General features: G+C 50.1%; 3 protein-coding genes and 1 long non-coding RNA gene across 25 annotated transcripts; 2 read left to right on the forward strand and 2 right to left on the reverse strand.

The window, feature by feature from the left end:
• Positions 1–2,963: 2,963 nt before the first annotated feature.
• Positions 2,964–90,466, forward strand: MYH10 (myosin heavy chain 10). Of its 8 annotated transcripts, none has more exons than XM_086857094.1 (43): positions 2,974–3,035; positions 5,474–5,851; positions 17,631–17,787; positions 34,156–34,183; positions 43,980–44,082; positions 48,916–48,945; positions 52,483–52,575; positions 54,623–54,686; positions 56,431–56,529; positions 57,418–57,561; positions 57,851–57,946; positions 61,320–61,438; positions 61,870–62,022; positions 62,392–62,565; positions 63,829–64,002; positions 64,714–64,828; positions 65,886–65,948; positions 68,272–68,465; positions 68,689–68,810; positions 69,139–69,208; positions 69,306–69,466; positions 70,025–70,133; positions 70,219–70,350; positions 71,128–71,334; positions 72,436–72,573; positions 72,982–73,105; positions 75,291–75,462; positions 76,200–76,412; positions 76,510–76,654; positions 77,672–77,878; positions 78,786–78,890; positions 79,881–80,033; positions 80,360–80,608; positions 81,138–81,350; positions 81,982–82,194; positions 83,346–83,507; positions 84,115–84,243; positions 85,338–85,426; positions 85,712–85,835; positions 85,919–86,127; positions 87,330–87,438; positions 87,681–87,853; positions 88,870–90,466. In XM_086857094.1, exons 2-43 carry the CDS (start codon positions 5,507–5,509, stop codon positions 89,012–89,014), a joined length of 6,024 nt encoding a protein of 2,007 aa, XP_086713220.1. In that variant the 5' UTR covers positions 2,974–3,035; positions 5,474–5,506; the 3' UTR covers positions 89,015–90,466. The 8 variants fall into 8 exon arrangements, with proteins under 8 accessions (XP_086713224.1, XP_086713220.1, XP_086713222.1 ...); XM_023938455.2 differs by lacking the exon at positions 2,974–3,035 and adding an exon at positions 5,009–5,061; XM_086857096.1 differs by lacking the exon at positions 65,886–65,948.
• A 1,108-nt stretch (positions 90,467–91,574) lies between these two features.
• NDEL1 (nudE neurodevelopment protein 1 like 1) lies at positions 91,575–114,650 on the reverse strand. Of its 15 annotated transcripts, XM_086857105.1 has the most exons (11): positions 110,270–110,841; positions 109,724–109,785; positions 106,172–106,269; positions 104,682–104,835; positions 103,425–103,573; positions 102,314–102,450; positions 100,193–100,366; positions 99,350–99,441; positions 97,177–97,328; positions 94,686–94,720; positions 91,575–92,947 (listed from the first exon to the last, which is right to left on the reverse strand). In XM_086857105.1, the coding sequence occupies exons 2-11, from the start codon at positions 109,748–109,750 to the stop codon at positions 92,940–92,942; spliced, it is 1,026 nt and encodes a 341-aa protein (XP_086713231.1). In that variant the 5' UTR covers positions 109,751–109,785; positions 110,270–110,841; the 3' UTR covers positions 91,575–92,939. The 15 variants fall into 15 exon arrangements, 12 of the variants coding, with proteins under 12 accessions (XP_086713231.1, XP_086713233.1, XP_086713235.1 ...); XR_015277949.1 differs by lacking the exons at positions 109,724–109,785; positions 110,270–110,841 and adding an exon at positions 114,503–114,650 and having other exon boundaries at positions 91,575–93,865; positions 93,944–94,720; XR_015277950.1 differs by lacking the exon at positions 109,724–109,785 and having other exon boundaries at positions 91,575–93,945; positions 93,992–94,720; positions 110,270–110,901.
• Positions 114,651–123,423: 8,773 nt separating this feature from the next.
• Positions 123,424–127,079, forward strand: RNF222 (ring finger protein 222). Its single transcript, XM_023948208.2, has 2 exons — positions 123,424–123,622; positions 124,725–127,079. Exon 2 carries the CDS (start codon positions 124,756–124,758, stop codon positions 125,383–125,385), a length of 630 nt encoding a protein of 209 aa, XP_023803976.1. The 5' UTR covers positions 123,424–123,622; positions 124,725–124,755; the 3' UTR covers positions 125,386–127,079.
• Positions 127,080–129,929: 2,850 nt separating this feature from the next.
• Positions 129,930–136,305, reverse strand: LOC111937193 (uncharacterized). Its single transcript, XR_002868481.2, has 2 exons — positions 135,287–136,305; positions 129,930–131,571 (listed from the first exon to the last, which is right to left on the reverse strand). It is a non-coding gene; the product is annotated as an uncharacterized LOC111937193 (long non-coding RNA).
• Positions 136,306–139,157: the final 2,852 nt, after the last annotated feature.

Raw genomic sequence — 139,157 nt, forward strand, 5'->3', positions numbered from 1 at the left:
GCTAAGCACAAACCTTGTTCTATACATATCCAGCTCCTGCATTTAAATACTGAATCCAAACCCTGGCTCAAAATTGTTCAGGGCTTGAAGTTATGGGGGACAAATCTGACCCAGAAAGAGGCCAAGATGTTCTGCTCTGCAGGGGCTCCTGGGGGGGCCAGACCCAGGTCTGAAATTCTTGGGGATGCATCCAAAAGCTCCCGCAGACAGAAAGGGAGGACATCATCCTCTGCAGGAAGCAAAAGTGCCAAATAGTCAAGGAATGAGGTTTTTTTGCTTATTTGTGGATGCTGCAAATGGATCATGGGACAGAGCAGCAGCTGTGGGGTGTCAGGGGTGTCTTCCCCTTGCAGAAGTTTGTCCTGGTGCTGTCGCAGGCAGCCTGGTGAGGGAGGGGAACATCACCCAGCTGGGTGATGGAGCATGGAAAGGAGCTTCACAGGACATGCCAGCAGTAGCAAGACCTCTAAATGAGAAACAAATGGAGCATTTTTTGCTTAAATTCTCGGTGTTGTTTTAAACACATCAAGTGCTGCTTCAGTGTTTACCTGCCTGGTCCCTCTGGAACACCCATGGGGCAGGTTTTGCCTTAAGCACGCCCTGGTAGCCACGGTATTAAGGGACTTCTCTGTGAAGATACAGGGGCAATTTTAGGATTAGAGACCAGCTGAGCTTCTTTTTAAATAAAATCCTATATGTAAGATGTTTCTCTCTGCTTCCTCCAGCCTCTGCTCTTTCCAGTCTCCTGGGTTAGACAGAAATATTATCTTTCCCTCCATGGGTTAAGGACATTGAGTGGATTTGGAGAATTCCTTCTTAACAGGAGCTTGGATAAAAATAATTGTGTGATAAAAATAATAACCCAATGCTATACCCTGTCACGCTCCACATGGCATCCACAGGATCCTCAAAGATTTTCCATGAAAATAATTTCCTAGAAGAAACTAAACTCCTCAAATAGCCTGTGCCTAGATTAATGTTTTCTGGGTGGTGTTTCTGTTTCTCTTTTAAACCATGCTGAATGTCTAAAAATGGAAGTTTTCTGGAAGCAGGGAGATGTGGAGGTGCTGCCCTGGGGGTGTGAGGGAGTTGAGGTTTGGATGCTGCACCATCCCCAGGCCTTGGCTGCCTTGAGGAGTGACCACAACTGGTGATGCTGCTTGTGCCCGTGATCTTTCCAAAGGGAGCAAAATACTCCTCAGGTTTCTCTGCTGGAAAGTTCTGGCGCTGCCAGGGAGCTGGTATTGCTCTGTGAACACCGGCTGAGCCTCTCATCTCGTGGAGATCTGATGGCTGAGCAAGGAAAAAATGTAAATCTTGGGACATGCCCGTATTTAGGCGACCCAAAATGCACGTGGGGTTGCCTCACTCAGCTGCCTCGGGCTGCTCGGGGCAGTGGCCACCGAGCCGGGCTGCCCGGGAGTGGCACAGGCCTTGCACAGCAAAACGCAGGGGAGGAACCAGTTGAGCCTTTTGGCTTTCATCTGCCTGCGAGTCAACACCCTGATTTTTCGGAGAAACAGGACGTGCAAGACCTCCCACTGCAATGGTAATTACGGGGAGACTTTCAGAGAAACACGAGCGCCAGGAGCTGCGCTGGAGCCCATTTGTGCACAGCCATGGACTGGGGTGACCCAGTGATCCCCAGCTCTGTGCCAGCAGCCTGGCACCCTCAGTTTGTGTCATTGCCTCCCTTGGGGTGACCCGGTGATCCCCAGCTCTGTGCCAGCAGCCTGGCACCCCCAGTTTGTGTCATTGCCTCCCTTTAAAGCCTGCAACCGGTCCAAAAATGCTAAGTTGGAATGTAATGGCAGGTGTGATTTGAAACTTCCGTCTGAGATCATAGAAAGTCCTGCTTCCTAAGCACAGGGCAAACACAGGGAGACATCGCTATTCCTGCCCCCAGCCAGGCCCAGCATGCCCCAGATCCCAGTTCTGCCCCCGGACAGCTTGGATGCTCCCTCCTGCCACGTCTCCCCGCTCGCAGTCAGGAGGATCCGACACAAATTCCTGTCACCAGAACGGCTTTAATTCCCGAGCCCGGCTCGGTGCGGGTGGGGAGGGCGGGAGCCGCAGCAGCCCCGGGGGCAGAGGCTGCGCCCACCCCGCCGGCCTGGGGGCACCACGGGGAGCTCGGGCAGGGAGCAAACACGGGAAGGGCTCAGGAAAGGTCGGGAAAGGCCGTGGAGCCGGGAAGCTTCCCGGAGAGTCCAGCAGTCCCCCGAGGTACCCCCAAAGGCCCGGGGGCGCTGGCAGAGCTCAGAGAGCCCGCGGGGCGCTCCGAGGCTCCCCGGACGCTTCTGTCCCCCCGCGGCAGCCCCCGCATCCCCGGCTGAGCCGCGACCGGCGGGGCTCCGAGACCTCGCGGTGATGCTTGAGGACTGGAAAACAGGACCCGGGCCGGGCGGGCTGCGGCAGGGGGGCTGCAGAGGCGGCACGGGGACACTCGGCCGGGGCACCGCGTGTCTGCGGCCGTCCGGGGAGTGACCCGGGGGCGGTCACCGAGGGCTGCGGCCGGCTCCGCACAGCCCGGCTCCGATGGCGGTCGCATTCCCGGTGGCGATGCCTGGGACGGGGATGGGCGGCGGGGGCGCGCGGGCGGGTGCGGGGGAGGCGCGCTCCCGCCGCTCGCTGCAGCACCGGGGACGCGCCCCCGCCGGCCGTGCTGCAGCGGGGGGCGGGGTCCTCCCTGACGGGCGTGGCTACCACCCAATCAGCGCCGCGCTGCGGGGTGACGAGAGCCAATAGGCGCTCAGGGGGCGGGGCGCGGCGCGGGGGCGGGCCGGCCCACGGCGTGCGGAGGTTGCTATGGCTGTGGCCGGAGAGCGGCCGCGGCGCGGACCAATGGGAGCGGGGGTAGCCGCTGACGGACGCGGCCGCGGACCAATGGGAGCGCTGCGCGCGGCGGCGGGGGCGGGCGGTGCGGCGGGGGGCGGCGGGGCCGGCGCGGCGCTAAAGGAGCGCGGCGGGCGCGGGGCGGAGCGGGCGCGGCGGAGCCGGCGGGTGGCGGGCGGGCGGCGGCCGGCGCTGCACAGGTGAGACGGCGGGGCCGGCGGCGGGGCCGGGGTACCGGGTGGGGGCGGCTCGGCGGAGACCCGCCCGCCCGCGGCGGGGGTGTGGCGGGGGCGGCGGGCCCGGCACACAAAGACCCCCTTGTTGGGCCGCCCGCCCGCCCGCCCGCGCCGCCTCGGCCCCCCGGTGCCGGCCGTGAGAGGAGGGGGCCGTTTTCGGCCATTTTCTGCCTTCCCCGCGGGCTCCGGGCGGGGGGCGCGGGGCTGCGGCCGCTCCGGGCGCCGCCGGGCCGAGCCGCGGCCGCCTCTTTGTCCTTCGGGCCCGGCGAGGGGCAGCGCGGCGGCGGCCCCGGGGCGCTGCTCGGCCGCCCGAGGCCCGGGGGATGCCCCGCCGGTCCTGCCCCGCAGTGCCCCCCGGGCCGCTTTTGTTCGGAACGTGTGCGGGGGGTTTTTGGGGGGCTTTTTTTTTGCCTTTATTCGCACGTCGTCTGTTGGGAGTGCTGGATTCCTGCATGATAAATGTGCTCATTTGTGTGTTTCATTTGAATGCCATTGTTAGCGGAGGAGTCCTGGGTAGGGTGAGCTGCAGCTTGCTTTGCCTCTGCAGAGGGTCTTTTGTGATGGGCTTTGTGGGATTGGAAGCCCGAGTGGAAGAATGACCCTGAAGGTGCTTATGATCCCCCGATGTTTAGGTTTCTCATCAGGAGCTGCTCTAAAGTCAGTTACACCAGCCGTGTATGACTGGTGCGTGCACTGGTGTATGAATGCGATCATTTCAGTCGTCACCCTTTAATTCCGCTGAGGAGCAATAATGGTTAATTTTGTCGTATGAGCTTTGTTTGACCTTCAGGTTTCGCTGCCTCTTGGTGTGTAAAAACGGAGTCCTGGCTGCCTTGGGCTGTGTCTCACCTGCCCAGGGAGCGCTCAGGATCTTACACCGAGGGGCACTGGCATTCCAGGGCTTTGTTGGCGCTTGGGCTGGAGCCTGGCAGAGTCACCTTTCTCACTTGGGGTTCAAAGCTCGGGTATTTAATATGTGGGCTTCTCCAGCTAAATGTGGCATTCATTGGCTAAACCTTCATTTTCCTGGCGGAGGAGTTCAGCTAGCACTTAAGGTGTCCTCTTGACGATTCCATCTTTGTTCATGGAAATTTTCTCTGAGAGGCTCTTCTAAAATACTTTAAATGTTGAGTCATCATATCTTGATTTGAATTGAGCCATCTGTGCTACGGGATCTGCTCCTCACACCTCTGAAGGCTTCAGTGACTTCACGTTTGCTTTGCACTGTAGTTGGACAATGTAACAAATCTCTCTGCCTTAGATGGAGACACAATTATGCTGTTTAATTACGTGCTCTTCTCGGGAGGGGTGGGTTGCAGGACTTCCATCAGGGCACGTGCCTTGGTAGGAAAGGTGACAGATGCAGTTTGGGAACCTCCCTGGCTTTGTTCCCAAGCTGACCTTTGGGTTACCTGCTGGAAAAGGATTCCACAGCCAATGTGAGGTTCTTTAGCAGGGAAGACCTTGAGTGTTACAAACCAAGGCGTTTAAAGTCCCGAGTACGAAGGGTCAGGCTTTCCCTTGGCACTCCCTGGGCAGTTCCAGATGGATCTGCCAGCTCCAGGAATCCTGGCTGTGATGGCAGTGTCTATGGAAGGGAGAGGGGCCTCTCTTGGGTAGGGCAGACAGGTAAAATGACTGTGCAGGGGCTCTTGTCACTCAGTGGTTTTTCTTTCTGCTTCAAATTACCCGAGGAGCTGTTGGAAAATCCAGCATCATTCCTTGCGGTGTTTTGAGCCTTGAGGTAAACTTGAGATCTGGAGACATTTTTTGGAATATGATGATGTCAGCACTCAGAACTGAGAACAGGAGCAGGCTGTAGAAATGCAAAGCTTTTCAGGAAGAACATGAGCAAGGTTTAGCTGCCTTGATGGCTTGAAGAAACCCCAGGCATCCCAAGTTCTTGTCTGTATATGAAAATCCACATTTTTAAAACTCACCCTGGCCGCCTTCTGGTTTCTGCAGCAGAATCCACTGAGCAGAGTTATGGGTTTGTATCTGTATTTTTGTTTTTCACTGTTCCATCACAGCTGAGCTTACTGCCAGGCTTCTGCTCTGTTTGCTCTTGTTCCTTATCTAAGCCCAGCACAGAGGTGCGTGTTTTTCCTGCTACAGCTCTTGCTCTTGCTGTGATGTCTGTCCCTTGCTGCTGCACAGCTGGAACCAGTCCCTGCTGGCTGTCCTGCACTGGCTTTGGGTCACACTGGCCAGGTCACTGAGCTTTTGTGTGGCAGAGGTGTGTGAGCAGGGGCTGGGTTGTGCAGCAGCTCCTCCAGGCTGGGAGCAGTGCCTGCTGCCGCTTCTCCCAGGGAGGATATTGGTGCTGGATTGTTCCAGTGCTGTGACACGGGTTGGGGTGAGGTGGTGTAACATTCTCCTTGCTTTCCCCTCTCTGCTGACAGGGTGACTGGCAGTGGACACCTTCTCTTCCCGGGATGGCGCAGAGGTCGGGGCAGGAGGATCCGGAGCGGTACCTCTTTGTGGACAGGGCTGTCATCTACAACCCTGCCACCCAGGCTGACTGGACTGCTAAAAAGCTGGTGTGGATCCCTTCGGAGCGCCATGGCTTCGAGGCAGCCAGCATCAAGGAGGAGAAAGGGGATGAGGTGTTGGTTGAACTGGCAGAGAATGGGAAGAAGGCTCTCGTCAATAAAGATGATGTTCAGAAGATGAATCCTCCCAAGTTCTCTAAAGTGGAAGACATGGCAGAATTAACCTGTTTAAATGAAGCCTCTGTATTGCATAATTTAAAGGATCGCTATTACTCTGGGCTCATCTATGTAAGTACTAATTATGGAATCCATTCTGGGTGCTAATTCAGCTGACCTTACCTGATTCCCATCCCTACTGTTTGTGTAAGTTTTTGATTTTGGCAGCCTAAATTTACCTGAGTCCAAAGTCTTTTCCCATGCTGTGTACAGGTCAAGAACTCTGCCATAAAATAAATACCACAATTCTGTGAGCATCTTTCAGCCACAGAATGTGAAATGGCAGCCTGGGGGCTCTGCTGGTGCTGCTCCTTGGAGCACTTGCTTTCTGCTGAACTGATCCAGTGAGCAGTGGCAAAGGGCTTCCTTGAGCTGAGGGAGGTGACAAACCCTCACTTTGCTGGATTGCTGTGTTTAACTGCTCATGTGAATGAGCACATCTCTTGTTTTAACTTGCTGCATGCTAAAAATGGCAGTAAGAGGCTCTGCTGGTATTTAAAAGATGAAGTTTGAAAGTACTGGGAGTGCAAAATGTCTTTTTGGAACTGAATATCAGCCTAGTGGCCAGGAAGGGATGTGTTCAAGTGCTTAAAATAAACCAATAAGATAAAGCTTTTTTTTTTTCCCCAGTGGTTTTGAAGCATTAATTGAACATCTGGCTTATCACCATCTTACTCTGGAGCTGGGAATCACAGCGCCCTTGGTGCTGTGTCTGACCCTGCTCCTCCCTTGGGCTCTGTCCCAGGTCTGTGCCTGCAGTTGGGAGCAGCTTCTGCTCTCTTGGCAGACTGATTGCGCAGTGACTTGGGTCAGGGAGTCAGGAACAGCTACAAGGAGGCTTTCTGTTTCCACAAGACACTGGAACATCTGCTTAAATGCTTGGTTTACTTTAAAAACACTTAAAGCTTAAACCCATTTTATTTAGTCCTGATAGTTGGCTTATTTTCTCCTCCATCTGGGGATTTGGGGGTACATTTTTAGCTTGACCCTTGATAATATTTGGACTTTTTGTATTTGTATATCTTTGTCAGCTGCCTCTTCCAAGGCCTTACACTATGGTACTCACAGCAGAGCTGTGTGAAAAATGCTTCTGGAATGATTCCTGCATTAAGAAACTAATTGGATAATTAATGGGGACTAGATTGAAAACTAAAAGTAAACAGGTTGATAGGTCAAAAGTTTTCAGTCTGTGTATCAATCCTAATTATGGCTGTTAGGAAATTCATTACAACTATTACAGTCCTTTTCATTATGAAGGTTAAAAACCTGCGGGCCTTAAATGTCACAGCAAGCTCTAGTGCAGGGACTGCAGGCAGCAAACACAGCCACGGGTGTTCCTGGGGGTGGTGTCAGAGCCTGTCCCTCATGTGCACACAGGACTGTGTCACCCTGACAAACCTCCCTGGTGAGAGACTGGCTGCTCATGGATGTGGAGTTTGTGACATCCCACAGGTGACTGAGCTATGTTCTCTTCCCAAAAGGATTCATTGTTCCTTGGCTTTGTGATGCTGCTGCCATGCAGGGGGATCAGTGCATGTGGATTTAGTGGCAGACCTCCCTGTCCCCAGCTAGCAGAACTTGGTTGGGGTTGAGAAACTCTGGGATTTGTTGGGATTTGCTTTACTGGAAGCTGGAGTTCCAGAGACATTGCCAGAGGATGCTGCCCTTCCCAAGGACAGTGGTCCAGTGCAGCTGTAAGAATTGGCTTCTGGGCTCAAATTCAACCTGGCTTACTTGGTAAAGGTGTGGAGAAGAGATGTGTTGAGGACTGAACGCTGCAAAGATTCACAGGCCAGAGAGACCCTACAAGATCTTGAGCTGGTGGGGTTTTAGTGTCGGGGTCTCTGTTGGGCATCCCTAAACTTCATGAATGTGACGCTGCTGCTGGCACAGCCCAGAGCCATTGCCCACAATTCCTGTTTGCCTGGTGTCAAGAAAAGAACCAAAGCAAACTGAGCTGAAGTGAGTTCTGGTGGTTTGGTCATTGTGACAGGAGCTGCTTGAAGTTCTGTTTTGATTTCCAAATTGTTCTCCCATAATAACGAAATGAGAGTTGTATATTTTGGTGTTGGTCTCAAGCAGTTGAGGTGCAGGTGGTGGATCTGATTAGGTCTCCTGGAATTTCCCAGCAAGGCAGCATGGAGTGCTGCCTTTCTAGGAAGTGGAAGATGCAAGAATGTCTACTGAAATAGACCTGTTTCCTTTCAATCCCTAGAAAGGAAACAGACGAGTTGAGGGATTTGGTGTCACCTGTCTGTGATTTCCATGTCCAGATGACGCTGCTGCAGGAACAGGGAGGCTGACTAAAGCCCAGAGTGACCTGGGCAGTGATGCTCACTTCCAAGAGTTTCGTGTAGCATCCAAGTAGGGATGGCCAGCAGTTTCTGGAACTTGCAGCATCTCTAATGCCTGCCAAGTGACATGATCTCAGGCTCTGAGCATCACTGCTGAGCTGTGGGAGATGAGCACAAGTGAAGAATGTGGAAAATCAGGGGCCTGTACAGACATGGTATCAGTGCTTGGTCCTGTCCTCCTGGGCTCTGGTCATGAACAGAACACAGAAAGGAGCAGGAGTTGTACGAGAGCTGCTGGGAAGGGTGGTTGGAGTTTAAATTATGGTGACCCCAGTTTTGCTCTGGAGATGAAATAACTTCAATTTCTTACTCCACTTATAACAATATCTATTCCATTGATTGCCACAAGGTTTATTTGGAGTGTAAGTGCTGGTTCTGTGTAGGTGCAGCCACCTGCAGCAGGTAGTTTAATTTATTCGTTGCTTCTGCCTTTGCTTGGAATTTTCACTTTCCCTCGTGTTTCATAGCTGAACTTCCCCAAATCCTGTGCTTTTCTAGGGATATCAATGTTTCTTACATATCATTAGAGTCACTAATGCTCTAAATTAATCCTTCATATCCTGCTGGAGTGGGTTTTGGTTCCTGTAAATGCTTGTGAATGTTGATTCTCCAGCTTCAAAACAGAACTGTTGTGGCTGCCCTGCTGTGGAGGGGCCAGCTGTAATCCTGGCTTCAGGCTGCATTAGTGGCATCCTTCAGCTGCAGATCAGGAGCTGGAGGTGGTTCACTGGGAGGGCACCCAGGAGGAATACCCACAGGCTTAGGAGGTCCTTTGAAGATTTGGAATAAACATGGTTTTGCTCAGACTGGTTTTCTGGTGGTTCTTGAATATTCTTACCCCGTGAACTGAGTTCCAGGTGACTTTTTGGGAGTGTTGGTTTAAGAAAGGAGTAGTTCTAGTCAGAGGTTTTGGGTCACTGAGATCTGTACCCTGGGTGAGGAAACATCTCTATTCTTAGAAGACCTGCATGTAAAATGCTACTGTGGAGGCTTCTGGATATTAGCCCTAGAGTTTGGTTTGTGCTCAAGTTGTGTGCAAAATACGATTTAATGGGAGGAAGAGATGGAGAAATGAAATCCACTGGGAAGAGGGGATGATGAGGGTGCCTTAGCCCTGCATGCTGCTTTTTCAAGATCACACTTAATTCTTTGTCATAAGCTGTGATAGACAAAATTACTGCTCCAGTAATTTTCCCTTCATGAGGTTTGGGGTTTTTCATGAACCACCTTCCAAACTTGTCACGTTAATCCTTTTTTTCACTTTAAGAGCAAAATGGCATTCTTTCTTTTCAACTCAATACAAATTTTAACACAACCTATGCTACTTTTAGAGCTTCAAAAAGCAAAGTGGTTCCTAATCACTCTAAATAATGTTTCAATGCTTTGTTAAGCAGCACTCTGGTTGTAAGTTTTGTAGTATTTTGAAGTCATAAAACTTCAAAATTGAGTGGATTGGGTTGGAAGGGATCTTAAAGCTTATCTTGTTCCAAGCCCTGCCATGGAAGAGACAATTTCCACCAGGCCAGGTCAGAGGCCCCCATCCAGCCAGACTGTTAAAAAAGGTATGAAAAGCACTTCTGTTGATGAAAATGCAGGTAATTGTATGGATCAGGAATGTAAATACCTCATTCCTACTTCCATGGAAAGCAGCTTGTTCTTGACACTACAAACCCTGGCTGGAACTGGAATGAAGAAACTGCTGGCTGTTAATGCTTCTAAGTCAGGGCTAGGTGACACTTTACCCAGCAATTCAAAGCTCTTTTGATGGAAAGACTTTTCAATCCTACTTTTAAAGCATATTTTAAATTTAGAAACGTCACCTTATGTACCTCTTGTGGACAGAAGTATTCTGTCAAAACCGGTGGGTGTCTCCTGACTTTACAGGTTTGCCACAAAGTTCTGATTTTCCAGGGAATCCAACACCTGAGCTGCAAATGGCTGTGTTTTCATGGTCTGACTGGTGAGTGCAAGTCAACATCAGAAGACTTTTGGGATAAATGGCATTTTCCCCACTCGATGGGTCTGTAAACATTTGAGTCCGAGCACCTTTTCTAAGATGCTCTGGCAGGATCAGAAGTCTGTGTTGTGCAGTCAGAAGTTCCCACTCCTGTGCCCACTGCAGTAGGATGGGATGAAGGAATTGCTCATTCAAACATAGTGTGTAATCAAGCTGCACTAAAAGCCAAGGTATTCCAAATTCAGTGGCCTTTATAATTTATAATTATATTATATAATTTATTTTAAAAAACGTTGCTGTTGTAGGCCCAGCTTTCCTGGAGGAAGGCTCTTGCCCACAGGTGTGGCTTTCTGATACCCCCATAAATCATTGCAGCTACTCCTGAACTGCTTCCTGACCTCATTCAGTCAGAAGGATTAAAATGAACAGAATTTCTGGAACGCTTGGCTCTGTGCCAGTATCCAGACCTTGTGCCTGGTGGGGATGTTGGGGAGCCCTGGGTTTGGGGGCTCAGGTGGGCAGGGGCAGTGGGGACAGGTACCCACGGTGTGTGTGCTGTGGGGAAAGTCAGGTTCCTGCTGACAAGTTCTGCTGTTTCTTGAGGAAGGACAGGAAGCTGGTGGAGCTTGAGGAAAGGTTTAGATTCAGCTTCAGAGTCCCCCAAACTCCAGTGAGCTGTGCATTATCTTCCCTGCCCACTCCCCCGTGTTTCTTTAAGCCAAGACTTCAGAAAAAGCGTTGGAAGCTGTTTATGTGAGGCTTAGAGTTCCTGGAAGCCTCCTGCTGGTTCTGCTCTCCTGGCACAGGGCTGCTGGGTTTTCTTTCCACCAGTGAAGTAGAAAACGAGCTCACTGTTGTGCAAGTAAAATACCACAGCAGGTATTTGTTGATAATTGCAAGTGTTACCTCTGTAATGGGTCTGCAGCCCTGTTATTTCGTTTTTGAATGTACTTTCCATTCTGTTGGAATAGAAGAGGGAAAGAATGAGAGCTATGCCATAGTCCCTGGTTCCAGAGCCTGCAGTGGGTGGCAGCTCCTACAGCCCTGCACTGGAGGAGCTGTCTTTAAGCTGTTCCTTCTGTTAAGCTGCTGCCTCCTGTGAGGCCTGAGTATAACCTAGAACAATCTCTGGTATTATATAAGGATCTGTGTTCTAATTGCTTTAATTTTCCTGCTGGTCCAGTTGGGAATGTTTCATGTTACCGAGTGTCAAAGATTGGTAATAAAAGAAACCTGCAAGAAATGGAGTTTGTTATTTAATTCTGTCTTTTTCCTACCACAAACCAGTCACTGGATCTAATACCCAGCAGAAGTGCTGGGGTTCACATTGGTGGAGCTGCTTTGACACAAGAACTTTTTATTATATTGACTCTGATTTTTGGAAGACTCATAAATGTGATCAAGTTGAGGGAATTCTGTGCATGGTTAGAAATGTCTGAGGGACTTCAGGGAAGTGAATCAGGCAAGCAGAGGGATGAAAAAGTGCTTGTTCTTGTCAAGCTCTGTGTTTCCAGAAAAAAGGGTGGTTTTAGAGTGTAATAGGAGCAGGAGTTTGCATTGTTCCCTGGTGTGCAAGAGCTCAGGTGAGCGCGGTGTGCTGCAGCCCTGTGGCCGTGCCCGAGCTGGGTAAAGCTGCTGTGCCACGCTCTGCCACCCTGCTCTCCTGGAGCCTGGGCAAGGATATGAACACTCCTCTGGCCCTGGTGCAAGCTCAGCTCATGTTTTAGCTCTGAGCCCAGGCTGTGACCCTGAGTGTGTCTGTCTGAGAGGAGGAGCTGGCAGGGCATGGCCCAGGGGGGGTTCTCTAAACACGTCACCTGAAGGCTGGGAATGTGGAAATGCAGCACATATTTACTAGAGCAATGGGTATTATCAGTTCTTTCGAAATGAAAATAACTTGGAATGCACATTTTACTGAAGGGGTTGAACATCAAAAGGTGTCCATGAAAAGCTTCCTTAAAAAGCTGCTCAGTTCCAGCTGTGGAAAACATTCTCAGACAAATCATCTTTGTGTGGGCTGAGCCTTTCCATTCACAGCTGGTGTATTTGTTGTGCTCCTCCTTCCCTTTCTCATTCTCCTCCTGAGCTGCCCTGAGTGAATCTGTGAATCCCCAGCCTCTCTGACCCAAGCTTCCCAGGCTGTTCCTCACCCTTGTTCATCACCCTTTGATTCCATTGTTGTCCCCAACACAGCCTCACCTTCATCCCCTCTGAGGCTGAAGAACTGCCTGCCCTTCTTTGAGACTTGAATTGGATGATTTCAGGGAGAAAAGGTGCTCTGTGAGAAAACCATGGTCAGGGAACTCAGAAGGGCTTGGAGTGTGAAAGGTGAGCCTGTAACCTCAGGAAAAGAGGCAAAGAAAATGCTCTGTTGAGGCAATTTATCAATTGGAGAGTGTGCTCCAGTCCATTTGTTATGGGACACTGGTTAAAACATGTATTGCTGGCTGGGCTGGGAAGGGCTGGTGTCTGTTTCAGGTAATAATGAGAGCTGTCTAGATGCTTCCTTCAGCTTGATTATTTAGGTAGTAATAGACTGCATCTGTCACTTTTTATATTTGAAGAATTGGAGATAAACTTTGAGCCTGTGTTCTTAGGGGGATGCAAATTGTTACAAATGCCCAAGCTGTAGCTGCATCTTGCTAATGTGCTCTCAAGTGGTGCTTTAAAGAGGCCATTTGATGGCATGGCAGAAGAGAACAACCCAACAGCCACAACAGCTTGTTCCTGGCTACAGGAACTGTTAATCCAAGGTTTAGCACCAGGCTTTTTACCCTGAACTTCTCGGTGTGGGTATGCACAGGGAAGGGGTGATGTGGTTTTAAGGGAAGACAGGCCATGAAAGCCACAGTCCAGATGAGGAGCCTGAACTCCTGAGTGTGTTTGCCTGGGAATAACTCACCCTGTTGTTCACTCACACCTACCTCCCTCCCAGGGTGGAGGGATGGAATGGAGTTTGAAACAGGCCAGTGCCAGGATCCTGAATGCTGCAGGTTGGGACAGCTTACCAGAACCCAAATTAATACATGATAAACTACTGGATGCAGGCTGGAAGCATCTGGAAACCTTCAAACTGCACGCTTAGTGTCCTGAAGGGGAGCTTGTATAACCAAGCTCTCCTTTACTGTTTGTGTCTGGAGCTCTGCCTGGAGAGTGCATTCCAGGGTGTCCTGTGGCTGTGGGTTGCTGCTGTCTGTTCCTGGGAAAAGCAGGAATGTGTTCAAACAGCTGATCCATCAGCTCAAGGTGAATCAGCATCTTTGCTTGCCTTTCAATTCTTAATGTGCACATCCACCTCTGTCAGCTGAAAAATGAATGAAGGCTGGTTCTCCATCCAGACTGGGCTGTTACTGGAGCTCACCAGTGCTCATCCCAGCTCTTATTCCCATCTGACAATTCCATGAGTCCATGTGCTGCAAGATAGAGTTCATTAAATGGGGTGTCCATTTGTTAAGCAGATGTTTATGTATTGCTGATAATTCCTGCTGTGGCTGCTCACCAAGGGCTTTTTTGAGGGATTTTAAACAATCTCTACTTTTTATGTGTTTGGTTTCTATGTCCAAAGCCTTTTCCTGCCTTCCTTAGGCACAGTGATGCACTGTGGGACTAGCAGTTATAAAACAGATGTGAAAGATTTTGGTACCATTTGCCTCCCTCCCAATTAAATTTGGCTCATTAGAAGCATCCTTTCAGTGTTTCTCTGCCTGCCAAGCCATGAAGACAGCCCACCAATATGTTCATACATTGCTTTCTGCAATAAATGACAGTCAGGAAATTGGGAAGATTCAGTTCCATCTTCCTATGAATAAATTAAGGCTGTGCAGGGTGGTGCTGGTTTGGAAAAGGTCTAATTTTGATACTGTGCAGGGAAACAGCAGGAGAGTGAACTGGGTCACATTTGGGAACCCAAGGCATTGGGGTTCCAGGTGCTGCATGCAAACAGCTGTCATGGCACAGAGGGAATGGTCTGGGATAAAAGCCTCTCCTTCAGGTTTAGTTTCAAATAAATGAACCCCAGCACTGGCAAAATATAGAATTTTGTGCTTTATAACTTCTAATTTGGTTCTATTCAACATGGAGCTTCTTCAGTTAACCCTTTTCAGTCGCCCAGGATATTTGTTGGCCTTCTTGAGATTGGTTATGTTGGGCTTTGCTTTTTCTGGTCCTTACAGGTTCACAGGTTCTTCCACCTACTGCTTCCAGAGATAGCCTGGAAAGGCTTCCAGGATAGGTAGAGGTTTGAAGGATTGTTAAATTTGTTTTTCTAGGTTATTAATTCTTTATGTAGCAAAAATAGTAACATTTACTCCATGCCTGTGCTGGGGAAATAAACTGAAGATGCCAAAGCAGCTGGGGGGAGGAGAGAAGGATCATCTGCAGAGAACTGTTTTATCCCAGCATTTAAGATTAGTTTTGTTTTTAGTTATTTACTAGATTGATTTATTTATGTCTGGGGAAGGGCAATGATTGTGGGGAAAAAACAACAGTTTTCCTTTGGGAACATAAAATGCCAAAACAAAGTCAAAGTTCTGGATGAACTTGCAGAGAGATCAAGGTGTTGCTTTGAAAGGAGGTCCCCAGTGTAGGTGAGTTTTGCAGTAATTCCCTTAACCAGCCTCTGGTCTGGGAGTTCTGTCCTTGCTCAGGTGAGGAGCAGCAGCCCAGGGAGGGAAATTTGGAATCCGTGAAGCTGCTGAGTGAGGAGCAGAGCTCAGAGCTGTGCTGGGTGAGGAGCAGGGCTCAGAGCTGTGCTGGGCAAGGAGCAGGGCTCAGAGCAGGGCTCAGAGCTGTGCTGGGTGAGGAGCAGGGCTCAGAGCTGTGCTGGGTGAGGAGCAGGGCTCAGAGCAGGGCTCAGAGCTGTGCTGGGTGAGGAGCAGGGCTCAGAGCTGTGCTGGGTGAGGAGCAGGGCTCAGAGCTGTGCTGGGTGAGGAGCAGGGCTCAGAGCTGTGCTGGGTGAGGAGCAGGGCTCAGAGCTGTGCTGGGTGAGGAGCAGGGCTCAGAGCAGGGCTCAGAGCTGTGCTGGGTGAGGAGCAGGGCTCAGAGCTGTGCTGGGTGAGGAGCAGGGCTCAGAGCAGGGCTCAGAGCTGTGCTGGGCGAGGAGCAGGGCTCAGAGCTGTGCTGGGTGAGGAGCAGGGCTCAGAGCTGTGCTGGGTGAGGAGCAGGGCTCAGAGCTGTGCTGGGTGAGGAGCAGGGCTCAGAGTGCAGGACCCTGCTGGCCTCAGCACACTGGGCTGCCCTGGCACTGGTCAGAGCTGTGCTGGGACAGGTCTGGGCTGGACTGTGCCCCTGGGAACTCCTCTCCAGGCCCAGCTCTCCCCTGCAGTCAGCAGTATCCAGCTCTCTGCTGAGTACTGAGGAGCGCAGGGGAGGTGCTGCTCTGTGGCTCTGAGCTGTGATTCTGTGGTGTGCTTGGCAAACGTGTTCTTTCTTCTGGTTGCCCTCATTTGAAGCCTCGACTGGAAGGCAGGCTTGTGGCAGTGCTCAGAGCCTCAGTGTCACTGCTGGCGGTGACAGAGGGACGTGGGTGCCCTCAGCTGAGCACAGGGAAGGTGGCTGGGAGCGAGTGCCCGCTGTCTACAGTTAATTGGCTCCTTGGATGGTTGTACCAGGCTGCTAAAATAACTCTCCTGCCTTGCCTCCCTTCCAGTCTCACCAGTGACCATGGATGAGTTTGGGCAGGGAGCTGCTTCTGTTCCCAAGCAATTGTGTTTGGCATTTGTCTGCAGGAGTATACAGGTCAGTCAGTGAGGGCAAGAGCATTGATGCTGGCAAGAGGGACAGTGGTAGGAGAGGAGGCTGGGGAGGAGCTGCCCACTTGCCAGCAGCCCCATGTTATGTTGAGTTAATGACTGATAAGTTGTTCTTTATGCTTGGGTCAGTTGCCCTGATAAGATCTGTTTCCTTTCTCTTGAGAAATAAATACCTCATTTGGGTGGTAAGGCCCTGCAGTTATCATCCAGCAGATCTGACCAAAGCAGAGGGAGCATTTTCCTACAAGGACGTAAGATGTCCCTATGTCAGGATATCTGGCTTAAAACCAAGTTCTTTTTCTTTGCTGATGGTGCTCCTGGACTCAGTTCAGAGAACACCTTCTGCCTGTCTTTCCAGAAGCTGGTGGAGGTGTAGAAAGGACAAGGGGACACCTTTCCCTCCAAATAAAATCTTTCCTACTTACAAAAGATAAAAAAGATAGATTTGGACTATCAGCTACTGTGTTCATACCAATGCAGCAGAAATACTTTTTAAAATGGACAAATATTATATCCTGAGTGACCTGTTGAGTACTCTGGGTTATCAACAGCTGTTAATGCTTTCTGTTTATTCTCACCATTCTTTTTCTCCTCTAAACCTGAAAAGATAAGAAACATGTCTCTCCTGAGATTCAGATGGATCCTTCCTATTTCTGCCAAACTTGGTCTCTCTTGCTCACTTCCTGAGCTGGTAAAGATGGGAATTTCAGTAAAGACAAAAGGAACCCACTGGCCAAGCATGTGAGCAGATAACAGTGAATGGAGAGATTCTGCTTTCTTAAAAGCAGGAAATTTCAGTTGTGGTTGCTGCTGAAAGGGCTGGAGCCAAGCAGATTCCTTGGCTAGGGAACACCCTGGGAGAGCTGTGGTGTGTGCAGGGAGCAGTGGCTGGCTGAGCTCAGTCTCTGATCCCAAGCCAGGCCAGGATCATCTGTCCCTCCCTCAAAAGCAAGTGGCCGTGGCTGCCTGTGCTCCTTCTCCTGCCAGGGATGTTCCTGCCAGAACTTCCTTAGGAATAACTGCTGGGGAGCAGGGATGGAACTCACTGGAGGAGTCTGTGGTACTTGGATCCCAGGGGAATGCAGCCCTGTGGGCATTGCTTCAGTGTGGGCTCAGCCCTTGAGGCGTTTTGGCTGAGCAGAAGTGTCTCAGTGAAATCAGCAATGTACAATTTGTGTTGGTTCCTTGATATCTGGTTGTCCACTTTTGTGATGTGTCAGCTCTGAAAGGAGAGTGTGGAATATCTGCAGGGCTGGGTGCCAGGCTGTCCCTCAGGAATGACCCCTCAGTGGGATTGCAAAGGGCTGATGAGCAGGAAGGATGGACAATATGAAACAATAGCAGGAAAGCAAAAATAGTGGGGGTTTGAAATAGGCTCTTCCCTCATCTAGACTATTTACTAGAGCAATGGATATTATCAGTTCCTTCAAAATGAAAATAACTTGGAATGCACATTTTACTGAAGAGTTGAACATCAAAAGGTGTCCATAAAGCTGGAACTTGGCAAACGGAAGAGAGATTTAAATGTCTGTGGGAAAGAGATCAGATACTCCTCTTCAAATTTACCTACACTTATTATCTTTAAATTACTTTTTATGCAGGTAATTAAAGAGCCTTTTAAGAGAACTAGAAACCAATAATTTGAATATAGCATGTACTTTGAGCTGCTCTACAAAAAGCACTTCAATTTTAAGATAAATATTAGGGAACCTGTGAAAAAGCTTTCTGTTCTTTACAACTTTATTTCAATACTGTTTATTAACAGAAATGTTTGTTATTTTTTTTTCCAGACCTATTCAGGGCTGTTCTGTGTAGTCATAAATCCTTACAAGAACCTCCCAATTTATTCAGAGAACATTATTGAGATGTACAGAGGGAAGAAGCGCCACGAGATGCCACCGCACATTTACGCGATATCCGAGTCTGCCTACAGGTGCATGCTGCAAGGTAAGGAGCAGTCACTGGGATTTCACAGCTACCTGGCAACTCCTTAATGTACCTACAGCTTGGGATTTCCTTATCCAGCTACGTGGAATCAGAATTTTAAGGAGGGGGGAAGAGAATCGTGTTTGTGTGACTCGCTGAGGCGCGGCAGCAAAGCCAACACAGCTGTGCTGGGCCATGGGTGCTCTGGAAGTTGTGTCAGAAATACTTTGTTCCTAAAAAACAAAGAAGAGCTAAGTTGCATGTCAAAAGATGTTGTGCACTGGCTCTGGATGAAGGAAGGGTAAAAGAGTGAGATTGAAAAGGCAATGCTATAAAAATGTTGGCGTTTTGGCAGCTGAGAAATAATCCGAGGTGACAATGGAACAATGGTGTGTTTGAGTTCAAAAAGAGGTCAGAGAAATACTTAACCTGGAGGAATTTCTTTTTTTTTTCTCCTAATTGATGTATGTCTGTAGTAGAATAGAGTGAGTTTATGGAGGGCTCATGGTTTGAGTTTTGGCTTTAAGGCTGTGCTGGACAGGAAGACTGAATTTGACATGACACAAATTTGTTGAAATGAGCATATGTTGTTGAACTTGCACAGTTGCATTTCTGACACAGTATTTTGGAAGCACAGCTCATTCTGTCCAATAATGATTCATATTTAGGGGGCTGTTAAAGACTGGGACAGCAGCATGTTGTCTCCAGACAGGTGTGTGTAACCAAGAGCCAGGTCTGCACACCTTGCTGTGGGTTGTGCTGCAGCTGTGGATGGGCTGGAAGGAGGGGAAAAGCTGTTTTCAGCTTCACACAAACTGAGGGAAAGCTGTTTCTGCTTAACCAACCATTTAAATGTTAACTTTTTTTTTTTTTTGACATTTGGTATCTTTAAATACATCACACAAGCCTTTGCTTCTTGAATTGTGACTTTGTCTTTGGGGGTGCTTAATAATCAACTACAGGTTGCTGAGTGTCCTTTCACCTCAGGAGAACTGTGCCAGCAGAGTGGGGTGATGCAGGGACAGGCAGGGGAAGAGCAGAAAACTGAGGCCACCAAAAGTTGTTTTGCTTCCCAGTGGATATTTGGGGCTCCATTTTCATGTGTTTTTGGGAAAGAAATTCTGACTTCTTGACCAGAAAAAACAGCCTCTAAGAGCTCAGATCAGAGGACCTAATAACGTGGAATAATAGCAGAGCAAACCTTAAGATTTATTTTAAGGAGTTTATTGTAGCAGTCTCAAGTGGCTTGTGATTAAGTGCTTCCCAATCTGAAAGCACCTCTTGAAATGGTCCCGAGAATACACTGCAATGTTCTTGAGACAAATGTCCTCTAATAAAGTAAGTCAATGTCAGCAGTTACCACACTCCGGCTGCTCCATATATTTGCTCACATACCCTGCTGGTACTGATTTGTATCTCTGGAGATCTTGCTACATGGACAAATGTTACTATTTTTGGAAGATGGAATTAAAAAAATGCACCTGGTGGTGTATGTTTGGTTACAGTCCCCTTTCCTTTCCTTCTGATGCATGGAGGTTTATATTTTGTATCAAATCTCTCTGTGCTTGCTCTCTTTTTGGTTTTAATAGTCTGACTTCTTGCTTGAACAAATGAAGGCATAGCTTGGAATAAGAATAGATGAAACCCATGCAATGAGATCCATTACTTAGGGAATAACTTGTTTAAGGGTAACTAAATCTGTGTTCCCAGTGCCCTTCACCTGTATGGAGCCACTCCCTGTTTATTTTAGGAGGCATTTTTAGGAGTTAGTGAATTTCCCATTGATGATTTGTTTGCACAGCTTCGTTGTGCAATAAAATAAAAATAAAAATAAAAATAAAAATAAAAATAAAAACTCCAGCACAAGCATTAGTGCTGGTGAGGGTGAGCAGGGAGTGTGTGTCAGGTGGAGTGGGGAGCTCTAGCACTGATCCTGCAGCTTCTGTGCTTCCAGGGCCTCGGGGTGGGCCCTGGTGCAGAGACACACTTCAGGGAACTGAGTCTGTCTCCATAAAAATAAAACTTACAATTACAACAACAAAGGTTTTGTAGGCATTAGAGCACCAAATAATATTTGTCTTAACAGTAGCAGATTATTACATTATTCCGTTTGTTTTCTGGTTATCAGTGGCAACACAAGGTCAGCTACTGAGTGTGCCCAGGATTTGGTGAGGATAGGTTTTCCCTATCAAGTATTTAACACAATGTGCAAAATGTCTTTAATCTTCTGACTCTGCCTTGTGTTTTAGCTGGCATTCAGTCTTCCATGAAACAGAAAATGCATCTCACAAAGTTCTGCCTGCTAGAAATATGTCTCTAACCAAGAACTAGCTGGGTTAATCAAAACACTTCAGATTAATCATCAGAGGTCTCTGCAAGCATTTGTTTGCAGCAGAATCCTTGGTCAGGATGCTTTTGCTGATAAGTTACTGACACATACTTATAAAAGTGTTGTTCTGCACTTCCTGTCTGTGGCTGTGCATGTAGCTGCTGTGGGAGATAGAGCTGGGATGGCAAAGAGAGGGCTGGGGAGAGGAGTTTTTCCAGTATTATTGCAAGTCATGCTTCTGCTGTTACAGCATATCCATAGGTTTCTTTTGATATGAATGACTGCTGCATTTCCAGTATTTGACGTCTGGAGTTTAATTATTAGGATTCAAACCTGAAATTGAAACCGTAGGAATGCAATTCCTTTGGAGACTATGACCTTCCCCTAATAGAAATATCCTGGCCACTAATTTAGATTAATGAAAGTGGTTGGCTGGATTTTCCTGGCCTGTTCAGTGGTATTTTGTGCAGTATAATCATGTTTATTTTCCTTGCAGCTAATTACAAACTACTCATTTCCAGGTGTTTGTGAGCTGTTTACTGTGATTAACAGGATACCTGGACCTGAGCTGTGACTCTGAGCAACCTGATTTCTTAAACCACAATTTTTCTGTGCTGAGAATTGGGCACAGTGAGTAAAGTGTTACTCAGTTTCTTGGTTCTTTCATGCCTCTAATTCAGAGCATGGACAGTCACAGCTCAGCTTCCAGTTTCTGCTTTGCTGCGGTTTCGTATGTTTAATATTTGTGCTTAAATAAGAAAATAGAGATTTTATTTAAATTTTCTAGTGCATGTGCATCTCCATAGTTATTCTTTGTCTTAAACATTGCTGGAGCATTCTGAATTTTCCTAAACTGGGGGTACAAACAGATCCCTGCAGTTCTCCATGTGTGCTGTGGTGGGAAAAGTCTGTGTGGAAGCATTGCTGACTGCCAGCCATCAAACCCTGCTCTGTTCTTGGCCCCCTGAAGAATTTCCTGTTTGGGGGGACCTCCTGCCCCTCTGGCTGCCCAGCTCAGCCCTCCCTGTGCCCTCTGGGGAGGGAAGAATGGGCTGGAAATGTGGGTCAGTGCTCGCCAAACACAGAGGGCAGAGGGTGGGGGAAGAGCTCTGACACACAGAATAGCTCTGAGAGCCCGGTTTGGAGGGGAGTGGATTCCCCAGGGAGACAGAAAGAGCTCTGGAAGCTGCCAGAGAGCAGAGAGGGAGGTGCAGAATTGTTCTTGGTGGCTGTGTTGCAGATGAACGGGTCAGTGGTGGGGATTTGGGGCCAGTTCTGCAAGGAAAAGCAAAATTCAGGCAGTGCTGGATCTCCTGAGTGATGCCTTTGCTGCAGCAGTTGCAATAAAGATTGAGTTGAAGGTCCTCTTTGAGACAAGCAAGACTTGGGCTGCATTCTAGTTATGCCAGTCAGGATTTCTCTTCAGGAAAAGACTCATTACCCAGTGCCTGACCGCAGAAGATAATAACCTGCAATTCAGCTTTCCAGACTGGATTTCCCCTCTCTTTCCCCCAGTAATTATTTTTCAAAGTGCTGTGGTAGCAGGGTGTTACTTCACAGGTGGTTTAGTGGATTTCTCCTGCACTTTCCCTTCATTTCCCTGAGGAGAAGGTGAAGCAGGGAGTACCCAAATCCCAGGGGTGATGGCCTGAATGAAGTCAAGCAGTGGGGTCGGGCTGGTGGCAGCCCCACAGAGCATTGCTTGACATGATCATAAGGAATTGCTGTCCTAATCCCTGTGACAATGTTGACCTTAATTCTGTTTGGTTATACAATTTGCAAGCCTTGCTAGTGTTCTTCAGTCCTGCTAAAAGTTATGGGCCATAAAATTTTGCCACAGACTAGGATTTTCTTTAAGAAAATGAATTTTCTAGGGCTGTGACAACACTTTACCAGCAAGGGAGATGTGATTGTGCAAAAGCAGCACTCATAAATTTTTCCCTAGTACTTTTTCCACAGCTGACTTTCTCTTTTCCCTCTTCCCTTCCAATTTTCCCAGTGGATTTCTAGAGGAAGTATGGCTTTGTTTTATTGTTCCTCTTTATTCAGTGACGTACAAGTGCCTCGGAAGAAATATTAAGGAAAACTTGTTGACTTTTTGTTGCTAAAGCCCAGCTTGCCTATTAATATTACACTTGTATAATTATGCTTAGTCTCTCCTTTTTATCCTGTTTCCCTGAGGACATCTTGATGAGCACCAAATTAGCACTGATATTTTAGGCCTGCCTTTAATCCTGTTGCAGAGAAGGTTTATCGGAAACAGCGTAAGACGGGAAGGGAACACTTGGTGTTGGAGAAGCCAGAACTGGATACAGGTGCAATACTCCTCTCTTAAAAACATCTTATTGATCTATATTTATAGTTAATCTTGATTTAAATCATCCCTTAGGGGCAGATCCACCTCCAGATACGGAAGAAAAGAATTGTAACTAAAATAAGACTTTTTTTTTCTTTAAAAAGTCTATTAAATCTTGAAATGGAAGAGGGAAAAATTGCTCTGAGACTGAAAAACTTGGGAGTGATGGTTGGTGTTCTCTGTTGTGAGGGGCAGATGGAACCTGATAAATGTGCCATTAATGTTCTTGGTATTTTTCATTATATCTGGACTTCCCAAAAGAGCCCCCAAGGCCTTTTAAAGAGTTACAGAGTGCAGGATGATGATCCCAGCAGAACTGGCTGCTTGGTAAATGTCATGTGAAGGATTTATAGGTCCCTTTATTGTTATATTGAGAATTCTGGGGTTTCACTTGGTTCACTCAGGCAGGTGTGGAATATAAATACTCAGGTGACAATATTATTAACATCCAGATTGCTTGTACACCTCCAGGAGTGGCACAGGCAGTGTCTTCACGGCTGAGTGCAGGGAAAGAGATTCTTGAAGCAAGAAAACTTCAAATCCATCATGCTGAAACATTCTCCTGCCTCATTATTTTTGAATTTGAAGTAAAATGATAAATACTTCTGTCAGCTGAACTTGTTTTGCAATATTTCATCTGCTTCTCCTCACTTTTGTGTTCTGTCTCTTGAAATTAAACCAGTGTGATTCAGGGACTGGGAGTTGCCATGGCTGAAGTTATTGCACCTTGCTTGGCCAGCTGTGAATGGCATCAGTAGCAAGTACTTATTGAACAAGCTCAGTTGAGCTTACACAGTCTAGTTCTAGAAACTGCATTTTAAACTTTTTTGTTATTGTTGGAAAAGTTTTAGTTCTTTACTGACCTTCTCTGTGTCAAAATGTGACTGGATCCCTGTTTATTGTTCAGCCTCAAGGTTGGACACTTAATTAAGAATGATGATATTTACAGTGAACAGCTCTCTCTTAAGGCTTATTTGCTTAGAAGTTGACACTTTTTTTAATGTAATTTCAGTAACTTACTTGTATTTACAAATGAAACGGGAGTGACAATTGTTACATAAGGAATTTTTAGTTTCTTCAATGCCTTGGTTTTCTTCCCCCTTCTGAAGTGAAATGCTGCAGTAGATGAACCACTTCCATGGGCTTTTTTGGTTGATATTCTGAGCAACCAGAGATGACTTTAATTTTAAAACTTGCTATGCAAGCTGGCCTTATAATTGAATTGTGACTGTGCCTACAGACAGGAATTCAAGACTAAGTGCATCCAACTTGGGAAATCATTCATGAGATGAATCATTTTGTGCCATTACTCAGTCAGCACTTGCCTCCTGCACTGAAGCTTTAGTTTAAATTAAACTCCTTTTATTTCTAGGTAGTTGTGAAATGGATAATTTGCTCCTGCTTGGCTCAAGCCTGGAGATGACAGGCACAAGCAGTAATGCCTTGATGTAACAAAACCTTCAATGTGTTCTAATCTCGAGAGCAGCGTGAGAGCCGGGCCGGGCGCTGCGTGCTGTGCACAAAGCTGGGTTTGTCAGTCGTGCCTGCATTCCTCTGGGCTGCTGAACTAACAGTGCAGCTATGCCATAACTGCCAGCACTTGCAGCAGCTCCTTTTTCCTCCCCCTTCCTCTTGACTTAACATTTCTTTGTTATCCTTTGGCAAGGAAGCAACAAGCAGCAGAGCAGGGTTTATCCCTGTGAGTGGGGAGAGGTGAGGGCTGCTGCTGTCCTGCTCCTTGGCTTTCACCCCAGGCTTCTGCTTCACATCAGCAGCACAATTGCCAATTTATATCCTGGTGTATCTCCAGCCTCCTTTCACTTGTCCAGGCTTGATGTTCTCGGGTACTTGGCTGCTCAGGAATTCCTGGCAGACTTTGTCAGCCTTCCTCAGAATTGCAAGGTGTTGTGCATCTGTTTCAGAGAACAAGGTGAATAAAAGCTTACGGCTTTCTGGGGCCTTCAAATTCATCCTCTTCTGGGGCTTTGTCTAAGTGGTGGTAAAGCCATCAGATGGTATGGAGAAAGAAAATGCAAAAGAGAAAGCAGGAGAAAATAGATGTCTACCTCTTTATGTATATCTGCTATGAAGCTGCTCAGGGAAGTTCTAGTGCAAAATAGCAGGAAATCATTCTCTGAAGGGCTAGTAAATATGAAATGCTGAAAATAGAAAATGTTCAAGAACCAAATTCTTAATCTCAGAGATGGAATAGCTGATGGACTGTGCTGCACAAAAACATTTGGCACAAAAACACTTGGCAGCAGAGCAGCCAGATGTGAGCTACTGGTGCCATCTCTGAGGATCCTGCTTGGGTCTGGAAATCTGGAGACCACTGTACTCATGATCAGCTTTCCAAAAGGAATTAAAACCAGTCCTAACCAAAGGGGGATTGTAAGCAGTGTGAGGAAAGGCCTTCATGTGGGCAAAGGACTGGTTAAAGATTGGTCAATCTTGCCCATTGTTCGGTGCTTTTTATGGTTTGGGAGTTGCTGCTGCAAACCCTGGAACTTGCATTCTTCTGTTTGTGCTTTTTGTGCATAAACATCTTGGGAAAGATGAATTCCCTTGGTGTAATGTTGGAGCTGCTGCTGCTTTAGCAGGAGCTGCAGGGATGAAGGGTCTGTGGACATTTAAGTGCAGCTCTCAGCTGTGGTTGTAAATCAGGTAGAGAATGTGAGGAGTAAGTAAGGAGTAAGGAAAAGGGATCAATCTAGGAAACATTTTTGCCATAGACTTGGCACATTTTCTTTCTATTTTCATCATACATACAATCAATCTATAATAATGTAATACTTTTATAATGTATAGACTTGGAGTACATCCCAGTCACAAACACAGGTGAGACCCCACCTGCAGAGCTGCCTCCAGCTCTGGAGCCCAGCACAGGAAGGACGTGGAGCTGCTGGAGCCAGGCCATAGGAGGCACCAGGATGATGCTCTGGAACTGGAGTTATTCAGCCTGGAGAAGAAAAGGCTCTGGAGGGACCTCAGAGCCCCTTCCAGTGCCTAAAAGGGCTCCAGGAGAGCTGGAGAGGGACAAGGGATGGAGTGACAGGACATGGGGGAATGGATTTAAACTGAAAAAGCAAAAGTTTAAAATAGAGATGAAGAAGAAATTGATCCCTGGCAGGGTGGGCAGGCCCTGGCACAGGGTGCCCAGAGCAGCTGTGGCTGCCCCTGGATCCCTGACAGTGCCCAAGGCCAGGTTGGACACTGGGGCTGGAGCAGCCTGGGCCAGGGGAAGGTGTCCCTGCCATGGCAGGGGTGGGAGTGGATGATCCATTCTGTGATTTAATCTGCACTTTGTACAGCCCAGGGCTGCCCTGCTTTGGGCAAAGAGGAAATGGAACAGGAGACATTGAAAGGGAAACATCCAGAGGGAACAAATCTGTTCAGTAAGGAAATGGCAATTCAGGTCAGATGTAATAGAAGTCCAAATCTGAAGTGGCCCAGGCAGAGGGAATAGGGAGCTTCCTCCACCCATCTCTTCCTATGCAGGAACAGTCATTACTTGATATTTGCAGTTAACATGTTCAAAGTAGCAAAAAGAAGCAATTTTATTTTAACAGCAGAGCTAAACTGTGCTCGTCTGTGCCTCAGGATGTAGTGGGGGCTTGAAGGCTGCGTGAGGAACACATGAACAGGAATACATGCATCAGGAAACTGCAGGATTTGATGAAAGTACATGGCTGGCTTTGCTTTGTGGGGTGGTGTGGGAGGTGATCTGTTCTCTGTGCATGGCTGAACACAGCACCAAACCATGCCCTGCTGTGTCACTGTTGTTACACTTGCTGTCTCTTCAAACTCGTGGAGTTGGGGCATGATCAAACAGCTTGGGAAAGAGAACACTGCACTGAGAATTGCCAGCCCATTTTGTTAAGTGGTTTGTGCTTGATTGTTTGTTTGGAAAGGAGAAGAGCAAAAGTGAAATGAGTGAGCTTGCATGGCAGATCTTACAGCTGAAGGGCCTCCTTGAGTCATTGTCTCAGTTGACAGTGTAATCTTTGTCTAAACAAAATTATTCTACGTGGGAAGTAGAACAACTTCAGCAGGATTGATGGAGAATGGAAACCACTGCTGTGCTGAGTGCTCTGCTCTCCAAATAAACCTTGTCCAGCCTGTGGCTTGCCAGCTCCTACTAATCTTGGGTTACTGCTAAGCAGAATGCAAATAAGAACTGAAATCTAAGTGTAGGGATGGCCTGTGTGGATTTTCATTTCTCCTGGGAACGCTCCTTGGGAACCACAAACCAGGGAGGCAGAGCTCCGCTGCTCTGTGTGCTGGCAGCTCCACGGGCACTGGGAGCAAGTCCTGGCAGCTCTGGCCAGGGCAGCTGGAGAGATTTTCCCTCTGGATTGCTGCTGCCCTTCAGCTGAGCTGGTGAAATCCTCCTGCATGCCCAGCCTGGCCCCAGGCTTGGCACTGTGGGCATCAGGAGAGCTCACACAGCCCAGGGAGTTTCCCCTGATTTTCTCCAAGCTGAAGCTGCCTCGTGTGCTCTGCTCATCTCCTGAATTACAGCAGCCCCTGTTTGAAAAGGCTGGATCAGTCAACTCAGAGCTGTTTGAATTTGTTAGGGGGGCAGCACCTCACCTATGAACTACTGTTCACAAACGTGGCAGCTCTGTTGTAATTCCTAAATTGGATCTACCAACGCTTCTCTTAATGATGGTTAAAAAAGGGAGTGAAAGACTGATAGTGAAAACCAAACAATATTTAAGGTTCTTCCAACTTAATTAGGGCTAAAAATTAAAAGAAAAGCCCAGTTGTCCGGGGTATGGTGTGGAGAAGCTCCCCCAGTTGCACAGTGGGCAGGACAGAGTCCTGTTTGTTCTGTCCCCTGGTGCTGACTCAGCCCTGGCTGCCAGTGCAGAGCACGTCACAGTTTTCTCCTCAGGAATTTGGGGAATTTCAAGCTAACGTTGCAAATGCCTCACTCGTGATTTCTAAAATAGTCTCAATTCACAGCTTGGCCGAGTCCTCCCAGGCTGGGGCTGTGCTGGGTGAGGGAATAATGAGCGTGGTCACTTGGTGTGCTGCAGACGCACAAAAAATCCCTGTATCCAGTGCTGTGGGTCACTGTAACAAGTGGCAGGGTAAGCCATGGCTGGGCTTTGGGTGACCTCTGCTATGTATCACTGCTGATTATTAACTTCATGTACTCAGCCAGCAGCAAACCTGGAGTGTGCCTGTTGTGGTTTATCTCCAGTGTTCCAGAGGAAGGGATACAACCACATTTTTTTTTTCTTTTTTAATAAAAGCTGTTGTTATTTTAACTTCACACATAGCAGGAGCACCTAGAGTGTTTACATCAGTGCTCCACCCCACAGCAGTGTTTTATTGACCCTTTACTACAGACCTGGAGCTCTCCTGCAGTAAGAGTGAAATTCTGGTTTGTTACAAGGGTTTGTGGCAGCTGGAGCTGACAGCTCTCAGGCAGGCAGAGGAAATGCAGGAGACACTGGCTGTGTCTGTCCTGTGTCAGGCTGTGTGGGAAATACCAGGTGGACACCCAGAGCTGGGATTTAAAGCAGCACTGTTGGATTTGCCTTTGAAGCTGGGCTGGGTTGATGTAATTGTCCATGGAGCGATGTCTGAGCAGTTTCAGTGTTCTGAGAGAAAGGTGTCTGAGCACTGATGAGGCAGAGCTGATAAATATTATTATTCTAAGACGTAAAACCACTGGATACCCACGAGGAGTAGGCTGCACCTGAATTTGATCTTTGTTCTGGTATAAATTAATGTGACACCTTTTTAGGACAGAGAATGAGAATTTCTGCAAGTTCATTGCTTGACAGTTTCAAAGAAATGAGAGTTGGATGTAAAACCTGGCCAATATATGAATGAGCTGATGATGACAAGGCAAGAAGGAAAAAAATAAATGCAGTTTGAAGGTGCTCCAAGAGAGATGGCTTCTCCTGAAATGTCCTTGAGAATTTTTGACTTCCAGAGGTTCCTTTCAGCTTTTGGGGGGATACTGCAATGATCCTGCTCACCTTTCTTGGAGATTCCTGTGATGTTTCCATTCTTCAGACACCTGAAACCTCCTGAGGAGGGTAACCTGACCGTGCTGCTGTCCAGCACTGCTGCATGTGCCACAGCAGGTGCTTTGGGCATGTGTAGGTTCAGCTTCTTTGAAACTTTAAACAGTTTTAACCTGCTGAAATTTAGGTGTTAAAACCTGAAATATCAACTTTGTATTATGGGCAAATGTCCTGCTTCCTGCCCAGTTCCCTGGGGTGTTGGATGGCTCACTGGGGGCACAGTGCTGATTTATTCCTGCAAACTGCTCTGGCTTTGGGAAGCTGCACACCTGCACTGAGGAGGGAGTCAGCTGCCCATGGAGGGGAAATGTAGGATAGCCAGAAATCTCGTGGTGCCCAGAAGTGTGTCAGGGCACATTTGGCCTGGTTGGTGCCCAGCAAACAAACTTGTGCCTGTCACTCTTCCTGCTGGCTCTGGAGAGAGGTGTTTGTTGCAAGTCACTTCACAGTGCTAAGTGTTTGATGATAGTTTAGGGAGTAACCAGGCAACATTTTAAAGACAAACACAAATTAAAAAGGCATGCTTCATCTCTGTAACCAGATCTCTTCCAGTGCTTATCAGCACAGCAGGAAAATAGGAAAAAGAAAATAATTGGAAGCTTGAAGAGTGGCAGGTTGTGGGACACCTGTGTGCTTTCCTTGTCATGGAGCATTCATGGACCAGTCCTGTGAGTGCTCTGGCAAGAGCGAAATCTGTGCTGGTGGGCAGGTCTCTCTCCCCCAGGCACTGACCCATTTTCACAGAACTTGTCCGGAATGCAATTTTTAAATGACCTTGGGTAGATTGATATCTGAGCCTGTTCACCTACAGCACAGGGCACATACACAACAGATCCCTGGAGCCTGCATCCACAACAAACAAGGCGTCCAGCAGGGAGCTTTCCTGGGTGTGCTCTGTGGCACCTGAGGATGAAACACCACCTACAAATAAACAAGAGCCCTCTGTTCCCCTACACAGGGCCTCTTTTTAGAAACCCAGTGATTTCTCCTGTTTGAGAAATGCTGAAGAACTTGCCTCCTCCACCTCCCAAAAAAGCAGGATTTTTTTTAATGTCTGCTCCAGAAATGGATCTGGTATTTTATCAGTGCTCTGGACAGGGAAAAGGAAAGGCGATGCCAAAGTTAATGATCCACAAGAATTTTGTGCTTGGATTTGAGGAAGGACAAATAATAACCTGCAGATAAGAACCATTTTCCTCTGCATGGTTTTCTGCTGGCTGGGGGTGTGGTAGCCCATTGCTTTCTCTACAGCCTGAGCTTGGAAAGCAGACTGAACTTCTTTCACCTTGGCACACTTATTTCATGTCCTTACCTTAAATAAGGGGATTGTGAGACCAGTCAGTGTCTGTATGAAAGTTACTGTTTGATAGGAATTGTAATCAGACAGAGGTTAAAGCTGAAAGCAGGTAAGACACCTGTGGAATTGTTTTCATAGCTCTGTGGGTGAGTGCTAATTCATAAAATGCCTTTCTGGCTGGGCAGTTCTCTCAGGGATAGCTCCAAATGTTTTCTCCCATTCATTCCCAGTCAAATTGTGTGAGAGAACTGGACATTTGCAGTACTGAAAATATCAGTATAGTACAGGGTAATTGGAGCACAGCCAGTTGTAGAGGCTGGGGATCTGTGTGCTTGTAAACTCCGTTCTGTGAGAGAGTTCCTGGGCTTGTAATGTTGCTGCCTTGGAATTTCAGTGGGAAACTTGAAGGCAGATTTTTGCTTTCGTGTTTTACTGTCTTATATCAGTTTATAAATGACTGCAGTGTGACCAGAGCAGAACAAAGTCACACCTTTGAGAAAAGCTGCTTTTAAAATACTCTAATTCTTTTGTAGACTGAGTCTATAACTTTGAAGTAGAACTTTTCAGAACATCCTGCCCGAACCAATTACCCAACAAATGTTTAATGTATATCCAGAGCCTTGCCCTGGCGTTGACAGGGGTTTTGTTAGTTCTGGTCTGTTTTGGGGAGATACAGCTGGTGAATGAAGAGCTGTACAGTCAAATGTTTTTGTATTCTGACAGTCAAAACTCCCTGCATTTTGTTATAACGTCAGGGTCTCTTCTGACTGGATTTTTAAAAAACCTTTTGCAGCTGAGCACCAGGTTTGTTTGAGCAGCTGCTGCAGTTGCTGTCCCCAGAGCTAATTCCTCTGTGTGGGGGAGAGCAGAGTAGGTAAAAATGATTTTTAGAGCTGTAATTCTTCCTGTGCTGTGTTCTGGTAGTTCTCCTTGTCCTCCCTTCCAAGAGCTTGTCCTGGTGGCACGGGGGGTTCATGGGGCTGCTGCTGCTCCCACTCGTGGCTTCAGCCTCACCTGGGGCTCAGAGAGAGGGCCGGGGGGAAAGGCATTCACTGCTGGGGCTGGGAGGAGGTGGAAGCTTCTGCTGGGGATGGTTTGCAGCTCACCTGGGCCAGGCAATGTGCTTTCCACAGTGGCTTTTGGGTAACCAGAGCCTTAGCAGCTGGCACAAGAGGTGCTTCTCATTTTCCATATGCTCATTCCAGTGTTTGGCTCTGTTACAAACTCCACCAGGGAGCTGATCTGGTGGAAAACTAAATTTTGCCATTCCATCAGCTCCTGTGCATGTGCCCAGTCAGCTGCTGGTTGCAAGGGAGGAATGGGATGGGACATGGGGCAGAGGAAACACAGACATCATCAGCTGCTCCAGCTGAATTACAGCAGCAGGGGAGCTCCAGCCTAAAGCTGGAAGCTTTTGGAGTATCAGGTTATATTGCCTTCGTGCTTCCAGATCCTTCCATTCAAAAGGATATCCTAGTCTATTGAAAGTGTTACTTCATCAGCAGAAAATCAATCTTACTTTTTATTCATAAGCTCTGCATAACTTTAACGCTGATTTTCAAATTAGGGATATTGTAAAAAACCTTTTGTGTGCACCTTGAATGTTGTGGCTTGAAGACCTTGGATTACATTTAAATCTAAACTGCATAAGGGGTAGATTCCAGTGGGACTTGCCTGTTTTGGTTTGTGATTGAAACCAAAGGTTTGTCTCATGATGTTACTTAAATGAAGAGCTTGGTATTATTTCATTACCTTTTAAATGTCCTCATCCTCGTGCTTCTGTTCACCTGATTGAGCTGCATTGATTTACTGAGCATCTTTGATTAGTGAGCTGCTTTAACCCCTGATCAGCCAAGCCCTGCAGTCTGCACAGAGGAGTTCAAAGCTTCTTCCTCACCCCAGAGAACAAATCTGGCAAGAGGCACACACTGGCTCAGCCCTTGCAGACAGGCTGAGGCAAGGGTAGGTGCAGTCCTGAGGAGGGGAAGGCCCTGCTCAGAAATCAGGGCTGCAGACACACTGTGTTCTTTGAGGGAAGACAGGAGCTGCAGAAACCAGCCATAAATAAGCCTTCCACATCAGTCATTTTGTCAGAGGCTTTTTCAGGGTGACTCTGGGGAGATCAGCTCTTGCTTGGGCCAGAGGGCACCTGGCATTTGATGCTGTGTGAGGCTCACCCCAGCATTCACCTGCAGGTTTGGGTGTTGCCAGTTCAGTGCTGGATGCTGGAACTGACCATCACCATAAGGAGGGCATCACCAGGCAAAACTTGGAGCTTGCTGCTGTCTTCCTTCCACTTTCCTGGTCTGTGAGGTTCAGAGTCCAGATGGACACAGAGAGATGGATTTGGAGTGACAGATTTCAGTGGAGATAATTGACTTTATAAGGGCTGTGTCAATTCAGGCTCCTGGACAGAGAAAGTTAAAAAGCTTGGCTGCACTTGCTGGAGCTTCTGGCAATGACAAATAAATACAACTTTCTGGACTTGTAGATTTTCTCTAGGACTAATTGGGTAAGAAAATTCATTTGTAGTGTGCCTTGTGTGTTGTGGCACATGGTAAATGCACAGGTTACAAATGTCACGGTACAAAGCATTGACAAACTCACACTGTCTTTAAATAAATTAAACTTCAAGGCAAATGCTAGCTGTGTTAACTTTTTTGAAGTGCTAAACTGAAGAGGTCTAGCTTAGAGGAGGCTGTGTTTTCTGAGGTAATGACCCAGCTACAGTGCCAAAATTAGAGTGAGGTTATTCCTGGGAAGTAAGAAAGGCAAAAATCACCATGTCACTTTAAAGAAATGCCTCAGTAAATACTAAAGCTAAGAAGTACTAACTTTGAACTCTACTCACGGTAGCAGCTTGGCTTTCATTCAGCTGTTTCTTCTGAAAGAACAAATGATCTGTGCTGTCCTGCGTCACCTTGTGCTGGTGCTGGAGCAGTTTCAGTGCTTGGGTCACTGCTGGCTGCCCTGCCATCGGCTCAGGGGCACAGAGCTGTGCTGCTCTGCCGTGCAGGACACCCAGCTGTGCCTGAGCCCTGCCCTGCCGCCAAAAACTTACTTGTCATGGCTCTGCCATCACCTGCTGCTTGGTACCAAACCCAGAAGAACAGAAATGTGTTTCCTTAATGCTTCTCTTGTCCTACTCCCACTGCTTTTGCCCCCTCTCACTTTTCATCTCTTGCAGTCCCAGGATTCCCATTCCTCTTTTTTGGTGCGCAGGAGTTGCTGCACCTCATGCAGCTGTAGGGAATGATCCAGGAGTATCCCTGCAGCCTTGTCAGGAGGGTCACCAACTCTGGGAATTTTTCTTTCCCACTTTTAATAATTTAAACTAATATTCTTCAGTTCTCCTGCACTCATTCTGCTGTTTGTTACCCTTAGGAGGGATTTTTGGAGCTCACATCTGCTTGCAAGACTCAGGCAACGCTGCAGGATTCACCTGGTGGCCCTGGTGAAGCACAGTGCCAGGGGACCCCTCCAAGATGTATTCTTTGTATTTTTGATATGGGTTCCAAATACAACTGACTGCATGTTTTTGACATTTTTCAGTCAGAAAGCACCTCCATTTTTTGTCATCCTTGGTGTCAATGCAGTCTAAAACTTGCATGGGGGGGTGGTATCTGCCTGCTCTGAAAGACTTTAACTGAAATGTTGCACTTGCTGCAGGTCCATTTGAATGTTTTGATTATATAATTTTTAATATGGTGCTGAAATATATTCTGTGAAGCTCTTGTCATGATGAAATAGCCCTTGCAGGCTGTACCTGACCTTCAGGAGGTCTCTGTGGCACAGAAGTGCTGAGCCACAGCGCTGCAGCATTTTGCTTTCCCTGGGTGTCCTTTAGACAAGACTTTCATGAATAAGCTGAATTGTGGGAGCTCTTCAGGCCTGTGTGTCCATTTAAAAAAGAAAACAAAAAGCTGGGGAGGAAATCACTTGTTTGCTAGAGATGGCAATGCTCTTTCCAAGTGTGGTTGTCAGTATTGTGTGCTTAAAACTGTTTTTCTCCGCCTGTAAGGTTGTATATTCTTCATGCATTCAGAATATGAAGTGCTAGGTTCACTTTATCTGAAAATATGGTTAAAAACCTTACTGTGGATGCTTATTAAATTTAACCAGAATTTTGACTTCATTATCTGAAATGTCAGGACTTTTAGGAACTTCTAAGTGTTGTTTGAGGGGTGTGTGCATGTGAAATGGGGCTATTATTAAAGGGATATTATTAAAATTGCTTCAGAGTGTCCTTAGGATTGTTAAACTGGAGATAACTGTTACAAATACTTGGTTAAAAGAAGCTGTTTTTCAGATTACAGAACAGTGGAAACAAACCCTTATAACAGTGTTTGTTCTTGTTTTGCAGACCGTGAGGACCAATCAATTCTCTGCACGTGAGTGACCATTTTTCATTTGGGCACTTTTGGGGATCTGTATTGTGAGAGGGAGCTTTGATACAGCTGTGGGAGTCAAACCTTGGTCTTCAATCTTGACAGGCAATGGGAAAAGATGTAGTATGAAGTGATATTTAATATGGGGATATAGTCTTTTAATACTGTAATTCACATTATTGAGTTTTCCAGGCATGTTCTACTTAAGAAATGTAATTTTTAAATGTCAGTGAAGATCTCTGCATCCAACCCAAAAAGCTTTAACCATCTCTGCAATGCTGTGCTGAAACTGCTCAGTGGGAAATGCCTGGGGAAGACAAGATCCAAAAGTGGGTCTGGAGACCCTGAGCAGCAGCTCAGCTTTGCCTCAAAGGGGAGCTCTGAGGAAGGTGACACGAAGGTTCCCTTTTACCTGAACTCACCCCCCTGCAAAGAGCAAGCTTCTTGCTGTAGCTGAGGTTTTCCTGGGATCTGGAACTGCAGTGCTTGGGAAGCCAGAACACGAGTGGGATTTCAGGCTGGTGGCCCTCCTGAGCTGTTGTGTGCTTGCAGTGCAGCTGGAAGGGGCTCTTCAGCTTCCTTCCCTCTCCCCCATGGACTGTGTGTTCCTGCAGCTTCCTGTGCTGCTGCTGGGAGTGTCAGGAGGGTGATAAGCATTCCCTGCATGCCCAGGGAGCCAGGCTGGCCCAACCCCAGCCCTGCACAGAGCGCTGCTGGTCATGTTCAGTTCCCTGGGCCAGAACTCCGCGTGCCAGCCCGAAGGTACGAGGTGCAGGAGGGAAATTGTCCCTGCTGGGAACAGCCTGGGGGTCAGGATCACCTGTGTTGGAAAGCACACCTTGGCTCTGTGCTGAAGCTGCCTGCAGTGAGCAGGCCTGGCTAGAACACAGCAAGCTCAGGTGTTGCAGGGAGAGGGGCAGTGCTTGGCTGCCCCATCCTGGGTGCCAGTGTGCTGAGGATGTGGCTTGGGAGGAGCCTGGAATAGTGACTGCTGGAAGGAGGCCTGGGTTCAGTTCCCTTCTTGATGTAAAGGGATTCAATTCTCCATCTTCTGCTTCCCAAAGAAGTGCCTTGGCTCTCAGAGTCTGGACAGGACTGAGGGTGGACCCTTTCAAGCCATGCTTTTTCCAGCTAGGGATACCATGAATACCATGAAGATTCTCAGGGCCTAAGGGTGCAAAAGCAAAAAGAGTTCTGTACTTAAGATAAAAGTTGTTCCATTTAACTCAGGCTTGTCTAGGTCTGTGGTTCCTGCTCCTAGCAGGACTTCTGTTTTTGTGTGATGACTATTTCATGTGCAATGCACAAAGCAGCCCTTAAAGCAGGGATGGGATCCCAGAGTGAGAAGAAATGCTTTGTTCTTGTGTGTTTGTGGATGCTTTGGCAGTGTGTGCTTGCCCCAGGTGAATGTTTTGAAGTAGCTTCATGTTTTGTGTCTGTGCATGAACTTTATTCTCCTTGGCATGGTCAGCTGAGCCCACAGGGTTGGAATGGCAGTGCTGCAGGATTTGGTGAATGTCCAGTCTGATCATTTACAAATTGGAAAGCCTCTAAGCAATCCTGCCTTCAGCTCTCTGTCATTACCTCTAAGGTTCCTGTGGGCTTTTGACCCACCTGGACTGAGTGGGCAGTTGATCCCTGTTTGTATCTGGTACAGAGCATGGAATTTGGCATCTTGTGCTGGGTTCCACCTTGGCTGGCCTGGGCTCTGCCTTGCAGAGGAGCTGGGGCTCAGGTGGTGAGAGCTGGAAGGGACCCACGTCCTTGCAGCCAGACCTTGGGAGAACACCACCATCCTTCTCAGGAGAGCTTTATTCTTTTGCAGGTGTGCATTATAAACTGGGATTTTGGGGTATTAAATCCTCTTCATGAGTGGGACAAGGCCAGGGGGAACTCGCAGCCTGGAAAGAGATCAGGAGCAGGAAAGTGTCCAGGACTCCCCTTGCATTGCTGCTTCTGGTGATGAAGTAAATTGTGTGTTCTCCTTCATGGCTCTGGTTTTGCAGGTCCTAGACTAAGGCAGGAATAAATAAAGTGCCAGGAGAGTGTTAGGCACACCAGAGGTGGTTTCAGAAACTCCTGTGGCAGCTCATAAGACTCATCTTCTCATCCCAAACTTGCTGTCTCAGGACTTGGATCGCCTGATTGACCCTGATGTTTACAAAAGCTGGAATCCCTCAGAATACTTTCTCATTTCTGCAGTAGGAGTGGTTCAGGGGATGGTGGGGATGATGGGGAAAAAGGCATCTCCTGAGTGGTGCCCTCAGCTGAGTGGACAATTGTGGTGTGCCTTCATTTCCCTGTCTCCGGCTGCCTGGACAGGAGTTGTCTGGAGGCAAAGCTCTCCCACTGCCTGCTCAGGGTCTGCCTGCTTTGCATCTTTACCTCTCTGCCCCTGTTGATGAAGTTTCCTGGCTTTTTACCTTCCATGGCCTTTAGAGGAGGGGCAGTCATTTCTCCAGTAACATTATTTGAAGGACCTGGACCAGGTCTCTGGATCCAGCCCCCTTTTCTAATTGACAGCCAGAAGTGCTGCTGTTGGGGGAATTCCCGGGTTTGGGATTGGTGCTGTGACAAGCCTTTGTCTCTGCAGTTTTCCAGATGTCTTCTTTTGGTTCTGACTTGGCAAATGTCTCATCTGGTTGTACTTACCTTAGAAAAATTTTAACACTCTGGTCTTCAATTTTGTTGTCACCTCACCTGCAAAGTGACCATAAACTTTTGATCTTCTGAGCTCAACAGACAACTGAATGCTGATTTGAATGTGGCACACATGGCATTTTTCTCTTTGGCATGAGAGTGTCTAATTAAATCTGGGGTTGAGGTAGTCTAGTTGTCTTCCCCTGTGCAGATCTTTAGGAAACACCCGTCTCTTTCCCCAAAAAAGCCTGCAGTCACTATTCCAGTAAATAACAAGCTCTGTGAAGAAAGTGAGTGCAGATGGATCTTTTTTAGGAAATAATTTTGCTGAAAGTTCTCTAAATTTTTTTTTAAGAGCTGTGCTAAAGAAAAACCTTTTAATTTCACTGAGCTGCTGCAGGAACAGGCGTTGATCTCAGTGCATGCTTGGAGTGGGATAGCCTGCATGGATGGTTCTCCACACATATCTCTCATAACATCTCATTGTTTTCAAGGCAGGGGGATTACCTGGAGGTTTTCTGTCTCAGCTTCACCACCTGCTAACGTTCCATCAGGATTCCACCATAAACTGGTGTTTCTAGAGTCAGTGATATTTTCCCAAAGGAGGTAAAAAACCTCCAGCAAATGATGCTGCTGCATTGTCTGGCTGCAGAACATCTTGTCCTGCCATGGAATCTGGTTCTGAGGAGGGGAATGCTGGGACTGGCAGCTGCTGTGCCTGTCCTGCCCTTCTCCAGCCCAGACTGAATGGCAGATGCCCTCCTGCTCCTGCTGTAGACAGGAGGTGTCCCTGAGCATGCAGTGTTGAGCTGTCCTGCTCTTTTGTTGCCTTCTTCTCTCTTCCCTTTCCACTCCCCCCTTTAGACACCAAATTTAGATGATTGTGTTGTTGCAGGGCCGGTCTCCAGGCCTTGACTGGGAGTTAGTGGTGTGTCACACGCACTGTTTCCCTTGTTCCTGATTTTTAGGTTGGTTCACAGTGCTACCTCCTCTTCCTCATCTGTTTATGTGAGCTGGGGAGTATTGAGCCCAGGAACAAGATTTGTAGAAGAAACTTCTTGATGAAGTTACTTGTTACAGATGGGCTTTTCCCAGAGTGAACCAAAAGTCCCTTTCCCATATCCAACAGCCTCTGCTGCTCCATGGCATCACCCTGATTTCCTCAGGAGCAGTGATGGGATTTCTTCCATGCCCTTTGGCCTTTCACCAACTGAAAAACCCAAATATGTCCAGAGACTGGAACATCTACAGCTCCCAAATCCATTGGACAATCCACGGGTGAAAGGCAGATTGTTGCCTGGCTGAAGATGAGATGGGAGGAACAAACAGTAATGGTGAGAATTTCTTTTTAGCTTTGAAGCTGGATGGTTTAATCTTGGGCTGCTAACCACTAACAGATGGTGAGAGAAAGGCTGCTGGAGCTCTCCTCTGCTTTGGAGTTTAGTTCATCCAGCTTTTCAACAAAAAGTGAACAAGCAGCCCTCAAAACCAGCACTTTTCTGGGAAGCTGGACTTAACCAACTTCCATCTCATCATTCCCCCTTGACTGGACATGAGAGTTTATTTTGGACCTTATCTCTGTAAATTCTTGGTTTGCTGAAAAGAAAGGAAAATATGTGTAGTTCCAGAAACTTCATGTTCCTTCTAGCTTATAAGTTATATATATATATATAGATATTTATATATATGTAACAAATATATAAATATCTAAAAGCAGTGGCTTTCAGCCTGTGTTGACTCAGCGTCCTCAGTAATTTGTACATAGATATGATGCCAACACTGCAGCATTCCCAGACCTTCCTGCACATCTTCCTGTTTCTGTGGGATGTGAAGCTGTGCTGGAGAGCTTTTCAGGGTGTTGTTTTTTCTTTTTTTCCCTTGGAGAAACTGCAGCTGCTATTTTGTTAAGTTTTGGTGTTTCTCTGTTCACTGAGCATGCCAGGCTGATGACCAAGATGAAGAAATTTGTGTTGTGGTAATTAGGAATTTGGGAAATACTGAAGAAAGTCAGCTCTGGGAATGTGCTGCAGTGCACTTTTAAAGCCAGTGTGTTCTGAAGTGGAGACTCTTACCACAGAGTTCTGGTATTCCCAAAACTGGGCCTGGGCCTGATTAAAAGGTGTTCAGCAGATGCTTGCAGCCCTACAAGGATATCTAATCTGAACTGGCTTCCGTAGGAGTGATGGGGTGTGGAGGGAATAGAGGCTGCTTATTAAAGGCCAACAGCAGCAAATACCAAACATTTTTGTATACAACCCCTGGCTGGAGTCCAGCTGGTAACATTCCCATGGCAAGTGGTGTGGAGATGATGGGAAGCATCAGGAGGGAAAGGAAGCGGCCACGTAAATAGTAAAGCCAATTAATGACTCCAAACTATCAGTTATACCTCTTGCAGAAAATAAGCCAGGTGATTAAGACACCCTTTAATTACAGGTCTTGTCTGTAAATATCTGTTAATTTGTAACTGGCAGATGATCTGCTCAGTTGTGCCTCAGAATAAGTGTCTCCTCTGTTCTTTGCAACTGCTGTTGTGACAAGCACAAAAGGCCATTGTTGGGGCTCTTACATAGGCAGTTACTTTCTCCTCCAAACAATTTAAGTGCATATTTCCATATTTCCATGGTTTGGGGCCTTCTGTAAGTGGCTGCTCCCATGGAAGGAGGTGTAGCTGGCCAGGGGAGCTGGGTTCTGTGTGCTGGGAACTTACCCAGGTGTCACTTCTTCACAGGAGGACCCTCTGCTGCCACATGAACTTGTCATCCTTGATCATTTCATGACTGAAATTCCTGGGGCAGAAGAAGGGTTTGAGTGACCCAGCCACCCAAAAATGTAAAATCCAGACTTTGTTTGGGTTAGTTTTTCAGGAATTTAAATCACAGAGATGGTCTCCAACTGCATCTGACCATCCTAAGCCATTCAAATTGTCAGGAATATTGTTAGTCTGCAGACTGTGCCCAGGCAGCAAGATAAAGAAAAGCCTGTCCTGGAATTGCAAAGCTTTCTTTGGACGCGTGGCTTTGTGTCCCTGTGTCCTGTGCTGCTTGTGGCACTTTGCACCTTCTGGGAGGCTCTGCTGGTGGGATGAATGGCTCTCTGGGGAAGGGAGCTGGAAAGGCGCCAGTCTGTGCAATGGGCCTTCAGTAAACAACTTTACCCTCATCTGATTTCCCTGAAGTCCGTGAGGCATTTCCCAGTCAGGGAGAGGTGGTGGCCCTGCCGTGCCCGCTGCTGTCACAAGATGTGTGAATGCTTCAGACCTGCCTGACAGTGAGGAAAGCAACTGTTCCACTGTTCCCTCAGAAACGGTGTTTCCTCCTGGAATAGATCCCTTGGAAGGGGCTCTTGCCCTGTTTCTGGGGTAACACCTGCCCCTGGAGGTGGTGCTGTGGGGAGAGGAGCCGTTCCCTGGGAAGAGCAGCTCCCATCCCTGCTTGCTGCCTCTTTCCTTTATCACCTGCGAGTGCTCTCCCTCCCTGAGCTGCCTGTTCTCCAGATGAGAATCCATTCAGTGCTGGAAGTGCTTCTAGTGCAAGATTTGGGCTTGAGCAGCTCAGGGAAAGAGCTGCAGCTGGTTGAGTCAGTGCCTGGATTTTCCTAACCAAATTGGAGCTGGGATGAATTTGCCTGGAGAGTTCTCCAGAGGCTTTGCTGAAAATGACACTCCAGCTTTACATGCAATGAATTCAAAACCATGTTAAACTTTAAAGTGCTCATGCTGGCTAAACTTTTCCTATTTTAAATGTACATGAAGCTGCTTCAAAGCAGCAGCTTTGCTGCTCCGGGGAAGAGCACTTGGACACAGGATCCTACACGAATTCAGCAGTCAGGCTTTGTTTGACCTGTCCCTGGAAGGTGGCTTCCAAGGGAGAGGTCCCTCAGTTAATTGATGGAATAACCTCGTACTTCCAACTGGAGGCTGTAGCTAAGGAGGGTTTGCTCCATGGAAGCAGACGTGGCTGGAGCTGAGCGTTCCCAGTCAGTCCCAGAAGGTTTTGGTTCTACCAGTGGAGCTGAGCCTGAAATGAGGGAGGTGAAGTCATTTAGCAGAGCTGCCACCAACTGAGGTGAGGCTGGTTCTCAGCCCAGGGCTTTAGTTGTTTAATTTATGGTAACAGATTGAGTTGTATTAAAACAAGGTTTTGAAAAAGTTGAGTTTTCGCTTTGTGATTCCATCCCCATTCCATATATACTGTATGTGGTGTTACTCAGAGTTTACCTTTTTTGGGCAGGTTGATAGAGGTAGAAGATTTTAATTTATTTTTATAATCCATGTGTTTGCATTCCTGGGAAAGAACCAAAGTATGCAGATGTCATTATTCCTATAAATGCAAAGGACTTTATCCTAAATCTTCTAATTCTTTCATAGTAAATGGCAGCAGAGCTATTTGCCACGATGCTGCAGGAAATATTTGGCATTCTTGTAAGCTCCAGGGAGAGCAGGACTGGGATGATAACATCCGCTAGTGCTGCTTTTGAATGAGGTCTTGCATAAAGCCTCTCCCTAAAATACCCCTCTGTTAGATTTAGAGGGTTTTTAACACAAGGAATGTGTTTCAAGCTGCTGCTTTTCCTGTGCTTGTGCAGCTTTGCTGGTGTGTCTGCAGCTGACTCTTCCAGCCCTGTGCTGCCCTTTTCCAGAGCTGCCATCTGAGCTGTGTTTATTGTACAGCTTCTCTGCACTGCATGTGTTACAGGAGTTTTTCCTCCTTTAAAATGTAATAAACTTTCTTCTTGTGATGTGACAGAAAAGATTATTTCTCTAGCTTTACAGGCACAGCTAATAGTGCATTCCCAAGCTCTGCTGACAATAAGAACAAATTGTATTGTTTTAAAATGTAAATGTATATTTTGCTGTGCTTCTTACTTCTCTTACCTGCTGGAATAGTTTTAGCATTAGCATATTTTAATACACATCTAGAAACAGGCAAAGCTGCTTTTATTATTGCTCATGGTCATGAATTATGTTAATGTAAACATTGCAGTGAAAGGGAAATGAGAAATAAAGACTTGAGAAGCAAGAATTGGCACCTGATGGTTTAGGGGCTTTTTTTCTGCTTATCAGCATTCTCATTTCTCTTGTTTGTAGGGACTCTGGGCTGGGTGAAAATGGGATTTTGCATTAAGTCAGAGGGTGTTTTTCCACTTGTAGCGGTCCCAAAGTACAACCAGTTTCTGGGTTTCATCATGATGGTATCTTGGCAAAAAGGAAACCCAGTTATCCAGTAGCCAATTCTCAGAGTAATCTCCTTTACAACCAGCTTTTCAGGTAGCACCTTCCAGGTTTTTCCATGCACTGAGCAAAGCCAGCCCAGTCAAGAAGTCTGCAGGGAACTCCCCTCTCTCTCTCCCTGGAAAGTTTTGAGTCATGGAGTGCAGTGCTTTCTAATCTTTCATATTCTGTGTTATTTTCCAGTGATTGTGAGGAGGAATGGAAGCAGAGTGGTTTCAGACAGACTGATGGAGCTGTGTCCCAGGAGCAGATGCCATCAATAGCACAGAGGCCCTTGGTTGGCCCTCTGGAGCTGCAGCCACAGCTGGGCACTGAGGCTGTGCAATACCCCCCAGCTCATCTGCAGGACCATTTTGCCTGGCCAAACCTGGGGTTGCTGCTGTTCTCTCAGGTCAAACAGAAGCTGTTTCACCTGAAGCTCTTGTGAGGAGTCCCATGAGCTGCAGTGAATGAAGGCTCTTGCTCCTGGGTGCAGAAATGCCCATCTCGCCATCCCTTAGCAGAGGTTCCCCTCTCTCAGGGCCATTCCCCGTGGGGTTTCTGTGATTTTAGGATGTTGGAAGATGAGCAGCAATGAGAGTTTTTGAGTCTGAAAAATCTGAGGGAGTATCCATATCCTTCCTGTATATGCAGAATTGAAATTCCAGGTGCTCTCTTGTCTCCTCTCTGCAGCTGCTGAGTGCAGTGTGAGGATAGGGATGCTCCTCAGCTCTTACCTGATCAAGAAGTGCAGGTTTGGAGGTGCTGAATCCCTGAGCAAATACAGATTAGCTACAAAACCGGGGTGTATGATGAAAAAGGCTGCACAAGAATGTGCTTAAATTCCCCTGGTAAATGAACATTTCCATTATAAGTAGCTTAGAGCAGAAATAAGCGGGCAGGGAAAATGTGTGCTTGTCATTCTTACAAAGGAGCTGGCTTCCAAACTGTTAATTTTTGAACAACTGTTGAATGACAGGAGTGCTTCCACTCTTTCCATGCAAATCCTCATAATAAAATCCTTTTTAGCTTCCCACACTTCAGAGCTGCTCACGGCAGTCGCCGTCTCCCTGGAAATCTCCCTCCAGTGGCTTGCACTGAGTCCTGCCTAAGGCACCCCTGAATCCTTCTGGGGGTGGATTTGTCCAAACCTCAGACCTAGGTTAGAAAAAACCCCCAAACTGGCATTTTCAGAGTTGTAGTATCATCATTTGTGATTGCAGGGACATGAACTTGGTCACATTTCCTGCCTTGAATATCTCCTGTAAATCTCCCCATAAATTCTGTCTAAACATGGTCTGCTTTAAATCCACTTAAAAATGAGATGTGCATTTGCTATCTTTATTGATCTGTGAACTCTGCCACTCTGCACTGACAAATTCATTTCTCATGGCTTCATGTAGCCCTATTTTTAACCTAGCAAAGATTCTGAGGTGAGTGGAAAGAATCTCTTGTTTAAAGTGGGTTTTCCTGCCCTGTGCTTCTGGCTCCTAAAGGTACCGAGTGTTTCCCTTAACTTGGTAACCCCCATGACCAGTTAAAATCATGGTATATTAAAATCATGCTAAGCATGAAAGTGTGTGTGTGTGTGTATATCTCATGTTTTAAAAATAAAAATGTATCTGCACCCTGAAAATTTCTCTCTGCAGCAATCCTGGCGGGGGACAAGTGTTTCATGTCACCTTGGGTAGCAAAGGACAGGCATGAAGCCAAAAGCTCTTAATCAAACTGCTCTCACACCTTGTATCAACATCTTAAAGCTCAGGAGATCTTCAGGATGAAGGAAGGATTTTAAACAAATACCTTTAGTTCCCTGCAGCATCCCTGCTTTTGGCTTTTTGGTCTGCTGCATAGTCAGAGCTGTAAATGGGATGAAGTGAGGCGCTGTAAACAAAGGATTGCTGAGTTAGTGAAGATGAATTTTGAAGGAATTTCTGTCCTCTTTTGCAGAGGTGAATCTGGTGCTGGGAAGACTGAGAACACCAAGAAGGTTATTCAATACCTTGCTCATGTTGCTTCCTCCCATAAAGGAAGAAAGGACCATAATATTCCAGTAAGTTGGGGTATTTTCTCTTTTGTTTATTGTTCTTTTTGCAAATTACCATCTTTGCATTTAAAAAATGACTTTTTTTTTAATTTAACTGTAATATAATCTGCGTAATTTCATCTCAACCATTATTTTCTCTTTAGCAGTGGCTGAAATGAGCAGTTACATCAAAATTTCTAGTCTGTGTCAGCTGCCTAATTTCTGTTGTGAAATTAAAGGCTTTATACAAATAAAAGCAAAGCTTTCTGATGCAATAAACCCCATTTTTCCAAAAGATTCAATAAACTCAGGCAATTCTAACTGAATTTAGTTCCCACAGGCTGCAGTTTTGTTTGTGAACAAGCTGTCTGGGCTTTCAAAAATTAACTTGTAGATGGGAAAAATCATCCAGCTTAAAAACTGCTGTAGAATTGCTATAGCTAGTAGCCAGCATCTCATTAAAGGCTCAGATTTTGTTACACTATAAACATGTTAGTATATACTTCTATATCAGAGAATAATGGGCTTTTTGGTAGCTTGGAACCAACTCTGATTTATATAGAACTTCCTTCAGATTTCCTGCCAGGCTTCAACGTTTGCACTGAATTTTTAGTGATTCTTTGCTTTTAAAAAACAGGAATGGGTTTGAATATTTGTTATGAGCACTTGGATCTCTTTGCAGTGAGGTTTTAATTCAGCTTTTCTACAGTCTCTTGCTGTAATTACAAATGGCACGTGCCTGGTTTTCCAGTGGTAATCCTGGTGTCTGTGGTGGTTGGAACCTTCAAACTACATTATCTTATTATATTTTATTAATTATATTTAATTAATTATAGTTAGAATTAGAGATATTTAGATTTAAATATATTAGATTATATATATAAATATATATTAGAATATATTAAAACAATTTAATATTAGATTATATTAGAATAATATAATATCTGAATTCTATGATATATTCTATAATAATTCTATATATTATATTAGAATAATATATAATATATAACATATGTTAGATTATATTAGAATAGAATTTAGAATTAAATATCTTAGAATAGAATTAAATATATTAAGAATAGAGACTTACAAAATCATATCAAAGACCTCTAAGATTAAGTGCAGCCTTTGACCAATGTTCCATTCCCACTAAACCATCCCATGAAGTGTCACTTTGAGCTCCCCCAGGGGTGCTGGTTCCACCTCCCTGGGCAGCCTGGTCCAGAGTTTAACCTGAATTTCATCAGAAATCTCCCCTGATATCCAGCCTGACCCTCCTGGGGCACAACTCGAGGCCATTTCCCCCTGTTCTGGCAATTAGTGCAGGGCACTTCACATTTTGACATTGCTGAGTGTGCCAAGGCTCAAAGTCGTGTAGGAACATGAGGTGATGTTTGACCAGTCTGTGAAGGGAAAAAAGGCGAGTTTGGAGTGGGAGAGAAGGAAAGGTTGCAGGTGGATTCAGGAGAAATCTCCTGAAGTGTGTGGGGAAACTTTTTGCTTTAATCAAGAGCAAATAATGTGAGCCTGTGCATTGGAACTGTTTCAGACTGGTGCTGGTTTGTCACAGAGAGAAGATGAAAATCAGTCTTTGCAGGTGTTTCCTGAGCAGCCTGAGAGCTGCAGGCCTCAGGAGGAGCTGTCAGCAGGGTCAGGGCTGTGCTGGGAGCTTGTGCTGGTGACACTGGACATCACCAGGAGTGATTTTCTGGGGAGCCTTTGGGTTATGTGTATTCTTGGCTTTACCACTGTGCAGCCTTGAACAATCCCAGCGTTTTCTCAGTTTCTACAGAAGCAAAATTGCCAGCAGGTTTTTGGAGAGAAGGGAATTGTGCAGGGTTTGCACCAAGTGTTTCTAAATACACTGCTGACAGTGTGGAATACCTCAGGCTGAAAGACACTTCTGGAAGCCTCTTGTCCAGGCTCCTTTCAAAATGTGCCTTCCTTCAAAGTGAGACTGCATTGCCCAAGCCCCACAAAAGCTGAGCTTTGAAAATCTTGAAGGGATGGAGACGTTGCAATTTCTCAGGGAAGAAAGGGGAAAGCTGGGATGTGAGCAAAAAGAACAGGGAGCGTCCTGAATAAAAGTCTTGGATCCTACCCTTCATTCAGTGTAATGCCACAGTGGGCACTGGATTTGCCATATATCCATGAAAAATGCACAATGTTTGTCACCAAACTAATTTTGAAAATATAAATGAGTCTTCTTTGTTCTGCAGCAATTAGTTTTTGTTTATGTATTAGAAACAAAGAATGTCTAACCCTCACAGGTGCCACTGGAAAGGTGGGAAGTGTCAGAATGGGGGTTATAGAAGCAGCCCTAATTTGGTCCTGTTTGCATATTCATTAGAAAGCTTTAGAGGGCTGATGGTGATCCACAGTCTGTGCATTACCCTGTACACAAGGAGATGCTAAATAGGCTTGTTAAATTAATCCATGACTTGCAGTCTGTCTGTACCCATCCTGTTACAGATAATTATCAGTGACATGTATGTTTCTGAGCCTGTTTGAATGTCTCATTGATTATTTTTTTAAATGAAGCAATTTGTATGCTAAGCCTGGGGTTAACTTTGATTTGCCTGATGGAGTGCTGTAAAAATAGAGCAAACCAAAGGAACCCAGTCTGACACCTCAGAGCAGCACTGATGGGGCTCACCAGGTACCTTTTCCAGCTGGGATGGGAAGTGTTCAGCCTCTGTGAACTGGGAAATGTTCTGCCTCTACACAGCCTGGCATGGTTGGCATCCAGCTGCCTGCCCATGAGGCTTTTCTATTCTGAAATTTCTTTCCTTAGAGCTGACAAAGTCCTGCACAGCCCCTAGCACATCATCCTTGGAAATGGTGTCAGGAAGACAGGGGCTGGAATTTCAGCCTGAATAGCAACAATTCCTGTTTTTTGAGTGTTGGAATCTGTGGCTCCAGTGGCTCATTCCTGAGTAATCCCAAGATGTTGTCTTGGAAGTGTGGGCAGGAGGTGATGCTGATAGAAATGTACATGAGAAACTTCAGTAAAGGTGGGATTTGGCAGAGCCAGGTGGGACTGCAGCAGTCCCTAAAACTGGGAATAGAGGCTGGGCTGTGCTGAGCAGTGGAGGGGAGGGAGAGGTGCCTGCAGTAGTTTATAAACGAGCCCCTCTAGGGCCTGAAGGTGGGGTGAAAGTGAGCCTTGAATGGTGAAACCTTTAAATCAAGTCAGATCACAGAATCCCAGGATGGCTTGGAAGGGATGCTAAAGATGATCCAGTTCCAGCTCCCCAGCCATGGGGATACCTTCCCCTGTCCCAGGTGCTCCAGCCCCAATGTCCAGCCTGGTCTTGGGCACTGCCAGGGATCCAGGGGCAGCCCCAGCTGCTCTGGGGACCTGTGCCAGGGCCTGCCCACCCTCCCAGGGAAGAAACTCCTTCCCAGTATCCCATCCAGCCCTGCTCTTCAGCTTCAGACCATTCCCTGTGTCCTGTCCCTCCATCCCTTGTCCCCAGTCCCTCTCCAGCTCTCCTGGAGCCCCTTTAGGCCTTGGAAGAGGCTTTAGGATTTCCCCAAAGTCTTCTCACCCCAAACTGCCTCTATTTTCACTAAACCCAGCTTTCATGTTGGTGCTATTTTAGACTTTAGAACTCATTACTGGTACTTTCAGGTTAATGATTGCTTTCAGGGGCTGTGTTTGCCGTGGTAGCTGAATTGCTAAATTGCTTAAGTTGTTTTGTTAATTTCTGAAGAAACAGAATCAGTTTTTGAAGGACAGGACCTGAGACAGGATCACTCAGGCTAAAGCTCCCCTGGGTTTCCGAAATGGGCTTTAACTGCCTGAATTGAAACACAGAGGAGTTAAATCTGTGCCTGATTGTGCTCAGTTCTGGTTCTAGTAGGACAAGAATGGACACCCAAGAGTGCAATTCATCTTTTCTATATAGAAACAAATGGAACTCCTCTGAATTCTGAGGTGTTCCTGTCCTTCCCCATGATTCCAGGAGGGGCAGTTCTTTTCTTGGCAGGTAGAGTGCACCTTTGAAAATTCACATTGCTTACCTGACCAAGCCAAACCTCTGCTGGCTGCTCTGCAGACCTCTGTCAAAATCTGCCATTCTGCACTAATAAAATGAGAGTCACAGAAAGAGGGAGTACATTTGGCTTGGCATAAAAATCTCGTGTTGTGTGTGTTTCTCCACAATATTTTGCCTCAGGCTCTCAGATATGAAGTTTAAGATTATTAAACTCACAGGCTGAGCCAAGGAGGAAAGAATGGAATTGAAAATTTCTGCTGAAGCTGTGCAGATTTAAACTTTGAAGGGTTTTTATTTTACTTTATTACCTTCATGTTCCCTTTCCCTTCTTGCTGGCAAAATGTCCAGTGTAAGGTTGTGCTGCTGCTCGTGGTGGTGCTTGAAAGAAAGAAGCAAAGGTCTTGTCTTGAATGTGGATTTGCATTTCTTAAATATTTGTAGCACAGTGCAAAACCAACACCCCTGACTCCTTGGTGTCGCCTCCCTGGTGTTGTTCCATCCCCTGTGTGGGTGCTGAAGGACAGTGATGATCTCCTCCATCCCCAGCAGCCAGCAGTGCCCAGGGCTGGCCGTGCTGGTGGGGATTGAAAGCGGTGCCCCAGTAACGCAATTCCTGCCCTTTCCCTCGCTGCTCAGGGCCTCTGTCATCCTGGCTTTAATTAGTCCTTGCATAAACACAGGGTGCAGTGTTTTGCACATGCCAATAACTTCTGTTCTAAAATGAATTTGGGCAGTTTCTGTGAAACTTTCTGTGAAGTGAGTGTGTGGTTAAACGTGCTGACAGTGCTAATTTGGGATGTGACATGCAGCTGGGAATGCCTGCTTGCTAACTTATCATTTGTTTGTTTGCAATGAACAGCCCGAATCACCCAAACCCGTGAAACACCAGGCAAGTGGTTTTTTTTAATGCTTTTAAAGTTATGTAGGAGAACTGATGTATATTCTTCTCTTTGTGCTGATAATGTGGGAAACCTTGAAGGAACACACAGCTAATAGAGAATTTTGGAAATATTTTTAACTGGCTTTGAGAGAGGAAAGAGTGAGCAGCTCATGAGTTTCTCAGCATTGCAAAGGATTTTAACCACTTTTAAGCCCTGAAATGAAAGGTTTGCCCTCTCTCCAGCCACCCTCCTCCAAATACTGTGTGTATATTGGGTAATGTGCTGCTGAGAGAGTGCAGAACACTTTTTAATTATTAAACAAAGCACTTAATAAAAGATTTGATTAATGGAAGCTACCAAACTCTTTGGATTAAGTGTTTTGTCTGAATGTTTTTATAGCTTTGCAAATCACCAATGAAGACTTTGATCTCAAGTGTAAAAGGTTTGGCATAATTAAAAGCCTTTAGAAATCAAGAGTTTCCCCTGACTTTCTAGGACAGGTGGTGAGAGCAGAGTGGGATCTGCTGCCTGAATGAATGTTTGCTCATTGAGCTCCAGCAGCTCTCACTGCTCAGGTTGGCTGGAGCTGGGCAGATAACTCTGCCCATCCCATGCTCCTCATCCCCCCAGGATCCACCTCCAGAGCTCACCTGGAGGAGGCTTAGGTGGAAGTTGAGGGCAGGACTGTGGAAGGAGATAAACAATTGCTGCCCTAAGATAAATACCCCACTCTCACCTGAGCTGGTGGGTGATACCTTTGTGCTGGGCATGAGCTTTTAAATAAAGAAGAAGCTTTGCCCCAGCCCCTCAGGGGGTAATCAGGGAAACTGAGGCAGCTCTCCTGGGTTAGTTCAGCTGGGAGAATTCCCCCCTTGCATTTCTCTGAAGCTGATCAGTGCAGTGTAACTGCAGTGCAAAGGGGAATAGGAAAGGAACCTTCAGGTGTTATATATTGGAAGCAAAAAATCAATCCCTGGACAGCTGTGATGCCTCTGGGAGTGTGTGGTACACAATAAACCTCTGCAACCCAACTGTGTGTCTGAGCCCATGGTCTCATTTTCAGAAGCTGCAGACATTCCTAGTGTTTAACTTAATCCTCCCCTCATGCACACATCAGGCAGTTTGAAGGGTTTTTACTAAAATATTTCTCAAGTCCAAAACCAGACGGAGTGGTGTTTGGTTTAACCCTTTGCTTAGAGCTGGCATGCCAGGGTTGACATAAAACATTTGTTGGTGAACATTTTAACTGTGTCTGTGGAAAATGCTGGTCCCAAGCTGTTGATACTGCATAAGGCATGGAATCATTAACATCTCTGTTTCAATGTCATTTGGAACTCCAGAGTGGATCCCTGTTGTATGTGAGTAGCATGGAGCTTCCTTCCCCTGCCTGCCCCAGGCCTCCCCCAGACCCACTCACTGGGCTGCTGGTTTTGCTGAAACTGAGACAATAACCTGGCCTTGTCTTCGTGGTGCCTGCATGAGCTCTTGCATGACCTCGCTTCTCCCACAGTTCCCATCCTGCTTTTTCCAAGTGCTGGGGAGGCGCCTGCGCAGGAGCCGTGCCCCTGGAGCTCAGTGTCTTTGCAGAGCACCGAGCTCTTCTGAAGGAGCTTTTGGCTGGAAGCAGTCTGTGGAGAGAGGAACACTCCCAGCTCAGGAGGCTCCCACAGTGAGGGGTGTGCTTTCCTTGGTGCCAGCTGTGACCAGTCTGCGTGTGCAGCACCGAGCACTGCTCGTTCCCGTGGTTCTCACCCACAGCTCAGCATCCAACCGCTTCCTTCAGCTCCTCAGAGATGGTGGAAAAACGAGCTGCTGAGCCCTTCCTGCCTCCAGTCAGAGGCTTGGGATAAATGTGTGTATCCACATTCTCTGCTGGTTTATTCCAGGTTCATTCACAGCCCCAGCCCAGGCGGTGCTGGTGGGACACAGCCATGCCCATGGAGCAGTCGCTGTGCAGGCAGGGGATTTCTTTTCCAAAATATTTCAGAGTTGGACATGCCAGCTGTGCCACACTCCCTGCCTTCGCTGGACATGCAGGGGTTTATCCCAGATCAGTGATGAGGGAATGAGTGCTCCCTTGGATCCTGGTGTGGCTGCAGGAGGGAGAGGGGAGGGCGGGTGGGAGCATTCCCAGGATCTGAGACAGTAAATTTGGGGAATATCAATTGCAGACAGCACACAGTGGGTATAGCAGGCACCCAGCTTCTGTCCAGTTGCAGGGTTTTTGTCAAAGTGCTTTTAAACTGTCCCCTCAGCAGCCCTGCCATGGCACTGCTGGGTATGCTCTAAAACTCACATTTATTCCTTCTGCATTTACTCCTTCTTTACTTAGCCCAGAATTCAGGGAATGCAGAGTCCCAAAGGGAATGTGTTTGGAAGTAAGCAACTTCTGAGCAGATAACTTGAGGTCACATAAAAGAAGGAGCAGCCATTTATTTCCAGGAGAGCTTGAAATATATTTCAATATACAAATAAAACTCTTTTAGGTGTTAAGTAGTGAGTTTTTAAAATTCCTGTCTAAGAATTGACCCCGTGTGGAAGCCTTAGGAGACTCAGTGCTTCCTGTTCTTTGATGCTTGCTCTGGGGCCTTTATTCATCAAGACTATAAATAATTGGAAAAAGCAGGTTCATGAACACAAATGTCAGATTTGGAGACTACATTCCAGACAGCTTCACTTAATTTTTTTCCCCCAAACCATCCTTCAAAGCAAGAAGACAATATATTTTCCTGTGTACATTTGTGCCTCCTGGGCTCTTGGAAGCAGCACAGACTTTTTTTGTTACCAGACCCGCTCACAGACAGCACTTGTAAAAGCTGTTGTGCAATTTCCTCGAGATAAGAACTTCAAATTCTAAACTCATTGGCCAGAACTTACAGAAACATTGAACAAATGCATGAAACATCCCAAGCAACGCTGGCTGGATTGAGCAATTTGAAAGCAGAGTTTGTAATTGGTGTTGCTCAGTGCTGCTGTGCTGCTCTGGCCCTCGCAGGTGTGGGCAGGTCAGAGGTGATGCAATGAGAGGAGTTTCAGTCTGGCTGACTGAGGGGAGTTTCACTCACCTGAAAGTGAGTTTGAAAGTAGGTATTTCTGAGTTTGAAAATAGGTGTTCTGAGGTAGCTGCATTGTCAGCACCAAGTTTAAATCTAAAACCCTGAATCACTTAAATTGGTTTCTTCCCTTAAGCACTCAAGGTCTGTGCCTGATTTCATTAGCCCTAAATATGAGTTTTCTTTCCCATCTTCGGTGACTTTCAACATCCATCAAGTCCTATCTGGTCCCTGCTCTGTTTGTGTGTGTCTCTGTGTGTGTTTTAATAAACAAACCCCACCCAGAAAAACACCACCACAAATCCAGCCACGTTCACCCATGGATGGAGGAGCCTCTGCAGGTTTGGCAGTGAGGGGAAGGAGGAGAATCCCCTTCAGGAGTGGTGGCACTGCCACAGCCAGGGGAAGTGACTGTCAGGAGAGGCAGAATGCTTGAGTCCTGCACAGGTGCTCTGTGATGAATCTCTGGTTTTCTGTCTGTGTGGTTTTTAGGGGGAGCTGGAGCGGCAGCTTCTTCAGGCCAACCCCATCCTGGAATCCTTTGGGAATGCAAAGACAGTGAAAAACGACAACTCCTCCCGCTTTGTGAGTACCTCCTTCCCTAGAGACTGTAAATCTGATTGCTGTTTGTGGGGAAATTACCTGTTTTAGGTGTTTCTCTGATTAGTATCAGCAGATTGCTCTGTTCTCTTCCTCCATGAATCCAGCTTCTCTTATAAAACCTTCTGCATTTTTGGGGTCACTGAAGACACCTCCTCACTGGCTCTTGGCAATGATTTCATTCTAACTCCAGCCATCCCTGAGCTGACAGCAGTTCATAATCTAACAAACACAGCTGAGCTGGGGCTTGTGTGCACAAATCCTGCTGGGCTGCTGTGAAAAGGGAAGGAATGTGGTGGCATCCCCGTGGAAGTGGCAAAGCCTGCAGCCTTCTTGTCATAGCTGTGACTTTATCCATTGGGTGGATTGGAGAGAACATCCTGAATCCTACAAAAACGCAGAGCTTGCACATAAAACCCATCAAAATGTACTGATTTACTGCAGGAAGGTCAAAGAGCCACTGTGTGACTTAGCCCAGGTGTCAGGCACTGCTGTAGCTGCTCCATGTTTATGTTGGGTCCCTGCCTGCTGTTCACAGAGTGTTTTGGTGGCTGATAACTACTTCTGATGGGTTCCATTGTTTTAAAAATTGTGGTGGAACTCAGGATGAATAAATAGCTTTTTACCACTTCTTAGAACTTCCTTTCCTTTGAAGGGGAAAAAAAAAGCCATCTCTTATTTCAGGGAGAAGATGTTTTTAGTACAACTTCAAAAGTGTACAGGAGGCATTAAATCTTTTTGCTTGTGAGAACAGCACTAAAATTTACAGAACAAATGAAAGATTTCTTGTCTGCCTTTGACATTTCAACAGTTGCTTGGATTTATAATGCATGAACTCAACTCCATGATAAGAACTCTGGAAAACTGTATGACTAAATCCATCAGCCCTTGGAGCTGAGAAGGGAGAGCACAGTTCTGTGGCAATTCAGCTTTTTAAATTTTACAGCCCTGTTATTTATAATGTTTCCTGATGTTTATAGAAGCTGGGTACAGGATTTATAACATCAACAGGTTTCACTGCACAATGATCCTACTTTGTTACCTGTCTTGAATCCATCAGAGACTGTACTAATTTAATGAGAATACTTTTTCCCCTAAAAGATGTTAGCATCTGGTTTGTGTTATTTTGAGCTCTGCATTACCATCATGAACATAATCACTCTGATGGCTCCAGCTCTGTTTTCATAAAGGAACAAGTATAATTCATTCCAGATGGTCTCATCTCATGCAGAAAAAAAATCATCTTTAACAGCCATTTCAAAACCTGACTTAAAAAAAATCTCTCTCCTCCCACAAAGTGAGAGGTGGTGTTGTTCAGCCATGCAGGTTTGACAGCCTTCCCCTGCTCCTGATAACCCAGGGAGGACTCAGAGAAGCCCAGTGGCCAATGGATTTTATTTTTTCCCCATTTTTCTTCAACCAAAGGCAGTTCTCTTGTGTTCCAGGGAATAAATCTCTGGTTTGCATTGGACAGGAGAGTGAGCTTGCTGGATTTATGTGGCAGCACTGAATGCTTCCCTCTGATGTGGTTTTTCCAAAGCCCTGGGCTCAGTGCTTTGACGGTGTCAACAGAATTCAGGCCTTGGATGAGCTGAAGAGAGGCCATGGAAGCCTTTTGGAAAAGGAAGGAGAAATCTTTTGGGCCAGGCAGCACCTGAGATCCAGGAGCTGAAGCCCCTTCAGGCACCAGAAGATGCTACAGAAATGTGCACACCTGGAATCTCAGCATTGCTTCCCACCTCAGCCAGAGGGTTTGCTCAGGGAAAGTTGAGCCTCACATTCAGAGGGGTTTTTCCTAAGTCCAGATTCCAAATAAATCTGCACTAGGAGTTCTCAGTCTTTGGAGTGTGTTCGTGTGCAGCCTGCTCTGTTGGAATGAGGGCTGAGCCCATGGAAGGGGAAAGGTTTCCTTTGAACTTGGGAAATCCTGGATCCATGAATGCATTTGGATTATGTTTGGTATAGGCAACATTGTCTTAATGAGAATTTAAAAAAAAAAAAAAAAGTAATTATGAAAAAATCTTCTTTGCAGGGCAAATTCATCAGGATTAACTTCGATGTCACTGGTTACATTGTTGGGGCCAACATTGAGACCTGTATCCTTTTTCCTGCCACATCCTTACAAAAGGCAGCTTCCCTGCTTTGTTTTGCTTTTAACCCTAGAATTCATTGGAATGCAGTGAAAGGTTGGACATTCCTTTGACAGCACCCATCTCTTCCTCTGTTTCAAAATAACTGATCGAATATCACAGATTCAGCAGCTTCCTCATGCTTGGAAATCCTAAACTCCCAAATTCCACACTCTGAAACCTGCAGGATTTTCAGACTGGCCTTAAACCCAGGGTGTGTTAAAAAGGGAAACCATATAAAATGTTCTTGCTCTGGGAACATTTCTGAAAATCCCTCAACTCTTTCCTAAGGAGGAGCTGAGCCTGTGCTGGTGCCAGAGCTTGGATGGGAGCAGCCCCTGCCTGGAGAGGGATGCTCCTGGTCCAGGGGCAGAGCTGGGCCACCTCCTGCTTGCTCAGCTCTAATAGGTACCCCTGAAGGTTCAATAACACAAAGCTTTCTATTGTTCTTAATTAATTATAATTAAAACCAAAGCAAATTTGGTTTTAGCTTTAAGATTTGTTTTATTTATGAGTGTAAAACCGAGTAAAACTACTGGCACTGAAAGCCCCTCCCTGAAGTCGTTTTCTCTGTGCTAAAAATGTATTGTGTAATTTTGAGTTTTCTGGGAGAATAGCAGTGGAGTGGTCATAAAATGATGAAGTTGGAAATCTTGATAAACAACATTAAGTGAATATTGATCATAAACAATGCTGGAGTTTTCATTGGTTGCTGTGTTTCGAAACTGCTTGATCTGAAGTGCATTAAATGTTTGGAATTGTCAGAAAATGTGATTTCCCAATAAGGCTGGGAAAGATCTATAGTTATTCAAAATATGCTGCAATGATAAGTGGTTTTTTTTTTCATTCACCACAGCACAGGAATGAAAGCAGCTTTTAGGAAAGTCCAGAAGAATTGTTTTGCCCAGAGCTTTGTGAAAACAGGAGGATTTAACTCTTGGGGAATTTCTTCTTCATCACAGGAGCTCATCCTTGCCACTGTAATTTCAAATCCCTGTCCTACATTTGCTTTACAATATGGACTATCAAGAAATAAAAAAAATTAAATAAGATTACAGCTCATGGCAGCTAATCAGGCACTACCTGCTGCAGAAATTGAATTTGGGAGCTGTTTAAAGGCAATGTGGATTGTTATGGAAGGACGGAGAAATGCACTTGGGATGATAAAGGATTTCTGAGTTTAGCAGCTGCTGTGTTTTTGGGCTTAAGAGTTCAACTATGACCTCAACAGAAATGATGGAGAAGGATGGCAGCTCCTCCTCACCAAAACTGCAGCTGGTCCATGGCTGACAGCGGTGGCTGCAAGGGAATGCAGGGGGATGCAGGGAAAAACAGACAAGGGGTGGGAGTGTTCGAATGTCAAGAGTTTGCTGCAGTGAAAAGTGGGTTTCTACCCATGTCAGTTGGAAATGTCTTACTTAGTCACTAAAAGTTCATGTTGGACCTGGTCCAGTCATAGAATGCCAGACTGGTTTGGGTTGGGAGGGACCTTGAAGCCCATCCTGCCATGGCAGAGCCACTTCCCCTGTCCCAGGCTGCTCCAGCCCCAATGTCCAGCCTGGCCTTGGGCACTGCCAGGGATCCAGGGGCAGCCACAACTGCCTGGACATTACTCCTAAAATTCTCCTTGCTCTCACACTAATTCCATAGCCTGCATTGGAGCTCTTGTTTGCTCTGTTTTAAGCAAAGCCTTGACTCCAGGTGTTCCCAGACTTGCTGGAGAAGTCTCGTGCTGTCCGCCAGGCCAAGGACGAGCGGACGTTCCACATCTTCTACCAGCTCCTGGCTGGAGCAGGAGAGCACCTCAAGTGTAAGCTGGGAGTACCAGTTTGAAGCCTGTTGGGTGCTGCAGGTGTTGTTTCAGTGGGATGGGGTGGATTTGAATTATTCTTTGGTTGTGACTGGTGAGTTTTAAAAGAAGGAGAGGCCAGGTAGCTTTGCTCTGAAGTAACTCCTGTGTCCTGTCAGATGTGCTGGGAGCCACTCTGGCAGTTCAAGCCAATGTCTCCTCCATGCCAAAGCCCAGCCTGGGCAGGCTGTGGCTGGGTATTCCTGCACTGGAGCTGCAAAGCTGAAAACAGCCAGCCCCACTCAGCAGAGGCAGCCCCATCTCCCCCAGCCTCAGAGGAATTTTACCCAAAATTAATGAAACCTTGGGGCTTTCTTCAAGCCATTGCAGTGCTGGGGTGGTTATCTCAACTCTCTTTGGGACTTTTTTTCCCTCCTTGGGAATTTCTGGTGGGTTGTGATAAGTGAAGCTAATAAAGATACAGACTTCAGAGAACTGATCCACCCCTCCTGTAGGAGATAAGCTGGTGCTCAGCATCCTTGATGTGGTCATCAATCCCAGCTCCATTTCTGCCTGGGTCTGATACCTTTCAGTAGAGATTTTCCTTTTAGGATATTCCAGATGAGGATTTGAGATGATGCTAGATCTGGGTAATGTTCTGTGGGCTGGTTTAATGCATTGAAGAGCTCATGGAGGTTGCTGCAGAGAGAGAATCTGAGTCTGGCCTCAGCTTGGGGGGTGCACTTGTATTTTTAGGGTTTCAGAAGCTTCTGTCCTGGCTTGTAGCCATATCTGAGGAGCTGATTTCCTAAAGCAGAGCTGAGGAATTGAGTGAGAACAGAGCACGGGTGGGTGTGAACAGAATTTCTGAGCTTATTTTTCTGTCTTTTCCCCTTCCCCCAAATACAGCTGACCTGCTGCTTGAAGGATTTAACAATTACAGATTTTTATCTAATGGCTACATCCCCATCCCTGGGCAACAAGACAAGGATAACTTCCAGGAGACAATGGAAGCCATGCATATCATGGGCTTTTCACACGACGAGATCTTGTGTAAGTTATGGGACCTCTGGAATTTTCAGAGTGTCCTTTTCCCTCTTTTACACACACACACACACCCTGCTAATTTAATGTCACCAAATTTAATGTTGCTTCAGTGTCTTTGACAGCCTGAAGAAAATGGTTGCTTAACTCTAACTGGAGTTGAATTCAAGCCATTTGCCCAAAAAGCACAGTACAAACTGTATTTCCTCCCTGAACTGCTCCTTAGAATCTGGAAGAAAAATTTGCTCAGCTGAGCCCTGTGCCATGAAACTGATGCACATGTCTCTTGTTATCACAGCAATGCTGAAAGTGGTGTCCTCAGTGCTGCAGTTTGGGAACATTTCCTTCAAGAAGGAGAGGAACACAGACCAGGCCTCCATGCCAGAGAACACTGGTGAGCTGCTCACATCTGCAGGCTGTCCTTTGACTTGTGCTGAGTTCTCTCCTTGCCCTTTGTCCAGTGCACATCCTGCCAAGCCCAGAGCAGCGCTGAGCATCTTTGGGAGTGCTATGGGCCAAAATGAGGCCAGGCTTGGGCTGATGGCACCAACAGGCAATTCCTAAACCTCTCCCCTTCCCTCTCCTCCTGCAGACAAATGCAAGTGTCCATCAGGGGAATTGATGCTGTTTGCATTGCTGCTAAGCTTTGAACAAGTATTTGGGTTGTAACCTTGTTTATTGCTCTCTCCAAAGACTTAAGCCCTAGGAAGAAGTTCATGCTTAAATCAGTTTGTTTTCTTTGGTTGCTGAGAACAGTTTTGGTGCCAATGATAAGAGCCCTGGAGCCAAGCACAACTTCCATGGTGCAGTGGCTGAGGACAGGAATGCTGCTTTTAGAACAGGCTGATTTCTGGAGTGTCCTGGCAGTGTGGCTGACACTGAATTTATCACTGCCTGCAATGCAATCAGCATTTTGAAGGATATATTTCTTCCCCCACCCAAAAAAAAAAAAAAAAAAAAGGCTGCTGAGGCACATTTGAGGTTTTTATTTAAGGATTCAGTGCCAGCTTTTAAAATATTTTCATGGATAGACAGTTTGGAGAGGAGACACCAGTGGGAAGAGCGGTGGGAACATGGACAGCTCTGGCTCTTGCCTGGGTCTCATTCTGTGACTGTCCCAAATTGCTGAGCACTGGGTCCCTTTGGTCACTTGCAGTGCCCAAAATTGTCCTTTCTGAGGGCAGTGGCTGCTGCCCAGGTGGGGATTAAAGGTCAGTAGTTACTGATCTGGCTTTTGACACTTTTTATGTTGCAGTGAGGAGAAAAGATGAGTGAGGAGTTTATCTTTTGGCTTTTCCTGCTGGTTTAGAGAGCCCACCTGGGTCATTGCCCGTGTGGAAGGTGTGATGCGGAAAGACAGAGGTGCTTCTTGATTATCTTGACTTTAGTTGAATTGCCATTGGTTTTCAGTCTTCAGTTCTGAATTACAACACTGGCTATAAATATATTGGTACTCTTGGATATTTATTGTACTGGATACAAAATTCTCACTTCTAAAGCCAAAAGGATGAACAGCTCAGATCACAATTAAATCATATTTTTGTCCTCTTGTATTTAAAATTTTGATGATGTGGTCTGTGCTATTGCACCTTTCTGAAGAAATTGAGTGTAACTGATCTCTCTTTTCTTGTCACATCTCATTGTGAGGGTTTCCCTGCATCCTCTGGAGAAATCAGTGTTTCCTGACAGGGACTCCTCTTGTTTAGACTGATACAGGTCAGGTATTGTCTCTGTGGATGGGAAGGAGTTTGTGTGGGCAGTGGAGATGGGAACCAATTCAAAGAACATGGGAAGCAAATTCTCCCCTGTAGATTGTAAAGGTAGATAAACAAATCCTGGGTTCAAGTACAGGTGTCAGAGAAGTCACAGAGCGTTTGGGGGTTAGGGGGATGGAGAAGCTGTACTTGGAGAATCATTTCATGCTCACCAGATTGGGAAGGAACCTTTCTGCTGAGAGGGCAGAAATTCAAAGCAATCTCATAAAGTTCATGTTCACCTCTGATAGAAGCTCCTCAGTATCTTGGCTTTATAATTCAGAATCTTCTGTCCAAACCCCAGCAGTAATAAAACATGAGTCTGGACAGTCAGGGTTTTCTCCATTCACACCTTTTAAATGGCCCTTTCTTGTTACAGACAAACGAGGAGGTGCCCATGGCAGGGGTGGGAACTGGGTGATGTTTGAGGTCCCTTCCACCTCAGATGAATGATGCTTATTTTAAAGTGCAAGATGAATCCAGCTGAGATAACATGACCCAGTCCTGCCCTTAGATGTGGCAGTTTGCACTTGGAATGTCACTTAGGACAAAGTGGGATTGTTTTCTTCAGAGGAAGCTCAGAGAGGTCTCTTCCACCCCAGTTGTTCTGCTGAATTCTGTTGAAGTGCTGGCTGCAGCCTCCTCAGTGGCTCAGCAGATGTGATGGTTGGGATTACACCTGCTGTGGTTTTTTTGGTTATTCTCACCTAAACTACAGCTTCTTACTGACTGGAAAGGCTGGGACAGTAAATTCCATGTCCCTGGTTTATGCAAGGAGCTGAGTGTGGTATTCGGGGTGCTCTGGGAGAGGGGGGACCCTCCTTCCTTACACTGGAATATCATTTACAATATCCCATGGCTACTTAATATTTTCAAGTTCTTGTTTTATTTGTTTGTTTGTTTTAAAGATCCTGATAGCAGCTTCTACTTGGCCCCTGAGGTTGTGAGTTTTATCTGATGTGCTGGTGCATATTTTTATATTCAGAGCCCAGAAATGCTCCTGTTTGTAGCTCAAGTGGAGGAGTGCTCATTTTGTGGCACTCCCTTAATTTCACTGGTTGTGTGTCACGTCATGACCCCTTCTAGTGAACATATGGCCAGACAATCTCAGCATTAAAGAGCAATAATAGTTTTTTAATACTAAAGAAAAAAAATAATGCAGCAGCAGCTCTCATATATTTAGTATGAAAGTCTGTTTTCCAATGCAAATTTGAAAAAATCAGCTTTTTATTTTCATTTTGACAGTAAAAGAAGCTATCAGATGATAAAGAAAAGGGGCCAAGTACTTACTGGGTGGTGTGGAGAGCTTCCTGCTAAAGGGCAACACTTCCCTGGACCTAAAAATACCTTTGGCGTCACTGTCATTTTTAGAAGTGTGGAATCACAACCACCCAACTCCTGGGCCACGGGTTTAGGGAGGGGGATTGATGCAACAGGAGTCTGTAGGGCTGGCGTGGGTAATGCACTATTTAAATGATGAGATGACATCAGGAGGATTCTGCTGTTAAAGTGCACTGATGCCTGGGGTGTTATTCTGTGTCAAATACTTGGAATCCCAGACTGGTTTGGGTTGGGAGGGACCTTCAAGATTATCCCATTCCACCCCCTGCCATGGACAGGGACACCTTGAATGCTCCAAGCTGTGTCCAACCTGGCCTTGGGCACTGCCAGGGGTGGGGAGTCCTCAGCTCCCTGGCCAAAGTGCCAGATCCCTGCTTTGTGCTGGCACAGCTGCCTGCAGTGCAGTTTTTCAGCCACCTTTAGGATGCTGGCTTTGATGTGTGATGTCCCCATACTGTCCCCATCTTTCCTGGGGGTTCCCTTTGAAAGTAAGGAAATGAGCCCTGGTAGCTGAGGTGTTAATGAGCTGCCCCTGGTGAAACGTGGTGTTTCCCTGCTCCCCGAGGACTGTGTCCCCTGGAGAGCTCTCACAGCCTTGTGGACAGAGCTCAGCTCCGGGGGGTCCGGGCAGGGTCTCTCAGTGCCTCCCTTTGTCCCCGTGTCCCTCTGCAGTCGCACAGAAGCTCTGCCACCTGCTGGGAATGAACGTCATGGAGTTCACCCGCGCCATCCTCACCCCCCGCATCAAAGTGGGCAGGGACTACGTGCAGAAAGCCCAGACCAAAGAACAGGTGAGCTTTAAAAGGTGCTTTAAAGACAAAAAAAGCTTCCTCATCCTCATTAGCTCCTAACAAAGAAAATTGGCTTTGGGTGTTTGCTGCTCTGTTTAAGCTTTACTGCGTCTATGAAATGTTCTTATATGGTAAAAATCATTTGTAGGATAGAAGAAACCTTTCCCTTTCCTTGACTTTCTCCTGGTTTCATCCTTTCATGTTGTGACATTATCAAATACTTGGAAATCTTTTGTTTTTGTAGAACAGTTCAGAAAAAAAAACTTAACAGTGATCAAACTCCAGACCATTCCTACTGCTTGTTTTCGTTCCTCACTGGTATTAACTCCATCCAACTTCTTCTTTTACTGAGTTATTTGGGATAACATCCATGTCTGTGTCCTTTTGATGGCTTTTCCAGGGTAAATAAATTTTCCTGTTTGGATTTTCAGGCGGACTTTGCAGTGGAAGCTTTGGCAAAGGCCACCTACGAGCGCCTGTTCCGCTGGCTCGTCCACCGCATCAACAAAGCCTTGGACAGGACCAAACGTCAGGGAGCCTCTTTCATTGGGATCCTGGATATTGCTGGGTTTGAAATCTTCGAGGTACTTGGAAATATCCCTACTCAGGTTTTCCTTTCCCCTGTTTTCGTGGGATCAGGACACGCTGCAGGGGCTCTGAAAGCAGCGTGCTCCAAGGTTACACAACGGGATTGTTTGGGGTGGACAAAGGCTTTGACAGCCCAAAATTACAGTGCCAAAAAGTCATAATTTAATCTTTAATCCTTCTTTTATGTGTGACAGCTGTTCCTACTATAATTTATATGATGAAGATTTGTAGAATTGCTTTCCAGTTTTCTTTATGTTATGTTCGAACTTCGCAAAGTTTTGGAGAATTTCCTTATAAAGTCAAATTTTTGACTCCCAGATCTGTGGTATCTTGTCACTGACTCATTCTTGATGTTATTCTTGTAGCTGAACTCCTTTGAGCAGCTGTGCATTAACTACACCAATGAGAAGCTGCAGCAATTATTCAACCACACCATGTTTATCCTGGAGCAAGAGGAATATCAACGAGAGGGGATCGAGTGGAACTTCATTGATTTTGGCCTGGATCTGCAGCCTTGCATTGACTTAATTGAAAGACCTGTAAGTTTGCACATGAATAGTGCTCTGAGGAGGAGAGCTTGGAGTGCTGACTGTGTCTTTTGCTGCCTGCAAATGAGACATTTCTTGTGGAGCTGTCATTAAAAGGGAATTAACTGGAATGCTGAAGTTCAAATCTAAAATACTGTGTATTGTTAATAAAAGGATTTATCCAGAGGGGATTTTGCCCTTAATGTCAGTGTAAAACACTGAGCTCAAGACATGAAGCTGCTATTTTTATACCTTTTTCCTGATACTAATGAAGTCATTAATCCTGTCAGTGTCATTAAACTGAGCCATTGTGGTGGAGGAGCTTTGGGACTCAGGTAGAAAGTTTTTCCAAGACTTGTGGTAGACTTCCTTCATTTGAAATCAGTAGCAAAATTCCTGAAACTTTGTGTAGTTTTCTCTCAGAAAATTGCCTTGCAAATAGGAAAACAGAATCTGGTTTTAGTCATTGTGGTTTTTAACATCCTATGGCTGCTCAATTTATGGAAGCTGAAGACGCTTTGAAGAGCAGGAGGAGCAGATGGGGAGAGCAGAGACTCCTGAAAGTTTGTTCTTTCCACCTCAGAACCTGTGACCTTTTAAATTACACCTGGGCCATTGCAGTTACTCCTCCCTGCCTTTCTCTGTGTCCTGGGTGAGCTCCCAGGGCTGCTGTGCATCCTGACCAGCAGAAAAGCTGCACTCCTGTTTTCCTTTGGGAAAAGGGAAATCTTGTTTCAGTTATCAAAGGTCTGCACTTTGTGTGTGGAACTTAGAAAGTTCTGCCTCTTTGGAAGGTGAAATCTCCTCCAAAAAGCCTCAGGGGACAAGGGTGGCTGGCCTCAGTGAGCACATGTTTAGATGAATATCTTAAAAGACCTCAGGTTATTTATCAGTTTAAAAGCAAACCTCAGTACCCTCACAGTTGTTCTGTAGCTGTGATGCCAGGTACATTGAAACATCTCTCACCAAATGTGTGAACTTTGCATTCCCTCAGAACTTTTTAGGCATAAAACCCTTACAAAGGAAGGCTCTGGGCAGCACTGCCCAGCTCAGTGGTGTCTCCATAAACACTGGAATGAGTTTGTTTGAACCAGCCATAACATCCTTCTTGGGCTGGACCCCCCCACAGCTTGTTTTAACTGAAATTAGGCTTGGATCATTTTGGACTACCCTTATTGTGATGTTCAGTGTGTTAGAAATACTAAACTTTTAAATATATATATATAATACATATATATATATAAAACATGAACACATTATCAAACTGCATTTCAGGCAAATCCTCCTGGTGTGTTGGCATTGCTGGATGAGGAATGCTGGTTCCCTAAAGCTACTGACAAGACATTTGTGGAAAAATTGGTCCAAGAGCAAGGAACTCATTCCAAGTTCCAAAAGCCAAGACAACTAAAGGACAAAGCAGACTTCTGCATTATTCACTATGCAGGGAAGGTAAGGGTTCAGCAGTAAATTCTTGTTTGGAAAGGTTGGTTTGGGAAAGTACTCTGCTTTCCTTCCAAAGCCTGGATGCAAAAATAGACAACTTTTGCCTTGGTTGAAGTAGAACCGTGCTAGTCTGGGGGCTCCCTGGGTTGGGATGAAACCCAGGTAGGTATTAATGATTTTTTAGCTGCTGAGCTGGGGTTTATTTGGAAACCACAGGTTTGGCTCTTTAAAGATAAGAACTTTGTTTTCAGCATAGAACCAAATGTTTAAATGTAAATACTGTAGAGAAATTTTTCAAAATCATGTTGCAGCACATCCTTAATTTACTCTCCAGTAATTTAGATGAAGTAATTGGTGTCTGTTCTAGAGCTGGTTTTACATCTTCACAGTGAAACCTTATTTTGACAATAAACTGGGCAGCAAATAAGCACCCAGCTGTCAGGAAGAAAGAAGTCAGATTGCTGAATTTTCAAGAAAACTCCCATTTACTCATTCAAAAGCATAACAAACTTGTGGTACTTTGAACTGTTCTAAGGAGACTCAGCAGGCAAATGTGAGCACCCAGGTCTGGTGTGGGCAGGCAGGGCTGGACTCCAAGCTCAGAGGTCTTTTCCAGCCTTTGTGATCCTGAGCATTGACAGTGAGAGGAAAACACCACTGATGTTTGATGGTGGTAAATAAAAACCTCTGATCCTGTGGCCCTTGGCTGCTCTGCAGGTGGACTACAAGGCAGATGAGTGGCTGATGAAGAACATGGACCCCCTGAACGACAACGTGGCCACACTCCTGCACCAGTCCTCGGACAAATTTGTGGCTGAGCTTTGGAAGGATGGTAAGAGAGTTCTGAGCACAGATTGTTGGAGATTTCACCTTACTGGATGAGTTGTTTGGGTTTTTTTTTTTATTTCTGTTACTTTCTCACCCTCCACTTCTCCATTGTAAATATCTACAGCATTTTATCTCATAACTAGTACCCAAAGTACACCAAGGAAGCTGAGTTGCACCTCTTGTCCCTTGCACATTTACCATTTCTGAGTAGCTGCTTCTCATGTTCATTACTGGGACTGATAATCACTTATTACTTGTTTCTCTGTGTCAAATTTCATGTGGAATTTTGCCCAAACCTCTTGGTGGGGACTTGCTGCAGTGGAGTCCTGAGTATGAACATCTGTAGTGGTTCTAGCTGCTGGTAAAACAGTGTAAACATTGTCTCCTGTGAGCACCAGCACAGTTATTTCCTGTGCAGTGGTGGGTGGTACTCTGTGAATCCACATCTCCTAAAATGACTGCATTAACAGCTGCAGCAGTGCTGAGATATTGCACATTAAAACCAAATCCTGTTTTAGCTGTACACTGCTGCTCAGCCAGGCTACCTGCCCAGCCCCTGAAAGTACTTCTTAGTACTTCTACCAAATGACTCCAAAAAGCAGAAATAGCCACGTAAATACTTAGCAGTGACTTCTGTTCTGCTTTCTGACATCACAGTCTACTGATCAGAGTATATTTACATGTCACAGGATATAAACCCTGTAGTTTGTTACTTGAGGAGGAGATGAAGCTTGTGATTTAGGTGGTGCTGGAGGTTAATGCCGAGTGTGCCTCTTTGGGCAGCCACAGAGAGCAGCTTTAATGAATCTGTAAAGGACTTTTTGGCTGGGGATTTGCTCCTTTCCCTTGGAGGACACACACAGAGCAATTGCGTTTTGGTCCAAATCCTCCAACCCTGTTCCCACAGACCATTGAAATGTGCATGGGATATGTTGTGGCCTGAGTGCTTTTGTAGCACAGTGAAGTGTGTTTGCAATTGATGAACATGTTGTTTTTACTAACTCAAGTGTCTTGTGTATCTGCTCTTCTGTCTTTCTGTTTCTGCTGTTTCTCTGCCTTAGAGATTCAGAATATTCAGAGAGCCTGTTTCTATGACAATATTTCTGGTCTTCATGAGCCACCAGGTGAATGGATATAAAACAGTAGGCCTCCTAAAGGCAGGGCTGTACCTCCAGGAGAACCATTTTTGCTCGTAGGCTTGCATGAACTTCTCATTTCATGCTGAATTTAGGTAAAACCCCCCCAGCCCCCATGGGGCCCCCAGTGCATTCCTGTCCAGCTGCTGCTGCACACACACAAAGCATCTCCAGTTATGCATTGCAGATGAAAAGGTTTGTTGCTTCCTGGTTCCATGAGGAGATGTGGAATTGCCTCTAAGTGACAATTCTGGTAGCTCCAAGCATTTGAGAGAATGCAAAAGCTTTGTAACACTATCAAGCTTCTTTCTGCAGTCCAACATTGACAAAACTCTGGGATGTTTGAGGACGTGGCTGTGGCCTTTTGGGAGGAGAGCTTGAGAATGTTTTGAAGTAATCAGGATGAGTGCTGCAGTTTTAGTGGGGGTAGAAAGTGGAATAAACTTCTTCCAGCCTTGCTGGAATTGTTCTTTTATTTAAAAACTTCTTAATTTTAATATTTATATAAGCTGCAGATGTTTTTTGGGATATTGAGAAATCGAGAAATGCACTTGGAATATCTTTGAGGACACTTTAGATATTTAATTCAACTTCCTCATCCTTCTTGGATTCCTCTCCCCAATTTTAGAAGCACATGGATGTGAAGGTTGTGCCTTCAGATTTTGGGTTTATCTTTCTCTATTCCTGATACATCCCATCCCTGAGGGGTGTTCCCAGGGGAATTCCTGGAGACCTTTGTTCCTGGGGCTTCAGCCAGGGGTGATGGTCCAGCCATGCAGTTCAGGCTTTAAACTTACAGGCAGAGCTCACATTTAACATCAGTAATCCCATCTGAAATATAAATCACCCTCCTGGAGCTGGAGCACAGAGGGGACCAAAACAAAACTGTGCAAGATCACATCTGTTTGCCAAATTTTAGGAAGGACAGTGTGAAAAAACGCTGAGTGGTTGCAGTGCTCAGTGGGGCCTGGTGGGTGCAGGTTTCTAATACCAACAATCATTTCATCCTCTATAAAAGTGACTCCTTGTAATCTCTATCCTGTGGCTGATTTGGGACAGAATTCTGCTTCAAAACAATTTGGGGTATGATCTTATAAACACCTTACCACATACTTATTTCTCCAACTTAAGTAAGTTTAATTCTTGTGTTCAAAACCCTGTGGGGGATCTGGGCTCTGCTCTACATACAAGACTTACTGAAATTTGCTGCCCTGTGTTTCTCTGCTTTTAATTTTCCTTTATTTATTTATTTATTTTAAATAGACCTTTGACCAGTTGAATATTAGGAAGAAGTTAAATAGTGTCCCTTATTTATCAGATAATTCTGGTAGGAATGCAAAATTCTCTCTGCTTTGGTTGAAGTGAATTTGAAGCTAACATGATAAAATTGGAGCTGTAGCCTACAAATAGTTGCTTGTTTCTGGCTGTCCAGCTTGGATTTCATGGAGAACCCACAAATGTTGGGATTTGCTCAGTTCTAAGAAGCACCAGCTGGAATTATTGAGGTGTTAAGCCACCTGTGTATCTTTCAGTGAACTCTTTACATAGTTTTTGACATGCACATGGAATCACCTTCAAGGTTTTAATAATGGCAGTCACATTTCTAATTGTGCTTCTGAAAAACAAACCCTTGAGATCCTTACACAAAATGTTCCAAAGAATCAAAGAAAAATTTCTGTGGTGATGCTTTCTGGTAGCTTGGAAGTGCTTTGGGGTGGAGTTTTCCTGGTTTGAAACTTGTCTTTTGGGTAGGGAGGTCTTTGCAGGTGTATTTAAAAATGGGAAGAACTCTACCACACAACAGCTGAGCACAAGTCTGGCAGATACTTTTTCCCCTCTTGTCACTGAAACAACACTATTTCTATTTCCAACTCTTCTGTAAATTTCTATTAAAACATGAATTAAACTCAGGTTTAATCAATCTCATGGTCATAAGTGACTTTTCATGCACAGATGTGTAATTCCAAAAGTTCAGCTCAGAGATACTGTGCACCGTAAGAACTCAGAGAGAAAGCTGCCTGGAAAGTGGAATTTACATCTCTGTAAAGTTGACTTAAATACAGAAAACAGCTTTCCCGGTCATGTAGAACTGCAAGTAAAGAGCTGGATATCTCAGCCTGTACCTCCTGAAGCTACACTCTTGTGCTGGATGAGTCTGTGGCTTTTGGTCCCCGAGCTTGTGCACAGTGTCCCCGGTCCCCGCTGCGGCTGCCTCGCCCCGGCGTTGTCCCCAAGCTTCCGCTGCTGCTCCTCCGCCGCTGCCGCCCGCCAGCCCCGGGGCCACTCAGCCCTTCCCTCTTGTCCCCACCAGTGGATCGCATCGTGGGGCTGGACCAGGTCACCGGCATCACCGAGACGGCCTTCGGCTCTGCCTACAAGACCAAGAAGGGGATGTTCCGCACCGTGGGCCAGCTCTACAAGGAGTCTCTCACCAAGCTGATGGCCACGCTCCGCAACACCAACCCCAACTTCGTGCGCTGCATCATCCCCAACCACGAGAAGAGGGTAGGGGCTGCAGGCCACTCCTCGTTCTTGCCTCTCACTGCTTTTCACCCTCACTGAGTCCTGCACCCTGCCCGGGTCTCCCTTCTCCAGTCGCGGTTAGATTGTCCCCGTGAGCGAGATCCTCTCAGAATTCCCTGCATGCCCCCTGAGTCACAACCTGAAAAGCTGAACTACAGTTTGCCACCAATACCAGTTAAAATCATCCTTGTTTTGTTTTGTTCAGGCTGGAAAACTGGACCCACATCTGGTTCTAGATCAGCTCCGGTGCAATGGGGTTTTGGAAGGAATAAGGATCTGTCGGCAAGGATTCCCAAACAGGATCGTGTTCCAGGAATTCAGGCAGAGGTAACAGCAGCAGCAGGCTTTGGAGGTCTTAGGAGCTAAACTTCCTTGTTAAATAATTGAAGGCCCTACACTCCTCCCTCCTCCCCCAGCCCAGCTCAAAGGAAATCAAAACCTGATTTTGAGGCCTTGAACTTCAAGTGTTTAACTACTGCAGTTTATTCTAAAGACACCAGGGAAGGGGAAACAATCCAAAATTGGCTGCTGGAAAAGCTTCCTGGAGAACTTCCCTAACTGTGCACTTAGTCACTGTAGTTTATGCAATAAATTTATACTATAAATCACATTGTTTCTTGTTGAACATAAAGGTGTTATTTCATTTGCCTTCAAGGTATGAGATCCTCACTCCCAATGCAATTCCCAAAGGTTTCATGGATGGTAAGCAAGCCTGTGAGCGTATGGTAAGTGTTTATAGCTAAATATTGTCAAAACATTGAAAAATTGCCCCAAATTGTCCTTTCCTTGGTGTAACAACAATGCCCTTCCCTGTCTGTTCAGATCAGAGCCTTGGAGCTGGACCCCAACTTGTACAGAATTGGACAGAGCAAGATCTTCTTCCGAGCTGGAGTCCTGGCCCACCTGGAAGAAGAGCGGGACCTGAAGATCACAGACATCATCATCTTCTTCCAGGCTGTGTGCAGGGGATACCTGGCCAGGAAGTGAGTGTGCTCCTGGGCCTGGCTCTTCTTTGGGTCTCTCAAGCCTCTCTGACAGGGAGCTGTGCATTAAAACTTGTATTTCAGGACAGATTTCCTGAGTGTGTTGCCTGAGGAGCTGTAATTATATCCTGGGTATTAAGTGGATTTTTGCCTGGGGAGAATTTTCATCTTCATTCCTTAACAATCTCTCTGTTCTTGCCTTTGTGGCACACACAGCTCTTGAGAGTAGCTGCAAAATTCCTTTTTCTCTCCTCCTGTCCCACTGGAGGTTCCTGGAAGTACTCTGAAAGCTGCTTTTTAAAAATTAAAGTAGTGAATCCATCCTGATTTTGTCTTTCTAAGAAAAAAACCTGTAGAAAGTAAGAGCAAACAGCATTTTTAATTATTGGAAATGGTGAATCCAGCTCTTGCTCTGCCTTTATAGGAGCAAGAGCTCATAAATCCGGTGTTGTTACTGAAACTTAGAGTTAAGACTACTTATGGTCTGGAAGTGTTGTAGGGTTGGGTTTATTAAATGATGGTCAGCTGTATTTTACACAAACTTTTTGCTGTCTTCAGGGCCTTTGCAAAGAAGCAGCAGCAGCTGAGTGCACTGAAAATCCTGCAGAGGAATTGTGCTGCATATTTGAAGCTGAGGCACTGGCAGTGGTGGAGAGTCTTCACCAAGGTTCCTTCTGTTCAGTTCTATTCTGTTTCATTCACCCATAAATAGGTGAGGGCAGGGTCTCACATTTTCATTTCAACCTTTGCAGGTGAAGCCTCTTCTTCAGGTCACACGTCAGGAAGAGGAGCTTCAAGCCAAGGATGAGGAGCTGATGAAGGTGAAAGAAAAACAGACAAAAGTGGAGGCAGAACTTGAGGAAATGGAAAGGAAACACCAACAGGTTTGTGTCCAAGATCAGCTTTTGATATGCAGGATGTGAATTGAGCTTTGTCCCATGTGAGGGAGCCAAATTGGGGAGCAAAAGAGAATCAGGTGAGCTAATTCTCACTCTGCTGGAATATGGAACAGGAAGAAGCAGGAGCTGTTCCTCCAGGGGTGCAGAGGCATGTTAACAAAACAAAACCTGATTTTGTGGCCTTTCCTGGTTTACAGGAGAAATTCAGTGGCAGTGTCACTCTGTGCCTGGGCTGGGCAAGCTGTGGGCAAACACTTGGGACAACTCTACAGATTTGGTGGCTTTCTGTGATGGCAGAAATTTGGTGCATAAAGGAAGAGCAATTTCAGTGTCATCCACCTGCACTTGTGCATTGGGCAGTGTCCTCTGTGGCATCCTGGTCTCTACACTGGAGACACAGGGAGTTGATGGGTGGATAAGGATCTGGCTGGGTGGGGACACTCCCAGGGTGGCAGTGGGTGACAAGTGGCATCCTCAGGGATGGGGATTGGGACTGGCCAGAGGTTCCAATAACTCTGGGATCAGCCTATGGCACTGCTCTGCCACTGTGCAGGGAGCAGAGCAGGAAATACAGCTGGAGCCACATCTGCTGTCCCCTGCACTGCTGCTAAAGCCTCTTCTGAAGGTCTTTGGGGTGGGATGTGGACATGGGAGTTGGGAATTGGAGCAGAACATGGCCTTGAAGTACCTTTGTAGTTGTCATAGGTGTAATCTCTCACTGAAGTGTCATTTTTAAAGCTTTTCTGCCTTTTGTATTTGCAGGTTCTGGAGGAGAAGAACATCCTTGCAGAGCAGCTCCAGGCTGAGACAGAGCTCTTTGCAGAGGCTGAGGAGATGAGGGCTCGCTTGGCTGCCAAAAAGCAAGAGTTGGAAGAAATTCTCCATGATTTGGAGTCCAGGGTTGAGGAGGAGGAGGAAAGAAACCAAATATTGCAGAATGAGAAGAAGAAAATGCAGGGCCATATCCAGGTATGGTTCTCAGTGGCTGAAGGTGCAGAAGTAGGATTGGGAAGCTCCCTCAGCATCTCTACAGGACACAGGAATTTGGCTCCTAAGTGGAATAAGATTAATTTTTTTCTCTTCTCTCTCTGTGTTCAGTGTTATGAGCTTTGTGAGGTCTCAGGTGAGGGTGAGGACAGAAAGGAAAGGCAGGATGCCCTGTCAGGGTGTGCTGAGAGATAATTAAAGGCAGCAAAGTGCTCTGAAGGCAGGAACCAGGCAGGGCTGCACAGGCCTTAGAGACAGGCTGATGTGTCCCTTGTGAGAGAAATGTTCCTTTTGGACTGAAATCCAGCGAACATCATGAAGGATATTCCTCATTTGACTTTACTAAGACAATGTCATGTCCTCCAAGTTACTTGACTGAGTTTTTTTTTTGAAAATCAGATTATTTAGATGCTTCCTTTTTTTAAATACTGGTAGCCCTAAAGAAAAGAGTAGCTGAGAACTTACCTGTCTTCCAAAATATTAGAAGTAGCTGAAGAGGAAATAAACTCCACTCCTCACAGCTTTTGATGCCTCTCATAAATGTCTATTAATTATATTGAAATGAATCCTGTTTAAACCCTCAGAAGCACAGTGCATTATTGCTTTTCAACTCTTTGTGTCAATAACTGAACTCTCAGCTGTGATACTGAAATAAGGGGAGTTGTTTCCTGTGGAATCTCTTCCCATTTTTCCACCAGGAGCTCCATTCAGGTGCAGTGTGCTGGGAAGTCCCTGACATAAAGCCTGATCTGATTTGGATGCCATTGATTACAGCTGTTTTATTTTATAGTTGGGATTAGGAGGGTGAGGACTGTGGCAGTGAGTGTGTGTTTCCTAGACAGCACATTTCACCCAAAGCTGGAATTCAGAGCATCAGAAATTCCAGGTGTATCCCATGGCCCTTATTTCCTTACCAGATCATTCATCCTGTGAATGAATCTAACAAAGCAAATGTGGGTTTAGTGTGTGTTAGGACAAGAGGCTTTTCAAAATAGCACCTCTTTGTCACTAAGGTAAAAAACCCAAAGTGTTCCCACATGGCTAACCTGGAAAATGCACAGATGCAGTTCTCTCTCTTGCCAGGACCTGGAGGAACAACTTGATGAGGAGGAGGGAGCTCGGCAGAAGCTGCAGCTTGAAAAAGTGACAGCTGAAGCAAAGATCAAGAAGATGGAGGAGGAGATCCTTCTGTTGGAGGACCAAAATTCCAAATTTCTGAAGGTGAGAGCAGTGTGCAGGGTGGAGATGCCAAAAGCTGCAGTCACAGAATCTGGGCCATTTGCACCTGGACACTTGAGGGGTGTGACCAGGGCAAAATCTTTGAGCTGGAGAAATTGTTTATAGTTGCCATTGCTCTGTGCAAACAGATTCCCACTGCTGCCCTAAAGCCAGGCCTGCTGAGTGCTGAATTCCAGGTCTCTCTTGGAAATTAAGTGTTCCAAACAATTCCAATTGATCCTTAATATTGATAATCAGTTGAAATGAAATCTGTATTAAAAACAAAATCTGTAATAGAATATTGTACTCTATGACACCCTTCTGTGGGCTTTGTACATTCCTTTATTTGCATTGCTTAGGGACTCTGGAAGTTGTGCTTAAGTTCTTTTTCCTCCCCTTTCTCCTCCCCAGGAGAAGAAGCTGATGGAGGATCGGATTGCTGAATGCTCTTCTCAGCTGGCTGAAGAAGAAGAAAAAGCCAAAAACTTGGCCAAACTGAAGAACAAGCAGGAAATGATGATCACTGACTTGGAAGGTTTGTTGTGCCTGGGAAGAGCCTGGACCTGCTGCCAGGAGGGAATGGATCCCTGGGGACAGGGCTCAGTGTCTGCTCAGCCTGTGCAGAGTAACCTGAGCTGGGGATGCTCCAGAGCTGCCATTTCAGCCAGTTCCTGAAGGAATTCTCTTGCAAGACTTGTTGCATCTGGCTGCTCTGTCTCTTCCCTGTTGAACTTTTCAGGTTTTCATTTCTGAGAATCCATTTCCTATACAGACACTCAGAAATTCCTGCTGTTGCCTGTGTCCATTAGCACCGAGGGAAACATCCTGGCTCCTGGGAAGTTTCTCCCACTTTTCTGTAACACCAGAGCATTCCTGCAGCAATGGCAGCAGGCATTCTTTAGGCTTCCAGCATTGTTTTTCAATGAGCAAATCTCAACTGTTTTGCTTTTCTTCATATATATTTTCATTATATTTATAGATTTATTTTATAGTGCTTTATTTTTGTTGAGCAGCCTGCTCTGGTGGAAGGTGTTTTGCCCAAGGCAGGGGGTTGGAATGAGCTGAGATTTAAGATCTCTTCCAACCCAAACCATTCCATGATTCCATCTAAAATGGTTCCATTCCTTCCCATTTGTTTTGGATTGTTTTGCCAATGTTGTCACAAGCTAAACCTGCCCCACATGCAACCTTTCTTGATTTTATGTTGTTTTTTTTTAATTACTATAGATACTGTGCAACATTAATGAGCTGCCAAGTCAAAGTTGCAAAATAATAGAGAAAGTTGTTCTCTGTGCCCTAATTTGGGAACAGCTCTTGCACTTGCTGTGTTGTGGCCTGTCTTGCTACATATTTTAAGGCTGATGTGCTTCTGGAAGAGTCTCAGAGTTTTACCTTATCTGTGTAGGAAGGTACTGAGCTAACAGGGCTAGATTGATGATCCTTGTCTTTAACAGTTGTATTCAGAGACTTTAGGATGGGTCTAAGTAAGCTTTACTCACTGGAAAATACTGCTGGAGTAGCTCTGTGCTTAAATCAGGCCTAGGAACTTGACAGATGTGTTTGGTTACAGAGCCATTTCAAGACTGATGACCTTAGGAGTGGAAATTAAAGCTTATATTTTAAGTCATGCAATTTCTTGGCTAGGAAAGCAGAGTAAAATGATATTTACTCTTGGAGATGATTCAAGAAGCCATTAAAGTCTCTCTGCTAGAGTCTTGGCACTGCTAGGCACTGATATTTGGGGAAAAAAATTAATTCAGTTTGCTGTGAACTTTCTCAATTACAAAACTGGGTCTTGTGACACTGCTCTGTCACTCACCAGGAACTCCATGTAAAAACAGAGGGAAAAGTACAATTCTTTTGGAATGTGAAACTGTTTGGAGAAAAGCAGTGTTACTTTAGGTTGTCTGTAAAATCCCCAATAGCCCAGGGTGGCTCTGAGGTGATGCTTGACCACAGCTCCCTCTCCCTGTCAAAGATCCTGGTCCAGAAGTAGGCTTAGGAAGGGTGTGAGGGAAATCTTTGCACTGAGGAGCCACAAAGTATTGAACAATAACTCCTGCTGTCACTTAGAATTCTAAATTGATGCCAGTGCCTTTAGAACTGTGCTGAGGCTCTGCTCAGCAAATCCTTCTGTGGCTGAGATCTGCTCCACATCCTCACCTGCTGGTGTGGGCAGCCCAGCCTGGACCTGCCGTGATTCTGCCATGGGCTGAATGGCTGAGTGCTGAATCCCAAAGAATTCCTTAGGGCTGGAGCCACACAAATCAATCACTGGGAGGGTTGCAGAGTTTTGCTAAATATTGATTATGATATGTGATTAAATAGCACAGATACTTGTAAAATGGTTTATTCAAGTTTGCTTTAAGCTATGCCATTTTCCAGTAGACTTTTTTGGAGTCTGGCCTAGCCCTTCCAAAGCCATGCAAGCCAGCATTTGTTCCAGGCCCCAGTTTATCTTCTTTTTTTGAGTCTGTTACTCCTTATTTTCTACCAAATGTTTCTGTTGCCTCATCTCAAACTATTCACAGTTGTCAGAGACTTTCCCCTGACTTTCTGGCTAAGCCATGAAGTTCTCCTTTGCTATTTCATTTTTCTGCAGACTGGAGAAAGAATTGAAGCAGCATCAATTAAACTTCCCCCCCTTCCTGCCACCCCAAACTCCCTGAGGGTGACAAGAGGAACAATTCCATAGGAATTTAATTCTTTGCTTCCTTTAGAACGCCTAAAAAAGGAGGAGAAGACCCGTCAAGAGTTAGAAAAAGCAAAAAGAAAACTGGATGGGGAAACAACAGACCTGCAGGACCAAATAGCTGAGCTGCAAGCCCAGATTGAGGAGCTGAAGATCCAGCTGGCCAAGAAGGAGGAGGAGCTGCAGGCTGCTGTGGCCAGGTCAGTGTGGGACAAACTCCCCCTGATTGAATTTCGCCAGAGCTGGGAATGCTGCAGGGAATGCAGAATGGAGCAATTCTGGAGCAGCTCTGGACCCCTGTGCTGTGCACATGGCAAATCTAAAGGGATTCAGGTGTCCCTCAGCATCCTTGCTCTGCAAAGAGAAGTTTCACGTGGTCTAACAGTGTTCAGGCTCTGGAAGCTTTTTTAATCTTCCAAAATTCAGCCTCAGGAGGGGAAAAATTTGTATTTCTCAGTGGGTCTTACCAAAGTGCTGGGCAGGACAGACTTTATCTGGGTTTGTGTGATGTCCCATGTTATGCTGAACACCATCTGTATTTTTTAAGTATAATTTTATAGAGAAAATCCTACAAATGGAACATTTCTTTGGCAGTGTTGAGATCTACAAAACTGGAATACTCGACCTAAACTGAAACTTGATAATTCTGATTGTGCACCTTGGTTTTATCTGTGGTATCTTTCATCCACCCCTGGAAATGTCCAAGTTGGATGGGCTTGGAGCAACCTGGGATGGTGGAAGGTGTCTCTGCCCATGGAAGGGGTGGGAATTTGATGATGCTTAAGGTCCCTTCCAACCCAGCCATTCTATAAATTTCTTTATTTATTTTATTTTATTTTATTTTAGTGGAAGAGTTAAGTTTTTTTTGTAGGTAATTGAAGCAGATGATTGTGAGAGCAGGTGAAATCCCAGTAACTGTGGTGGCTCTGTTTGACAGAGGGGATGAGGAAGCAGTTCAGAAGAACAATGCCCTGAAAGTGATCAGGGAGCTGCAGGCTCAGATTGCAGAGCTCCAGGAGGATCTGGAGTCTGAGAAGGCGTCACGGAACAAGGCAGAAAAGCAGAAAAGGGATTTGAGTGAAGAGCTGGAGGCTTTAAAAACTGAACTGGAAGATACTTTGGATACCACTGCAGCACAGCAAGAGCTGAGGTAGGATCATGGTCTGTGTGAGAAAGCACCACTGAAATTCATCTTCAATTTACAAAAGAAATGTGGATTTTTTGGTGACCCTTGGTGCTTCCTCCAGGACAAAGCGAGAGCAGGAGGTGGCTGAACTGAAGAAAGCAATTGAGGAGGAAACCAAAAACCATGAAGCCCAGATCCAGGAGATCAGGCAGAGGCATGCTACTGCCCTGGAGGAGCTCTCTGAACAGCTTGAACAGGCCAAAAGGGTGAGGAGAAAATGAACTTTCTGCTTCAGGGGTTTTTCCAAGTACCATAGGCATGGTTCCTTCCAGGATACCTGAGCTGAGGTTTTCCATGATCACAGGCTAAGCTGTCCTCTAAAAACCTTTCTCAGTTGTTGAGATTTATCATGTTGGTTTGACAGTATTGCAGCTGATCAGCAGCACTTCTGTGTCCTCTGGTCAGCAGCAGCAGAGCAGGCAGCAGCAGGCACAGGTGGATCACATGGCTCCTGTTCTTATCCACAAGGAGAATTATTCCAGCAAAAGAAGTGTTTAGTTTTGGAAATTAGAGCTGGGGCCATTTACCAATGTGTGTGTGGACAGTTCATACCCTGTGGTGATGCTTTTATGTATTCTGAATACTGCACAAGCTTCCTTAGTATTCTAAATTAAGTGAGAAGTGCAGGAGTTGAACTGTGATTTTCACCAGCTTTATTCACTTGAAAATCTTCTGCATGTCTTCTGGTCCTTATTCAATAAATATTCTCACTAAGAGCTTGAAAAGATGGAAAAATACCCTGCAATCTGAAACAAAGCTCCTGTGACAAGATGCTGTCAGCTCTGGTGATACAGCAAAAATGACACTTAAACATCCCTTATGCCAATTATTGCTTTTTAAAGGCTTTTGACAAATGTCAGTGCAGTGCTGAGGATTGCTTTGTTCTGCACTTCCAGGCTGCTCTGCCTACTCAAATCAGGGCAGCTTTGGTTCATATCTTCCCTTTTATTTCTGTGAGATGAGCCATGCTGATCTGTTAATGGGCACATTCCTTCCTCCTCGCAGTGCTACCAAAACAATCATTTGCAGTGCTGCCATCCCAGATCCTGCCTGTGCTGCTCCTCACTGCACCTGGCAGAGAGCGCCCCGAGTTCCTTCAGGCTTTCCCTGACACTCACTTGGCTTCTCTCTGAGCATGGCAACCTGATCTGCAGGACCATTTTTAGCAGGAAATATTCACCTGCAGCAAAGAGTTTAACTTCCTTTCCTTTTGCCTTTCCTAGTTCAAAGCAAACCTTGAAAAGAACAAGCAGGGATTGGAGTCTGACAACAAGGAGCTGGCCTGCGAGGTGAAGGTGCTGCAGCAGGTGAAGGCAGAGTCTGAGCACAAGAGGAAGAAACTCGATGCTCAGGTGCAGGAGCTGACTGCAAAGGTGTCAGAAGGGGAGAGGCTGAGGGTGGAGCTGGCAGAGAAGGCCAACAAGCTGCAGGTAAGGCTCTGGAAGTCGTAAAATCCTGGAAAACAGGCAAAGAGCTCAAAGTTGTAACCATGTGCAGAAATGGCTGATGTGGGAGGTGGCCTCAGCAAGGGCTCTCATGGACTTGAGAGGCCTCAGAGTGGTGATGTGCCTCAGGTGGGGAGAGCTGGACAGCTGTGACATCAATCCTGAATGTCCTGGGCTGTGGGGGAGTTCCAGTGGCTCTGAAGGATGTGCCTCCCATCCCAGAGAGCAAATCCTGCAGGAGCTCTGCACAGGACAGCTGGAATACATGTTTTTATCTTGGCTAGGGAATTGAGTAGATTGGGCTAAGCTTTTCCATAGGCATGAGCAAAAACTGATGGTGGCCATGGGTTTGCCTTGGTGCTCCAAGCAGGGAGGGCTTTGCAAGCACAGGCCCACGTTTCTGGGAAATGGAGCAAATGCAGCCATGGCTGATTTCTGAACCACAGCAGTGAGGGCTTCAGGTAAATCCAGCTAAAGCTTCAAAAAGGGAATGGCCCAGCTCCATGTGGAGGAAGCTTTCAGGCTGTCTCTCACTGTATATAAAAGTAGTGTAGCCCACAATAAGCAGCTGGCACCTGGCAGAACCTTTCCTCTTGCTTTGACCCAGCTGCCACCCTGATGATTCCTGAGTTAATGCTTCCATGAAATACATGGTCCTAGAATTAAAAGCAGCATTCAAATGTGAATGCAGGGATCAGAGCCCAATAGCCTAACTCTTGTTTTGTTACTGCACGTTCTACTTCCATTTGGTAGCCAGGCTTCAGTGGTTTTAGCTCGTTGTCCCTCTCTCTTGGGCTCTGTTGCTGGGATTTGCTGAGGTTTTGTGCTGTGCATTTCCAGCCCCCAGTGGGATTTGGGCTGTGCTGTTACCTTTGGGCTGCTTGTTTTGCAGAATGAGCTGGACAATGTCTCCAGTCTGCTGGAGGAGGCAGAGAAGAAAGGCATCAAGTTTGCCAAGGATGCAGCCAGTTTGGAATCTCAGCTTCAGGATACACAGGTGTGTGTGCAGCGAAGCTGAGCTTGGCACTGGAGCTCTGCTCCTCGGGGAAATGCTGACTGCTAACAGAAAATACATTTTCATTCATGCTTTGGAAAGTCCCCTGGGTAGAAGCTGAATTTCCTGTTCAGTACATTGAAATGGGATGGATTGGGATGGCTCAGCTACATGGGGAACCAAGTTTTCATTATCTGAGCTTCACTACCTGATAGCTGGTAGTTCTGTTTCATGTCTTTGTCTCCAACAGAGATAAGAGTCAAATGAAAAAACCCTTTCCAGGCAGAATTTAATGTCAATATCCTTGGGATATATGATAAACAATACCCTGTCTGCTACTGAGAACTTCAAATTCTTACAGCTGAAGATCAAAAAGTCAGGTTTTGATTCTTGACTAAGAAAAATCAGCTTTCTGCAGATATTCATCACTTCAATATATTTTTTCTTCCCTATATTAAAGTTCTAATTGTGACCACTTAACTCTGGATGATGTTAATCACAACTGGAGGGGTTTGTAGGGAGCAGGATGGGGGTTACACCTTTCATTACTTTGTTATAACAGACATTTCCACCTTTAAAGTGACCTTTATATTTAAACAATGCAGAAAACCTGGAAGCATGCTGCCATTGCAGGATTTGCTGCTCCGTGTTCTTCCCAGGTGGTTTAAAATAGGTGCTCTATTCCTGTCTGAAAAAAGAAAAAGTACATTTTGAGAGTGACTTCTGTGCTTGTCCCTTGAAAGATAGAAAAGTATCATCCATTGACTTCTAGACCAGACTCTGGTATGGGTTCTCTGACCAGAAATATGCTTTATGAAGGTTTAAGTGTGCCCAAAATGAATGGTCAGTGGCTTTTTGAAAACCCAGATAATGAATGTCTTCATAAAGCACATCCTTGTCCCAAAATCTGAGGGAAAAATAAACCTGGAGCTCCCTGTGTGGAGCTGTGGGGGTTTCAGAGCACACTCAGCTCTGCTCATGCTTGTGCTCCAGGAGCTGCTCCAGGAGGAAACCCGCCAGAAGCTCAACCTCAGCAGCAGGATAAGGCAGCTGGAAGAGGAGAAGAACAACCTGCAAGAGCAGCAGGAGGAGGAAGAGGAGGCCAGGAAGAACCTGGAGAAGCAGATGCTGGCCTTGCAGGCCCAGGTAAGGTGCTGTGAGTGGCAGCACTTGAGAGAGGAGCTGTCCCAAGCTGGTGTCCCAGAGCTTTGGGGAACGCACCATGGAACTCACACAGGTGCTGAAGCAGACTCGGGAATGAAGTTTCCTGTGGCCTTCCTCCACTGCAGTAATGATGTGTACACTGAACTGTGATGGGCAGCCTTTGCCCTGCTTGACACTCTGAGAATTCCCAGTTCTTGTGTTCCCTTAGCTTGCAGTAACAACTGCTCTGCTCTTGCTCTTTGCCCCGGGTGCCTTTCCTCCCTCTCGTGATGCACTGAGGGACTTCACTTGCTTTTATTGAATTTCAGTTGGCTGAGGCCAAGAAGAAGGTGGATGATGACTTGGGAACCATTGAAGGCCTGGAGGAAATTAAGAAGAAGTTGTTGAAGGACATGGAGGCCCTAAGCCAGCGCTTGGAGGAGAAGGCTCTGGCTTATGATAAACTGGAGAAGACCAAGAACCGCTTGCAGCAGGAGCTGGATGACCTGATGGTGGATCTGGATCACCAGCGCCAGATTGTCTCCAACCTGGAGAAAAAGCAGAAGAAGTTTGACCAGGTACTCCAGTTTCCTGTCATCTTCCTGGATTTTAGGGTTTTAAATGTTATTGTTGCTGAGCCTTGTGTAAAGAAGGGTCTGACTGGTGTGCTGTAGTTGTTGATAAATCTGGGAGCAGCTGGCCTTTGTCAGGAGTAACTTGTCACTCCCAGTTCCGTGAGCCAGATGCCACCTCTGAGGCTTGGCAGATCAAATAATCAACTCTTCCTGTAGAGAAAGAGAATTATGCTGGAAAAAAAATTTAAGGGTTTTATTGTAATCCCTCAAAGTAGACTAAAAAAGGATCTGAAGAGTGAAAGATGGAAATGATACAAAACTTGAGTCTTGATGAGTAGCTTGCTTTCCTCCTCTCACCCCAGAGGAGCTGGAGCTGTTCTCTCACTGGCACTTGGATCGTGACCGAGGGACCAGACAGCTCCTGAGGGCCAGTTAAACCCAGAGCATGAACCACTTCCTGAACAAAACACCTGAGGCAGGAAGGACCTGACTGTGGAGCTTAAGAGATGGATTCATTGTTTCTTATGTTCAGATGCTGGCAGAAGAAAAGAACATTTCTGCCAGACATGCAGAGGAGCGAGACCGTGCTGAGGCAGAGGCGAGGGAGAAGGAAACCAAAGCCCTGTCCCTGGCCCGGGCCCTGGAGGAGGCCCTGGAGGCCAAGGAGGAATTTGAAAGGCAGAACAAGCAGCTGCGTGCAGATATGGAAGACTTGATGAGCTCCAAAGATGATGTGGGCAAAAATGTGAGTATGGTTCCACAGCCTGTTTGTCTGTGCACAAGAACAGAACCCAAAATGCTGGAGGAATTAATGCCCAACATAAGGGGGTGGTCCTTGTTAACATCAGGCCTCTTCAAAAGCTCTATTCTCACCCTCAAGGAGATCCCAGGTTCAGTTTTATACTTTGGATCAGTGCAGGTGGGACTGCAGTCTGATAGCACTGGTCATGTGTTGCAGCTGTGATAGGTGGGGGCAGCCATTTTTTTTCTCATTTTTGTGTTGCTGGGTATAATTTTTGCATGTAAATGAGGGGTAACGAGGGTTTCTGTAACCTTTGGTCAAGCTGAGTTGCAGGACATGGTTGAACCGAAGGCAGAGCAGAGCTGTGACCCTTCACTGTCCTCCCTTCTGCTCCCAGCTGGGGCAGCAGCAAAGGACCTGGACCTGCCCTTCCCTGCTGGTCTTTGCTGTGTCACCGTGTCCCAGCCCCACATCATTACCCAAACCCAGATTTCCCCTGTGCCAGCCCTGCTGAGGGAGGGGAGAGCTGTGCTCTGGTACTGTGGGGCTCTGCTTCAGCCCCAGCTGTGAGCTCAGTGTCCCCAGAGGCAGCCACTGCCCTGCCAGGCCCTGAAGGACAGGGTCTGTGCCTTAGGTCCACGAGCTGGAGAAGTCCAAGAGAACCCTGGAGCAGCAGGTGGAGGAGATGAGGACTCAGCTGGAGGAGCTGGAAGATGAACTGCAGGCCACAGAAGATGCCAAACTCCGTCTGGAGGTGAACATGCAGGCCATGAAAGCTCAGTTTGACAGAGATCTGCAAGCCAGAGATGAACAGAACGAGGAGAAGAAGAGGATGCTGGTGAAACAAGTATGTCTGTTTTACTTTGTGATGTAGTCAGAAGGGGAGGAAGGTCTTTTACCAGAATTCTGAGCCTTCTGTGCTACCAGAAAAATAATTAAAGATTCCACCCTATGGAAATCCCAAAGCATAGCATTTTTACAAATCATACCATAGTTCTGGCTGAGGGTTGGCCACTGTCACCAGGCAGTGTCAGGTGGTGCTGGTGCCCTCCAAAACCACTCCACGAGCTCTGGCTGTTGCTGCCTGGGTTTATTCCCAGGACAGGGATATCTCTGTTGCATTTTCAAGCCCATCCTATTTGCTGTCCAGGAACAAATCCATGGATGCTTGAGATAAACACAAAAATTAAGTGAACAGTTTCCTGAATGCGAATCATGGCAGAGCTTCCAGGTTTGCCAGGCTTGAGAATTCTGGGAACACAAAGATCAGAAGAGCCTCAGGAAATTCCTTTAGAGGATCATGCTTGTAAGAGAAGATGTTCTAAATTAAGTGTTGAGGAATAAACCAGCCGAAATTCACGATTTATCCCAAGAAAACAAAAGTGAGAATCACCAGTGTAGAGATGTCTTGGGAATAAACCTGGCCTGCAGGGTTTGGAAGGCCACTGCAGTACAAAGTTACTGTTATCTGAACTGGACAAGAGCTCCTGACCTTGCACTGGGAGGGGATTTGCTTCAAAATAAAATATTCTTTCAGGTTGGTAACCTGTGGCATTTCTGGCTCAGTTGATTTTTGCATAGGTTTGGCTCAGTCCATGTGGCCTGGCTGTTCACACACTCTTGTTTTGGGAAAAGAGGTTGTTGGTGTATAAAGCCAGTAAAGGGCTGTTCAGAGGGAACAGCTTCATTGTTTTCTTGAGACAATGAGGTGATTCTGCTTCTTATTTTCCATCAGAGGTTGTGACATCTGCCCTGGAGATCCCTCTGAGGATGGGAGTGGTGGGCAGGGGGCTGAAATGATGCTGAGCTCTTTCCTGAGCTTTCCCTTTTGCTCAGTGCTGAGGTCTCTGCTTCCATTTGGGATTTGGCCTTGCCATGCCCTCCCCTTAGCTGCCTTTTCCCGTGGGGAGGTGTCCCTGTGCCCTGGGCAGCCCTTTTGGGGTGCCTGGCCTGGGCTGTGAGCCCTGCAGGGGCTGATCCTGCCCATGCCTGGCCCAGGTGCGGGAACTGGAGGCTGAGCTGGAGGACGAGCGCAAGCAGCGGGCGCTGGCCGTGGCAGCCAAGAAGAAGCTGGAGATGGATCTGAAGGACCTGGAGGGGCAGATCGAGGCTGCAAACAAGGCTCGGGATGAAGCCATCAAACAGCTCAGGAAGCTCCAGGTAGGCACAGCTGATCAGGGAGCTGGGTTCTGTCCTGGGAGCTGCCCAGGGCCGCTTCCATCCAGTGCAGCTGCAGCTGAAGGCAGGAGGAGAATCAGACTCATCTGCTGGGTCTGAGAGTGCCCAGCCTGGATTTATCCTCAAAACTCCTCCTTTTATAGAATCACAGAATGGTTTGTGTTGTAAGGGACCCTGAAGTGAATCTTGTTCCAAACTCCCCTGCCACAAAACCACTTTCCACATCCCTGGAGATGTCCAAGGCCAGGCTGGACAGGACTTGGGGCAACCTGGGATAGTGGAAGATGCCCCTGCCCATGGCAGGGGTGGCACTGGATGATAATTAAGGGCCCTTCCAGCTCAGGTCATTCTGAGATTCCACTCTCTAATTCTATGGAATGCTTGAAGTCTTGGAATGTGTTATTTCTGACCAGGCATTGAGGGGTGGAAAGATGAGAAAATGCAGTTTTACAATACACAAGAACTGGAAATGCCTTTAAGTGGAATGAAGCCACTTAGGGAGAGCAGCCTTATCTCTCAGGGGCTGGAATGGATCTTGTGGTGGTGCTGATGCAGCCTGGCTGTTCCTCACCTCTCTCTCTACCTGCAGGCTCAGATGAAGGACTACCAGCGGGAGCTGGAAGAGGCCCGAGCATCCAGGGATGAAATCTTTGCCCAGTCCAAAGAGAGTGAGAAGAAGCTCAAAAGTCTCGAAGCAGAAATACTCCAGCTCCAAGAGGTGAGATGGAAATCCTAGAGATTGTTTTTTCTTGATTAGAGTAAGGCAAAGAGGAGAGGGTAAAAAAAAGTAAAAAGCAATGTGTTGAACAGAGAAATGGGAGCCAGGAGAGCTCTGGTTCCCCTGCTCCAGGTCATCAGTGAGTCTTTACAGCTTTGCAGGAGTCTGGACTTCCTGGACAGCAGGGAAGCTTTACTGCTGCTTAAACACATTTGAGGCTTCCCTACAGTGTGCTGGGTGGTTCTGGAGTCTCTGAGAGGTGCAGTGCTCAGTGTCAGCACTGAAATGGGTTCTTAGGGCTTACGTATTTACAATTTATACCATTTCTATTTCCAAGTTAGGGTTTATGTATTGACAGTTCCCTCTCTGGTGCCTCATTCATGTGTGTGGAGGTTTATCCCTCTGCCCTCTCAGCCCTTTCTCAAGTGGGCATGTTTGCCCTCACTGAGGGCAATTTATGTGAGAGCTCCAAGTCCTGCTGCATCTCTGCTGTTCCACTGTCCCTGTGCTGCCACAAGGTGGGACACTGCAGTGTCACACAGACTCACCACACTTCCCTTGGAGCCTTCACAGATAACCTGGCACTGCCTGCAGCTTCTCCAGGTGGGCTTGGGTGGCCTTCAGACCTCATTGTGGCACTTGTAGAGCATTTCATTGTCCTTAGGAAATGTTTGAGTGTTTCTGCCACTTAATGCAGATGTATAATCTGAGGTTCAGTGCTGTTGAGATGAAGCTTTTAAATTTTTGTTCTTTTCTTGTCTTCATGCTGAGAACTCTGTGAGAACCTAAAACATTTGCTTAATTTAGCACTACTTTACACAGACTGTGTCTATCTGCACATGTGGCACAGTGGTTTCTCCTGCTGCTGAGGGCTTGGATGTTACTGATCTTCATGGGTTTTTTCCCTTGCCTTGTGTGGGGAACAATTCAGGGACAGAGAGAGGTAACTCCACTGCAGCCCCAGCTGGTGTGTCCTGCTGCCTTATCCATTATAACCCCCAGGGATAGCCCAGTTCACAGCACCTCCCAAGGCTGTTGGGAGGCCGAAGCTGTGGCACTCCTGGGGCTGCACTGACTGTTTCCCACCCTGGCAGGAGTTTGCGGCGTCGGAGCGCGCCCGGCGGCACGCGGAGCAGGAGCGCGATGAGCTGGCAGACGAGATCGCCAACTCCGCCTCTGGGAAGTGAGTCCGGGCTGGGGCTGGGCTGGAGGCTCAGGCTGGAGATCACGGAAAGGTCCTTCCCCCAGAGGGTGCTGGCACTACCCAGGCTCCCCAGGAATGGGCACCAGGCTGCCAGAGCTCCAGGAGAGCTTGGACAGCGCTCCAGGGATGCCCAGGATGGGATTGTTTGGGGCCAGGAGCTGGATGTTTGTGGGTCCCTTCCAGCTCAGGAGACTCCCTGATCCTAAGTGACCTCCCCAGAGCTCTGCTGGCTCTGGCCATGCCCTGAGCCCTTCCCCTGTGCAGGTCAGCGCTGCTGGACGAGAAGCGGCGGCTGGAGGCTCGGATTGCCCAGCTGGAGGAGGAGCTGGAGGAGGAGCAGAGCAACATGGAACTGCTCAACGAGCGCTTCCGAAAGACCACGCTGCAGGTGAGCCCAGGGCAGCTGGTGCTGGGTGTGGCATCCAGGGAGGCTCTGGTGGCCCTGAGTGAGCCCTGTCCCCTCCCTGCCAGGTGGACACGCTGAACTCGGAGCTGGCCGGCGAGCGCAGCGCGGCCCAGAAGAGCGAGAACGCGCGGCAGCAGCTGGAGAGGCAGAACAAGGAACTCAAGGCCAAGCTGCAGGAACTGGAGGGCTCTGTCAAGTCCAAATTCAAGGCAACAATTTCCACTCTAGAAGCCAAGATTGCACAGCTTGAAGAACAGCTGGAGCAGGAAGCCAAGTAAGACCTGGTTGCCCGTGTGGGTTGAATGGCTGAGAGCTCCATGCTGGGAGTTTCTGGAGGGCCTTGGGTTTATTGTCTGGAGACTCCTGTCCAGGGGATAAACAAGGCAGCTGTTGAGTACCTGGGGTTGGGAGTTCCAGAACAGATTTGCTTCCTACCAGCTGGATGAACTCTGCAAGGTATTGATGTCCCAGAGCCACAAGGTGCTGCCGGAGTTTCCTGGGACAAGGTGAAATGTCCCCTTGAGACCCCTGGTTGCTTGGTTAGAGGAACACGTGATACAGTTTTAGATGAATCCTGTGATCCCCAGAAGTCTTCCTGCAGTGAATTATCCATTTGTCCTTATAATCCTGTTTTCAAAATTCACTTTTTTAGCTGGTTCTTGCCCCCATTTGCAGGTGGGGCCTGTCCTAGCACCATCTCTGTCCTTTCTGGGCTCTGCAGCAGGATTGTGTTACTGGTTAAGCAGCAGCTTTAAAGCTGCTCTGTCCAATCTCCTTGTGAAGGCACCCTCTGAACCCTCTTCATCCCATGCTCACATCACCCCAGGGCTAAGGCTTTGTGCTCTGAGAGCTGCATCCCTGCATCCCCCATCCCTGCATCCCCCATCCCTGCATCCCCCCATCCCTGCATCCCCCATCCCTGCACCCCAGCACCACTGCATCCCCCATCCCTGCATCCCCCATCCCTGCATCCCCCATCCCTGCATCCCCCATCCCTGCATCCCCCATCCCTGCATCCCCCATCCCTGCATCCCCCATCCCTGCATCCCCCCATCCCTGCATCCCCCATCCCTGCACCCCAGCACCACTGCATCCCCCATCCCTGCATCCCCCTATCTCTGCATCCCCCCATCCCTGCATCCCCCATCCCTGCATCCCCCATCCCTGCACCCCAGCACCACTGCATCCCCCATCTCTGCATCCCCCCATCTCTGCATCCCCCCATCTCTGCATCCCCCCATCTCTGCATCCCCCCATCCCTGCATCCCCCCATCTCTGCATCCCCCATCTCTGCATCCCCTCTCCCTCCATCCCCCCATCTCTGCATCCCCCCATCCCTGCCAGCCCCTGGCACAGGAATCACTTCCATTGTCTGGCATGTTCAGAGAGCTCTGTACCAGTTTCACCTTCAGGGGGAAGCTCTGATGTCCCCAGCCCTCAGGCACTGGGACAAACGCTGGCTTTGGGTTGTTGCAGGGAAAGAGCAGCTGCCAACAAGCTGGTGCGCCGCACGGAGAAGAAGCTGAAGGAGGTTTTCATGCAGGTGGAGGACGAGCGGCGCCACGCGGACCAGTACAAGGAGCAGGTGTGTGGGGGCTCAGTAAAACCTCCTTGGGGCAGGAAGGGCTTGTGAAGAGGAGCTGTAATGGGACAGAATCCACAGCGGTGTGAGCCCAGCGGGGACTGGATTCCCCCCGAGTGTGAGCTCTGCTGGGATGGGCTGCTCCAGCCTGCCCTCCCAGGGCTGGAGCTCGCGGTGTTTGGGCTCCAGGCCGGAGCCTGCAGGAGGGGGAGCAGGCAGGGGCTGCAGCTGTGGGCTGGTTGCAGATGGAGAAGGCCAATGCCAGGATGAAGCAGCTGAAGCGGCAGCTGGAGGAGGCGGAGGAGGAGGCCACGCGCGCCAACGCGTCCCGGCGCAAGCTGCAGCGGGAGCTGGACGATGCCACGGAGGCCAACGAGGGGCTGAGCCGGGAGGTCAGCACCCTCAAAAACAGGCTAAGGTCAGTCAGTGCCACTGCAGCGCTGGGACTGGGGTGGAGCTGAGCCCTTCCCTGCCCACACACCCTCCATGGGGCATCATCCCTGGGGAACTCCAGCTGGGCAGCTGCTGGGCTTAGGGAATGGGTCAAACTGGAGCCTGGTGCTGCCAGATATTCCCCAGGGGTATTTCTGACAGCTCTTGGGCTCAGAATCCTCAGAGTTTACATTGGCAGGTTCCCTGGCTAGCCAATCCAACCCAGCCACAGTAAATGTAAAAGCTCAGTTGTGCTTTTCCAGTGACTGATCCTGTTTGTCCTGACCCTGACTTTTGGGAATGTTGCAGCAGTTTCCTTGAGAGCAGGTCTGTGGGGTCCAGGGACAGGGGGCCAGGGACAGGGGAGAGTGTGTCTCCTGCAGCCCATGAGCCACACTGAGTGGCACAGAGGGGCTCAGCCTGGCTGGAGCTGCTGAGCTGAGCTTCCCTGAGCAGCCCTGGAATTTTGTACAGAGCCTGCTCTTGTCTGTGCTTGGTGCTCCTGCAGACACAGCATTTTAAATTGAGACTTGCAAACCTATGTGATGGTATAAAGTACAAACTAAGCAGGAATTCCAGTGTGCCAGAGGTGTTGGAGCTCAGGGATCTGGCTCCTTGGGGAGGGAGGAGGGTTTGAGGCTCCCTGTGGGAAATGTTCCCCGCAGGCAGCCTGGGGCTGAGCAGGGAGGGCTGCAGCAGGACCTCACTGTGACCTTCCAGTACCTGAAGGGACTCGGGACAAGGGCTGGAGGGACAGGACACAGGGAATGTCTTCAGTCTGACACAGGGCAGGGCTGGATGGGATATTGGGATGGAATTGTTCCCGGGGAGGGCTGGCACAGGTTCCCAGAGCAGCTGCCGTGCCCAAGGCCAGGCTGGACACTGGGGCTTGGAGCAGCCTGGGCCGGTGGGAGGTGTCCCTGCTGGGCTGGGCTGGGCTGGGCCGGGCTTTAAGATCAGCCCAGCTCCAGGACCCGGCCCAGCGCTGCTCTCGCTTGGCAGGAGGGGGGGACCCATCACCTTCTCCTCGAGCCGTTCGGGCCGGCGGCAGCTGCACATCGAGGGCGCCTCGCTGGAGCTGTCGGACGACGATGCCGAGAGCAAAGGCAGCGACGTGAACGAGGCTCCGGCCGCCCCCGCCGAGTAGCGCCCGGCCCCGCCTGCATGCAGAGACCTTTCCAGCCCCGGGCCGGAGCGCTCGCAGCGCCCCGCCTGCCCTCGGAACTGCCTTGTGGCCGGAAAGCTGCCTTACGACCCTCGGCATGTGCTACAAGGTTCCTTATCATAGGTCAACCATGTCTTAAGGCTCTCCAGCCTCACCACACTGTACCCTGCTTCAGATATAGGTACAACCGCTTTTTTATATATAGTAAACAACCGGGATCGTCTCTGTTCAGTGCATCTCTTTTCCAGATACTCATTGTAAAGCCATTTTATAAAGCATCATGTGAAGGATGAAACTTTTTTTTATCAATCCAGAAGCGTCATTCCCAGCGGGTGGGTGGCCAGGACAGACCCCTTGCCGTGGCTGTGCATGCCTTGTGTCCAGCAGCATCCTTCAGGCCCCGGGCTGGGCGCAGCCTCTCGGATCAGTGAAGACCAAACCGCACCCGTTTCTTTCTTTGCTCCCAATTGTTGTGATCCGCACACGACCCCTGAGTGAACTGTGAAAAACGGCCTTGGGAAGTGTTAGAGGGAAGTGTAGGGATGAGTGAGTAGCGTCCATTTTTATCCTGCAATCCCATTTGAAGTGTTCTCAGCACCTGCTCCATCCGTTCGTGTCCATGCAGTCCAGGCACTCCGAGGTGGGTCCCGTCCCCTGCGCAGCCCCGAGCGCTCAGAGCCCCCGGGGCCCTGCAGACACCCGGGCTGGGATAATGTGAACACCGGTGGGAAATAAACACACAGCACAGGCAAAACTAATTTATTAATGTGAGCCAGGCCGTGGGAGGCTCCGGGAGCCCCGGGGTCCTATCTGGATGGATGGATGTTGCCTGCCTACAGTTAACATGCCAGTGGATGTGAATCCTTTTTTTTTTGTTGTTGTTTTGTTGTTGTTGTTTTTTTTTTTTTTATTTTGAGCAGTATTACAGTGAGTAGTTAGCGTTCTTTTTGTTTAAATAGCTGAAAACTGACATTACAGAAAGTGCCTTAGACACTACAGTACTAAGACAACGTTACATATATAATTTGCCTATATAACAATGATTTAATGTATTAATTTTGACTGTGCTTCATATCATGTACCTCTCTAGTCCAAGTGGTATTATTGATATTAGTGACAATGAATCAGTGTTAACTAGGAAACTTCCTCTGCCACATGCTCAAAACCCATGGATTTCCCTTTTTGGTTAAAAGCTTTAACATCTGTCGCAAAGGTTTTGTTTTGTGTGTTTGGATATTTTTAATCAAACTGGCTGTTGACCACCAGGCGTCTGACTGCAAATATCTTGTTTTCTTGTATACCCATATTTCTAGACAATGATTTTTGTAAGACAATAAATTTATTCATTATAGATGCGGCCGCCTGCTCTGTTTACTTACTGGAAGAGCTCTCCCGAGGCTGGCATAGACCTTAATAAACGAGATATGACTGGAAGCTGCCTTTTCCCTTCTTCCTGTTTTGTTTGCTTGCTTTTTTTTTTTTTTTCTTTTATTTTGACCTAAATACAGCATCAATGGCTTGTTCCGAGCTCAGCCTTTGCCTTTGAATGCCACTGGCAGGGCCCAGCTGGAGCACAAAGCAACTCTGAGTGCTCCTGCTGCCACTCAGGGCTGTGGCACAGCCCCACTTCTGCCTCCTGCAGGGCCAGGACTCCAGCCTGAGCAGCTACATCCTGTATTTTGGGGTCTTGGGGTGCAGAACCTGCCCTGCAGCTGGGGCAGGAAAGGCCTGGAAGCTGCAGGAGTCCAGGGTGGGAGCTTTTGGCTGGGTCTGGGACCAGGTGGGCCAGAGCCAGGTGGGAGGGGAGTGAGGGAATGAAAAAGGTGAGGGAATGAGGAGAGAGCAGCCTGAGGGGCTGGGTGGGTGCAGCTTTCCCTTTCCATGGGACCTGTGGTTCCAGACTTGGGGCTGGATGGAAGCTGGGTCAGTCCTGGGCACCTTTTCCTCCTTCACTGCTGTGGAAGAGATGAGGAAGGGCTTTCCCTGCCTCTGGCACGGCTGGAATTCCTGCCCCAGGCAGACAGCCCGGGCCTGGGGTGAGGCTGAGCTGGGGTGGTCACAGGGAGGGTGACCCTGGTGGGCTGGACACGGGCAGGACACGGCCCCAGGGCAGGACACAGACACAGCCCCAGGACTGGACAGAGACAGCCCCAGGACTGGGCAGCAGCTCCAGTGGGAGCCGAGCCCGGCCGGAGAGCGGCAGCGGCAGCAGCAGCACAGACACAGCCCCGGGCACAGGAAGGGATGGAGCAGCCTGGGAAGGGCCCCAGCCCAGCTCCTGTCCTCTGGAAATTCCTTCCAGCTGCTCCAAGGAGGCAGAAATCCCCCGGAAGGCAGCTGGAGGCTTCCAACACTTCCCCAGCTGAAATTCCATGTCCCCCCTCGGTGCCAGCAGCAGAGGTTGGGATGGCCCCAGCAGTGCCCATTCCCCAACATTCCCAAGGGAAGGGGTGTGGGATAACCTGGCATTGCCTGAACACTGGCCCAGCCCTGGGGCTTGGCAGAAAACCCTCCGGGACAAAGGACGAGCCATGGCCACTGGTTCTGCAAAATCCACTGATTCCACATTAAAAGAACTTTATTTTTGGAAGATTGCTCTCATTTGTTTTCATTCTTTTGAAACCACATCATGTCAGTGGCACCAGGGTGGAACGGTACATCCTATGGAAACATGCCAGAGAGAGGCTGAATAAATAAAGCTACAAAGCCCAAGTTATGTACAAAGACCTCAGGCAAAGGTATTATGTTTACAAATCTATGTACAATAAAACAAATGTAAACAGTCAAATGCAGCAGAGGATGCACAGGAAGGAAGGACCTTACAAACCCTAATGGCAAAGGGACAATCCCACCTCCACTGCTGGGCCAGTGGGGTTTTTTTCTCAGCATTTGTAACTCAACCACCTGGGAGCTGCAGAGCCCTGAACGACGATTGCTGAACCCTCAGCTCCAACCCTGGCTCCATTTGCTGGTTCAGTCTGAAAATCCACTGACTCTGAGGCACATGGACAGAGAAACCACACAGATGTGTTGCTTGAAAGACCCACAAGGTTCAGTCGCCCCAAACTGTCACAGAAGCCCGCAGGTGAGGCTGCACAATCCAGTCCTACAGCACGGGGGGTGATGGGCAGGGGGTTCCTGGGGCCAGGGGGAGCAGCAGCTTCCTAAAGCTCCCATGGGGTTGCTGTGTGTGGGGTGAGGGACGGAGGCCGAGTCCAGCAGGGCCGGGGAGCTGTGGGGCAGCCCTGGGGGCACAGCCCCGGCACACAGCACTGCCCCAGGGCAGGGAGGGCAGCTCAGCCCTGCTGGCCCTGCCCAGGAGCTGCCGGGCTGGGCTGTGACCCCCAGGGCAGAGGGGATGGAGCTGCTCACCATGTCCTGGGCCAGGAGCTGGGGCCAAGAGCAGTGCTGGCCTCCCCCAGGGCACTTCCACAAGGTCTGAGAGCAGCAGGGCTGGGAGGGGACGGGGCAGCCGGGAGAGCAGCGGCCCGGGCTCTGCCAGACCTAAGTGAGAGGAGAGGGAGAGCCAAGAGGGCGAGGCTGGGCCTGTCCCCCAGGCAGAGCAGGACTCGGTGTCCCCCAGGCAGAGCAGGACTCGGTGTCCCCAAGCACAGCAGAAGGTGGCAGCCCGTGGGGCCGGGGCAGAGAACGTCCACTACAGCGACAGCAGAAAACAAACTGTATTGACAGGAGGACATGGAGGGCCGTGGGCTCGGGGTCTCCTCTCAGGGTCATGTTCCAGCGGGGTGGGTGGGAATGGGGAGGAATCGGGAGCAGTTCTTCTCGAGGTGGGCTGAGAAAAGCATCCAAGTCCAATCTCCCGCGGCTCATACGCTCAGGGGGAGCATTCCCGGCGCCGAGGACGGTCGGGAGCCCCCCAGGCCCGGGGGCCCTTGGTCAAAGCCGTTCACTGCCCTGGGAACAAGAGACAAGAGTCAGGGGTCAGGGGAGGAGCCCTGAGCCCACTCCTCCCTCCCCAGGGGCTCAGGGACTGTCCCAGCCCCGGGCTCTGTGCAGGGCTGGGCCCTCACGCTGCTCCCTCCGGGCTCAGCAGAGCCGGCTCTGCCCCACCAGCCCCACCCGAGCAGGGGGGCTCTGGCTGCCCCCACAGCCTCCCCCTTCCCCTGCAGCTTGTCCATCCGTGCTCTGGTGACAGCATGAAAAGGCACCAAAACAAGGGAAAGAAATCAGCATTACTGCAGTAGGAGACAGAATGAAAGGAAAATAAAATACCTTAAACACAGCAACTGTAAAAATAATCAATAAAAGGTCCTGCCTAAGCCTCCAGGAAGGAGCTGGAAAAAGCTCCTGTGCTCCAGCTCCAGACTCCGGCAGCTCTGGGAGGTGTCTGGAGCCTCCTGCCCACAGTGATTGACCCCAGCCAGGTCCCCTCCTGCCCCTGCCCCCTTTCCCTGGCCCTCAGACCAGCCCAGCACTCTGTGGTGCCTGTGCCAGACCCTCGTGCTGGGATTCCCAAGAAAGCAGACAGAGCCAGGAGCAGCTTTCCCTGCTGGAAATGTTCCTGCAGTGGCTCCTCAGGGATGTTTCTGACCGCCTGTCCCTGCAGTGCCATGGGCTCTGTGTCCACGTCCAGCCACTCTCTGCCCTGATTACTAATTTGGATTACTCATTAAACTGCATTTCAAGCTGTATTTTGTACTTGGCACCTCGTGCCCAAGACTTCCTCAGCTCTAAGTCTCTGACAAATCCTCAGTGGAAGATTCTTCTGGAGCTGAAGAGTCTAGCCTGAAGGGAAAATGGAGCTGGTAAAGCACACTTGGAGCCCTGGAACTGCACACCCCTGGAACTGCACACCCCTGGAACTGCACAGCTCTGGAACTGCACACCCCTGGAACTGCACACCCCTGGAACTGCACACCCCTGGAACTGCACAGCTCTGGAACTGCACACCCCTGGAACTGCACAGCTCTGGAACTGCACAGCTCTGGAACTGCACACCCCTGGAACTGCACACCCCTGGAACTGCACAGCTCTGGAACTGCACAGCTCTGGAACTGCACACCCCTGGAACTGCACACCCCTGGAACTGCACAGCTCTGGAACTGCACACCCCTGGAACTGCACAGCTCTGGAACTGCCCCAGGTGCTTCCAGCTGCCACAGCTGAGCTGGGCAGGGACAGTGACACTGAGCAGGGACACTGCTGTCCCTACCCACACTGTCCCCTCCCTGCTCTGCCCCTGGCCATCTCCCAGCCACAAGTGCCCTTGTTTGCTTTCCTGTCAGCCACAACCATGCCACTGCACATCAGCGAGTCAAGAGCCACAAAATGCTGAAGGGAAATCACAAGCCAAGGGCAAACCTCGCAAACTGACTCCATGGTGAAGCCACGCTTCCCCTGCATCCCTGCTGTGACCAGTTCCATCAGAAACATGCACTTCTTTGAAGGATTAAACAGGTGAAGAAAGCAAGCAGCACTCAGGCTTATGTTTGCAACAGGTCACAGCAGCAGAGAGGTTTATTCCAAGTCAGGAGAGAGCAATTGCAGGCTCAGGCTTTGGTCATTAATTTGATCAGGGCCCATTAGTGTGTGGCACTACCAACTACCTCGTGCAGTTACCAGAGCCCCCAGAGCTGCCCCAAGCCCCAGGTTACACCACATGCAGCCAATCAGTGCAAATGAATTCATTTACCCATGACCAAGGTGGGGAATATGACCTTCTCACGCCTAGTGGAGAGAAAGGGAAAGTTTATGCACACAAAAATGACATTCCTGAGCACAACCCTTGAGGCAACAGCTGGGGCCAAGCACAGGTGTTCAACCAAAGCTCAGTCTGAGCTCTGCAGGGGCAATCCAGCACAGCACAGGCACAGGATCACCATCCCAGGCACCCACAGCTCCCTCTCTCCCAGGGAAACCTTTAAATAAGGTTTAAATAAGGTAGATCAGGGACAGGAAAAAGACCCAGATTTCCCAGCCTGGTGTAATGTGGCCAGGGCTGTGGGTGACAGAGCAGAGACACCTCTGACTGCTGTGTGTGAGCACAGGCACTTCTTACATTAAACTTCAGCTCATTCATGAAAACAAAGCCCAAGGGATTCACAGAAATAACCAAGAATAACCATCAGCTGTGAGGACACTGGCATTCATGACTGCAGGAAGGGGTAGAAGCACCTCAGGCTGGCTTGTCCCAGTGCCAGGGCCCTGCAGAGCCCAGAGCAGTTTTGTTTCCTGGACATTAACAACCAATTAACAATAATTACAACAGCAAAAACCAAGTATCCATCCTGAGGACCATCCTCAGGTGCTGTTCTGCCATTCCCTGGCACCTGGACAGAACCTGCACATTGCTGAAGGGCAAATCTGCAGGAGACTGATCTTACACCAGACACTGAGTTTTTAACAAGCAGGTAAAGCCTGACTCCCCCAGCTCTGCAGCCAAACTTTGGTGCAAGCCCTGCTGTGCTCCAGGCCACCCTGAAGCAGTGCTGCCCTGTTCCCCTCCGAGAGCAGGACCTTGACAGGAGCTGGAGACGCTCAAATGTTTCAACCAAGGGAATGGCAGAAGGAGGAAAACAAACAGAGCTGTAAGGGCATGGCTGAGTTACCTCTGAGCCAACCCCACCACTCAGCCACCAGCTGCTCCTGGCTGCAGGCTGGAGCTGTCACAGCTGGAGCAGGGTCACACTCACCCCTGGGTCAGGGTCACACTCACACTGGGGTCAGGGTCACCCCTGGGTCAGGGTCACCCTCACCCCTGGGTCAGGGCACAGCCAGCACAGGCTGCCCTGGCTGGGTCCAGCTCCCAGCCAGGCTTTCCCCAGCAGGGATGCACACAGCTGGAGCACAGCACAGGCACTGCCAGCAGCTCCTGGGCACAGAGCAGGGCAGCAGAGTGCCTGAGGGACAGCCTGGGAGCAGCACACAGGGACAGGGGACAAAACCAGGACAGTGGAGCCATGCAGCACCTCTGGCAACTTGCAATAAGCACATGAACCAATTCCAGCCCTTTTCCTGTCCACTAACACCTCCAGCTCTGCTGCAGCAGGCTTTCTAAGCCTTCCTCAGCCTCAGCCTGCTCCTCCCTGCAGAGGAGTGTGATGACAGTCTGCATAATTATAAGTGACCCCCACCCCACAGAGCAATCAGCTTATTGTCACACCACACCTCAATATAGCCACGCTGCCTGCTCAGAGCTGCCATAATCCCTCCCCAGCACTTCCCTGGAGCTGCAGGAGCACTGCTGGGGGATGCACAGCCCCCTCAGCCCTGCAGCACACACAGCCCAAAAGGCTCATTTGCACGTGACTTCAGAGCTCTGAATTCTTCCTTTCCCAAAGCAGTGAACACCAGTGGCTCCAGAAGCTCTCACTGCCAGTTTCGGAGGTGCAGCTTGCCCTGCTCCCCACACAGCCCCACTGAAGATGAATGAGGAAAGCTCAGCTGGCTGCTCTGGTACTTTCAGGTTAGAAACAGCTCATTTCATTCTCTAAAATAAATGTAAGATTGAGGAAGTGCTGAATGTCAGCATTAAACTGCACTGAGGTTTAACGTGAAGACACGCAGGGAGCACAGAGGGTGCTCAGTACCACTGGAGAACTCTGTGCTTTCCACCTTGCACACCCCCAGGGCACTGTGCTGGGAGGAACCAGGGAAAGGCTCCTGCAGAAGCATTCCCAACATCCCAGAGGGAGCTCTGAGCACGGCACACACACGGGGTCCCTGCTCCCAGGAAAGCAATCCCTGGCTCCGAGGCTGGCTCTCAGCAGGGAGGAGCCACCCTCGGCAGCCACAATTCCACCCCAGTGGCTCATCCCTGAGCTCCCAGAGGAGGTGTGAGCACCCAGGACTCCCTCCCTCCCTCCCAGGGAACATCCCTGCCTGCCCTCAGCTGCCTTGAGGCACTCTGCAGGCGACGTTCTGCACTTCCCCAGAGCACACCAAGCCCTCCTCTGCTCCCGAGATGCTCCCAGAGGGCCCACTCCTCACTGCCAGGCTTGCTTACACCGAGAGACCAGGCAGGATCCAGCCCCCACACCTGCTTTTCTCTCTGCACCACAGAAATGCCCTGCAGACTTTGCTCCACCAGTGTTTCTGCTGCAGGATGGAAGCTGTGCTGGCCTGGAGCCATGAAAGGTGCCCCCAACAGCCCTGGCTGAGGGCAGAGCTGTGCCCTGACTCACCCCTTGTCGAAGAAGGAGGTGTGCCCTGGGTGTGGGTACTTTGTGCCGTTGCTGCTCATCACGGCGCTGTTGATGTTCCCTGAAATGTAGGATTTCCGTGAGGCCTGGTCCTTCGCAAAATTCCTGCAAGCAGCTAGTTTGGATTCTAAGGCCTGTGAAAGGGGAGGGAAAGAATAATAATTAAAAAGAAAGGTAATAATTAAGGGGAAGTATTTTACTGCTCAAGAGCCCAAGATTGCCATGGTCAGGACTCCAGTATGATCACCCTTGGCAAAAAAATGGGAACAAAGCTGTCATTTCCTCTGTCACCCAACCACAGAGGAAACACACAGATGCTGATGCAGACTGCCAGACATTACTCAGCTCCACGAGGGCTCAGATTCTAGAACAGATGAACTCTGAAATAATTACCCAAGATAAGGAAGCCAAATCCTAGCAGAAGTTACCCAAACTCCTTGCTTCAGCAGCTGCCTGGAGCTGATCAGAAGACTGAGAGCCTAAAGCAGAATCCTCAAGCTTTGAGAAAGACTGCATTTGGAAAGTTGGGTTTTTCACCAGGACAATGCCTCCTGGAATTTCTTTCTTTAATCTTGCCTTGCAAAATAAAGTCAATTTCTAAAGCTTCACTGCCACCCTTCCAAACAGGCCTGGTGAGATCTTTTTCACCTCTGTAAAGTGACAGTGACTCCTGGAAGGAGGAGCAACATCCTGATTCTCTCCTTTACTCCAGAACATCACCTGCCCTTTCTGCCACCATCTGATCATCCCCCTTATCCTGAATTTCCATCTGGTGTAGCAGAAAGTCCTTACTCACTACACCCCCTCACTGCACAGGGGGGTTCAGAACATTGCAAATGCTGCACTGGAAACTGAAATTCATCTCCCCAAACGTGGAGTTTGGTCCTGCTCTGCACAGAATATTCCATTAAGGGAGCACTGACATGCTGGCACAGGTAAGTGAGCCCTGTGCAGCCTCCCAGGAACCCATGGATTTAGGAATTATGGATTTACAGGCAGCTGCAGGTAACTCTGGGTGTCACAGATTGTCCCCTGGCCACAGGCAGTGTGGTCTGAGCCAGGGACTCCCTGTCTCAGCTGTGGGCAGGAAAGCAGAGGGGAAACTTCCTGCAGGGATGGGGAGTGTAAGGCTTGGGATGAGGCACAGCCAAGCCCCAAAGAACCTGAGCAGCCTCTAATTGGAGCTGGAATCGAGCTGTGGCTCAGGGCAGGCTGGGAGAGCAGCTTGCTTATTTGGCATTTCCTGTCCTCGCAGAGTAATCACATGGGATTGTCACTAAGCTCCCTAAATCCCCTGCAGACTCTTCCTCACAATGATCCCCTTTTGAACGTGTCACTGCTAACCCCGAGCTGTCCTGCTGCCCTTTCAGACCGAGGCTGAGCTCACTGCCTCCAAATGGGAGCAGCCAGGCAATTTTTCGTGTCTAACTTTGCTAAAACAACTGTCTGTAGTGCAGCTCCTGCCAGGCCCAGGCTCAGGCAGGCACAGCTCCCCTATGCTCCACTCACACACCAACCACCACCACGCATCGAGAGGCTCCTGGGAGCCCAAAAGTCATTTCTTCTTCCAAGAGGAAATCCTGGGTCCTCAACAACACTGCAGCAGATGTTTAAAGCACTTCTTCCCTGCTTACATTGTAATCCATTTAAAGGCTCATGCATTTCACTTCCCCACCAACCACAGATGGGAGCATTTGGCTTTCTCCTCATTTATTTTCCCACTTTCTTACCAAAGGTTTCCAGGCTGGTTTTTCTTTCAGTATCTGTGGCAGATCTTCATGGGAAAGGAGCTTTCCCCGCAGGAGACCCTGGCAGGGTGATCCCAGCTCCTCCCTCACCCAGGGCCTGAGCTCCAGCTCTGCAGCCCAGACAGAGGAAGCTGCAGGCCCAGTTAAGTTAAGAACAAGTTGGCAGAGTCTAACCCAACACTTGAAAAATTTTTATTTCAAATATGAATTTTGTCACCTCAAAACTGGATCAGAACCATAGGATCAGGCTTTAAAAATCAAAATAATTAAAAAAATAATAGGAGTTATCAAATACTAAGCAGTGAATGTGGATGATTTGGCAGCTGCAGAATGTACCCAGCACAGGCTGAGGCTGTGTTGTGATGGAGCACAAGGACAGAAGCCCCAGGAGAGCTCAGAGCACTCACCCCCACTTTCCGTAGCAGATCCCCCACGATGTTGAGTGCAGATATTCGAGCTGAAGGAGTCAGTGGGCTGGTACCAAACCCATTTGGTATAGCTGCAAACACAGACACATCTTATTATTTCACTCCTCCACAGCTCAGGTTTTTCAAAAATTAAAATAAATCAGCTTCTACATTAAAAAAAAAAAAACAAACCAACAAACATATCCACAATCTTGCTGCAGACATTTTGTACAGTTACCCACAGTAACTGTAGGATCACAGCCAGGGAAAATGATAAAGCTTAATTCCTGCCCACTGCCCTGGTTCCCATTAGGCCCCCCAGCAGAGTTCATGCACTCTCCATCTACAAGGCCACTGACTGCAATCCATCTAATCCAGCCAGAGCTCCCTCTGGAATCCACTCTTCCTCATCTGAAAAATCAAGTATTAATCCCTGTGACTGTCCAGAGCCTTCCAGATGGGAAAAGGGGATGGACTAAGACCCCACTGCCTCAGGGAGGAAACAGGACCCCTGGGAAGTCAATGTGGTAACAGACTCCAAACTCCTGACCATGCTCACCCACCGCTGCTGCTGCACATCTGAGCACATTTATCAGTCCCTGCACTTCCCTGCATTTCCAAATACCTTCAGGGCTCTACAGCAGGCACCCAGTGCAGAGTGCAAAGCTCTGCCTGCCCCCAAAGGCAGTGTCAAGGCTTCACTGTCCTTTTCCATGCTGCTGCCTCCTGACACAGCTGCCCTGGGACTCCAACACACCCCGTGAAATGTGTGAGCTCCACACCCCCACAGCCACATCACGTTCCTTAAGGAGCATAACCAGACCCCATTCCTATGGATGATACCTTTTGGGGAAGGAAAACTATTTTCTGATCCTTTTCCAACGGGTGTAGCTGGCAAGGAGAGAGAGGCCTGGACAGCTGAATCCATCTTCTCACAGTCCAGAGTGGGAGAGCTGGGTGCTGATTTCCGGGTCACCTCCTGCTGCCGTTCCCTCACAGCCAGCTCCTGCCGCAGGTCTGAGGGTGGAGAGAAGGGAAAAACCCACAGAATCCCACATTAGTGATTGATTCTGTCACAAACGTTTGGGAAGGGCAGCAGGAGACACTTCCCAACAATCCTGGGTTAGTGCCTGCTGCTGCCTCCTCCAGCAGTGGGGACACCTCTCAGAGCAGCCCCATCCCATCCCATCCCAGACAGGAGGGAGCACTCAGCTTCCTGTCCCTGGATGGGGGTAGCTGATTTGCCCCAGGATTTCTCCCCATTTGCAGTCACCAAAACTGCAGCTGGACACAAAGAGCTGCTGCTGCTGCTGCTGCTGCTGAGCCCAGCTCCTGCTCAAACACAGCTTGGAAACACAGAGCAATATTTTTCACACCTATTCCTGTGTTTCCCATTCCCTACATTCTTCTCCCAGTTAATAACCCACACAAGCCAAAGGCAGTCCAAGGGTTGCACCCTTGATGCCCTGACAAGTGAAGGAACAGAATGGAGGGCAGTCCAAAGGACAGGGAAAAGCCTGGGCATTAGAAAAGCCTGGTTTTATTCTCACCTCCCTCCCCAGACTGAAGTTTATCCCTACCCTGTCCCTTCCCTTTCCACAGCTTTTTGTTACAAAGAACATCCAGCACAGCCCAACCATGGATCTCTCAAGTCCCCAGAAAGATGCAAACAAACATTACAAGTGAGTTGTTCCTTTTTGGGCAGAGCAATTGGAGATTTCACAGATCTCACAGATCTCCTATTCCTTGCCTCAATCTGGTACAAAAGCAAAAATTAACTGCACATCACAGCTTTTAAGTTGTAACAAATATTTAGAATTGATTTTAGGTAAAACAGCAAAGCTGAAGGGAAAATCTGTCAGGGCTCCCAGAAAAGGATCTGAGGCTGTTCAATCAGAAATGTCTTATTTGAGTTTGACTGTAGCAGCTCTTTCAGAGGCTACTGTTCCTGCTTGCTGCCAGGGGGAATAACTCACAAATGCTAAAAATGTCCAAATGACTCATCTAAGAAACAAGATGTCTGTTTTTCTGATTGTTCCAGTGTTCTAGAAAACAGTCCTCTGGGTTTTGCTGGCTTTTCCAGTTTTACTGCCCTAATCTCAAATTACAATACATATACTTCCTCAGAAAATTTCTTTCTTCATATTTATTACAAAATCCCCGCGCTTCCAATAAAGCTCCCAATTTCTGGGGCACAAACTCGCTTAAAAAAAATTCATAAAGGAGACCAACAACAAAACAATCCCAGCCTGCTGTCAGGTGTGTTCTTACACTCAGGTCCAGGCCTTAAACCAGGAAATATTTTAGAAAGCTTCATTTAGAGAACAAAGTTGCAAACCACCAATCTCTAAAATACATTATTGGCTTGCACAGGCCTATGAGCAGATCACTTCCCCAGTTAGAGAAATCAGTTTACAACATCATTAAAATGCTTCCCCAGCATCCTCAATGTGAAATGCACTGGGGAATTCCCAACTCCCAGAACTTATCCCAGAACACCATCCCAAACATCTCCCACAGGTCTAAACACAGCCTTTACCAGAATATCTTAAATAATATATTTAAGGTAACTTCCAAGGGGCCCAGAAGGAACACAGGAGAGATTTTTTTAAGAGTTACTTGGTCATTTATCCTGTATTTCCCTGTCACTTCCTGTGCTTTCCCTTCCTATAAACCCACAGCAAGAGGAACTTCTGAAGCAACTTCCTCAGTTCTATCTGTGGAACAGAGTATTTTTGTGTTAAAAATCCCAAATTCGTCTATTATTAATTCTATCCTAAATGAGGAAATTTTTCTTTTTGTCTACACTGGACATACAAAGAACACACTGTTAGTAAAACCTAAAGCATTCAGTTCAAGTCTCATCATGTGAAGCTTTCCAGAAACATGAGCTCTGCTTGCTGCACATCTCTTTTAGCAAACCAACCCTGCACCAGGAGCCAGAACCAACCAGACCAGCCATACCTCTTGCTTCATCCTTTAATCTCTGTACAGAGACCAGCAATGACTCCTTGTCATCCAGTTCGCTTTCTAAAAATGCATTTCTCTCAATAGCTTGGTTCAGCCTTTGTTCAAAGTCTTCCAATGAAACTATTGTTGCCCTAGAAACAAAATCCAGAATATTAGGTTCTTCAGCTCAGCCAGCATAAAAGCTTATTCAAAAGCATAACAGAAGGTAAATGTTTGCAGGGCTATGTTCAAGGTAAGCATTTGAAGGCCAGGGAAATGATCCTTAGAAAGGAGTAATCAACTCCAAAAAACAGGAGAGAAAAAGTTGAGAAGAACACGACAGCATCTGGCTCTCAGAGATGGGCCAAAGCTGTGGGAAAGAGCCAGGCCAGAGCAGGCAGCTCCTTTTCCCCCAAGCCATGCTCCAAAGCTGGGCACTGACCAGAGCTCCCAGTGGGGCCGGGCTCCCAGGGCTCTGCCAAGGTGGGCAGCAGAGCACTGGGACACTGCCCATGACCCAACTCCTCCCAAAATCAGTGTCAGGAGTTACTCATGAGCCTTGTGGGAACAGGGCCTCAGCTCTCAGATGTTTCTGCAGATAGCCAGAGGCTCATTCCTGCTCTCCCTGAATCCATGGCAGAATTCCCACTCAGCAGAAGGGAAGCATGACCTCCTCCCAAACTGGGTGTTCCCACAGCAGCCAGTGCTCATTCCAGGCACTTGGAAAGGGCAGGATTGTTCCCTCCAGCTGTTCTGCAAGGGACCAGGAGACTCCTTTGGCCTGTTTGATTTAACAGGGACTATGGAAAGCAGGAGCTCCTGACTTCAAAGGGGCTCTGAGGCAGCAGGAGCACAAACATCAGTCACTCAGCTGGGGGTACCAAGGGCAGTGCCGTGGCCTGGCTGGCTCTGGGCTTGCTCCTCACAGCAGCACAAACCACACTGCCCTTCCTGCTGATGATGAGGGGCAACTGCACTGCTCAAAGAATGCAAAGTCTTGGGGGTGTCTGAGGCTTTTCTGATTGTTATTTTAGCTTTCAGGAACAATGAAATGCTTGAGCCGAGTAGCAAAGAAAAGATCTTTGGGGTGCAAACTTGAAGGGAAGAGGAGGTTAGCAGCCTTCACCTCTTTGCACGTTCCAGGTCATCATTGGCCTGTTCCAGCTCCCTCACATATTTGTGCAGCTGATCTTTGATGGCTCTTGTCTGGCTCAGGTCATCCTCCAGCAACGACACCTGCTTGTAACTCTGGGCATACTGGTGCTCCAGCTTCTCCTGAAACAAAGAACAGGGGGATAAACATCAGCTGCTGGCACTGGCCAGTCATGGGCAGGAAAAGGGGACAAGAAGCATCACTCTCTTTGCAGCATGGAGAAACTGGAGAGGGAGAAGGAACACGCTGTGAATGTCAGAGCTGGCCATGGTACAAAATCCCAGCTGCCTCTGAGGGATGCATGGCTGCATCTGCTCCCCACAGCCTGCACTGACAGCTGCTCCAGGAAGGCAGAGAAAAATGCAACTGCACAGCCTCCCCTTCTGTGCTTCTGCCTTGACAACACCCACCCTGACACCAGAAATGCTCAGATGTGTCCCTTGGCAAAAATGGGCCACTGAAATCTGTCACAAAACCTCCAGGCCCACAAACTCAGCCTCAAAAGACTGAAGAATTCACTGCCAAACACCCTCTGAGGGCACTGATTTGGGCCTATGGAGAAACTACTGACCTCATGAAACACATCCTGAGCCTGCAAGTACAGCTGAGACTGGAGACACAAAGTAATCCCATAAATCCTCCTTGCACTGAGTGAATTTCTAACCTCTGTCTTCACTAAATAAGCCAAGACTGCCCAAAATGATGCTTTTGCAAGATTTCAAGAGAGACAAGAACTTGTTAACACAGAGGCATCAATTCAGAGCTACTTTCTGCACATGCAGCTCCTTAAGCAATTCCTGGCTCCACAGACATGGCTGTGAATGGACGTGGAGACTCCCTGAGAAATGTGCACAAATCACCCATTTTCTGGTTTCTTTGGGGTCTCATAAAACCAAGGAGACCCTGAGGGCAAAAAGACTGGTTTGCAAAGAAAGGTGACAAGGCAGTGGCCTGACAAAACCCCTGTTGCTATGCTGATGTTCCCTGTGGAACAAATAAAGCCCCAGGAATTCAAACCAGCACAAACTCCAGGAGGAAGTTTCATGACGTGAACAAGAAAAGTTCTGCCAGAAATGTCCCTGGCCTTATTTGGGGTACATGCCACGCTTCAGTGTGGATCTTAACCAGACAACTCCTTTTTTATTTGGATATTCAGTGCCCAAGAGCAGCCCAGATGAGATCCAAGATGTAGCTGAAAGGAAAAGCAACACTACGACAGAGAAGACTTACCTTTAATGTTTCCACTTCATATTTCAGTCTTTGGTTATCTGCTTGCAAATCTCTGTTCCTCTGCTCAGCTTGCACTAGCTGTGCCTCCAACTCAGCTTCTAATTCCCTGCTTCCCTCCTGGAATTCAGCCAGCTCTTCACGAGCCTCCTGGAAGCTGCAAGGAGAAGATTTCATCAGTGGAAAATCCAACATCTCCCAAGTTAAATCAGAGCCTGCACCTCTCTAAAATAAAAAGCTGAAAAAACCCGAGTTTTAAAACACTTAAGTGTCATCCATAGACCTCTAAGGTGGAAAAGAAAAATGAGGAAACAGAGAAATTACATTAAGCTAAGCTATTGAAGGAAACGAATTCTCTTACATCAAACCCAACAGCCACCTTGAATGCCTGTGTGGATCAAAGCTATTTACAGGATTTATGGGAGCCTGAGAAGCACTTTGTGCTCCATTAGCTCTCACTGCTGGCAGATTTTATGGAACAGACAATGAATTAAGCAAACATTTAACCAGATTGTGGTCAGAAACTGAAGAGAGAACAACAGTTTCTGCACCTTTGCACTAGCTGGAAAATTAAAGTTTGTAAAAATCATGCAGAGTCAGGAAGGCAGGACATGCCTACCTCATACCACCACAAGTTATTAAATACTAGAAGTAGCCACTCCACATACTTTGCTTATTAAATTTGCATCTTTACCACACGTAATAGCTCAGCCCTGAGCAAGCAGCAGAGAAAACCACTGAGGCTTTAGGCAACAACACATCCAGTGGTGTCTCAGGTGGAATTTCTGACACACTGGAACAGCTTAGGGTTCTCCACAAGGACAGGCGCCTCCACATTCCCAACATGTCCCTCCCAAAAAACCCCAAACCAAACAAAAAACCAACTTGGACCTTGGGCTCTTAGGGCTTGAGAGGGATTTAACCCCAAAAAAACCTCAGCCTATCCCCCAGATGCACAGCATTACTCCAGAGAGCAGCTTCTCTTGGCACTTTTGGTAACAAAAAGCCCTGTGTCCCCTAAGAGATGCAAACCACTGGTGCAGGCAGGACCAGGAGCTATGAAACACTTGAATAAAATGCAGCAGATACCAAATCAGCCACTTTTCATACCAGTAATTCCACTCCAAGAAGCTTGAGGGAACAGGAATGATACAAGGCAAGCCCAAAGGTGCCTTCTTATGATAAAATATCAAGATACCACTTAAGGCAGCACTTTAATTACACAAAGGTGCACATGATCATAAAAGGCTCTGCTCTTGCTCAAACATGCTCAAAACATAGCCTGCAGTTCTTGGCATGGTGACACTGGGCAAGAAACACTCAGCTCCCACAGAAATGGAAATTTTAAAGCTGGAAATCCTTTCCAGAGAATTCTCTTCTCACAAGTTTTCTCTAAAGTATCTAATAACCATCTTGGTGTGGTCTTGAAAAGGAATAGATTAAACATTGTTCAGATCATTAAGAACCAAATTCAGCCTGCAAATCCACAATACCTTTGTTTGTACTTCAAGGAAAGCTCTTTCCAATATGCAGTTTCCTCCTTTGGACTCGAAAAAGTAGGGATTTCTTCACTGTCCATGATCAACACGACCTGCAGGACACAAACACAGGAATACACTCAGGACAAACCCAGGCAGAGCACCTCAAAAACCTCTGCTCAATCCTGGCCTTCAGCCACAGCACCAGGACGTGGCACCCACACCCAGAATGTCCAGAATCCTGCCCAGGGCTCATCCAGCACACAGACCTGCCCCAACGAGCCCCAGGATTTTACCCAGCCTCTGGAAGTGCTTGTGGAGCAGCCTGAAATGAGCCCAGAAATTTTTGTTGGATTTTGTACCTGCCACCAAAACTCCAGCTGGTGCCACAAGCCCACTCAGGCCCACAGCTGGGAATACACTCGAATTTACAGCTACCAGTTTCCACTTTACTTCATTAAATGTTTTTAACAGATTTTGCCTCCTGCCACCACACAGTGACTGCACTAGAGCTGCTTTTAGAGCTGCAGAGGTGAGCAGTGAAGGAGGATGAACACTCCAAGTGAGGTAACTACAAACAGCTCTGTGTGGAGATCAAAACTCAACTTTTTCTTCCTGCAGCAAGTCCTGGCTAATTCCTACTTGCGTCACATGCAGGTAACAGGAATTATCCAGGTACTTGTGCTGCCTCAAACAGACACAAGGAAGATCAGCCTCTCCCACAGATGTCACAGAGGACTGTTCCCAGCCTGGAGGAGTCCGGAGAAGTTTCCCACACCAAGGCACTGCTGTGCCCTCTCCATGAAGATCCTCCTTTCTTGGACCTCCCCTGGCTATCAGCCAGCACAAGAAACACAACCCAACACACTTTTTGTATGGTTTTCTATGGTCTGGGGGACATTAGAGGCCTCAGGTCTGAGAGGTGATGAAGGAGATAAAATGCAGAGCAGGACCAGGGGACTGCTCAGACCCCAGCCAGGAGAGGCACCTCCTGAGCCCTCCCCAAGCAATCCCACAGCTCTTTAAGGCATTTTTTTTTTTCTCCTCAAAAAGCCAAGCCTCAAATGCTGTCCTTACCACCCAGAAAAAGAGTGGGGTGAACCCAACCTCCCCTGTGCTCCAAGCAGAGGCTGTGAACAACGCCTGCACCAAGCCCATTGATCAGAAGAGCTGATCTAAAAGTCCTGACTTTCACACTCTAACAGCCATCACTTCTCTGTCCCTTCAGGCTAAAATTGTCACACTGATGTGTTCTGTATCTCAGTGACCCACATTTTTTACACCTAAAAGTGGGCCAGAACAATCCCATGCTTTCGTCAGAGGGCAGCCAGGCCAAACACCGCGAGGCAGAACTGGCACATTGGCTCTCCAGCTGAGCCTGCAGCTGCCACAAGCCAAGAGCAGCTTTATCCAGAGGGTTCCAAGCACCTCAAAAACACCTCCAATCTCACATTGTGTTTATTTAACTCCACAGCTTTACTGCAGAAGCCAATGTGTCATGGCTCAGGTCCTCCCACTGCCCAGGAGAACGGATGGTGATTCCTTTCCTGCGCTGAGCAAATGAAAAGCAGCTGTGGAGCCATTCCCACCACAAATTTCAGACAGGATTTTCTTTGGGAGCACTTGCATCAGCCATTACCAAGGCAGCTCAGTCACTCCACAGGGATGAATTCCAAGCCCTGTGCAGAGACTGTGGATGTGGAGCTGAGGATTCCTGCCCATTCCTGCAGTTCCTTGCTGGGAGCTCGGAGGGGAGCAGACACCTGGCAAAGCTCTGCTGTGCCCAGTGATTCCCAGTGCCAGGACAAGGCACTGCCGGGTGCTGTCCACAGCTCTTGTCCAGCACTGATCCAAGCCTTCCATAAATGCCTCCAACCTTTCCCTGCACAGCTCTAAACCGGCACAGTGCAGAGGCTCTGACCAGCAGGGCGCACATTCATCCCAGAATAAATCAGATAAAGCACAACACAGGCTCAGCCCCCACAGCTCCAGAGGGGCTGAGCTCAAAAGGTGAGCAGCCAAGCTGGCTGTCAGTAAAATTCAAGATGTGGAAAGGAAAAACCTTGTACAAGGAGGCATCTTACATCATTTCCTAGAAGTAGCTAAGATAAGGCACAAGACTCCTTCCTGTCTGCTCACACAGGGCACACCCTTGGAAATCAACATCCAAGGGATCCCTGCAAGCACAGCAGCCCTGCAAGAACAGGAAGGGTTGCCTGGGGCTCCCAAGGACAGGGGGTGTGTTTGCCCCCCACTCCTTGTCCAAACACCTTTTCCTTTCAGACACTGGTGGGAGGAGATTCAGGCCCTGGGCAGGCATTCCTCCTTCCCAACGCTCCCAGATCTTCTCCAGCCCTCTCATCCTGCCTTGGTGAAGTGGGTGGTAGGTCATGATTCATGATTGCCCCTGCTCCATGTTCCCCACCATCCCTAATGCTATCAGCAGGGATTTGGGACCTGCTGACTGCTCTGCATAAACCCTGCTGCAGATGCCATGCCAGCCTGCACTGCTGAGCTCCAGCATCCCTATCCTGCTATTTAGCACTTGTATTCCCATGGGGGGCAGGAGAAGGGCACACAGACACCCTACAAACACGATGCTTCACAGCCAAAATATCAACCTGGGAGCTGGGAGATGCTGACAGCTTCCAATCCTGCTCCCAGCACACACGTGGCCACGGGAAAATCCTTCACTCCACCAGCCCTTTCCCATTCCCTCAGAATGACAGCACAAAAACATGGACTGTGCAAGCAGAGAGCAAATCCCAGGAGTTATCAGAACACAACCAGACAATTCCACACATCTCATGTGTGGGAGAGAGGATGCCCACGGAATACCACGAGTTTAACAAAAACTGCTTTGCCTCAGCCTGTTGTCCCAGCCCCAGGAATTCTGTCAGGAGCTGAGAACCAGCACGGCCAGCCCTTCCTATTCAGGGCTCCTTTGCATACGTGGCACTTGCAGAATCCAGCCTTTGACAAACAACACTGAGGCTTTCAGGGAGCAGACAAGACAATGCAGCAGCGTCTTCCAGGGAAAATGAGAGCAGGCTTATGCTGCTGCCCACTCAAATTCATTCCAACACAACTTAGCATTCACACAGTGCCCTGGGAAAACACAGCTCCGTGGGCACAGCTCCAGCTCCAAAGCTGCTCCCAGACAAGAACTACGTTCAAAACACCAAGGCTCCTTTCAAGCCCCCCCCAACAAAGTCAGCAGGACACAGCAACTCTCCACTGTGAAAAGGGAAGAACTTTTCCACACTGCAATGACTCTAAAAAACCACAGAGTGGAGGTTAAGAACTTGTCTAAATCCAGAGGGGTTTATACAGCACAAATCTGTTTTCCCACCTCAAAAGCATCCTTCAAATGAGAGGAGCAGTATCCTCCGGATATCACAAGAGCCAAAAGCTCAAGAATTCACCAGAAGGAACCCAACTAACATGCAGACTATTTTTCAAGTAATTTAAGGAATCTTGCATTCAAGGCCAACCCCAAATCTCTCTGGAACCACCTACCAGCTAAGCCATGAAAACACAAACACAGCTTGAAGCGTAATACGGTACCTTAAAAAAGCTTCCCGGGCTCTCCATGTGACGGGAGACTGCAGCGAAGCTTGGGATGAAATCTAAGACCAAAACACTCAGCCTGAAATCCAACACGACATCTCAGCTGGGACCCACCCCTTCCCACAGTGGGGAATCCACTCCTCCCTGCTCTCAAAGTCACTCAGTCCCTCACACGTCACACCAGGGATGACTTTGAGCACTGTAATTCACCCTGGATGTACCTGCAGCATCTCAAGTGGCTGCAGAAAGAATTCCTCCTGATTTTAATTGCCTCACACTGTCTCATTTAAAACCAGCTCATAAATACTGCCATATAAAGAGAAGGAATATTACTTGGTCTTCACGAACAGGTCGTTTTTCTGCACATTTTTCCGCTTTCCTCCTCACAACCCCATTTGCCCAATATTTTCAGACACCAAACATGAAAAACTAAGCAGAAGCAAAAGCAAGGCCACTCAAACAGGACCAAGCACAGGGCTGAACTCCCCCAGCTATGCTTGGCTGATCCCCCCTCCCTTCAAGGCACCACAAAAGTCCACTGACCTTTGGAATTAAACAAGCAACCAGCTCAAATAGGACTGGATCAAGAAGTTCTGCCAAGCTCACATGTGGCCTTCAGTTCTCGAGATAACAACCCAGTGTGGCTATCACAAAATGTCCAAGTGCCTGTTGGCTGCCAGTCCCCCCTTCTCAGAGGCAATGACGCCGTCCCTGAGTGCTGGCACCACCCAGGGCTGCCACCCACAGCAGGAAGGACCGTCCACAACCAGCTCTTCTTCCTCTTCCCCCTTTTTGCTGATTCACAGGCAGAAAAGCAGAATAAATCTTGTTTCCATCATTCTTCACCTTCTCAAACCATGAGGACCAACAGGTAAGCTCCAGCTCCTGAAGCTCTCGATTTTTTCCCCGCAAACACAATCAAAACTCAAAGCAAGGTAAGCCCAGCACTTCAGCCAAAACTCAGAGCAAACGTGCACTGTCTTATTGGAAGATGCAAAACAAACAAGCAGAAGCTGTGGATTAGATTTCACCGATCAATTTGGGCTTGTTTTGCTCATGCTGGAATAGGAGCCGGCGGATTTCCATACGCCTTTGGATGTGTGCCTGCATCCATTGCTGGGATGAAACTGAACCTCTGGGAAGTGAACCTTCTCCTGCAGTTCTATTTTTGAACTGAATGTTCTCGAGTGAACCACAACAAATGCCTCCTCCTCTCTTACAACAGCAGCACGGGAGCTTTCAGGAAGAGAAGAAAGTCACCGAGCACAGCGTCAGCACAACGCTCCTTGCTCTGCTGCAATAAGAAATCCTGCATTTCCAATTTGGGCAGCACAGGAGACAGGAGATAACCAATTCCTACCTGTAGGAACTTGGTGCCAAATTCAGAAAAGGCTTTAAGATAAAGCAAGCAGCACACAGCAAAGCCTTGTTATCTCAACAGCCTCATTAATCAAATATAACATGTCTGCTTTACACCACATGGCCAAGACTCATCTGTCTGGTGAATATTTGATATCCAGTCACAGGAAAACCCTTGAAGAGTGAGCCAGCACTGGGTTAGAAGCCTTGAAACCAGAAGAAATGCACTTATGCAAAAAGCCTCTTCTCAGAAATCAAGCTACAAATACCAAAAGTATCAGAATTTCCTATTAAAAAACATATCTTGCTTTCACAAACATGGGAAGTTTCAGACATTTGACCTGTGTTCCTTCCCAAGTAACCTCACTGACTAAAAAAGAAGAGGCTGGTGTTCCTGCTGCAGGTTCAGTACCTGCAGAGGTGAAGGAAAGGCTCCTGGAGCTGTGAATGTCCCAGAACACCCTGGCCTGAGCACGGGGACAGTTTGCTCCCAGCTCCAAACCCAGGAACTCCAAAGGGATGAATCCACACAGAGAGGAGTGCACAGCAAACTGGGAAGGAAATTCAGGCTCTGGAAAGGATATGCTTGTCACTGCCTGAGCCTCTCTCCCCCCTAGGCAGGCTGGTGAGGTGTGCCAGGCAGGCAGCAGGAGCTCTGATCCTCTCCCACGCCAGGCTGGCAGCTGCCACGGACCTGAACCCCTCTGGGGATCACCCCACCTTCTCCAGCTCTGCCTGCTTCAAACCTTGAGGGATCCCAGGGCACCCCACCCAGCAGCCGTGATTTATTTACCTGAGAGCCTGAGCTCCCTGCTGCCCCAGCAATCCATCCCTGTGACACCTCCCTGGGAAGGCGGTGGCCAGAGGGAGAGATGCTTCTGGACACAACAGAATGAGCAAGGAATTCCAAGGGAAAAGCACTCAGCATAGATTTCTGCCAATAGAACTGAATGAATTCTGTCGCTTTTTCATCTCTGAAGTTCCACCAGTGCTGGGGGGGTAAAATGGATTTGAAAAATCCCCCCCAAAATGGCACCACAGAGCAGCCCCCAGAGGAGAGGGGCTCTGCAGTGAGCACTTAACAACAGGAATATTAAAAGTAACCCCCCAAACTCTATGTTGATCAGGAGAAGGAACCAGCACAACCTTCCACTGAGCTGTGGGGACAGAAAAGCCCTCGAGGGACACAACCACATCATGAAAAATCTGCTCTGTTGGGTCTGGCTGGCTTTGCCTGGGGGTCAGGGCAGCACAGCAGTGCAGGCAGTTTGCTGAACACACTCCCCAGTTTATCTTGATTATGTTTGTGGTGTCACAAACATCAAGGGCTGAAAAAATATCATTTCCTTTCTTCAGTCTGACTTTCCTGGCACCTCAAAAAACCAACAGTAATGGACTGAGGGCATAAACTGTACTTTGTTGCTGTACTTCCTGGCAGTCTGCTGCCAGCAGCATCTCCAGAGACAAGATTCCTTGTGACACCAAGGTCACAGACATCATCAGTCTCGTGCTTTCTCTCCACTTTCTTATTTTCCTTTCTCTTCTCTGTCCTTCTCCACCAAATGAGGAATTATCTTACATACCTGCAAACTGTGAAGAGTCAGGGGAAACAAAAAGAGGGTTTTCCCCTGGAAAGGAAGGAAGGAAGGAAGGAAGGCAACTCAAACACTGACTCAAGCACTGCCTCTGAACACTTCCTTCACTTCTGGGACTCCCAGTGACAAGTGGGATTAAATCTTCTCGCCTGGGCTCTGCCTCCACATACACAACAATATAGAAATGCACAACCCAGCCAGGAAACAGGACAGGGGATCTCTTCCAGGGCAGACCTAACACTGTTAATCCCAGATCCACACTATTTACCCACCTCTGCCACATCCTGTGCAGCCACAGTTAACTGGCACCATTAACCAGCCTGTCTGTGCAGTCACACCGCAAACACATCAAACTGACATTTAAATAAATAAATATAGAAGCACAGGAATCATTCAGGTTGGAAAAGACTTCTGAGATCATCAAGTCAACCTTTGACTAACCACCACCCTATCAACCAGACCAGAGCATTGAGTGCCACATCCAGGAGTTTCTTGAACACCTTCAGGGATGGGAACTCCACCACCTTCCTGGGCAGCCCCTTTCCAAAATATCTAAAAGCCTCTGAGGCTCTTTTTTTTTTGCCTTGGGACAGTTTCTTCCCCTTACAGTTACTTTTATCTCTAACAAAACACTGACCTTGGAAAGGCCACCAGCTCTCCGCAATGTTCAGGAATTGTTTCTCGGGGGGGTGGGGGTGGGAAAAAAAGGTAAAGGAAGAAAAAATTTTTTCCTGAAGTATCCAAGGAACTCTTCTACAGCAGTTTCTTGTATTTAACCACCTCTCAGGCAACAAATGCCACCGGCATCCAGAAGTGCCCTCCACCCCCGCACTTGTGAGCAAGTCAGGAGAGTGGCAGAGGGGAGAGAAGGCCTGAGTCACTGCCAGCGCAGACTGGGCTGTGGGTGGGAGAGCAGAGCTCTCCTCCTCCCCGGGAAGGAGAGGGAAGGGTCGGTGGGAGGCACCGGGCTGAGGGCAGGCTCGGGGAATGGCTCTGCTCTCCCGTCACCGCATCCTTTCCAGCACGTCTGCTCAATTCGGGTCACGCTCATCACCCGGCCACGGGCTGCTCGGGGCTGGGCACCTCCAGACAGAGCACGGCAGGGCTCTGTGCGCTCGGAGAGGATGACAACCCCCGAGAACACCCTCCCTGGAGAAAACCCTCCCTCCATCACTGCCAAACACCCAACGGAGAGCACGGAACCACAGGAACGGAGCTGTGAGATGATGGAGCCGTGAGCTAACAGCCCGTGTCACCCAGCAGGGCACTGCCCTGAACACCCCAGGGATGATGACTCCACCACCACCGCCCTGCCCGCTCCAATCACCAATTCCGGGAGGGATCTCTTCCTAAAAAACACGCTGTGCCCCGGGCATAGGGTCCATCAGGATTTCACGAGAACAGAGGCAAACCACGCGTCCAGCTCCCTGCCAGTGACTGAAAATCGCCCAGGCTCGGGGCGGAGGCCGGCGGAGCGGCGGCCAGGGGCAGCTCCGGGCCGGGGCAGCTCCGAGCTCGCTGCGGCCGGGCCGGCCCCGCACCCGGCGAGGTCCCGGCAGGGCGGCGGCCGAGCGGGGCCGCGCCGTGACTGACAGCTCGCACAGCCAATGGGAGATGGCGGCGGCGCGCCCGCAGCCAATGGCGCGGCTCGGAGGCGGGCCCTGCCCCGTTGTCAATTTGCAGCCAATCGCGGCTCGGAGCGGGGCCCGCAGCACCCCCGGCCCCGTCCCCGCCCGCCCCGCGCCCCCCGCCCGCCGCCCCGGGCCCGGCCCGCCGAGGCCACCGCGGGGACCCCCGGGCCTGCCCCGACCCCGCCGCTCACCGGAGCGCATCCCCTGTCACAGCCGCCGCAGCGCGCGCCGCCGCCGGGGCCGCCTCATCCGGGGACTGGGGGGCGGGGCCGGGGAGTGATGCAAGAGCCGGCGGGGGCGCTGTCGTCACACGGGGCGGGGCCAGGGGCGGGGCCGGCTGGAGGGGGCGGGGCTTGGGCGGTGCCGGTCCCCGGTGCCGGTCCCCGGTGCCGGTCCCCGGTGCCGGTCCCCGGTGCCGGTCCCCGGTGCCGGTCCCCGGTGCCGGTCCCCGGTGCCGGTCCCCGGTGCCGGTCCCCGGTGCCGGTCCCCGGTGCCGGTCCCCGGTGCCGGTCCCCGGTGCGAAGTGATCTCGCATTCCTTCCTTTGCGGCCTTCGGGGACTGCCCCCTGCCCGTCCTCCGCCGCTCTGTCCCCGGTGACCCCGTCAGGGGCACATCCATCCCTCGGGCCCCAGGACATCCATCCCTCGGGCCCCAGGACATCCATCCCTCCCGGCCCCAGGACATCCATCCCTCCCGGCCCCAGGACATCCATCCCCCGGGCCCCAGGACATCCATCCCTCGGGCCCCAGGACATCCATCCCGCGGGCACAGGACATCCATCCCCCGGGACCCAGGACATCCATCCCTCGGGCACAGGACATCCATCCCTCGGGCCACAGGACATCCATCCCTCGGGCCCCAGGACATCCATCTCCCGGGCCCCAGGACATCCATCTCCCGGGCCCCAGGACATCCATCTCCCGGGCCCCAGGACATCCATCTCCCGGGCCCCAGGACATCCATCTCCCGGCCCCAGGACATCCATCCCTCCGGGTGATCGCTGCAGCGGGCAGGGGCAGCTCCGCCTCTTTCCTCCGCATCCCGGTCCCGCTGCCTCGCTCCCCGCACAGCTTCTCTGTCCATGGAGCAGGGAACTCTGTGAACAGAGGATTTCGGAGCTCCCACAGGGACCCCCGGTGGCCCCGAGCTGAGCTTCGGAGAGCTGACAGCCTCCTCGGCCGTCCCTGTCCATGGTGGCTTTGTCATTCCCCGTTTTCTCGTGCCCCACTGGCGGGGCTCCCCCGCTGCCCCACGGCCGCCCCGTGCCCGGCGTGTCCCGCAGTCCCCGGGATGCTCCGGTTCCCCCGCACGGCTTCCCGGGCGGAGCCTGCCCCGCAGCCGGCCCGCGGCTCCCTGGCACTGCCCCGATACTCGGGCTGGCTTTGCGTGTTTCATTGCTGCCCTGTAATTAGCTGTCCGGGCTGTCATTAACCCTCGTGCTTCCCTTGCCGCGGGCCGCTGCTGCCGGCGGAGGCCGTGTCCCAAAGCGCACCTGGGACAGCTGCGACAGCTGGGGACCTCCGTGGGCACGGTGCCACCGTGCTCTGTCCCCACAGCCGTGTCCCATCCCTTTGTACATGGGATTATCCGTGCTTTCCCTGCATTTCCCATGGATTACTGCAGACGACCCGAGGATGAAGAGCACACGCCTCTCCCCAGCCGGGTGTCCAGCCAGCCGTGGCTGTCCCTGACACCTGCACGGGCCTTTCTGGGTCACCCTGTGTGACCTGGGTGTTGCACAAGGCCACAAATGCTGCTGAGCCACGTCAGAGCACCGGGCCGGGACGTGCAGCACAGCACGGCCCCGAGACACCTGAATTAGAGGCTGTGCCAGGAGGGGAAGCCGCAGCGTCCTGGGAGCAGTCACCCTTTGGTGACAAACTCCCCTTGGAGCCGCCTCATCCTTCCTGGGAGCAGAGCCCTGCTCCCAGTGCACCTTCCCTGTGTTCTCTGCTCCCAGAGGCTGGTGCTGCCACAGCCGGGACCAATCCACCCACCTCTCACCTCCTCCCTTCCACTGACCATCCCCTTGGCTTGCTGACACCCTCTCTGGAGGGCAGGGAGGGACATCGAGGTGGCTGTGCACTATCTGGGACAGTATCTCCTTTCCTAGGATCCAGCTCTGAGCTGCTCCAAATCGGGAAGAGGCAGAGCTGGTGGTGCTGAGCCCTGAGTGAGGCTGGGCACCCATCCCTGTGCTCTGGGGCAGGCTGGGCACCCATCCCTGTGCTCTGGGGCAGGCTGGGCACCCATCCCTGTGCTCTGAGTGAGGCTGGACACCCATCCCTGTGCTCTGAGTGAGGCTGGACACCCATCCCTGTGCTCTGAGTGAGGCTGGACACCCATCCCTGTGCTCTGAGTGAGGCTGGGCATCCCTGTGCCCTGAGTGAGGCTGGACACCCATCCCTGTGCTCTGAGTGAGGCTGGACACCCATCCCTGTGCTCTGAGTGAGGCTGGACACCCATCCCTGTGCTCTGAGTGAGGCTGGACACCCATCCCTGTGCTCTAGGGCAGGCTGGGCTCCCATCCCTGTGCTCTGAGTGAGGCTGGGCTCCCATCCCTGTGCTCTGAGTGAGGCTGGGCACCCATCCCTGTACTCTGGAGCAGGCTGGGCTCCCATCCCTGTGCTCTGGGGCAGGCTGGGCTCCCATCCCTGTGCTGAGTGAGGCTGGGCACCCATCCCTGTACTCTGAGTGAGGCTGGGCACCCATCCCTCTGCTCTGAGTGAGGCTGGGCACCCATCCCTGTGCTCTGAGTGAGGCTGGACACCCATCCCTGTGCTCTGAGTGAGGCTGGGCTCCCATCCCTGTGCTCTGAGTGAGGCTGGGCTCCCATCCCTGTGCTCTGAGTGAGGCTGGGCACCCATCCCTGTGCTCTGGGGCAGGCTGGGCTCCCATCCCTGTGCTCTGGAGCAGGCTGGGCTCCCATCCCTGTGCTCTGAGTGAGGCTGGGCACCCATCCCTGTGCTCTGGGGCAGGCTGGGCTCCCATCCCTGTGCTCTGGAGCAGGCTGGGTGTCCACCACTGCAGTCTGGAGCAGGCTGGGTGCCCAGTTTTCCCACTGCACTTCAGAAGCCATAAGGAAATGTCATGCACTATTTGCCATGTGAGTCTCACATGGTCTTGCTGCAGCTTTCTCCTCTCTCTTCAGTGACAGGGCAGCCCCTCCGAGGGGACAGAGGTGTCCCTGCGAGGGAATGAGGTGTCACTGGGGAGCTGTGGGGCTGAGAGGGCGCTCTCTGCACATCTGTCTGCACCTCTGGCTGTTTGTCCATGGGAACAAGGGGTCAGTGCTGCTCCGTGCCAGGAGGTTTGGGGTGCCTCGCTCTGCTGGATAATACTCCATGCTGGATGTGCATGGACCTGCAGCCATCCCATAATCAGAACACAGATCCTGACTTGGAAGGCAGCTGGAAATGAGCTCTGTGAATGAGGAGATCTTTATAAATAAACCAAGGCCGTGTCTATTCAATCCTAAATTAATTCCCCAAGGAATTAATTTACCAGTGACCCAGGGAGCAGCACACCCCTGGTTTCTTTTCTCTCCAGTGGGAATCTTTAAACCCCAACCTGTGCCTCTTTTCCCAGGACCAGGCACGGATGCCAGCAGCTCCATCAAAGCCACCTTTCCGAGCGGGCTCTGTCCCAGCCGCCGGTGACAAAGGCTCGGCGCTGGCGCTGGCGTTTCCCAGGGGTGCGGGGTGCCCGGCTGGTTAACAGCGGGTTTAAGTCAATGTTTGCTCCGAGGTCAGCCCCGGCTGCCCCGCATTGTGTGCGGGGCTGTTCCCATGCGGCCGCCGCGGGCCGGCAGCACAAAGGAGCAGTCACTCAGCATTAGCGGCCGCACAATGAGGCTCCTGCTGCACCCGCGGCTTCCCCACCAAAAACCCCTCCCGGAACGGCCAGCCAGAGACTCGCATTCCAGAGAAAGGAATTCCCACTCCCAGGGCCGGGGGAAGCCGGTGTGGGAATTAGCTGGGGGTGTCCCACAGTCCGTGTGTGGCTGGGAGGATTTGCGGGCAGGGTGGCTTTGTCCTGCTGCAGGGAGACCCAGGGGGGTGGGAATGGGGCCCTGGGGGATCAGTTCTGGGCTGGGAATTATGGATCCAAACGTGGGGCCCTTCAAGGTGCAGTTACACCTGGGAATTACCTCGGAGAGGCACTGGTGGAGGTTCTGGGGGTGGGGGAATGACCAGTGGGACTGGTGTTTGGAGAAAAGCAGGGATTTCCTCGCTAATCCCTGTCCTGGAGGGTTGTCCAAGACCATCCAATACAAGCTGTGCCCAAGCCCTTGTCACCTTGTCACCAGCCCAGGGCACTGGGTGCCACATCCAGGTGTTCCTTGGACACCTCCAAGGGTGATGATTCCACTGATGCTCTGAGCACTCTGTTGCAATGCCTGACCACCCTTTCACTGTAGCAATTCTTCCCCATGTCCAGCGGGTTATCTTTCCCTTTTTTTGACTGCAGGCAGCCAAAATGCACAGCAGACCCCATGGGACAGAGCCCTCCTGCCTTCTGCCACCAGGGTTGGGCTGCTGCACATTGTGCTGAGCATCCTCCTCTCAAGAACCCACTTGGTCACTGAGTGATCCTGGAGGTGGTGGAGCAGCTCTGCCTGCAAGCTCTCCACTCACAGCACTGTGTTGTCAAATGATTGGAAAAAGCATTAAATGAACCCAAATGGAGTGTTTGGTATTATTGAACCTTTTCTTCCTGTGCTGCTCCAGAGCTGCTGTAGGGTGAGAAGTTGGCCTGCACATGCTCCCATTAAAGGCAGCAGCACCTCTGCAACCCAGCCCTGCAGGAGCCAGGTTGGAAGGAAAAACCCAAACCACGACACCACTGGGCAGCCTAAAGCACAGAGAGCATCCCATTTGGGTAAAAGGTTCCAAACCCCCAATTCCAGTTGCTCTTCTCTTGGAATTGTGGGGTTTCTATGCCTTCCCTCCTGGAATAAGGCTCGAGGGAGCTGCCTGTGAGGAGGCAGCCAGAAGGGATGGTGGAAGGGGGTCAGGCAGTCCCCTCTGGGCAGGGGACACTGGGGACACAACGTGGGGTGGCAGGGTCCCATCGGGCTGCTGTCATTCCCCAAAGGGGCACCGAGGCAGGGGGACAAGCAGGGGGACAATCCGGCCGTGTGTGATGGCAGGGTTTGGTGCTGGGCTCCCCTCGGGTGGGATTTGCTGCTCCCCGTGGTGCCCCTCGGAAGAGGCAGCAGGGTTTGGGGCTGGGCAGGAGCAGCCTGAGCCCCGGTGCAGGGAGAGGGAGCTGCCAGCCCCAGCTGCCGCTGCTGAACAGTCCCTTCTTGTCCCTGAGCATCTGCCCGCGGCTCAAAGCCGCATTGTTCCCCCGACAGGCACCCGGGGCTCCCCCCGCGGCCTCTCCATCCCGCTGGGAGCCCGGAGGGACGGGGAGCAGGGGGATGCACGGGAGGGGCAGCCCAGGGCCAGGGCAGGGGACAGATCCCCTGCCACATGCAGGGGGCTCGTGGGGCCGCTCAGCCCCTCGGGGGCTCCGAGGTGAGGAGAACACCTTTGGGGGGAACGTTTGCTGAAGGAGCCCCTGGAGCCGGGAGCTGCCCTGGGGCTGGGTGGGAGCAATCCCCGATATTCGGTGTCAGAACTGGAGCCAGGGCCATTCCCGATGATTTGGTGGCAGCAGCAGGGAGGCAGGGGCAGGTCAGGGCTGTGTCACCACACGGGTCCCTCTGCAGCCTCTGAAGGATCACAGCAGGGTTTGGGGTCACATCCAGCTGTTCCTCGGTGTGGGATAAGCGTTCACCCCGGGAATGGCAGGAGGAAGAGCAGATCCCATAGATCCCGGTGGGAAGGGACAGCAGCCCAGCTGATGGGCACTGTCACCTCCCCGCCGTGGCACCCCGGGACCAGCCTCCTGTGCCTGCGGTGCCAAAGCACATCCGAGAGCTCCATCTCCTGGCCACGGAAACCACGGAGGAGCAGCGGAACCAGCAGCTCTCGTTGTGCATTTCGGGCTAAAGCGGCTCCGTCCTGCCAGGTGCCCGAGGAGCAGGATGGACACCCCCAGAAGGAAAAAAGCAATGATTTTCCCACTCTAATTCAAGCAAAGCAAGCGCGGGGGAAGATTGTATTGTATTCCTTTTAAAAATCTCGGATTCCCTTGACGTTTTCCAATTTTTCCACCTGTTTGAGTTTATTTTGACAGCATGCAAGTGGATATAACCCAGGGCCCAGGACTCTTGGGCCTTCCACCACAGTGCAGCCCTGGAAAATTAATTTTTCTTCACTGAGCTTCTTCCCCATCTGGGAATATCTCCCTGGGCTGGGATCAAACATGGATTTACTCTTCTCCTGCCTTCACCTCATTCCCAGCAATGTCAACACTCACTGTGTTTGAGCTGGGGCTGGGAAAGGTGGGAGGAGAATGAGTTGAGCAGAAACTCCTATAAAACCTCAGGTTTGCAGGTTGAACATGGTCAGGGGAAAAGCTGAGGGGGTTTGGGAGGACTGGGTGTGAGCTGGGAGGGATGGGGCAGGCACCAGGCACCCCCAGAGGGATGGGGAAAGGGTGCAAGAGTGGGAAGGATGGAGGAGGCAGCCTCCCTTTCCCTCTGCCCTGCCCTGCACTGGGACACACTGGGGCCACTGGGCAGGGCCAGCACCCAGCACAAGCCACCCTTCCATGGAGCATCCACGGCTCTGGGACAGGAGAGCATGGACACGGGCATGGTGGCCCTCAGCAGCTGGTGGCAATGGCTCATTGACACAATTCCCAGGGCACAGACCTCACCCAGCCCAGCCCTGCCACGCTGGGGGTTGTGCCTGCATGGCAAAGCTGCCACCAAAATTCCACCCGGGATTCCCTCCCCAGGCTCCTGGGCCCAGCTGAGGGCAGGGATGTGGACACAGAAACACTCCTGGTTCATCATTCAGCATCCAGGGAACTGCAGCGTGGATTTGATATGGGAATATTGGGACCTGTAGTGATTTTTTGCCTGGCACCAGGCTCAGATGTGGAGAAACCTTGTGGCCTGAAATGTGCTTTGAAAAGAAACACTTTTACATAACTCATTGTCCCTCCTCCACACCCAGCCGGGGGAAGGTTTGGGTGCTGCTGTGGAGCTCCAGGGCTGTCTCTGCATCCTCCTGTCTTTGCCAAAGGCTGCAAAGCTCTTCCCAGATGCTGCTGGAGTTGCAGGGAAGGGACCTTGGCCACCCCAAACCCTTCAGCGAGGGCTGTGTCCTCCTCTGGGTCAGAAATATCCTTTGGTCACTGGCAGCCACCAACCTCAGCACAGGGAAAGTCTCATCTGTGGTCTCTGGAGAGGAGCTGAGCCTGGAGCCACTTTCCTGCTTGGATCCAAGGATCCTGGAGCCTTGGCTTGAGGGGACTGAACATGGGTGACCATTAGCTGCACTTGTTAAAACCCAGGGAAAGAAAATGCAGGCAGTGTTTAGGGACTTGCTTCACCCATGAATTTGATTTCTTATCCTTCAGGCACTGTCAGACTCAACCTTGTCCCTCAGGAAATGTTCTGCTGCTGGAAGTGAGGGAAAGGCACTGAGGAGAGCCAGGGCTGGGAAAGAGTGAAACTGCTGACAGAGCTGGGGCTCTGATATGCCCAAATCCCTTTGATTTTGGCGTGGTCCAAGCAGCAAAGGGAGGCAGACTCGTTTTTCCAGTGCCTATGTATAGAGCCATGAGCTCATAGTTTCCAACTGCGGAGAGCATTCAAAGCATGGGAAACAGGAATTTCCACCCCACCTTGGTGCCAGCAGGGAGCAAACCTGGCTTTGGCTGCCCCAAATCTGCTCTCACTGGCCCAGATCACTCACAGGAGATCTGTGTGGCTGCAAGCAGCCCTGGCACCTCCAGCAGCTTCCAGAGGGAGCAGGGGATGGGGATGTCTGTCCCAGCAGGGGATGGGGATGTCTGTCCCAGCAGGGGATGGGGATGTCTGTCCCAGCAGGGCATGGGGATGTCTGTCCCAGGAGAGGATGGGGATGTCTGTCCCAGGAGGGGATGGGGATGTCTGTCCCAGCAGGGGATGGGGATGTCTGTCCCAGCAGGGGATGGGGATGTCTGTCCCAGCAGGGCATGGGGATGTCTGTCCCAGCAGGGGATGGGGATGTCTGTCCCAGGAGGGGATGGGGATGTCTGTCCCAGCAGAAGATAGAGATGTCTGTCCCAGCAGGGGATGGGGATGTCTGTCCCAGCAGGGCATGGGGATGTCTGTCCCAGCAGGGGATGGGGATGTCTGTCCCAGGAGGGGATGGGGATGTCTGTCCCAGCAGAAGATAGAGATGTCTGTCCCAGGAGGGAAGGTGCAACCCCAGTCCTGGCACAGCCCCTCTGGAGAGGTTTCACCTTCATTTTCAGATCCTCTCAGCAAAACTGGGATAACAAATGGAGCAGCCCGACCCCTGAGCCTGAGAGGTGAGGGAGGTGTTGATGTACTCAGGGTGTCCTTGAAGGGAGGGATGAGGATTCAGGGCCCCAGAGGACACCCCTGAGGGCACCAGGGTGCCCTGGTGGGGCTGCACCCACACTTCTCTTTCCAGAAACCAGCCCTGTGTTGTAAGCCCTGCACTGATACTGCTGCCCACGCCCGAGCCCTGCCCCAGCCCTGCCCGGCCCCCAGAGGCACCGCAGAGCCTTTCTCCTTGGGCTTTGGGTACAGGGGTCACCTGCATTTCCCTGTGTCCCCCAGAGCCCAGGGCAGCTCCCTGGAGCCGGGAATGTCGCTGCAGAGCAGCTCCCATGAGAGAGAGCCTGGGGGAGAGAGGGGAGGGGGCTCGGGGGAAGGATGAGGGCAGGGTGAGGATGGGGCGGTGCAGGTGAGGAGCCCGGTCCCGGTGCAGGACCTGCTGCAGCATGTGCAGCTCACCCAGCCCTGCAGCCCTGCAGCTCCAGAGGGTCCCAGCACCCCTGCAGTGCCGGATTCCTCGGACTGACCCCACAGCGGCCAGCGGGGACACGGAGGAAGGCAGGACCGTGCCTCCCGTCCCTGCCCCCGACGCCTGACGCCAGCTCCTCGCCCACTCCCTGGCCAAGCGGGCCAGGGGGAGCCCTTTAAAGGGCGAACGGGTTCCTCCGCATTCACTCCGCGGGAGCTGTCCCTGCCCTGTCCCTGCCCTGTCCCTGCCCTGTCCCCGCTGCAGCCTCTGCACGAACCGCCCTGCTCGCAGCAGCCGGCACCTGGTGGCCCCAAGGTGGCCCCAAGGTGGCCCCAAGGTGGCCCGAGGGGGTCCCGGTGGTGTCCCGGGCCAGCCCCGTGTCTGGGGACAGCCGTGCATGGAGGGGCCGCTGCCCCGGGGCCCTACAGCAGGTAAGGGGATTTTGGGGCACGGGAGCTCCTTGGGGAGCAGCAATCCCCGATAAAGCACAGCAGGAGCCTGGATCTGTTCTGTGCCTGGGGAGGGGGCGGCTCGTGGTGTCCCTGTGGCCGTGCCGGGGTGGGGGTGGAGGAGGAGGAGGAGGAGGAGGGCAGGACCCCCAGATGGGCTGGGAGGGGGTCTGTGGCACATGTGGGAGGAAAGTGCTGCAGGCTGGGTGGGCTCTGAAAACATCACCAGGTCTGGAAAAACCTGCAGCTGTGATGAAGTTCCTGAGCTGGTCTGAGAAAGCTGAGATGAACATCTCCCCTCTCCCTTCTCTTCTCTGCCCTCTCCCTCGGTGCCCGGGGAGATGCAGGGCAGAGCTTCAGCCTCTCCTGGGGCACAGAGCACCCCACACTGCCCTGCTCTGGGGCCAGGGCGGCTGGGCTGGGCTGGCTCTGCCTTCCCTCCTCTCTCACTAACCCTGACACGGCCTTGCTGTGGCCAGCTTCAGCCTGAGCCATGCAGATGCCATGGCCTGGCCACCACCATGGCCTGGCCACCACCATGGCCTGGCCACCAGCCCGGGCCATCCCCCACAGCCTGGAAGGAGCCCAGTGTGGGTATGTGCTGCCTGCCCTGGCTGTGTCACCTCCTTTTCCACCCCCTGCTCCACCAGCCTGGCTTCTCCAAGCTCCCTGAGGTCCCCGGGACGAGAGCATCTCCCTGTCCTTGGCAGGTTCCATCGTGGGATAGGAATTCCCAGCTGGCAGCAGCTGAGGCACTGGTGGCACAGTCTGTGCCTGGAATGGCACAGCACCAGGAGTTCTGTACCAGGAATTCAGCGGGCACGGCTCCGTCCAGGGGCTCAGCCCTCTGCTCCGGTGGGTTTGCAGTCAGGGATTATTGCCCTGGAGGGCTCCGGAGCTGAGATCCTCCCACCCTCTGTCCCTCGCCCCAGGGGCAGCTTGAACCTGCTCCGGTGGTCCGGCCGTGCCAGGCTCCTGTGAGGGTGAACAAGAGAGCAGGGAGGAGGAGGAGGAGAGCTGAAGGGATGGGCTGTGCTAATCACCAGCCCCTGATTAACCCCTCGTGCCTCTCTCTCCCCGGCAGCCGGGGAGCTCCCGCGGCCACCGCAGCAGGGATGTCCGAGAGCTCCTCCAGCAAGGAGGGTGTCCCGGGCGAGTGCCCCGTGTGCTACGAGAAGTTCCAGCCCCTGGAGGCCACGCACCGGCGCCTCAGCTGCGGCCACACGTTCTGCCACGACTGCCTGGTGAAGTGCCTGCTGTCGGCCAAGCTGGACGGGCACGTCCAGAGCAGCATCATCTGCCCCGTGTGCCGCTTCGTCACCTTCCTCAGCAAGAAGAAGGCTCTGTGGCCGCCCAGGGCGGGCACCAACCCCCGGACGCTGGAGATGCCTCTGTCGCCATCCTCCTTGTCCCAGCTGGCCAAAAGCCAGGCCAGCAACACGCTGGTGGTGCCCAGTCACTTCGTGATGCCGGTGCAGAGCCTGGAGCGGAGCTCGGCGGGGCTGCCGGGGGTGCTGGCACGGGAAGCTCACATCTTTGTCATCAGCGACCACGGGATGCCGCTGGTGGCCACGGACTGCGGCTCCCTGGGCAGGAGGAGCAGGACCAGCTCGGTGTCATCCAGCCCGGCCCTGGGGCTGCAGTGCTGCCAGTCCCCCATGGCCCTGGCCGTGATGCTCGTCCTGACCGTGGCCATGCTGGCGGCCGTGCTGCCGTGGCTGCTGCTGGTCAGGAGGGACTTGTAGCAGGGATGGGGACACCGGAGTGGTGGCACTGCTGCTGGGACACGGCTGGGGCCTCTCTCTGAAGGCTCCTGGAGAAAGCCCAGAAGCAGCTTTGGGTGAAGTTCTCTTGTCTGGCCAGGAACCAAACGGACTTTCAGACCTTCCTGAAGATCTCCAGGTGCTCATGGTGTCACTGGTGGCATTTCTGTCCCTTTTGGCTAAAATCCAGCTGCCCAAACCCTGCTGGTGGCTTCCTCCAGGGTGTCTGTGGAGAGGATCCTCCTGCACCCTGTGACAGCACCTGCAGGGGCCGAGGGTGCTGCTCCTGCTCTGGGTGCGCTGGGACTGCAGCACCAGGCACAGCCGAGGGCTCTGGGGTCAGGGCTGCCAGGCTGTGGGGCTGCTGGAGGTCCCCAAGCTCCCAGGACATCAGGATCACCGTGATGCAGCCAGCCTGGAGCAGAAACTCACGGCTTCCATCCCAGGGATGGGGAAATCAGAGCCTGCAGCTGCCGGGGGCAGTGGAACCAGAGGATGGAGAGAAGGATGCTGGCCCTGCTGAGCTCACCCTCCCCTCTGCCAGCCTCCCTGCAGTGCCATGGCTGGGAAGAGAGGCCAGCTTACCCCACAGGCAGTCCCAGCCGTGCCCTCCCTCACCTCTCTCTGAGCTCGCCATCCTCCCATTGTCACAGCATCCCTCCTGCCCGGGGGACCCAGGGACAGGGGGTGGGAGTAAACCCAAGTTCTGGCCATCATAAGGGGGCAGATTTGGGATCCTGCCCTGCTGTCCTTGCTAGAGCCCCTTGGCAGAGTGACATTTCCTTGTCCCTGGATGCCCTCCTGAGGTCTCACAGCCAGGGGCTCATTTTCACCTGTGCCAAACAGGCTGGGCACTTCTCAGCCCCTCAAACCTCCTGGCTTTGCCCTCTTTGGGGCTGGTCCCACCTGAGGGGACCCCAGTGTCAGCCCCCAGCCCAGGGCCTTGCTTTGGGAGGGCAGTGGGCAGCAGGGAGTCCCAGCTGGGATTTGGGAAGCTTTGGGCCTGCTCTTGGGTTGCTGGACACCCCTGCTGGTGCTGGGGTCACTCATGGCATTGTCCCCAGCCCAGTCTGCACCTGAATCACCTTTGTCCTCCTGACCCAGTCCCTGGGCCTGTAGGTGCTGCTCCCACTCTGTCACCTGGGAATGTGTCACTTCATGGGCACCCCAGTGTGAGCAGAGTGTCCCTCACTGTCCCCTCAGTGAGAGCAGAGTGTCCCTCACTGTCCCCCAGTGTGAGCAGAGTGTCCCTCACTGTCCCCCACGGGAGGTGACAGTGGGGCACAGGGATGGCACAGGGCTGGCAGAGGGCTCCCAAGGGAGGGGCAAACACAGCCAGCAGTGCCACCGAGGTGGCTTTGGGGCTGGACAGAACTTTTCAGGGCAACAAATAAGGATGACTTGGGGCTGGGAAGGGGGAGCAGTGTGGGGCAGAGCAGCTGATGGTGTCCCCTGCCAATCCTGGGCTCACACTGCCCTGCTGGCCTGCTGTTCCCTGTGAGGTTCCTGTGCTCCCCTAGCCCTGTCCCAGTGTCCCCACCCCAACCTGGGGTGCCATGACCCTGAGCCCTGTGCCTGAGACACTGCACTGGAATGGAAACCCTGTTTCATAAGAAATGCTGACCTGATCATGACGTGTCCATGCCTCATTGTTTAATAATAAACCCTATTATTAATCTGTCTGGGCGATTATTGTGGGGTGCCAGGGCAGCAGCCCCTTGGCACAGGGCTGTTGGGAGGTGGCACAGGGTGGCTGCAGCCCTGGAGATGTTTGGGAAGGCAGTGGGGACAGGGAAGAGCCCCAGTGGCAGCACTGGGAGGGGTTGGGGATGTCAGGGCCGTGCACGGGACCCAGGCTGGGGGTGACATCCATGGACCCGGAGGAGAGGAGGCTGTTTCCCACAGGGTGGCACTGCTTGGCCAGGGATGGCAGCTCCTGTGCTGCACTGCCATGTCTGGTGCCCAGGGCCACTGCCCCCATGTCCTGCTGTGCTCTGGGCTGATCTCAGCCGGGCTGGGGCTGCTCCAGCAGAATCCCTGCAGAGCCAGCAGGTGCCATTTCCCTGGCTGGAGAGCACACCCTGCCCTCCCACAGCCCAGCTCCCATCTCTGCAGCTGGCAGAGGGCTCTGAGCCCCTGAAAGGGCTGTGTAATGCACCAGGAGCGGCAGGAAGTGGCATTTTTATGGCACGGGGATGGCAGGAGTGGGAATTGCGCAGGCCCAGGAGTGCTCACTGGGCAGGCACAGCTGCAGGCTCCATTAGGAGCCTCAGAGAGCCCCGGCTCCATCAGCCAGATCTGGCCATCAATAATTGAGGAGGAGGCTCCTGCAAGCTCCCTGCCCTGCAGCCAGCCCCGAGAGCCACGGGCAGCCAGGGGCTGGGCTGGGGCTGGGCTGGCTGGACCAATGTGGGACACGGGCAGGAGGTGACACCGACCTGGCTGTCCCTACCCTGGGGGCTCTCCAGACAAGATCCTGCTGGCTCCATGTCCAGCATGAGGCAGATTCCCTTCTCCACTGCCCACCTTCTCCACTGCCCACCCCTCTCCACTGCCCACCCCTCTCCACTGCCCACCCCTCTCCACTGCCCACCCCTCTCCACTGCCCACCCTTCTCTGCTGTCCACCCTTCTCCACTGCCCAGCCCATGGCCTGAGGTGTGCTCTCCTCCTGGGGCATTGCAGGACAGGGGGATTTGCTGTTCCTGCAGGTTTGGCAGTACCTGAGGGGCTCAGCCACTGTCCCCAGGGTGACATCAGTGCCCATGGCAGGGGTGGCTCACTGGGGTGAGATCCCTGAGCCCCAAATGAGGGATCACGGGGACAGGAGTGGGGCTGGAGCTGTCCCTTGGTGAGGGGCTGATTTCTGTCCCTGGAGCTGCTGGCTGGGGACAAAGGGGACAGGCCAGCCCTGTCCTTCTCAGCATTCCCTGGTCACATCAGCACCCTGGGACTCATCCCACACAGCTGCCTGGGCAGGCTTTACACTTCCCTGTGTCATCCTTACAGGTCCTTTTTGTCAAAAATTCAGTGATCTACCATGAAAAAAACCCTGGAATGTCACCAGAGGTATCTGCACTCTTCTTCCAGTAATGGCTGGCAAATGCAGCAAATGCATTTTCTGGGAAGAGCTTCTTTTGGACAGCTTTGGCCCTAACTGATGTCCCATTTTGCCCCAGGAAATGGAGCTGGGAAAGCCATTTTCTTTGCCTCCAGGGTGATTTATCTGTTGACTGATGGCAAATCTCCCCTGTGGAAGGGCTGTGAGTACTGCAGGGCACCAATACCCTGTGCATGCCCAGATCCTGGGGCAGGAGCCCTGAGCAGTCCTTCCTGCCAGGCTGAAGTTGAGCAGTGTCTGGAATCCCCCAGGGGGTGCCTGAGGGAGGGATTCAGGCCTTCAGCGAGGCTGAGAAGCTTTCCTGAGGGATGGAAAGCCTGGGGTCACTCAGCTCTAAAGTGTGGAGACTCCTAGGAAACCCTCCTTGGATGCCTCAGGGGTTGGAGCTGGCAGCCCCTGGCCCAATCCAGGGTTGCAGGTGGCTGCTGTGGGATCTGGGATCTTCAGGGATCCCTGTGGGAGCATCTCCTTGTGGACAACTGATGGAGTGAGATGCCAGACCTGATGGAAGCGTTTGTCCAAGGTGTTCATTGCCTGGACTGCTCAGCCTGCCATCAGCAGCTGAGCCACAGAGGCACCCGACACGGACAGGACAGGGAGCTGCTCCCACTGAATCCCATCCCAGAGCATCTCCGGGCACCTGCAGGGCTGGCCAGGGTTAAATCCCCGTTGGGAGCCGCATCCCTGGCTCCAGGGTGGGTGCAGCTGTGCGGGGAGAGCCGGGGATGGCTGGGAGAACCAGTTCCTCCGGGATGTGCAAATCCTGCTTGTCCCCCACCCCAGCAGCCTGCAAGGGGCTGGGGAGCCCCAGCGGCCAGGAGGAGTCTGGGGTCCCTCTCCAACCCCCTGGGCAAGGCTGGCTTCCCAAAGGTGGCCCTGGAGGCAGCAGGGGCAGCCCTGCCTTTGCCCAGACACTTGATTTAATAAAATTGCTGCCTTCGAGCTTTGTCCTTCCTGCTGTGTGGATGTGGCCGTGGCTGGCAGGCTGCCCTGGGGAGGGCACTGCTGCTTATCTCGGTGATAAGCTCCCGATCTCCTGACACCAGCTTCCAGAGCCTTAGGAACCTGCGAAAACCTCAGAGAATCCTCTTGATGTGATTTTATATTTGCAGGGGAAAGAATCAGTCAGTGTCCCACTGCCTCATTGATTGCAAAATTGCAGTGCCTGCAATTTTAAAGATTCTTTTTAAAAAAAGATTGTTTTTGCCTTGCACTGGAGGGGTCTCTCCATGTTACCAGGGAGGAGTTAATGATGCTGATGTTTGCCACTGATCTGATTTATCCCACAAGTGCTACCCCAATTTCCAGCTCTCATCCCCCCTCGTGCAAGAGCTGCTCCTCCACAGAGCTACCGCAACCAGAGGCTCCTCTTCACCTCACCACCCCTGCCAGGGGGAAAACAGATCTGGGGAGGAAGGCAGCAGCTTTAATGAAATATCCCAGAAAAGTGGCAGCAAACCCAGAGCAGGACAAAGCCCCTGGCACAGGCCCTGCTCTGCACGCCCTTGTGCCTGCTCAAAGTGCTTGTGGCATCCCGCGTAGGGGGACATCCCTTAGGGGGGACATCCCTTAGGGAGACATCCCTTAGGGGGGACATCCCTTTATGAGGACATCCCTTAGGGGAACATCCCTTAGTGGGGACATCCCTTAGGGAGACATCCCTTAGGGGGGACATCCCTTAGGGGGACATCCCTTAGTGGGGACATCCCTTAGGGGGGACATTCCTTAGGGAGACATCCCTTAGGGTGACAGCTCTCTGCTGGCTATTCTGGGGAATTGGGAGGAGGTTTCTGTCCTGTCCAGGACAGGACTGGGGCACAAATGTGCCTCGGTTTCAAACTGAAGTCATTTGAGTTCTTTGAGGCCGTGGCTCCTGCCCAGCACGGCTGTGGAGGTGAGCAGGGAGCTTTCCTCCCCTGCCTGGAAGACAGAATGGTTTGAGAGCTGCAGGGAGCTCCAGTTCCCTCCTGTGGCAGGGACTGGTGCCAGTCCTGTCACCAGCCTCATGCCCCATTTCTGGGGACAGAGAGAGCTGCTGGTTCCCCCCAGACAGCAGTTCCCACACTGCCCAGCTGCCCCCAAACCCCACTGCCCCTGCTGTGGGGCGAAGTGCTGAACTCAGGGACAGCAAGGACACCAAATGTCACCTGTAAAGTCCTCCTAGCCCAGGCTGCCTAGTCCAGACAGTGTCCGAGTCCCTGAGTTTTTCTTTTGCAGAGAAAAGTCAAATTCCTTCTCAGGGGCAGATCCTCCAGGACAGGAAATCATAGTGAAATAAATCCTGGTGAAGTTTGAAACAGCTGAGAGAGGTGTCTGTAAAGGAAAGTGCTGAACAGCCTCTCAGCTGTTATATATTTGATAGGTGTTATGTATTTGATAGAGTTACAAATGCTTCCATCCTACACAAGAATACTCGTGGTCAGCTGAGCTCTGCCTCAGGAGCGCAGGAGAATGGAGATGTGGCAGAGCAGGAGGCCTCCTCTCATCTCTTCTCCTGTCCCCTGAGGTTAGGATTTGGAGTGAACCAGGGTCTGTCCCCACACTGAGCCACTCCTGCTCTGGCAGCTGAAGCACTGAATCCTCTCCTGGCCTTTGCATCTCTGCTCTGCTCCAGGAGCTCTTTGGACTGAGGTCTTTGAGTATTTCCTGAAATGCCCTGAGAGAGTTCCTGGGACCTTGGGCAGAGCACAGCTGAGACCTCCAGCAGCTGCATTTTGTTCAGAGAATCCTCTGTCCTGTCTGATTTTGTTGTCTGTCTGTCAGGCAGTCCCTGTCTCCTGGTCAGGACAGAGGGAAGAGGCTCTGCTGCTGCCAGGCTGCTCGTGCTGGGCCCTCTGAGCCAGCAGCAGGCAGGGAGCAGGTGCACACGGATGGGAGAGGATGCAGAAGGGGTGTCCATCCTTCAGGGCTGTCCTGAGTGGCGGTGCCAGTGTCCCTAGCACAGCAGAGTGACACAGCTCCTGCTGTGCTCTCGGTGCTGGCTGTGCAAGGGCTGCTTGTGTGGAGCTGCTCCTCTTCATCTGCTCACTCCTGTCCTTTCCTCCTCCCCTAGAAACAGAGAGTGAAAGGAGATGTGAGTGCCTTCAAAAACCCTGAAAATAGCTCAGGAAGTGAACTTCTCTTCAATAAAGACACGTAGAATCATAACACTGGGGCTCAGGGGACCATTTCCCACCAGCCAGAAGCACCAGTAGGCTCCTGGGTGCAAAAAGGATGCCCAGGATGCCCAGGGATATTCAGGATCAGCCCAGATCCAGATACAAGTGAGGCTGGTCACATTTGGGCACCAAAGGAGGATTTTTCCCTTGCTGGAAGATCCAGACTCATGAGCGAACACCTGGCACCTCTGGGGCTGATATTCCCTTGATGCCAGTGAGGCATCCAAGGAAGGGAAAGAGTGGGAAGGAGCCCAGACTGCTGAGAGCAGGTCCAGGTCACAAGAGGGGACTCCTGGAGTCACCCCACAGCATTTTGGGGTTGCAGCATCAGCGCAGGGAGCACGGGAGGCTGCTGGGCTTTGGGGCACTGATGTCAGTGGGGGAGCACAGACTGGATGGGGAGCAGAGGGAGCTGCTGGTTCCCAGTGCCCACGTGGGCTCTGTGCCATGGCCACGGGGCTATGCCAAGCCCAAGAATCTGGAACAACCCCCAGCCTGGAGCAAACAGACCAAGCACAAAACCACAAAAACCCAGAGGGAAAGATAAGCCCTTGAGTCAATATTTCACTGGGCCTGGGCCAGCGCTCCCAGTGCTGCCCAGCACCGAGGGATGGGGACCCAGAGGTGCTTCCCCCACTCCTGTCCTGCCGCTGGGACTGTCAGTGGTGATCCCAGCCTGAGGGATCTGGGGACAGCAGAAGAGGGAAGAAGCCATGTCCCTGGGATTGGAAAGGACACTGGTGACCATCAGAGCTGGTGCTCTGGAGGTGCTGGGGTGCACAGGGTGCTGGGTGGGACAGGGGGGCAGGAGAAATCCCTGCCATGAGTACACACAGCTGGGAGGTTTCCCCTCTCTTTCTGGGCCTGGCTGCTTGCTCCTGCCCGTGCACGAGGGACGTTGGAGCCACCACGTTCTGCCTGTCCCAGTGTCACTCCCAGCCAGCCTGCACGAGGAGGAGGATGCTGAAGGCACCTTGCACGCAAATACAGAGACGTGTTTGGGTGTGATTCGTGCACGTGTGCCCACACTCATCCTGCTGGGGAGTGGCCCTGGTGAGCTGGGTGACTGTCCCAGACCACACGTGGCTCAGAGAGGGGAAAACGTGTGAGCAGGGTGGTGCAGGATGCTTTCCCAGGGTGTTCAGGGGACCGGGTACAGACTCCTGAGCGCATCCCAGGAGCTCCAGGCACAGGGCTGACAGTGCTCTTCCATTTGGGGATCACCCTCCACCCCTCAGCATCCCCAAACCATCCTCTGGCCGTGCTGGTGAAGTGCACAGGACCATCCAGCCCCAGGTGCTGGCAGCCCCCAAAAAGCTCCACTCGGGAGTGTCTGCCCCAGCAGCCGAGGGCAGGAGGGACCCTCAGGAACCTCGCCCCAGGTCCCGCTGGGGTCCCTGGGCGACACCCCCTGCTCCTTGGATGCTGTCCCCCAGCTCCACACCCAGCAGGGGACAGACCTTGACAAAGCCCTGGCCAAGTTTTACAGGCTGGATTGACAGGCTCAGCACTGGCAATTAAAAAATCCCCGAGCAAATAAAGGAGGGTGTGGGTTGCTGCTGCCCTTCCTTCTCTACAGCTGCGGGATCCGACTGATGCTTGTCCCGGGTTCTTATCCTGAGGCACATCAAGGAAATTCCTGGAGGACCAAGTCCCAAGGGCACAGGGATAGAAAAACACCCTGAGACCTGGTGAGGCCCAAGCTGAACTCCTGGGCTGGACATCCTGGTGAGGGCAGGGCTGTGAAACACCGTGACCCACACGGCAGCCTCCACTCACACGGCAACCAGGAAAACCTCAGCCCTGGCCCTTGTGGTCACTGCCAACAAGAGAGGAAATCAAGGGAAAAAAAGAAGTAAATGAGAAGGAATCTCACTGGTTGTGAGAGGCCTTATAGAGGACTGTGCAAGACAATGTCCCTGTTGTCACTAGCAGGTGGGGACATGTCACTGGCACTGTCCCTGCCTGGGGCCCTGGCCTGGCTGAGGTGCTGGCAGTGAGCTGTGCTCTGACACCCACCCTCATGGCCCTGGGGACATCTCACCCATCTCTGCCTCCTCTTTGCCTCATTCTCTGTTCCAAGAGAGAGTCCCTCCTTGGCTGGCTCTTGGTGTGGGGGCACGGCAGGCTCTGCCTGGGGCATCCTGCTGCTCTCCCCTGCCTGTGCCACGGCAGCTCCAAGCACTGTGGGGCTGTTCCCTATTTCCCTCGGGCTCATCAGTTGCCCTGTCCTGGCCAGCCCAGAGGAGCATCCCTGGGATGCTGGCAGGAGGGACGACACCATCCCTGCAGCTCTCCAACACTCAGACACCTCTGATGTCCTAAGTTTGAGCTTTCATATTTTTATATTCTGCCCTGCCCAGGTGTGAAGCTCTGAGCTTCATGTTCAGTGTCAGTGAGCTCTCTTCACAGAGCAGACAGACAGAACAATTCCTTTTCCAGCTCCATACCAAGGACAGCCCTTACAAGTTTCAGGCCCAAAAGCAGAAACAATGGTGGAATGAAGAGAGAAAACAAGGATGGGACTCCATAACCTGGAGCAGTGACTGGACAATTAACCCTGATATGCAGATGGACCAAAACTGATGAAAATGTGAGACCTCGTGACCAGTTGTGCATTTTGGGACCATTTTTGGTCCATCTTAGGTGAGGCCCTGGCCAGGCTCTTGTGCTGCCCAAGGTGTGTCCTTTAAAGCCTTTCAATAAATCCCTACTTTATTCCTAGCTCTGTCCAGCCTCTGTTCCAGGGCAGCCTCCTGCAGGCATCGCCTCCAGCTCCCCTAAGCTCTGGTGCTGCTGTTCACACATCGGGCCAAAACAGAGCCCTCTGAGCCTCCTGGGTCAGCACCAGCCCCTCCAGGCCGTGCTGATGCTCAGTGGTCCCCATGCTGTAGGAGAAGGCTGCAGAGACTGGGCAGGACCTGATCTTTGTGCCCCTTGGGCAGCTGCCAAACCAGCCAGGCGTGGTCTAGAGAAGCCTGAGATTAACAAAACCCAATCTCAGAGCCAACATTCAAATGTGGTACTTTGCACCCAGTGTCTGCGTGCTCAGCATTTGCCAGAGGGTTCTTACAGCACATCAGAGCCTTGGGGACACAACTTTCACTTGGATTTTCACTGCTTTGGGATTTCCCCCATTGCTTTGCTGGGAAAACATTCCCTGTTGGGAAAACCTTCCCAGCAGCGCACAGCAGCAGCTGGGTTTGCTCCCTCACACCTCACCCAGAGGTTCTGGTGCTGAAGCCCAGCCTGGGTTGTCCTTATTGACTTTCCCTGTTTGCCCAGGGTGTCTGGCCAGGGCTGGCTCATGCTCCTCATCCCCCTGACACACAAAGCTGTCATGAGGGAGCAGCAGCTCTCTCATCTGATGGAATTAAACCCCAGACAACAGCCACCTCCAAACTGCACCACAACCCCCTCCCAGGATTCACTCATCTCATCAAAACCACCTTCCTGCCCACCCTTACTCCATTCCAGAGCATTTTAGAATCTAATACCACTCCTGAGAGTGCCTGGCACCAGCAGGAAGCTCCAGCTGCCCTGCCAGGACCTGTGCATTCCCCCACACCAGCCAGACATCCCTGTGCCTGCTGAGCCACGGGTACCTTTCCCCTGAGGGTCCATCTGGCTGCTCGGTGCTGTGAGGACCTTCAGGCCCTTCCCTTCTGTCTCTTTTGGGTGCTCTCCACCAGCTGAGCGATGCTTTGGACCTTCCCAGCTGCTCCTCCCAGGAAAGCGAGGCAGAGTTCCTGCTGCGGCTCTGGGGTCAGCTGCACTGGAGCTCCCCGAGGGGCACCTCGATGTTGAAGGTGTACCATAAGGCCCAGAAGAGGAGGCTGAAGGCCAGCAGCAGGGCCCCCGCGTACACGAAGAAGTCCCAGGAGCTGAGGGGAGCCAGGATGCCCAGGAGGAGGATGAGGAGCCCCAGGGCGTCGCAGAGCAGGGCCAGGAGGGCGATGGCGGCACAGCGGCCTAGCAGCGCCCGCACGCCCATGCTGCAGCCCCGAGCCCCTCAGGGCGGCGGGGGGAGCAGCATCCCTGCCCTGCTCCCTGCCCCTGCTCCCGCTGCCAAGAGGAAGTACAAATGTCACAACACACCTTGCAGAACAATCGGCAGGGAGCACACGATACGGCTTTAACCGTTTCGTGGCCCTGCCCCTGAGCGCTGCCCTCAGCACAGCCCGGGGGAATCCCGTGTCAGCCCCCCGTGCTCATCCAGCTGTAGCTGCTGCACATCCAGCCTGCCCCAAAGGTGCAAATCTGTCCCCGAGCCAGCCCACGGCCCTGGGGTTTGAGATCCAGATTTGTCACTTTTGGGCAGCATCCACCGTGACAGCGTCCCAGGGAAGTGTGCAGGATCTTGGCTCTGACATCCCACAAACAACCTGCAAACATCCTATGATTGCCCCTCTTTATAGGTAAACCGAGGCACAGAACTTTCTCCAGAATGCCAAAATGACATCACCCTTGCAACACCTCCAAAGAGCAGCTCTTGCTGGAGAGCCACCCACCAGACCCACACTGCCCATCCCAAAAATGGGACACCAGGAAGCCACTGAGGAATCCCGAAATAAGCCAAAATTCCCCAGAGCTCCTGGCTGGTCTCTGAGCAGCCAGGGTGACTTTTTGGGGCACAGCTGTGTGCTGCTCTGCTCCCAGGCCACGGTGGGACACTGCAAACACCTCTGCTGTCCTTGCTCCCTACCCTGTGCATCCTTGGCAAACTGGGGAAGCTTGTGGGAGTTGGAGAATCCAGGGAGCCCTTGGCTCTGGGAAAGCCATCCCAAAGCAGTGGGGTGGCAGCTGCCTGTCCTGTCCTTGGCCATACAGAGGATGTCCCAAAGCTCAGGACAGGCCTGCAGGGTGCAAGGGCAGTGTTGGGCATGGAGCAGTGCCAACTGCAGGGACCTGCTGGGGGTGGGTCTGGCTCCAGGACATGCCAAAGGTCACACCAAGAGTGTCCTCCTGCCAAACCATGGAACTCAGAGCCCGTCTGCCACCTGGGCACACAAGTGAGGGGTGGCTGCAGGGGACAGAGGACATCCCCTGTGTCCTCAGCTCTGCTGCCCAGGGTGTTACAAGTCACGCTGCTCCTGCAGCCACCCACACTGTGCATGTCACAAGGGCACAGGAGGCTGCCCAGCACAGCCATGGTCCTGCCTCACAAGCTTATCCCACCCTCATCCCTCCTGCTGCTCCCAGACACACACAGACAGCCCTGAGCAAAGCCCCTGCTCCCTGGGCAGCAGGGAAAAACTGTTCCTTCCCCAGTTTCCATGTGCCCAACATCCAGAGTGGAAATAGGAAATGGGTTTTTTTAGGGTTTCAAACTCACTGTGGGCACCACAAGCCCCCTGGAGTTTTTGCTCTCATTTCTGCACACTGAGGACAAGGAAGGCTGCTGGATTTGGGGAGGGATGGATCCCACTCATGCTGGTGCAATCACATCTGCTCCCCAGGTGGGAGGAAGTCCCAGCAGCATTCAGGGTGTCCTGGCAGCCTGGCTGTTACCCAGGCTCAGGCATGGAACAGCCTTCCAGCATCCCAGTGGGAATCTGGGCCTCCAGCCCTCGTGCCTCACAAGCCTGAGGCTGTTTCCAGGAGGGAGCGCTGGAAGGTCTTGGGGGGATGTGGAGGAGTCACCAGTGGTCCTTCCACATTTAAATAATTTATCCCAGCAGAAACCTGACTGCACCAAGGGTGAGCCCAGTGAGATCATGGAATCATGGAATGCTCTGGGTTGGAAGGGACTTTAAAGATCATCAATTCCAACCCCCAGCCATGGCAGGGACACCTTCCCCTGTCCCAGGCTGCTCCAGCCCCAATGTCCAGCCTGGACTTGGGCACTGCCAGGGATCCAGGGGCAGCCCCAGCTGCTCTGGGCACCCTGTGCCAGGGCCTGCCCACCCTCCCAGGGAACAATTCCTTCACAATATCCCATCTATTCCTGCCCTCTGGCAGTGGGAGCCATTCCCTGTGTCCTGTCCCTCCAGGCTTGCCTGAAGTCCCCCTCCAGCCCTCTCTGAACCCCTTTAGGTCCTGGAATTCAGCTGGGATGTAACCTCCTGAGGAGGGCTCTGCCCCAGGGCTGTGCACATCTTTGGGCAGGTTTGGTGCTGTGGAAGCCCAGGAATGAGGCAGCTCAGACACCTGGGGCAGGGCGTTCTCCACGCCAAGCCTGCCGGGCGGGTTTGCTGCCTGACCTTTGAGATGCAGGGGCAATATTTCCTCTTTGAGCTGCTCTGCAGAGATAATGACTTTTGTAATGGATTTCCTGTTCTTTTTATAGAACAGGGGAAGCTGGCAGATCACATCTGAGCTTGCTTTAGTGAGACATAATTATGTTTGCTGGAAAACCTGATCTTTAAACATGGTTCTCTTTGGTCTGATCCAAAGCATCACAGCAGGATTCAAATGGGCTTCAGTGGGAGCAAAAGGAATAGCAGGGAGCAGCCAAACAGGGATTTGGATGTGCATGGGAACAACCCAAAGGTGTGAGCTTCCCCATGGGCTGATCAAAGGTCCATCCAGCCCAGTCCTGCCCCAGCAGGAGGACCAAGCAGGTGAGCTCTCCAGCCCTCCTGGAATCTGTTCCTCCTGGACTTCTCCAGCATCCACCAGTTATGTTGTGGAATTTAAATGGCACATTCTTCTCTCTTGCTTCTACTGCCTCTTTTTTTTTTTTTTTTTTAAATCTGTTTCCATAAATCATCTAAATCCACAGACACTCCCTGGCTCTTCAGCCTCCCACATCCCAAGGAGGTTGAGGTTCACTGGTACCATAACACAGAGGCAGAAATTCATTTCCAAGCAGCCCTGTGGGGTTTTGCTGGGCCACAGCAGGGCAGGAATTTTATGTCAGCTCCTAAAGGAACCCTTGTGAGGAGCCTTCAGGTTATTCTGCATTTCTCTTTCCATAAAAAGCTCCAGCTCACTTCAAGAAAAGGATGAAACTCCCAGTGTTGGGAACTCCAATGCAAAGTTCCCTCCCTCCCTGGCAGTGATCAAGCATTTATACCCTGTGCTAGTGAGGGAGAGTTCCCACTTTCTTCCTGGACTTCCACCTACAGATATCCCCCAGCTGTTAATCTGACTTTCCCTTAACATTCCTGTCCCTTTGCCTCCCACCACAGATCTGGGCAGCAAATACTGAGCTCCCTCCATCTGATAAATCCCCTCCTCACCAGGTGTTGCTGCTCCTTGGGCTGTTCCCTTTTCCCTGGTAGGCTCCATCCTCTTGCCAGGCACATTCCTGAGCTGCTGCTGAGTCCTGGACAGAGCTCAGCCCCTCACCCAGCACCCAAACCAACCCCAGCCCCATTCCTTGTCCTCCCCCTGCCCAGTGGGTGCCACTCCACCCCCAAACTCTGCCACTACACCCTCCCTACACGGCAGAGATGTGACACCACATGCAAGTTCCTCGGGAACATTTTCCTTTAATGAAACCTCAGGTTCTTGTTATAAATGACCAGTCTG

The sequence above is a fragment of the Cyanistes caeruleus genome, chromosome 19, assembly GCF_971803275.1.
Source record: "Cyanistes caeruleus chromosome 19, bCyaCae1.hap1.1, whole genome shotgun sequence".
Lineage (NCBI taxonomy): Eukaryota > Metazoa > Chordata > Aves > Passeriformes > Paridae > Cyanistes > Cyanistes caeruleus.

Coding starts and splice junctions, on each gene's coding strand:
- MYH10 (XM_086857094.1), top strand. CDS start 5,507: ATGGCGCAGAGGTCGGGGCAGGAGGATCCGGAGCGGTACCTCTTTGTG. Junction 65,949..68,271: donor TGGTCTTCATGAGCCACCAG/GTGAATGGATAT, acceptor TGTCCCCACCAG/TGGATCGCATCGTGGGGCTG. Junction 71,335..72,435: donor AAATGCAGGGCCATATCCAG/GTATGGTTCTCA, acceptor CTCTCTTGCCAG/GACCTGGAGGAACAACTTGA.
- NDEL1 (XM_086857102.1), bottom strand. CDS start 109,750: ATGGAGAGCCCGGGAAGCTTTTTTAAG. Junction 99,442..100,192: donor TAGTTTTCCTTCCCCAAAAG/GTATCATCCATA, acceptor CTGTGTTTGCAG/CTATACCAAATGGGTTTGGT. Junction 92,948..97,176: donor ACCTCCTTCTTCGACAAGGG/GTGAGTCAGGGC, acceptor TCTTGTTCCCAG/GGCAGTGAACGGCTTTGACC.
- RNF222 (XM_023948208.2), top strand. CDS start 124,756: ATGTCCGAGAGCTCCTCCAGCAAGGAGGGTGTCCCGGGCGAGTGCCCC.